This window comes from Carettochelys insculpta, chromosome 14 (assembly GCF_033958435.1).
Source record: "Carettochelys insculpta isolate YL-2023 chromosome 14, ASM3395843v1, whole genome shotgun sequence".
Taxonomy (NCBI): Eukaryota; Metazoa; Chordata; order Testudines; family Carettochelyidae; genus Carettochelys; species Carettochelys insculpta.
Genome location: NC_134150.1, coordinates 42,943,111 through 43,047,140, shown reverse-complemented (window position 1 = coordinate 43,047,140; position 104,030 = coordinate 42,943,111). Strand labels below are relative to the sequence as shown.

The 104,030-nt window shown below is 63.6% G+C and overlaps 5 protein-coding genes across 12 annotated transcripts; 2 read left to right on the top strand and 3 right to left on the bottom strand.

Annotated features, from left to right (window-relative positions):
• Positions 1-17,603: 17,603 nt before the first annotated feature.
• LOC142020490 (B-cadherin-like) lies at positions 17,604-32,582 on the bottom strand. 4 transcript variants are annotated; one of them, XM_075008333.1, is made up of 16 exons: positions 32,492-32,582; positions 32,011-32,110; positions 26,921-27,123; positions 26,260-26,406; positions 25,009-25,164; positions 24,771-24,915; positions 24,149-24,324; positions 23,682-23,810; positions 22,856-23,041; positions 22,433-22,677; positions 22,034-22,176; positions 20,943-21,167; positions 20,156-20,374; positions 19,757-19,887; positions 19,397-19,543; positions 17,604-18,468 (listed from the first exon to the last, which is right to left on the bottom strand). In XM_075008333.1, the coding sequence occupies exons 1-16, from the start codon at positions 32,537-32,539 to the stop codon at positions 18,259-18,261; spliced, it is 2,610 nt and encodes an 869-aa protein (XP_074864434.1). In that variant the 5' UTR covers positions 32,540-32,582; the 3' UTR covers positions 17,604-18,258. The 4 variants fall into 4 exon arrangements, with proteins under 4 accessions (XP_074864434.1, XP_074864436.1, XP_074864437.1 ...); XM_075008335.1 differs by having other exon boundaries at positions 26,260-26,403; XM_075008336.1 differs by lacking the exon at positions 26,921-27,123 and having other exon boundaries at positions 32,492-32,578.
• A 13,739-nt stretch (positions 32,583-46,321) lies between these two features.
• On the top strand, positions 46,322-59,830 carry LOC142020808 (cadherin-1-like). Its single transcript, XM_075009017.1, has 10 exons — positions 46,322-46,482; positions 49,928-50,047; positions 50,935-51,078; positions 51,537-51,692; positions 52,577-52,721; positions 55,981-56,156; positions 56,782-56,871; positions 57,997-58,133; positions 59,011-59,140; positions 59,628-59,830. The coding sequence occupies exons 1-10, from the start codon at positions 46,441-46,443 to the stop codon at positions 59,715-59,717; spliced, it is 1,230 nt and encodes a 409-aa protein (XP_074865118.1). The 5' UTR covers positions 46,322-46,440; the 3' UTR covers positions 59,718-59,830.
• A 422-nt stretch (positions 59,831-60,252) lies between these two features.
• DRC4 (dynein regulatory complex subunit 4) lies at positions 60,253-72,509 on the bottom strand. 3 transcript variants are annotated; one of them, XM_075009015.1, is made up of 11 exons: positions 72,468-72,509; positions 71,067-71,159; positions 69,549-69,746; positions 69,016-69,222; positions 67,897-67,951; positions 67,002-67,207; positions 65,795-65,962; positions 65,267-65,353; positions 63,684-63,893; positions 61,000-61,065; positions 60,253-60,515 (listed from the first exon to the last, which is right to left on the bottom strand). In XM_075009015.1, exons 1-11 carry the CDS (start codon positions 72,468-72,470, stop codon positions 60,366-60,368), a joined length of 1,443 nt encoding a protein of 480 aa, XP_074865116.1. In that variant the 5' UTR covers positions 72,471-72,509; the 3' UTR covers positions 60,253-60,365. The 3 variants fall into 3 exon arrangements, with proteins under 3 accessions (XP_074865116.1, XP_074865115.1, XP_074865117.1); XM_075009014.1 differs by lacking the exon at positions 72,468-72,509 and having other exon boundaries at positions 71,067-71,283; XM_075009016.1 differs by lacking the exons at positions 71,067-71,159; positions 72,468-72,509 and adding an exon at positions 69,828-69,903.
• A 1,586-nt stretch (positions 72,510-74,095) lies between these two features.
• DBNDD1 (dysbindin domain containing 1) lies at positions 74,096-84,461 on the top strand. The gene is made up of 4 exons (XM_075008975.1): positions 74,096-74,518; positions 78,249-78,395; positions 81,205-81,345; positions 83,948-84,461. The coding sequence occupies exons 1-4, from the start codon at positions 74,488-74,490 to the stop codon at positions 84,112-84,114; spliced, it is 486 nt and encodes a 161-aa protein (XP_074865076.1). The 5' UTR covers positions 74,096-74,487; the 3' UTR covers positions 84,115-84,461.
• Positions 84,462-86,368: 1,907 nt separating this feature from the next.
• LOC142020737 (mitochondrial inner membrane m-AAA protease component AFG3L1-like) lies at positions 86,369-103,822 on the bottom strand. Of its 3 annotated transcripts, XM_075008864.1 has the most exons (17): positions 103,688-103,822; positions 102,562-102,649; positions 100,898-100,966; positions 100,320-100,420; positions 97,096-97,245; positions 96,452-96,520; positions 95,258-95,382; positions 94,879-95,149; positions 93,854-93,991; positions 93,158-93,311; positions 92,806-92,913; positions 91,865-91,990; positions 90,776-90,886; positions 90,009-90,124; positions 89,614-89,814; positions 89,315-89,509; positions 86,369-89,122 (listed from the first exon to the last, which is right to left on the bottom strand). In XM_075008864.1, the coding sequence occupies exons 1-17, from the start codon at positions 103,799-103,801 to the stop codon at positions 88,928-88,930; spliced, it is 2,331 nt and encodes a 776-aa protein (XP_074864965.1). In that variant the 5' UTR covers positions 103,802-103,822; the 3' UTR covers positions 86,369-88,927. The 3 variants fall into 3 exon arrangements, with proteins under 3 accessions (XP_074864965.1, XP_074864967.1, XP_074864966.1); XM_075008866.1 differs by lacking the exon at positions 89,614-89,814; XM_075008865.1 differs by lacking the exon at positions 100,898-100,966.
• Between the last annotated feature and the right edge of the window lie 208 nt (positions 103,823-104,030).

The window sequence follows — 104,030 nt, the reverse complement described above, 5'->3', positions numbered from 1 at the left end:
CAGATTTCTTTTGATCCAATCTTCCAATTTATCCAGGTCACTCTGGACCCTGTTCCTACCCTCCAACATATCTACCTGACCCCCTAGCTTAGTGTCATCCACATTTTTGCTGAGAGTGGAATCCATCCCCTCATCCAGGTCATTATTAAAGATGTTGAACAATACTGGCCCCAGAACTGATCCTTGGGGCACTCCACCTGCCACCGCCCACTAAGCAGAGATGGAGCCATTGATCACTATCTATTGGGCCCAACCATCTAGCCAGCTTTCTATCCATCTTACAGTTCATGTATCTGTGATGGGGTTCTGGGGTCCCCCAAGCTCTGCACCCTGTCTGCAGGCAGGAGAGTCTCTCACTCAGCAGGAAAACAGCAGGTTTATTAGCCGACAGGACACAGCATTGTACAGAGGAGTCAGTACAGCAGGCAGAGACAGCCAGTCCAATCCATGTTGGGGAGAGGAGGCCCCACCAGTGTGATGGGGTTCTGGGGTCCCCCAAGCTCTGCACCCTGTCTGCAGGCAGGAGAGTCTCTCACTCAGCAGGAAAACAGCAGGTTTATTAGCCAACAGGACACAGCATTGTACAGAGGAGTCAGTACAGCAGGCAGAGACAGCCAGTCCAATCCATGTTGGGGAGAGGAGGCCCCGAGGGGCCCCCAGAGCTGGGGCCTTGCCCCCTCCTTTGTCTCTCTCTCCCTCAGCCCAGACTAACTGCTTCCAACTCCCAGTTCCAATTCAAACCCCTCAGGCTCCACCTCCTCCTTTGTCTGCAGTACAAAGGTGTTACCTGGTCATCAAGGTTACCCTCAGCAGGAGACCCACACCCTCTGTGAGCCACTCACACACACACACAGGTATCCCCCACTCCATCACATCTCTCCCCCCTTCCAGACCGAACTGAGCGGGGTCACTCAACTGGTGACCTGGGGAAGTTCGGGGCTCTCCCCTTGTGACAGGGCATCGGCTGCACCCTCTGTTCTCCCCTCGATGTGCACCACCTCCACGTCATAGTCCTGCTGGGGGAGGCTCCAAGTCAGGAGCTTGGTCTTGGCCCTTTTCATGTGATGCAGCCGGGCAAGTCCCTTTAGTTCCCTTGGGTTGGTCGGTCTCCCTGCTTCGGCCCCGGTCCGTCAGCCACGTTCTCAAGTCGGGCGGGCAGAGCCCATACAGATGCTGCAGCACCAACAGATCAAACAGGTCTTTTGTGGTCTGGGTCCTGCCCCATCTGACCACCAGTCCATACAGCTGCTCCAGCCAATGTCTGGAATTCAGTTACAGTCCAGTAATGGAAGGTACAAATGCTTCCACCCTTGGCATTTAGCCAGACCACCACAATGGCTGTGTGCCTCAGTTTCCCCTTTCATGCCACACAATAGGTTTGGAATGTTCCTTCTCATGTCAGAGGTTGCAAGACTAGTTACAGGGAACAATGGTGACATTTCAGAGTTACAGACTCCTTCAACATACAATTCGTGCTTCTACATTAATGTCATCATGTCACATGGCTCTTTTCAAACATTCAGTGCATGGTACAATTCTACAGCTTTTGGTAGCAGCACCCCTTGGTTACAGCAGTCAGCGTGAGTAACAGAACAAACCCATTGCAACTGTACATTTACATTGCTCTTTGGTAGACCACAACTTTTGTGTAACCTCCTTGAGAATCTGGTATTTTGGGGCTAAGTGGCTGAGGCCTTTCTTAGCACCATCAAGTTCTAATCGTCTCTCTTGCCCCCGGGTTGGAAATCTGATCTCTCTGGCTGTGCCCTCCCTTCTAACAAGAGCTGGGCCATTGATGATCTCAGGGAGACGGCCCCCTTCCAGCCAGTCTGGAAATTTGCAAACCAAACTGCTTTCTGAGAGTTGTTTTGTGAGTCCCAGACGCAGAATCCACATGAAGGAATCCCTCTTTATCCCTTACTGGCCCACCAGGCCCAAAGCTCCTTTGTCCTTCCACCTCCAACTACTGCCTCCCCATGGAATCAGAATTGGAGTCCAGTGTGAGAATATAAGTGTTTCCACCATCTGGAGATGGGGAATTGCTGAACCTCTCCTGCATCCTACAGAGATTGACTGTGCAGCTGTTTTACTTGATTCTCACAGGGCTGCTCACACTCCCTGATAGTTTTTACTTTACTTGCACCAGCTTCCAATTCCTGAGAAACTTTTACCCTGCCTGCTTTGGACCCTTGCAGAGCACAGCCAGTGTTTCATACTCAGGCAGGTCCTGGCCATCAGGAGCTGAAACAAACTTCTCCCCAGGCAAAGGGCTGCTCTGGCTCTTACAGACATGCACCTTTCCTGTTCACTCTCCTCCACCTCACTCCCATTTTCTGCAGTCCCCACAGACGGGTCAGGAAAAGTTTCAGGGAAATTCTCTTCCTTAAGAGCTTCCCCAAACAATAACTCACCCCTGTCTGCCTCCACGGGGGCACTGCTCCCTTGAGCCACAACCAGCTCCTGGGTTTCACCTACACCCAGGATCACTTCTGGCCCATTAGGCAGATTCCCACGTAATCCCCCTCCAGGCACACAGCCAGTACCACCGGACAGAAGGTTAGGGTCCCTTTCCTCCCTTCTGCTACCAGCTCCTTTATCTTCATCACTTAGCATAACTCCATTGCCCGTCTGTTCTTGTGTCCTGGCGAGAGGATGACTCTGGTAGGACAGAGTCCTCTCACCCCCTCCCAATAACACCTCAGCATCAGGCAAAGAACAAGTACCAGAATCGTCTGGTCTCTGGGATTTCCTGATGATCCTAACTGGATTAGACCAAGTTAAAGCATCATCCCCCCTGAGAGACACAGAGGCAGGCCCACTTCCTATCTGGGCTTCAACTGCCCTCAGATCCAGCTCTGGGATCTTGGCTCCATCTCGAGCCCCCACAGGCTCAGGCAAAGGATTCACTTCCCCAGAAGCAGAAGTACTTTTCTTGCACCAAGGACCAGTGTCCTTAGCAGGGATACCACTGCCCCATCCCGGAGCCATTCCCTCTGCTCCAGCCCCCATGGCTGGATTCAGAGACACACCTGGAATGCTCTTTTCTGGTGTATCCTTCTCCAGCCACCCTAGGCTGGGGAAGTCTTCCTCAGACAATGGGCTAGTTTCCTCATTGGCACCTTTTCCAAACGCAGGCTCTGCTCTCTCCCCAGGCTGCTGCTTCTGTTCAACACAGACAGACAATGGGAGACACTCTCTCCTTTGTCCCAGCCCCCTGGCTGGTCTCCACACACACACAGAAGGTGGAGCAGCTTCTCTCACAGACAACTTGCCATTCCCAGTGGATCAGCTGCTTTCCTGCACAGACACACAGGCACCTTCCTCGGCCCAGGCCTGGAAAACTCTTCGCAGGTCTGTCTTGGCCACTAGTAGATGATGGGTTGGAATCGCTCCTTCCCTCCTTGAGCTGTGGCAGGCCACTCGGTTCAGAGCTCCATGCAGTCCAGGGTTCCCTGCCCCGATCCGGGCTCACCTCTGCAGGATTCTCCCCAGCCCTCAGCTCCGCCACTGCACATCCACGCTGCCTTGTCCAACTTCTTTAATCTCGATTCAGTTTCCAGGTGCTGCCACTTCACAGCGGAGTTGCTCAGCGTGGTTGCAGGCTCTCAGGCTGATGCCCTCTGCACCCCACGATTCCTGGAAGAATCCCTTCAGTGTGCCAGGCTCCTTGTGGCTCACAAGCTGCCCGGGGTTAGGCCGTAGGCCCCTCTGCCCTCTGGGACCGACTCCAACAGACTCTCAGAGGAACCCCTTCTTCAGTGTGACACCCGCTCTCAAGGACCATGAGCACACTGTCTTGGGAAGAACTTATTCAGTGTCAGCCTCCTTGTGGGTCACTTGTTTTCTGGGGGTTGGGCCCTCAGCCCCTCCACCTTCTGGGACCGACTCCAACAGATTCCCAGGAGTAACCCCTGCTCGGGTGTGGCACCCCCTCTCGAGAACCTCGACCGCAGTTGCTTGGGTTCGGCCGCAGGCCCCTCCGCCTTGGGGAGCTGCACCTCACTGCCCTTCAGCACACCTGGGTCTCGCAGGCCCCACTTCTTCCAGAGCCCCGGTCACTTACTGCTGGATGCTCCATCCTCGGGGTGCAGAACATCCCACTGCTGACACCAGTGTGATGGGGTTCTGGGGTCCCCCAAGCTCTGCACCCTGTCTGCAGGCAGGAGAGTCTCTCACTCAGCAGGAAAACAGCAGGTTTATTAGCCGACAGGACACAGCATTGTACAGAGGAGTCAGTACAGCAGGCAGAGACAGCCAGTCCAATCCATGTTGGGGAGAGGAGGCCCCACCAGTGTGATGGGGTTCTGGGGTCCCCCAAGCTCTGTACCCTGTCTGCAGGCAGGAGAGTCTCTCACTCAGCAGGAAAACAGCAGGTTTATTAGCCAACAGGACACAGCATTGTACAGAGGAGTCAGTACAGCCGGCAGAGACAGCCAGTCCAATCCATGTTGGGGAGAGGAGGCCCCGAGGGGCCCCCAGAGCTGGGGCCTGGCCCCCTCCTTTGTCTCTCTCTCTCCCTCAGCCCAGACTAACTGCTTCCAACTCCCAGTTCCAATTCAAACCCCTCAGGCTCCACCTCCTCCTTTGTCTGCAGTACAAAGGTGTTACCTGGTCATCAAGGTTACCCTCAGCAGGAGCCTCACACCCTCTGTGAGCCCCTCACACACACAGGTATCCCCCACTCCATCACAGTAGCCAATCCATACTTCCCTAACTTGCGGGTAAGAATATTGTGGGAAACGGTATCAAAAGCTTTGCTAAAGTCAAGGTGTATCACATCCATAGACTTCCCCATGTCCGCAAAGCCTGTTACCTCATCATAGAAGCTAATCAGGCTGGTCAGGCAGGACTTGCCCTTGGTGAATCCTTGTTGACTATTCTTGATCACTTTCCCCTCTTCCAAGTGCTTCAAAATGGATTCCTTGAGGATCCCCTCCATGAGTTTTCCAGAGGCTGAGGTGAGGCTGACTGGTCTATAGTTCCCTGGATTGTCCTTTCCTTTTTTAAAGTTTGCCTTTCTCCAATCATCCAGAACCTCTCCCGATCTCCACAAGGTTTCAAAGGTAATAGCCAAAGGCTGTGCAATGACACCTGCCAAATCCCTCAGTACCCTTGAATGCATTAAATCCGGACCCATCAATTTGTATATGTTTTATTATTCCGAGCAGCCCTTAACCTGTTCTTTTCCTCACCAAGGGCTGCCCACCTACTTCCCATGCTGCATTGCCTAGTGCTGTAGTCGGGGAGCTGACCTTGTCCATGAAGACTGAGGCAAAAGACGCATCGAGTACTACAGCCTTTCCCACATCATCTGTCACTGGGTTACCTCCCTCATTTTAGCGGCTGCTACGCTACCATCTCTGGTTGGCAGTGTCATGGTAATGAGGCAACTCAAAGCGGGCTAACGAGGCGCTAACGTGCATATTCAGCACCTCATTAGCATAATGATGGCCTTGTGAATAGACTTTGAACTGCAGACTGACAGTGAGGATGGGGGCAGATTCGAAATAAGCACCCCCACTTCGACATTCCCTTACTCCCACAGAACTAGATTGTAGTAAGGGAATGTCAAAGTGGGGTGCTTATTTCGAAGCTGCCCCCATCCTCGCTGTCAGTCTGCAATTCAAACTCTTTTGCTCGGCTGCCATTATGCTAATGAGGCACTGAAGATACTCATTAGCGCCTTCTTAGCCTGCTTCCAATTGCCTCATTACTGTGCCAGCTCCGATGGGAAAATGGTAGTGTAGCAGCAGCCCTAGTAACGGCCACACACCCTCCCTGATCACCTGCCTGTTGTTAACATGCCTGTAGAAACCCTTCTTGTTCCCTTTCACATTCCTTACTAGCTGTTTTTCAATTGTGCTTTCGCTTTCCTGCTCCAGCCCTGTGTTTATACTCCTCCTTAGTCATCTATCCAAGCTTCCACGTCTTATACGCACCCTGCTCCCTCCCTGCCCTATTCTCTGTCTCTTTGTAATGACTCTCAACATTCAGTTTGCTCTTCTGACTGTGGCTCCAGAGAGCGGATGCTTTCAGAGAATGACTTCAAGCTCTCTCTCGAGTGGTAACAGCTAATGTAGTCCCCAGCGTTTTGTATGTAGAGGGGGGGTGTCAGTTTTCTAGTGTACATTACATTGCATTTATCCATGATGAGTTTCTTCTGTTTTGTTGCCTGGTCACCCAGTTTTGTGAGATCCTTTGGAAGCCCTTTGGGTGTAATTATCTTGAACAGTTTAGTACATGCAGATTTTGCCACCTGGCACTTCCCCCCTTTCCCCCGATTGTTTACGGGCACATTGTAAAGTAATAAAGATGAATTCATGTCCAACACGCTGGCTGCTCTTGCTAACCAAGCGCAGCACAAAAAGCTGAAATGTGAACACAGACAGACTTCACAGAGCAGTTCCTGGAACAGGGCTTAACACCGTCCCAGCCACCCTGGCGCATTCTGGCTACCCACACGGCGGGCGTGCAGGTGAAGCTGTGGTTGCCCTGTGGCTCCAGTGCCACGTGGTGGGGGCAGGGAGTTCTGCATGGACTGCGAAGAGGGGCAAGCCTGGGCTTGCTGAACTGGTAAACCCACCAGAGTCTGCAGCAGCTGTTTGCTGTTGGAAAAGCCCCATCATATCCCCGTGCCTCTCCCGGGCAGTGTTCCATGTAGGCTGCGTACTTGGCAGCCACCCAGGCGAGTTTCAGGGGCTGCCCAGCTGATGAGCAGAGCGCCCACAGACGGCAGTGTATGTTTCTACGGTTGGTGCACATTCGCACATGCCTAGCTAGGTGCACGTGACAAAGTTTATTCCACCCGTGGATGGAAAACCATAGAATCATAGAACGCTAGGACTGGAAGGGACCTCGAGAGGCCATTGAGTCCAGCCCCCTGCCCCAATGGCAGGACCAAGTCCTGTCTAGACCATCCCTGATAGACACTTATCTAACCTGTTCTTAAATATCTCCAGCGATGGCGATTCCACACCCGCCCTTGGCAATTTATTCCACTGTTTGACCACCCTGACAGTTAGGAACTTTTTCCTAATGTCCAACCTAAACCTCCCTTCCTGCAGTTTAAGCACATTGCCTCTTGTTCTATCCTCAGAGGCCAAGAAGAATAAGTTTTCTCCTTCCTCCTTATGACACCCTTTTAGATACCTGAAAACCACTATCATGTCCCCCCTCAATCTTCTCTTTTCCAAACTAAACAAGCCCAGTTCTTTCAACCTTTTTTCATAGGTCACATTCTCTAGACCTTTAATCATTCTTGTCGCTCTTCTCTGGACCCTCTCTAGTTTCTCCACGTCTTTGTTGAATTGCGGTGCCCAGAACTGGACACAATACTCCAGCTGAGGCCTAACCAGCGCAGAGTAGAGCGGAAGAATGACTTCTCGTGTCTTGTTCACAACACAACACAACAATGGTGGGAACCCTGCTCCTGGGCTCTTCTCCTCTCTGCTCTTCCCTTCTGCAGGCTGCTTGCAGCCCGACCCCTTCTCGTCCTGGGCTCTCCGTCAGCTACAGCACTGGCCGGCAGGATCTCCAAGAATAGTCCTGTCTGTGCCGTGTATACCATGGGCCAGCGTCCGACGGGAGTGAGGGGAGCTGCGGATGCAGCACCCAGCAGTGTCGTGCGTTTCCAGTAACTGGTTATCTAAGGTGTTTGTACACCAATGCCAGAAGCCTGGGTAACAAGCAGGAGGAATTAGAAACCCCGGCCCAGTCCAAGAACTGTGACTTGATTGGGATAACAGAGACTTGGTGGGGTGACTCGCGTGACTGGAGCTCTGCCGTGAAAGGGTATAAACTGTTCAGGAGGGACAGGCACGGGAGAAAAGGAGGAGGGTTGCACTGTATGTCAGAGAGCGCTACGATTGCTTGGAACTCCAGTACCTAGCAGGAGAAAAGCCTGTTGAGAATCTGTGGGTCAAGCTTAGTGGTGTAGGCAGCACTGGCGATGTGGTGGTTGGTGTCTGCTACAGGCCGCCAAATCAGGATGATGAGGTAGATGAGGATTTTTTTGGACAACTGAGAGAAGTTTCCGGATCGCAGGCTCTCGTTATCATGGGGGGCTTCAATTACCCTGACATCTGTTGGGAGACCAATACGGCGGTACACAAGCAGTCCAGGAAGTTTCTGGAGAATGTTGGGGATCACTTCTTGGTACAAGTGCTGAAGGACCCGACCAGAGGTCGTGCGCGGCTCAACCTGCTGCTTACAAACAGGGAGGAACTAATAGGGAAGGTAGAGGTGGGTGACTACCAGGGAAGCAGTGATCATGAGATGGTAGACTTCAGGATCCTGATCAAAGGAAGGAAAGAGAGCAGCAAATTACACACCTTGTACTTCAGAAAAGCAGACTGACTCCTTCAGGAACCTGATGGGCAGAATCACCTGGGATGCTACCATGAAGGGAAAAGGAGTCTAGGCGAACTGGCAGTATTTTAAGGAAGCCCTGTTGAAGGCGCAGAAAGAAACCGTCCCAATGTGCAGCAAGAGAAGTAAATATGGTAGGAGACCAGACTGGGTTAGCGGAGAAATCCTTGGAAAAATTAGGCACAAAAAGGGAGCATACAAAAAGTGGAAACTGGGACAGATGTCTAGGGAGGGATATAAAGGTATAGCTCGAGAATGTGGGGCAGTTATCAAAAAGGCGAAAGTGCAACTGGAATTGCGGCTCACGAGGAATGTGAAAGATAACAAGAAAAGTTTCTACAGGCATGTTACCAAGAAGAAGGTGATCAGCGAGGGCGTGGGGCCCCTCCTGGATGAGGGAGGTAACCGAGTGACAGATGATGTAGGGAGAGCTGAAGTACATAATGCTTTCTTTGCCTCTGTCTTCACGGACAAGGACAGCTCCCAGACTAATGCGATAAGTGATGCACTGTGGGATGAAGGTGGACAGACTTTGGTGGGAAAAGAACAGGTTAGGAGCTAGCTAAAAAAGCTAAACATACATAAATCCATGGGCCAGGACCTAATTCATCTGAGGGCTCTGCGGGAGTTGGTGTATGTCGTTGACAAGCCCTTCGCCATTATCTTTTAAAAGTCGTGGAGATCAGGAGAGATCCTTGGTGATTGGAAAAAGGCAAATGTGGTGCCCATCTTTAAAGAAGTGAGAAAAGATGATCCAGGGAACAACAGGTCAGTCAGTCTTACATCAGTCCCTGGAAAAATCATGGAGGGGCTCCTCAAGGAAGTCACTGTGAGGCACTTGGAGGAGGGGAAAGTGATCAGGAATAGTCAGCATGGATTCATGAAGGGCAAGTCATGCCTGACCAATCTGATTAGTTTCTACAATGAGATAACTGGCTCTGTGGATAGGGGAAAAATCAATGGATGTGATTTATCTGGACTTTGGCAAAGTTTTGATACGGTCTCCCACAATATTCTTTTCAGCAAGTTAAAGGAATGTGGATTGGATAATGGACGGTAAGATGGATAGAAAGCTGGCTAGAAGGTTGGGCCCAGCAGTTAGTCATCAACGGCTCGATGTCGGGCTAGCAGTCAGTTTCTAGTGGAGTGCCCCAAGGTTCAGTTCTGGGTCCTGTTCTGTTCAACATATATATCAATGACCTGGATGAGGGGTTGGATTGCACCCTCAGCAAGTTTACGGATGACACTAAGCTAGGGGGAGAGGTGGATACGCTGGAGGGTAGGGACAGGCTCCAGAGTGACTTAGACAAATTGGAAGACTGGGCTGCAAGAAATCTGATGAGGTTCAGTAAGGACAAGTGCAGAGTCCTGCACTTGGGCCAGAAGAATCCCAAGCATTGTTACAGGCTGGGGTCCGACTGGCTCGGTAGTAGTTCTGCAGAAAAGGACCTGGGAGTTGTAGTGGATGAGAAGCTGGACATGAGTCAACACTGTGCCGTTGTAGCCAAGAAGGCTAATGGCATATTAGGTTGCATCAAGAGGAACGTTGCCAGTAGATCCCGAGAAGTGATTATTCCTCTTTATTTGGCTTTGGTGTGGCCGCATCTGGAGTACTGTGTCCAGTTCTGGGCCTCCAATTATCGGAAGGATGTGGATGCACTGGAGAGGGTCCAGTGGAGGGTGACCAAAATAATTAGAGGGCTGGAGCATATGACCTATGAAGAAAGGTTGAGGGAATTGGGACTGTTTAGTCTGCAGAAGAGAAGGCTGAGGGGGGACTTAATAACAGCCTTCAACTTACTGAAGGGAGGCTGCAAAGAGGCTGGAGAGAGGCTGTTCGCAGTGGTCACGGATGGCAGAACACAGAATGGTCTCAAGTTGCGGTTGGGAAGGTCCAGGTTGAACATTAGGAAAAACTTTTTCACTAGGAGGGTGGTGAAGCATTAGAATGGTCCACCTGCTGCCAGGCCTTGCTGTTGGGTCCCAGGCCTGTGGGCATGGCCCTGCCCCTGGGTGTTGTAGGGGAGGCGGGCTGGAGAGCAGAAGGCAATTGTTTGACTGCTTCCCACAAGGAATTGTTGGCCCCTGGTTGCATGGGCCCGAGGGCAGGGGATGCCTGGGACCCTGGCACTTTCTGATCTGTTCTCTCGCCAGGGGTGCGATGCACAGAGCCCGGCTGTGGTTGGCGTACCAGTGCAGCCAAGCCCATCTACCCCAGGCCATGTACCACAAGGGTGCGTGCCAAAGGCAGTGCTGAGTGACGTGGGGACATGTCCAGCTGTGGAGAGCGGGCTATGGTGACTAGGCTACGGGGGGGATTAGGTTACCGCCATGGAAGTATCTCTGGGTATCCAGAGGCTGGGCCTGGGCCCACAGACAAAGTGCCCTGTGTGCCCCACCCAGCACCACTGGGGAATGAAAAGCCACTAACCCTGCTCCCTCCGTCTGCAGTGCCTGCAGGAAGCCCTGCGTCCGGCTAGGCTGCACCCAAGGGCAGCAGGTGTGGCTGGGTGCAGCTGGCTGCCGGCCCTGCCAGGCTGCCGTACGGCTTCAGACAGGTCCTGGCTCATGGCGTAGCTGGCACCCCAGTCGCGTGCGCTGTGTCCCCCGAGCCGTTGTGGCAGGGGCCTCTCAGCCCCTCACGGAGTTCCTGGGGCGTGTGGGTCTGAGCACAGCTCAGTAGGGAAGCTCTGCTGATAGGCAGCGTTGTGTCTGGCGCCCTCCCCACCTGGCAGGGCTGCTGCAGCCTCCTGGCTGGCACACTGCACGGCTGCGCCTGCCGGCCAAGCAAGCCAGGGCCTCGGGCGTGCTGCCGGCAGGAGCGGGTGAGGGGCTGTGGCACATGCAGGACAGCGGCCAGGAGCTCACGAAGAGGGGAGTCGCAAGGCGCTGCCGACCGTTCGCCACGGCCCCGGGGCAGCGCTGGACAGTGGAGTGCAGGGCTGGAGGGCTGGTGTGGGGGCAGGAGATGGGACCCAGATCACCCAGGCCCAGCCCTGGGTGGAGGTGCTGTTACGCCAGGCCCATAGCAGAGCCGTTCCAGGGGCGGGAGACAGGCCTTCCCCTCCTGCTGACATGCCGCCGGCTGGGGCCGCCCAGCGCCCGGGCAGGAATGCGGAAGCGAGGGCCCCGCCCGGCAGCCCTGGGAATGGCAAATATTTGCACAGCGTGGGGAGGCAGGCCAGGGGGCTGCCCTGGGGCCAGGGGCCAAGGTGCCCTTCTGCCCCCGCCGTGCATTGCTCCCAGCCTTGCTGGAGCACCCCTCCCCACCAACCAGCTCAGCCTCTCCAAAGCCACACCAGGTACTCACGCAGGCCCCCTGCTCTCGCACACGTTCACACTCAGGCACCCATGCGCACGTTCTCGCACACACATTCACGCAGGCCCCCCGCTCTCACACACGTTCACGCTCAGGCACCCACTTGCATGTTCTCGCACACACATTCACGCAGGCCCCCTGCTCTCGCACACATTCACACTCAGGCACCCATGCGCACGTTCTCGCACACACATTCACGCAAGCCCCCCGCTCTCACACACGTTCACACTCAGGCACCCACGCACACGTTCTCGCACACACATTCACGCAAGCCCCCCGCTCTCGCACACGTTCACACTCAGGCACCCACGCGCACGTTCTCGCACACACATTCACGCAAGCCCCCCGCTCTCACACACGTTCACACTCAGGCACCCACGCGCACGTTCTCGCACACACATTCACGCAGGCCCCCCGCTCTCGCACACGTTCACACTCAGGCACCCACGTGCATGTTCTCGCACATGTACTCACACAGGCCCCCTGCTCTCGCACACATTCACACTCAGGCACCCACGCGCACGTTCTCGCACACACATTCACGCAGGCCCCCCGCTCTCGCACACGTTCACACTCAGGCACCCACGTGCATGTTCTCGCACACACATTCACGCAGGCCCCCTGCTCTCGCACACATTCACACTCAGGCACCCACGCGCACGTTCTCGCACACACATTCACGCAAGCCCCCCGCTCTCACACACGTTCACACTCAGGCACCCACGCGCACGTTCTCGCACACACATTCACGCAGGCCCCCCGCTCTCGCACACGTTCACACTCAGGCACCCACGTGCATGTTCTCGCACACGTACTCACACAGGCCCCCTGCTCTCGCACACATTCACACTCAGGCACCCACGCGCACGTTCTCGCACACACATTCACGCAAGCCCCCCGCTCTCGCACACGTTCACACTCAGGCACCCACGTGCACGTTCTCGCACACGTACTCACACAGGCCCCCTGCTCTCGCACACATTCACACTCAGGCACCCATGCGCACGTTCTCGCACACACATTCACGCAAGCCCCCCGCTCTCACACACGTTCACACTCAGGCACCCACGCGCACGTTCTCGCACACACATTCACGCAGGCCCCCCGCTCTCGCACACGTTCACGCTCAGGCACCCGCATGCATGTTCTCGCACACGTACTCACACAGGCCCCCTGCTCTCGCACACATTCACACTCAGGCACCCATGCGCACGTTCTCGCACACACATTCACGCAAGCCCCCCGCTCTCACACACGTTCACACTCAGGCACCCACGCGCACGTTCTCGCACACACATTCACGCAGGCCCCCCGCTCTCGCACACGTTCACACTCAGGCACCCACGTGCATGTTCTCGCACACGTACTCACACAGGCCCCCTGCTCTCGCACACATTCACACTCAGGCACCCATGCGCACGTTCTCGCACACACATTCACGCAAGCCCCCCGCTCTCACACACGTTCACACTCAGGCACCCACGCACATGTTCTCGCACACACATTCACGCAGGCCCCCCGCTCTCGCACACGTTCACACTCAGGCACCCACGTGCATGTTCTCGCACACGTACTCACACAGGCCCCCTGCTCTCGCACACATTCACACTCAGGCACCCATGCGCACGTTCTCGCACACACATTCACGCAAGCCCCCCGCTCTCACACACGTTCACACTCAGGCACCCATGCACACGTTCTCGCACACACATTCACGCAGGCCCCCTGCTCTCGCACACGTTCACGCTCAGGCACCCGCATGCATGTTCTCGCACACGTACTCACACAGGCCCCCTGCTCTCGCACACATTCACACTCAGGCACCCATGCGCACGTTCTCGCACACACATTCACGCAAGCCCCCCGCTCTCACACACGTTCACACTCAGGCACCCACGCGCACGTTCTCGCACACACATTCACGCAGGCCCCCCGCTCTCGCACACGTTCACACTCAGGCACCCACGTGCATGTTCTCGCACACGTACTCACACAGGCCCCCTGCTCTCGCACACATTCACACTCAGGCACCCATGCGCACGTTCTCGCACACACATTCACGCAAGCCCCCCGCTCTCACACACGTTCACACTCAGGCACCCACGCACATGTTCTCGCACACACATTCACGCAGGCCCCCCGCTCTCGCACACGTTCACACTCAGGCACCCACGTGCATGTTCTCGCACACGTACTCACACAGGCCCCCTGCTCTCGCACACATTCACACTCAGGCACCCATGCGCATGTTCTTGCGCACGTACTCACGCAGGCCCCCTGCTCTCACACACATTCACACTCAGGCACCCATGCGCATGTTCTTGCGCACGTACTCACGCAGGCCCCCTGCTCTCACACACATTCACTCAGGCACCCATGTGCACACGGGCGCACGTTCTCGCACATGTATTCACACAAGCCCCCCGCTCTCGCACACATTCACACTCAGGCACCCACGTGCACGTTCTCACACACACATTCACGCAGGCCCCCCGCTCTCACACACGTTCACACTCAGGCACCCACACGCACGTTGTCACACACGTACTCACACAGGCCCCCTGCTCTCGCACACATTCACACTCAGGCACCCATGCGCATGTTCTTGCGCACGTACTCACGCAGGCCCCCTGCTCTCACACACATTCACTCTCAGGCACCCATGCGCACACGGGCGCACGTTCTCGCACATGTAGTCACACAAGCCCCCCCGCTCTTGCACACATTCACACTCAGGCACCCATGCGCACATGCTCGCACACATTCACACAAGCCCCCGGCTCTTGCACACACTCACACAGGCACCCATGCGCATGTTCTCGCACACGTACTCACACAGGCCCCCTGCTCTCGCACACATTCACACTCAGGCATGCATGTGCCTGTGGGCGCACGTTCTGGCACATGTACTCACGCAGGCACCCACACAGGTGCATGTTCTCACCTACTCACACGCAGGACCATGCTTGCGCACACATTCACACTCAGGCACACACACACTGCATGTTCTCGCACACGTACTCACATGCAGGCTCATGCGCTTGCACACATTCACACTCACAAGCATTCACACTCAGGCGCACACTCTTGCACATACCTACCTTCAGGTGCCTGCTCTCGCCTGCGCCAGTGGCTGGGTTGCTGCCCAGCAGCTGCCACTTGGCTTGTTGTGTCCGTGCCCCACCCCCTGCTTGGGGCCGGGGGGCGATTTCGCCCGTGGGGCTTCGCATAGCACCTGGCAGAGGGTTGCTGAGTGGTGGGTGCTGCTGTGAGAAACGGTGGGATAAAAAGACCCCCCCAAGCACAGCAAAGGGAATGTTTGTTGTGCCATGTGGCCTGGAGACAGGCTAGTGGAGCTGGGGACCCCCCCCAGTGGCTCAGCACCGGGACCCTCAGCCCGGCCACCTGCTGCAGAGGCCAGCCAGGGCCACACCTCAGAAGGGAGATGCAGGAGGCCTGCTTAGGGCCCATGCTGAATGCTCCCAGTGCCCACCGTCCCCTCCCAGCACCAGTGCCCCAGGAAGAACAGGGCACCTCATGCTCCTGCAGGTGCTGCCCCGAAGCAGCATATGGCCCTGGCAGCAGGGAGGGCGGTTACACCCTGCAGGGCTGTGCTGCCAAGTGCCCCCCAGGCTGGGCAGGCGCCTCCTGCCCGTCCCAGGGAAGCCACGTGGGCACCTGTGCAGAGCTGCGCCCTGGCAGGCTGGCCTGCCCTGCTGCCTGGGATATATCGGCTGCAGCCCAGCCCAGCCCAGGGCTTCTCCAGTGGCCCTGCCCCGCCGCCCGCCGGCTGGCTCAGGGATTTAGCACATGGCTGGAGGCCCAGCAGGCAGATAGTCCTTCTCTCAGCCTAGCCAGGCTGCGTGACACATCAGGCTGGCCTTAGCCCGCAGGCTCAGCTTGGCCCCTAGGAGTGCCGGGCCCATGCCAGCCCTGCCCCCAGGCCAAGCCCTGAGCCCCCCGCCCCACCCCTGCTACCTCCTGTGCTCGTGGGTCAGGCCTGCAGCTGCAGCCTGGTTTGGAGCACCATTTAGGGCAGCACAGGGCTGGGTGCCCCCCAAGCCTAGGACACAGCAGAGGCGCAGGAAGGAGGCCGTGGGCAGCAGATTAGGATCCCACCCCAGCACCTGGGCTGGGCAGAGCCAGCTGGTGGCACTGTGTGTCTGGTGCCACCTGCACACAGCCACCCAGGACCTACCCCCTGCACCCCAGTTCCCTACCCAGCCCTGAGGCCTTGGCCAAAGCCAATCCTACACCCCAAACACCCCCTTTCCCCGCAGGGCAGGGCAGGGCAGCTCCTTCCCCACCCTCCTGCTGCACTGAGCCAGGCTGCCTGCAGACAGGAGCCTACTGCACACCCCACCAGTAGTGAAAACTTTCCAGAGATTAGCAACCCCAGCTGGAGCCCTGCCGCAGCTGCCAGGAGAGGGAAGGGGATAGAGGCAGCAGAGACTGGGCTCAGGGTAGGGCATGTGGCTGCCTGGCCAGGCCCCCGACCTGGCCATCAGCAGCCCTGGCTGGTCATAATTGAAAGCCCCACCTGCAGTGTAGCCACCGTCTTCTAGGGAGCATCAGCCCAGGGCAGTTCCCAGGTCTTGGGAGAAGGCAGGCTGGGAGGGTCTGGCTGCCCTAGGCCTGGGCTCAGGTTACAGGCAGCCCCCAGCCCAGGAAAGCAGGGGCTTGGTGCTGTTAAAGCTCCCTGAGAGCCCCAGGCCTGCTTGCTCATCAGCTGCTGGAAGCAGGGGTGGGTGCAGGGCAGTACTGGCCTGAGCATGGCCCTGCAGGGGGCAAGGAGGAGAACCAGGCAGCAGTAGGACTGGAGCTCTGACCCCCACCAACAGCTACAGGTGTGGGGGTAGCAGGTTTTAACCTTAACTGCTAAGTGACTGCCTGGCTTTTGGCTCAGCTCTCAGGTCCTTGGGCCCAGGACAGAGCAGAGCCTGGCCTGGCCCTGCTGGGGAGCAGTGAGTTAAGCCCCCACTGGGGTCCTGAGTCAGGGGGCCCAGCCAGGAAGAGCAGAGCAGGCCCCCACCCCACAGGGCTCTAGGGTCTCTGCACAGCTCTGGCTCAGGGTAGGCACCTCTTGTGGAAGGGGCAACAGCTCACCCCTGGGGCACTTGCAGCCCAGCTCCCATCTGCCAGCATGGCCAGGCTGCTCCCTCCACTCCACGCCCACCCTGAGCACAAGCTGCAGCAGGGCCACTGCTCTGGCTCCTTCCTGTCCAGCTGCAATAGCCCAGGTGACTCACCCAGCCCAGGGAGCCCCTGGGGCAGTGGTAGCACCAGCCCCCCCGTCTGTTTGCAGCTGGAGGTTTGCTCACAGCTCTGGGCACTGGTGAGCTAGTGGGGAAGCCAAGGGCAGGGCTGGTCCAGCTCCCAACTGGCTTTAGGTAGCACTTGACACCCCCCCCCCCCCCCCCACTCCAGCGAGGGTCTGTGCTGTACAGCTTCCCCCCAGCCAGACACTGAGTAGCAAAGCTGCTCCCTCAGCAGCAGCTGTGCCTTTGGGGGGGGGGGGGGGGGCGCCGCCTGTGCTGGAGAGCGCCAGGGCCCGAGCCCCAGCCCAGGGCTGCTCCCTCCTGCCAAGCCATTAACAGCACCAGCCTAGGGGGCAGGGCTGGGAACCTGGCCCCTGCCCCAGCTGCTGGTGAGCACTGAACCCCACTCAAGCTGGGCTGGGCCCATTCTCCCCCCTCCACCCGCTCCCTGCCCCGGAGCGCTGAGCACCAGCGCCGCTCGACACCGGGGCACTGGCTTCAGCGCCGCAGGATCCCTTGCTACTGACCAAGCGGAGCACGAGGCCTCCCTGAGCAGTAGCCAGCTCCCTGCCCTGCCCTTGAGCATGACACCCAGCCCAGCCCCAGGCTGAACCCACAGCAGCAGCCAGCAGGGCACTAGGAACTAAGCCACAGCCATTAAAAAACAGAATTCCTTTATTAAAAAGTTACTGCGCCCAGCGCCGCGCTGGAGCCCTCGGCAGTCAGACAAGCTAGTGCAGGGAAGGGCAGCAGCAGCGCAGGCCAGCCCAGTGCCCGGGCAGAAGGCAGGGCCCAGGGAGCGAGGCAGGACGCTGCTGCCAGGACCAAGCTGTGAGCTGCACCTTGCACTGGGGGGACAAGTATCAGGCGCCGTGGCCAAGCAGCCCCCGCTCAGAACAAGGCGCCAGAGAGCACCAGGCCAAGGGCAGGAATTCCCAGCTCTTTGGAAGCGGGAGGCTGATCAGCCCTGGCAGGCCAGTGTCTCAGGCTCCCAAGGCACCAGCAGCTTCATAAGGCCTCTGGGCATGGCTGGGGGGGTGGAGGCAGCTCCTCAGCTCCAGGAGCACCACCCCCAGGCCATGGGGCTCAGGCTTTAAGGGGGCCTGGAAAGATGGGCACCCAGACGGGGGCCAGCGCCAGGCTCACCTCTCTTCCAGGAAGCTTTCAGACCTATCCCTGGCCCCCAAAGGTTCCCAGGCAGTGAGGTGGGGCCCCCTGGCTCTAGCCCACTAGCTGCTCCATAGAGCTTCCTGGAGAGAGATCCACCATCTGTCCCAGCAGCAGCAGCCGCCGTGGCAAGTGGCAGAGATCGCGCTAGTCACCCTCACCCCCGCCGTACATGTCGGCCAGCTTCCTGAACCGGCCGCCCCAGTCCTGCAGGTAGTCGTAGTCCTGGTCCTGGTCCGAGGCGGAGGAGTTGAGGGAGCTGAGCGAGGCCACCTCGGAGCCGCTGCCCTCGTAGTCAAAGACCAGCAGGGAGTCATAGGGCGGTGCCGTGGGGTCCGTGTCAGCCGCCTTCAGGTTCTAGGGGGGGAGGCGTGCTCAGTTACGGGGAGCGCTCATCCCAGCCCGCCTGGAGCCACAGCCCAGGGAGGGGTCTGTGCAGGGAGGCCCACCTTGGCTCTAGCCTGTGCAGGTGGGGACTCAGGATTGCATCCCCAGCCCCAAAGGCCACCAGCAGCAGGAGCCTAACCAGAGCAGCTCCCACAGGCTTCCTGGCCTGGAGCCCAGTCACCTGGCTGGGCCTGGGAATTCTCTGGCAGCCGCCAAGTCCTGCCACCCCTGTGCTGGCGGAGACCCTCAGTACCTCCTGCTCCTACCTCAGCCTGCACCTGCTGCAGTGCTCAAAGCACAGAGGAACTACAGCTGCTAGGCCTGAACAGCACCCCCTGCTCCCCCCATGCCCTCCCCTGAGCCCACACTGCCCCTGCCCCTGGCAGGAGCCTGCCACACCCACACCCTGCCCCCACCAGCTTGCACAGCCCCTCCTGTGCCTAGCAGGACCCTGCCATGCCAAGCCCCAGCCCACACCCTGCCTGGGCAGAAGGAAGGCCACTGCCAGGAGGCTAAGAGGCTTCTCTGGGCCCAAGAGCTTCCAGCAGAGAGCAGTGGGTCAGTGCTGGCCCAGCCAGTCCCCGAGACCTCTACAACAGCTGCCCCGGCTCAATGCTCAAGTGGGCGTCAGCCTCTGGGTCACACGGGGGGGGGGGTTGGGGGGGGAGAGAGGGGGGGCTGCAGATGCACAGCTAGACTCCTCCCCTGCCCCCACCCAGCTGTACATGCATCCCCCCATGTTGGGCAGACTGAACCATGAGCTGCACAGAGCTCCTCACAGCAGGGACAGAGCCAAGGCTGCAGCCAGCTAAGCGAGGAGCAGACCCGAGCCCTGGCAAGCCCCAGCTCCTGGGGCTCTGGGGACACTGCCCCCCCCCGACCCCCCGGCCAGCCTCACCTCCTCGATGAAGTTGCCGATCTCACTGGGGTTGGCGGGGCGAGGCCGGTACTGTGGGGCCGGCAGGAGCGTCGGGACCACGTCGCTGCGGACAACGACTTCAGGCCGCGCCTCCAGGCCGCGATGCAGCTGGCTGAGGTCGTAGTCCTGCGGGAGAGATGCAGGAGGTCACCTGACCACACTGGAGGAGGAGGCTGGTTGCCAGGTCCCAGCTGGCCCATGGCTGGGTACCTGCTCCACACCACAAGCACTCCATGGCCAGGCGGTTGGAGGCCCTGGTGCCTGGCCCATGTCCAGCTGTGGGCCATGAGCACCCAGTTACCCATCTCCTACTGCAGCACATCCCACTGTGGCGCCCACCTGGTCTTCCTCGCCACCGCCCTCCTCGCCGTAGTAGAAGATGTTGTCCCGGGTGTCATCCTCGGGGAGCAGCAAGGGCTCCTTCACCTCCTTCCTCCGCCGCACCAGAAGCAGCAGCAGGAGCAGGAGGACTGGGAGAGAGACAAAGGGGGTGATTGCCCCACGCCACAGGCCCTCCTCCACCCCTGGACCGAAGCTCCAGGCCAGGAGCTGGCCTGCAGCGACACCCACAAGCGCCCATCCAGGATGGCATGAATAAGGTGGTCCCTGATTGGACCATCAGGCCCCTAGCCATTAGGCAAGGCTGCCTTTGCCAATCGGCAGCAGCTGCTGGTCCTGTCCTGCACAGGGAGCGCCCCCCCCACAGGCCAGGCTGAGAGCCCTCTCCCCGGCACTCACTCAGCAGGGCCAGCACCGAGCCCAGGATGGCCAGGATGACGGGGACTCCCAGCTGGGAGCGTGGCTCGGCTGGGCAGGTCTCCACATGCCCCACGCAGTCGCACACTTGGGCCTTGAGGACAGTCAGCTGGTCTTTGCTCTGGTTGTCGAAGAGCCGCAGGTAGACTTGGTAGAGGCCTTGCTTCAGCGGCTCCAGCAGTCTCAAGGCGAGCGTCTCCCCTGTGCAGAGGCGGGGTGCTTTACAGCCCTGGCCCCATGCTGGCTTCAGGGCCAGGAACAGGCTCTGCCCAAGAACACTTCGTCCCTGGAGGCTGGGACCCCCAGCACAAGTGCAGATGAGGTCCCAGGGGGCCAGAAGAGGCCAAGCCCAGACCAAATACCTGGAGCCCACCCTGGGCAGGGTCGTCCAGATGATTCAAAAGCCTCCCAGGGTGGAGGCGAGAGGCTCCTGCAGCTTTTTCTGGTGCCTGGGGAGGCACTGGACAGCAGCAGTGTTTCCAGATGCCTGGCAGGGCTCACCTGCACTGTGTCACAAGCCCACTGCTGCTCCTCTAGCCCTCAGGGCCACGTGACACCCACCCAACCCGGGGGGCACAGCTCTCTCGCTAGGCAAACCTCAGCTCCCCCAGCCTGTCCCATGGGGGAGCACTCAGGCCCCATCTCAAGGGATGCCAAGTCAGCACCACCCCACACTGCCCTGCCCTGCCTGCGGCCCCTGGGGGGAGGGGCAGGGCTGGGCACAGCTGGCAGAGCCCTCAGGTGAGCAGTGCCTCCCTGCAGCAGCTACCTTGGCTGTCCATTTCTGCAGCCCAGCTGGTGCCGGAGCCATGGACCAGCTCCGCTCGGAAGGGGGAGGTGTTGGGGGGCAGGTCTCTGTCGATGACACTCAGGACCTGCGGCGCTGGGTCCCGGCTGCAGACGGTGATCTCACGAGGGTCGGGCTCCGGCCCGTTGTCATTCACATCCAGCAGAGTCAGGAGCAAGGTGCCTGTTCCGGTGGCGGGAGGGGTCCCTGGAGAGGAAGAGGCAGATGGCTGGTGGTAGATGGCCGCTGCCCCATCCACCCAGGGCTCTGCAGGTGGAACACCCCTGTGTTCTGCTCACCTGGAGAGCCAGCCAGCTTGAGCTCAGCTGCTCCCAGGCCCAGACCCGACAGCAGCCACCCCCCACCCCAGGGTACAGGGTCTGCTTTGTCCACAAGCCAGGTGGGGCTCCCAAGGCCAGCACCAGCTGGAAGCAGTGCCCATGTGTGACCTGGGGGGCGGGGGAGGAAGGATTTTATCCCCCTGGCTGGGCTGCATGCGGTTCCTACTGCACACCTCAGGTTACAACAGGGCCCCAGTTTCCCCAGGCACAGCGGTGACGTCTCACATGCAGGCAGTGGGCCCCCAGGTGACCCCTTTCTTCCCCAGGACACAGGACAGAGACAGAGGGGCCTGGCGGGTTGGAATTGGACCTGGGCTGGCGAGTGGGGCAGTCTGGGCTAGCTGGCGAGGAGGAAGGGGACCAGCTCGGGGACCCCTCTGGGCCCCTCCCCCAGCTGGATTGTCCTGATGGCTTCTGGTTCCTGTGCTGGCAAGTCTGTTCTACGCGGTGTCTGTCACCCGTCACCTCCTGTTCTCCTGCCGAGAGAGTTGCCTCTGCCTGCAGGTGGGGCAGGGCCTGGGGACCCCACTGAACGCCACGGAGGAACGGCCAGGCCAGGCCCAGCCTGGCTGCCTGCTGACTCCCCCTGGCAGGGAGCCGGGCTCCAGCTGGGAAGTGGTTGTGCGAGAGCTGGGGCAGGCTCCGAGCAAGTCTCACAGTGAGCACTGGCTGCAAGGGAACAAAGCCGCTCCCGCTGTCGGGCCTACCCCCCAGCCAGCCCACAGCCCTCACCATCATCCACTGCCAGCAAGATGGCCATGTAGGTGCTGTTCTTCACAAACACGGCCTCCCGGTCCAGCGGGGCCCTGGCCGTCACAATGGCGTTCTCTGGGTGGACCGCCAGCCACCCTGCGGGGTCGTTCCCCAGGCGGTACCTGAGGGGGCAACAGCATTAGGGGAGACTTCCCGCCAGCTCCCTCCGAGGCCTCCAGCCCAACCGCTGCTCCCCAGCGGGCAGTGCGGTGCTCCAGGGGTCTGGCCTGGGGAGGCAGCTGCTCAGCAGCCCTTTGCTCCCCAGCCAGTGCAGTGACCGCAGGGCAGAGCTCGCAAGAGTCAGCGCAGAGGCCTTGCTGCCCATGGTTTAAGCAGCCCCCTTGGGGTCTGGCTGGCCCAGCCTAGGCCCCCACTCACCGCACTGTCTGACTCTGCATTCGGTCTGGGTCCTGGGCAGTGTAGGAGGCGATCTCCTGCCCGATGGGCACATCCTCCGAGACCTGGGCTGTCTTAACAGAAGGGTCGAACACCGGGGCCTCATTCACATCCCTCACAGTCACTGTCACGGTAGCCGTGGAGGTTGGCAGCTTCACAACAAAGGGATCTTCATTGGTGGCTGCCACCAGGAGGACAAACTGTCTCCTCAGTTCGAAGTCCAGGGCCTGGAGGGAAGAGACCCATGAGGCTGGGCTGCTGTTGCTGCCTCACACCCAGAAGCTGGGCCAGCTGCCAGCAATGCTGGTGCCCACAGCCGCCTGCGCTTGGCCCTGCGCGCCCCAGCCCAGAGTTAGGACTGGGTGAGGCTCCTCTCGACCCCACAGGCCAGGAGCCCAGACCCACCCGAGCTGTTCTCAGGACCCCTTCATTGGTCTCGCTGTCTGTGGAGACGGCGAAGAAGCCTCCTTCGTTGCCCCGCACGATGGTATAGACAGCTCGCCACGCCGCTGTGTGGACCTCGTCGAGGTCTGTCACCGTCAGCCGCTGCACCTCGAGCCCAGCTTCATTCTCCGGCACCTCCACAGTGTACTGCAGACAGGGCAGGCAGGACAGCCTCAGAGCCGGGGCCCTAGGCTTGCACCCGGGAGCAGAGGCAGGGCCCAGGAGGGCTGCAGCAGCACAGCGCCCAGAGGGGAAACCCAGAGCTCCTTGTCCTCCCTGCAACCCACTCTTCCTGCCCATGGCCTAGGGCAGGCGGTTGCAGCCCCAGGCAGAACTGCTGCCTCAATCTGCGCCACTCCTAGCACCCTGGGGTGCAAGCCCCTGCACAGGACATGCCCGGGGCACCCTGGCAGCTGAGCTGGGCTAGGCTAGGCTACCTGCCGCCCGGGCAGGGAGCACTTCCCACCGCTGTAGCCCTTTTCCCTGGAGACTCCTCTGCCTGCCCTGCACCCAGCCCTCCCCCCCACCCCCACAGAGCAGACAGCCCAGCCCCACAGCTGTTTCAGGGTGTGTGGAGGAGGCAGAACCTGGGACCCCAGCCCCACAGCTGTTTCAGGGTGTGTGGAGGAGGCAGAACCTGGGACCCCAGCTCCACAGTTGTTGCAGGGCATGTGGGGTGGGGGCAGGACCCCAGCAGCTGTTTCAGGGCACGCAAGCAGGGGGAGGTGGGGCCTGGGACCCCAGCCCAGCAGCGGTGCTCTAAGGAGGGGGCAGCGGAATAGGGTACCGTTTGGGGGTCAAACACAGGCGCATTGTCGTTGGTGTCCATGACCTCGATCACAGCCGACGCCGTGGCCGTTAAGCCTTCCCCATCCAAGTCGGCCGCCTGCAGAGTCAGCGTGTACGCCCGTACTCTCTGGGGAGGATGGACGTGCCCGTCAGTGGAGGCCAGCCTTTGGTGCTCCCTGTGGTCCTGGCCGCCGGGGTGTGCCTGGCCACCAGGGACCACGGGTGTGCACAAGTGTCACATCTGAGCAGAGCCCTGACCGAGCAGCACCAGGTCACCAGGGCCTTGTCTAGCAGCCATCTGGGGAAAGCCAGTGCTGCCAAATCCACCTTGAAGCCCTGGAGCTTCCTGCAGGCCACACGGCGGGAGGCTTTAGCTGCACCACCATAGCTGCCCGCGCTGGTGGACGCTGCCCCCTTGCTAACTGAGCACAGCCAGGTGACCCCCATCCGCTTCTGCTCGCTCACCTCTCGGTCCAGGCCGCTCGCAATCACACTGATGGTGCCAGAGGCTCGGTTGATGGTGAACATCTGGGGCTGGGGCTCCTTAGGTTCCTGGCTCAGGATCGAGTACGCGATGACCCCATTGTAGGTCTCTACAGCATCATCTGCATCCGTGGCTGTCACTTGCATCACAGAGGTCCCTGAGCGACCAAGCGAGAGAGGGAGCTGGCAGCAGAACATGCCAGGGGCACCGCAGCCATGCACAACACTGCTGCCCTCTCGCAGGGACTCTGCGGAGGATAGTGCTGATGCCAGGGCCAGCTCCTTCCAGCAGTGGGAGGAGGAGGAGTGCCCACGGCTGAGACAGCTGCCCATTGGCCAGCAACACCAGAGGTGCCAAGTGGGCACCACACTCATGGGCTGGGGCACCTGCCTGACCCTTCTGGACCACCGTAGGTCTCAGATTACTGGGGCTTGGCCAGTGTCACTACTGCCCGCAGGCACCAGCCGACTCCAAAGGCAGACGCCAGCTGCCAACGGGGCAGCCCTGTCCCAGAGGGGATGGCAGCAAGCCCAAGCACCTGCAGATTCCTGATCCAGGCTCCAGTCTCAGCAGGCCAAGGCTTCCTGTCCCTGCCCCACCTACCTGGCAGTGCCCCTTCCAGGACCCAGCCTTGGAAGAGCTCCTGGGTGAACTGGGGCTTGTTGTCGTTCTGGTCCGTCACTGTGACTATGATGTCCATGGGCTCCTCCGCAGGCTTGCCGTTCTCCGACACGGCGTGGGAGAGCAGCTAGGCAGAAGACAAGGGGCTGTGAGCACCACCAGCAGCCGCAAACCGGGAGACCCCACCCCCCCACTGGCCACAGGCACCCGGGCAACTCACGTGGTACTTGTCTATTGCTTCTCTGTCCAAGGGCTGAGTCACCATCATCCAGCCAGTCTTGTCCTCAATGGTGAAGACGCCATAGGGAGGGGTGTCGGCGCCCTGCCCTGTAATGCTGTAGATGATCGTCATCTCTTTATCCCTATTGGATTTGATCTGAGGGTGGGGGGGGGGGGGCCGGGGGGAAAGAGCCAGGTCTCAGTGCCCAGGACGTACACCTGCTCCTCCTGCAGAGCCGGAGCCCGCCCCCACTCAGGGACTTCCAGCCACCTGCCCAGCTCCCTGCAGCAGAGCGGCCATGACTTGGTCACCTGCCCAGAAGGCTGGCTGGGAGGCTGTCGTTACGTGGGGTCGGTCCTATGTGCCAGCCCGACGCTGCTCGAGCGCCTACTGAAGACGGAGGGTGCCCCAGCCCTGTCAGCCAGCGGCTTTTTATTGCGAGGCCATTGTGCTAGGCAGCCCTGGGGAGGGACGTGGCCTTAAGCCAGCAGTTCGCAATGGCAGCAGGAGCAGAGTTGCCTCCTGCTTTCCCCAGCCCTGTGGGACCACATTTCAGTACACGCACCAGGGATGTTGGCAGACAACCCTGTTCCAGGTCACTGATGGGGTTGGAGCAGCTCCCCACCTGGCCACCAGCCCCATGGGCCCACCACAAGTGGGGGGAAGAGGGTCATCCAGTGAAATGGCTGGGTTAACATGCACCTCTAACAGAGAAATGCTGCCAGCTGCGGGTGCTCTGCCAATTAGCTGGGCAGCACCTGACTCTTCCCAAGCAGCTGCCCAGGCACTCGGCATACAGGGACCCCTGCCCAGGAGATGGCAGGGGCACAGACATGGTGCCCCAGAAGGTGGAGCTGTTAGACGAGCATGCTGCGATTCGCAGGCTGAAAGCCAGACCATGTGCTCAGAACCCATCAGCGGGAGGCCTGCAGGTCCCCACAGCACTTCAGCAACACGGGACCATCTGCTGCAGCGCAGAGGTCCATGCCAGGGTTACTCCGCTCCAGTTCCTGTGAGTGGGGAGTCTGCAGCTAGTCAGGGGCTGCAATCGTGGGGCTAAGAGGCCACCGCAGGACAGATGCAGGCTGAAGATCACCTGCCCCTCCCCTCCCCTCCCCAGCTGCCCACTGGCACAAAGCCAAGTCAGCATCTGTGCACAGCACACGCCAGGGTCCAAAGGGCCAAGAACAAGAGCAAGCCAGCAGCACCTGGCTGCCTAGGAGCCATGCCCAGGCAGGCAAGTCCCCACACCTGAACCAGCTTCTTTGGGAAGGGACCCCTCTCGTTTTCAGGAACCCTGATGGGTGGGATCACCCAGTCCCTCTTCTGTCGCTGCAGGCCAGCTCTGGCTGGTGGGAACATCAGCACCTTCGCCCGGGGGCCCGAAGCAGATTCCTGCTGGGAGAAGGAGACGTCTCAGACGGCTGCGTACCAGACCTCAGCCCAGGATCTACCCCTGGGCTGGGGTGCCAGAGCAAGCTGGCGAGTGGCAGGCCTGAGCACTGCACACCTGGAGACCCGCTGAGTTCAGGCAGCGACACTGCTACACTGGAGACACAAGATGAAGGCCACACGCAATCAGAGCCACACAAGTGCCATGAAGGTGGTAGCACTCCAGGGCCCTGTGCACCCAGGGCAGCCCAAGGACAGCTGCGATTCCCACCGAGCCACACATCCCCACAGTGGAGCCAGGCAAGCCGCGGCCAGACCAGTGCAGTCCCTGGCCACAGGCAGCGGGTACTGGCAGCGTTAACGGTCGGGCGATGGCACTCCCACCCCCATCGCTTGGAGGGGCCACGATCGGCCCCTGCACCTGGCACACGCGAGCCTGAAGGGGCGCTAAGTTCCAGGCAGGCGGGCGCCCCACAGGGCCAGCCGGGCTGCTGCAGGCTGGTGTCAGGGCTGGCCTTACCTGTGCAGCGGGAGGGCTCGTGTTCTGCACTGTCACAGAGGCGGAGACTTCCTGGCCCTTGGAATCCCAGGCATGGATGGTGAAGGTCTTCCCCCGCCCTGGCAGCTGCATGGGGCGTCTCGCCAGGACTGTCCCATTCCCCAGGACCTGGAAGGCGGCATCATCCAGCGCCAGCTTCCACCCTGCACAGTCCTGGAGCCCCACTGCGGCAGGGAGAGCATCCTCAGCAGGAGCCAGCTCGGCTCGAGAGCTCGGGGGCTTCCCCCGCGGGTGCTGATTCAACACCGCCCCCCCCCCGCCCTCACCTGGAACCAGCCTGCCGAGCGCCCAGGTGCCCACGCGCCTGCATTTTGCGGCACACACGCGAGAGCGGCAGGAGGAGCGGAACGGGCGGGCAGCTGAGACGCTGCCCTGCAAGGCCGCGTGAAGGGTACCATGGAGATCTTGGTCCTCACACACGTGAGAGCGGCAGGAGGAGCGGAACGGGCGGGCAGCTGAGACGCTACCCTGCAAGGCCGCGTGAAGGGTTTCAGCCGGACACATGACAGCGCCCACCGCACAGGGGAGAACTGGCGCCACCCTCCAGTGCCGATCAGCCAAGTCAGCCCTAGGGGCCTGCAGCTGCAGACCCAGCGAAGACAGGCCCTGCGAGGGCAGCCAGCTAGCCCAGACAGCACTGGGGAGAGGGGCTTAATGAGCTCTGGTTCCCTAGTAACGCACCAGGGTCAGAACCCTGCTGGGTCTCAGCCTGGGCCCCCCAAGCCGATGGGGCCACCGCAGAGATTCCACCACAAAACAAGGCTCAAAGCCAGCGGCTGGAGGGGTGGGCTGCTCCTGGCATGAGCTCTGCCTCACCAGTGGCAAGACAGCAGAGCATCAGCACCAGTAGCTGGGGGCTGGTGCGCTCGCCGGTCCCCTCGTGCAGCTAGGGCCAGCCATGGGCAGCCTCCTACTAGAGGGGTCTGTCCACAGGGCTTTGTGAACACCAAAGCAGCCAGAAGGGCTAAGGACCCAACCCCACCTACGGAGAACCTCCCAGGGGCGGGGGGGGAAGAGCCCATTGCTGGGCAATGGCAGCCTGGCTAGACCCTACCTCTGCAGGCTGCTGCTGGGGCACCCCCACAGGCCATGCTGCTAGGACAGCCCTGCCCAGAGCTCTGGCATAGAGGTGACTCTTGCACCTTGGGCCAGGGTCCCAATGCTTTCACTGTGGATACTTCAGATTCCACAAACACATGCCCCACCAGTCACTACTGCCTGGGCCTCCCGCCGTGCCTTGCACACCCAACACACACCAGTTTGTGCAGCAGCCAGACTGCCGGGAACCCAGCAAAGGCCACACCCTGTGACCAACAGCTTCCCTTTCCACTGCCATGGAGCAGCCTGCGGCAGGGTGCCGGTCGCACATTGGTGCCTGCTCCTCTCGCCAGCGCGTACCCTTGGAGTAGAGGGGTCCCCACAGCTGCCTCTATGCGGGAGCACACGCCGAGCACCAGCAGGGCTAAGCCAGGTCCAGGGGCACTGTGCCTGCAGCTGGGGCTGGCAGGTTTGGTGCAGAGCGCGTCAGACCCAGGGGCCAGGAACCGCACCCACTGGAGCCGGCCACTGCACTGCTGGGCTCCAGGAGGTCACATGCCTGGAGAGCCAGACGCACACCTGGCTGAACTACAGCAGCAGGCCGCAAGCCGTGCCTGGGGGAAGTCACCTGGCTCCAGCGCCAGGAGGGGTCTAGTCGCTGCAGGCAGGTAACTAGAGGGCCAAGTTACTGAGCCTGGTCCTGCTTTCTGCCCCTTTGAGACCAACACAGCCACAGCCTCCCCTCCTCCAAGGCGGGGCAGCCAGGAACGCCGTGCACCGCTGCAGGGGCAGGCTTGAGCCTGGGCACCTCCTCCCAGCTGCCAGGGCACACCCCACGCTCCATTCTGTGCAGGAAGCTGCTCAAGCGCCTACTGCTGCAGGCGAGCGCTGGGCCAGACACCAAACCCCGGTGAATTGCACGTGGGATGGATTTAGGATGCCTAGAGCGCGCCGAGCCCTTGTCAGCCCATGCCACCTGACTGGTGATGGAGCACGTGTCCCATGGGCACGCCACCAGACCCGCGGTCACGTGCCGCGGAGGGGGGAGCTGCATCCAGGGTCACACAAGCACTGCAGTGAAAACAAGCTCTTCCCAGCACAGCCCAGCCCCCAATAGGGCTTCAGTGCCTTTGAGATTCTCCGCCTGCATGCGAGCACAACCCCCCCCCCAGGGCCAGGTCAGGCCATCTTCGAAAGATCACTACTTTGGGGGCACAGCTGTCTGCTACCCAGGGACGGGGCAATGCCTGCTACAGGCACGTCTGCTGAGAGCAGGAAGGCTCCCGACCCCCCACTGAGCCCTACCCAGATACACTGAGCAAGCGGCGCCCACCAAGTGCTTGCCTGGCCTTGGGCTGCTGAAAGCACTCACCACTTAGCGGTATTTCAAGGTCTGCAGGTATTAGCCAAACCCATCACCGAAGCCAGAGCTCTGCCAGGAGTTACTGGAAATAGCCTCTTCCCCCAGGAGGCTTCCAATGGAAAGAGTAAACAAGGGCACACAAGCTGCCCTGCATCAGGCAGTGCAGGTGAGATGCAGCCCCAGGCCACGGTCCCCTCCAGAGACAGAGCACCAAAGGCTCCCAGCACCACAAGACCTCTGCACAGAACCACTTCATATCCCCAGGCTGGAGACCCCGGACCAGGGCAAGCAGCTGCCTCTGCTGGGCTTTTCCACCACAAAACCCAGCCTTTGCAATTCCTCCTTGGCACCAGCTGGGCAGGATAGACAGGCTGAGGAAGTCCTGCCCCAGGCAAGGCCAATACACCCTTTGCACTACAGGCAAGGGCTGTGGCTCCTGCCTAGCTGCCCTGGTCAGAGCTTAAGTGTAACTGGAGCCAAGGGGTGCTTTGCTAACGAGGCCTGACAGCAACAGGCCAGCCCCTCCCCCCACGGGAGCATTAGCCATTCTGCTTCGGACCATTAAGCACATGTGATTTTTTTTAAGACACAGTTTGATCCCCGTGTAATGCAAATCCGAGCACTCCAGCCGCGCCGGGTATTCAATCATCCCTGACTGCGTGCCTGCTGCCCAGCTCTGCCGTGCCGCTCTACAGAGTTAGCCTGAGCCTGGAGATCAGCCCCACCCCTTGCTCCAGCGTGCATGGAATTTTTGCAGCCCCTGCGCTGACATACCAAGGCCTTGAAGTGGAGGCCTTGAGACACAGGTCAGGCCACGCCAGTGGGGACGGGGAGCAGTGAGGCGGTTGTGGTTAAACTCTGAGCAGATTCCAGCTAAGGGTTCAGCACCCCAGTTACTGGGGCACTATCCTATAGGGTCTCATGACAGCAGTCCCGACCAGCAGCAACCAGCACTGGACTAGCACTCAAAGGACTGGGAAGGCAACTGCTTGTATTGGGAAGAGCGTTCGCTGGGTGTTGGGCACTAAGGAAGTAATTGCTCTCCAGGCCGGATTTGGCTAGTTTCACGCGGCAGAGGGTTACTGAACAGCCTGGATCGGATTCACAGCAGGGGGCTCCTGGCTCCACTGTACATTTCTGTTGGGAATGTTACGCTGCCCTGCAGAGAGGTGTGCTTGAGAGCTACCGCCTGGGCAAGGCAGCAATCAGGTCAGTTCCATGACCTTCCGTGGGGGGCCTAAAGAAATCCACACCTGACCCAGGTAGGAAAGCTGGCCTAGGCTGATGGAAGAGTGACAAGCAGTGGCTAGGTGGAGGCAACTGGGACATCCCCCCCTCCCCCCCAGTGTAGTCCCTATTCCCCTCCCCTCAAGGGCTGCGTCTCTTATGCCCTGAGCAGGAGGGGAGACAAGAGCAGCCAGGTTCGGGTGTCCTGCCCTGCAAGCACACCAGCAAGCCAGGAGTTAATGTATTCCAGTGCCTAGAGGGAGGCCAGAGACAGACCAGCCTCTGTTCCCAGCACAATGGGCACATCTCATCTCCCCCCCTCCATCCCAGGCAATTAGGGCTCCTGCCGAACTCTGCTCACCTCAGTACCCGACACACTCCCAGGGCCCAAGCTGAGCCACTCGCTCTGCACTGCAGGTCCTGGGGCGGGGCGGGGCGGGGGGATATCAGCTGCCCAGCCACAGGAGCACTGCTCTAGGGCCCAGGAACACCCCTCACTGCAAGGCCTGCGCCAGCCCCCCTGCAGCGCTTATGCTAGGACAGAGCCAGGGTCCCCACTAGCCACCTCAGGCTCGGCTGGGGGGGGTAAATGCTGCCCCCCGACCCCTTGCACGTGGGGCCCTTTAGACCCTGGCCTGGGGCGCCTCTAGGAGAGCTCTGACGAGGCAAACCCAGGGGCTGCAGCCCCGCTGAGCAGGGTCAGGGCTGCGGCTCCCGGCTCCGCCCCAGGTACAGAGGTACAACAGGGCCTCTCGCCCCCACCCCGTCCCCGGACAGCGGCCACCCATCAGCAGAGCGGCTGCGGCAGCAGGGGGGTCGCTACCCAGGGGAGGGCCCAACCGGCTAGGCCAGGCGCAGCCCAGCGCCCTGCTCGCGGTCCCCCCAACCGGGGCGGGAGCCGCTTCTCTCCCGCCCCCCCAGGCTCGGCCTCCAGCAGCTGCAGGCCCCGGCCGGGCCAAGGCTCTCTCCCCCCCGCCCCCCGGGGCAGGGAACGGGGGACAGAAGCGAAGCGGCGCCCCAGCGGGGAAATCCCCGGGGGGTGGGCGCGCGGCAGGGAGCGGTCCAGGCACGTGTAACGCCCCGCGCAGCCCGCCCCGGAGCGGGGCCGCCCGGCCACGGCCCACGTGCCCCCCGGGGGCATCACCACGTGCCCCGGCGGCCCAAGGAGGGAGCGGGGCCGCGACACCCGCCGGGGCAGAGCGGCGGGAGGCGGCCGAAGCCCCGCTGCAGGGCGCGGTGTCCGGGCAGGTCCAGAGCCGGTCGGCGCCCGGGACACCGCTGCTGGGCCCGGCTTCCCCAGGGCCATTCCCGCCGGCGGGAGCCAGGCCAGGCCGGGCCGAGACCCCGCAGCCAACGCCCTCCCCGCCCGGCGCGGCAGCACGTGGCCCCGGCCCGGTCCCCTCGCACCCGGGAGCCGCCTTACCTCGACCCAGGACCTGCCCGCGCAGCAGCTGCGCCCGCGGCACCAGCAGCGTGAAGCGCTCCGCGGCCAAGCACTGCCCCGCGGGCTCGCACAGCCCCACCTGAGCGGGGAGAGGCGGGTTAGCGCCGCGGGGCGGGGACCCCCAGACACCCCCCCCCCAGGGGCGGAGACCCCTCGCTGCCAGGCACAGCCGGGTTAACGCCGCGGGGCGGGGACCCCCCGACCAACCCCCTCGCCGCCGGGCACAGCCGGGCTAGCGCTCCACAGGGCGGGGACCCCCCAGCCCACCCCGATCCAGGCCCGTTCCCTCCCCAGCCCAGCTTCTCCCACCGCCAGGCACGGCAGGGACCCCCAGCTCACCCCCTCCCCCAGCCCGACCCCCTCGCCGCCAGGCAGAGCCGGGCTAGCGCTCCCCACGGTGGGGACCCCCCCAGGTTCCCCCTCCCCAGGACCCGGCCAGGCCTGCGCTCGGCGCCGTTACCTGCAGGAGGAGGAGGAGGCCGAACAAGCGACCCCGCGGCGACTCCATGCAAGCGGCGGGGGGGCGTCCCGACCCCTCGCGCAGCTCTGCCCAAGCTCGCCCCGCCGGCGGCTTTAAAGCGGCGCCGCCAGGTGAGGCGGGACCAGGTGCCGCCCCGTCGGCTCCGCCCCGGGAGGGGCCGGGCGTACGCTAGGGCCCGGCCCTCCCCCGAGTCCCTGCGGCCCCCCCGCTTCCCTAGTACCCACATGTCCCCTCCAGTTATCCACCACCCCCAGCCCGGAACCAGCCTGCGCCTTCCACCCTCCGACCCTGCACCCCCAGTTATCCACCACCCCCAGCCCGGAACCAGCCTGCGCCTTCCACCCTCCGACCCTGCACCCCCAGTTATCCACCACCCCCAGCCCGGAACCAGCCTGCACCTCCCCTCCCGAACCCTGCACCCCCAGTTATCCACCACCCCCAGCCCGGAACCAGCCTGCACCTCCCCTCCCGAACCCTGCACCCCCAGTTATCCACCACCCCCAGCCCGGAACCAGCCTGCGCCTTCCACCCTCCGACCCTGCACCCCCAGTTATCCACCACCCCCAGCCTGGAACCAGCCTGCGCCTTCCACCCTCCGACCCTGCACCCCCAGTTATCCACCACCCCCAGCCCGGAACCAGCCTGCACCCCCAGTTATCCACCACCCCCAGCCCGGAACCAGCCTGCGCCTTCCACCCTCCGACCCTGCACCCCCAGTTATCCACCACCCCCAGCCTGGAACCAGCCTGCACCTCCCCTCCCGAACCCTGCACCCCCAGTTATCCACCACCCCCAGCCCGGAACCAGCCTGCGCCTTCCACCCTCCGACCCTGCACCCCCAGTTATCCACCACCCCCAGCCCGGAACCAGCCTGCGCCTTCCACCCTCCGACCCTGCACCCCCAGTTATCCACCACCCCCAGCCCGGAACCAGCCTGCGCCTTCCACCCTCCGACCCTGCACCCCCAGTTATCCACCACCCCCAGCCCGGAACCAGCCTGCACCTCCCCTCCCGAACCCTGCACCCCCAGTTATCCACCACCCCCAGCCCGGAACCAGCCTGCGCCTTCCACCCTCCGACCCTGCACCCCCAGTTATCCACCACCCCCAGCCCGGAACCAGCCTGCGCCTTCCACCCTCCGACCCTGCACCCCCAGTTATCCACCACCCCCAGCCCGGAACCAGCCTGCGCCTTCCACCCTCCGACCCTGCACCCCCAGTTATCCACCACCCCCAGCCCGGAACCAGCCTGCGCCTTCCACCCTCCGACCCTGCACCCCCAGTTATCCACCACCCCCAGCCCGGAACCAGCCTGCGCCTTCCACCCTCCGACCCTGCACCCCCAGTTATCCATCACCCCCAGCCCGGAACCAGCCTGCGCCTTCCACCCTCCGACCCTGCACCCCCAGTTATCCACCACCCACAGCCCGGAACCAGCCTGCGCCTTCCACCCTCCGACCCTGCACCCCCAGTTATCCACCACCCCCAGCCTGGAACCAGCCTGCGCCTTCCCCCCTCCGACCCTGCACCCCCAGTTATCCACCACCCCCAGCCCGGAACCAGCCTGCGCCTTCCACCCTCCGACCCTGCACCCCCAGTTATCCACCACCCCCAGCCCGGAACCAGCCTGCGCCTTCCACCCTCCGACCCTGCACCCCCAGTTATCCACCACCCCCAGCCTGGAACCAGCCTGCACCTCCCCTCCCGAACCCTGCACCCCCAGTTATCCACCACCCCCAGCCCGGAACCAGCCTGCGCCTTCCACCCTCCGACCCTGCACCCCCAGTTATCCACCACCCCCAGCCCGGAACCAGCCTGCGCCTTCCACCCTCCGACCCTGCACCCCCAGTTATCCACCACCCCCAGCCCGGAACCCGCCTGCGCCTTCCCCCCTCTGACCCTGCACCCCCAGTTATCCACCACCCCCAGCCCAGAACCAGCCTGCGCCTCCCCTCCCGGACCCTGCACCCCCAGTTATCCACCACCCCCAGCCCGGAACCCGCCTGCGCCTTCCACCCCCGGACCCTGCACCCCCAGTTATCCACCACCCCCAGCCCAGAACCAGCCTGCGCCTTCCACCCCCGGACCCTGCACCCCCAGTTACCCACCACCCGCAGCCCAGAACCAGCCTGCACCTTCCCCCCTCCGACCCTGCACCCCCAGTTATCCACCACCCCCAGCCCAGAACCAGCCTGCGCCTTCCCCCCTCCTACACTGCACCCCAGTTATCCACCACCCCCAGCCCAGAACCCGCCTGCGCCTTCCCCCTTCCGACCCTGCACCCCCAGTTATCCACCGCCCCCAGCCTGGAACCAGCCTGCGCCTTCCACCCTCCGACCCTGCACCCCCAGTTATCCACCACCCCCAGCCCGGAACCAGCCTGCGCCTTCCCCCTTCCGACCCTGCACCCCCAGTTATCCACCACCCCCAGCCCAGAACCAGCCTGCGCCTTCCACCCCCGGACCCTGCACCCCCAGTTATCCACCACCCCCAGCCTGGAACCAGCCTGCACCTCCCCTCCGGACTCTGCACCCCCAGTTATCAACCGCCCCCAGCCCAGAACCAGCCTGCGCCTTCCCCCCTCCGACCCTGTACCCCCAGTTACCCACCACCCCCAGCCTGGAACCAGCCTGCGCCTTCCCCCCTCCTACCCTGCACCCCCAGTTATCCACCGCCCCCAGCCTGGAACCAGCCTGCGCCTTCCCCCCTCCTACCCTGCACCCCCAGTTATCCACCACCCCCAGCCCAGAACCAGCCTGCGCCTTCCCCCTTCCGACCCTGCACCCCCAGTTATCCACCGCCCCCAGCCCAGAACCAGCCTGCGCCTTCCCCCCTCTGACCCTGCACCCCCAGTTATCCACCGCCCCCAGCCCAGAACCAGCCTGCGCCTTCCACCCTCCGACCCTGCACCCCCAGTTATCCACCACCCCCAGCCCGGAACCAGCCTGCGCCTTCCACCCTCTGACCCTGCACCCCCAGTTATCCACCACCCCCAGCCCAGAACCAGCCTGCGCCTCCCCTCCCGGACCCTGCACCCCCAGTTATCCACCGCCCCCAGCCTGGAACCAGCCTGCACCTCCCCTCATGGACTCTGCAGCCCCAGTTATCCACAGCCCCCAGCCTGGAACCAGCCTGCACCTCCCCTCACGGACTCTGCACCCCCAGTTATCCACTGCCCCCAGCCTGGAACCAGCCTGCACCTCCCCTCCCGAACCCTGCACCCCCAGTTATCCACCACCCCCAGCCCGGAACCAGCCTGCGCCTTCCACCCTCCGACCCTGCACCCCCAGTTATCCACCACCCCCAGCCCGGAACCAGCCTGCACCTTCCACCCTCCGACCCTGCACCCCCAGTTATCCACCACCCCCAGCCCGGAACCAGCCTGCGCCTTCCACCCTCCGACCCTGCACCCCCAGTTATCCACCACCCCCAGCCCGGAACCAGCCTGCGCCTTCCACCCTCCGACCCTGCACCCCCAGTTATCCACCACCCCCAGCCCGGAACCAGCCTGCGCCTTCCACCCTCCGACCCTGCACCCCCAGTTATCCACCACCCCCAGCCTGGAACCAGCCTGCACCTCCCCTCCCGAACCCTGCACCCCCAGTTATCCACCACCCCCAGCCCGGAACCAGCCTGCGCCTTCCACCCTCCGACCCTGCACCCCCAGTTATCCACCACCCCCAGCCCGGAACCAGCCTGCGCCTTCCCCTCCGACCCTGCACCCCCAGTTATCCACCACCCCCAGCCCGGAACCCGCCTGCGCCTTCCCCCCTCTGACCCTGCACCCCCAGTTATCCACCACCCCCAGCCCAGAACCAGCCTGCGCCTCCCCTCCCGGACCCTGCACCCCCAGTTATCCACCACCCCCAGCCCGGAACCCGCCTGCGCCTTCCACCCCCGGACCCTGCACCCCCAGTTATCCACCGCCCCCAGCCTAGAACCAGCCTGCACCTCCCCTCCCGGACCCTGCACCCCCAGTTATCCACCACCCCCAGCCCAGAACCAGCCTGCGCCTTCCACCCCCGGACCCTGCACCCCCAGTTACCCACCACCCGCAGCCCAGAACCAGCCTGCGCCTTCCACCCTCCGACCCTGCACCCCCAGTTATCCACCACCCCCAGCCCGGAACCCGCCTGCGCCTTCCCCCCTCTGACCCTGCACCCCCAGTTACCCACCACCCGCAGCCCAGAACCAGCCTGCGCCTTCCCCCCTCCGACCCTGCACCCCCAGTTATCCACCACCCCCAGCCCAGAACCAGCCTGCGCCTTCCCCCCTCCTACACTGCACCCCCAGTTATCCACCACCCCCAGCCCAGAACCCGCCTGCGCCTTCCCCCTTCCGACCCTGCACCCCCAGTTATCCACCGCCCCCAGCCTGGAACCAGCCTGCGCCTTCCACCCTCCGACCCTGCACCCCCAGTTATCCACCACCCCCAGCCCGGAACCCGCCTGCGCCTTCCCCCCTCTGACCCTGCACCCCCAGTTATCCACCACCCCCAGCCCAGAACCAGCCTGCGCCTCCCCTCCCGGACCCTGCACCCCCAGTTATCCACCACCCCCAGCCCGGAACCCGCCTGCGCCTTCCACCCCCGGACCCTGCACCCCCAGTTATCCACCGCCCCCAGCCTAGAACCAGCCTGCACCTCCCCTCCCGGACCCTGCACCCCCAGTTATCCACCACCCCCAGCCCAGAACCAGCCTGCGCCTTCCACCCCCGGACCCTGCACCCCCAGTTACCCACCACCCGCAGCCCAGAACCAGCCTGCACCTTCCCCCCTCCGACCCTGCACCCCCAGTTATCCACCACCCCCAGCCCAGAACCAGCCTGCGCCTTCCCCCCTCCTACACTGCACCCCCAGTTATCCACCACCCCCAGCCCAGAACCCGCCTGCGCCTTCCCCCTTCCGACCCTGCACCCCCAGTTATCCACCGCCCCCAGCCTGGAACCAGCCTGCGCCTTCCACCCTCCGACCCTGCACCCCCAGTTATCCACCACCCCCAGCCCGTAACCAGCCTGCGCCTTCCCCCTTCCGACCCTGCACCCCCAGTTATCCACCACCCCCAGCCCAGAACCAGCCTGCGCCTTCCACCCCCGGACCCTGCACCCCCAGTTATCCACCACCCCCAGCCTGGAACCAGCCTGCACCTCCCCTCCGGACTCTGCACCCCCAGTTATCAACCGCCCCCGGCCCAGAACCAGCCTGCGCCTTCCCCCCTCCGACCCTGTACCCCCAGTTACCCACCACCCCCAGCCTGGAACCAGCCTGCGCCTTCCCCCCTCCTACCCTGCACCCCCAGTTATCCACCGCCCCCAGCCTGGAACCAGCCTGCGCCTTCCCCCCTCCTACCCTGCACCCCCAGTTATCCACCACCCCCAGCCCAGAACCAGCCTGCGCCTTCCCCCTTCCGACCCTGCACCCCCAGTTATCCACCGCCCCCAGCCCAGAACCAGCCTGCGCCTTCCCCCCTCTGACCCTGCACCCCCAGTTATCCACCGCCCCCAGCCCAGAACCAGCCTGCGCCTTCCACCCTCCGACCCTGCACCCCCAGTTATCCACCACCCCCAGCCCGGAACCAGCCTGCGCCTTCCACCCTCTGACCCTGCACCCCCAGTTATCCACCACCCCCAGCCCAGAACCAGCCTGCGCCTCCCCTCCCGGACCCTGCACCCCCAGTTATCCACCGCCCCCAGCCTGGAACCAGCCTGCACCTCCCCTCATGGACTCTGCAGCCCCAGTTATCCACAGCCCCCAGCCTGGAACCAGCCTGCACCTCCCCTCACGGACTCTGCACCCCCAGTTATCCACTGCCCCCAGCCTGGAACCAGCCTGCACCTCCCCTCACGGACTCTGCAGCCCCAGTTATCCACAGCCCCCAGCCCAGAACCAGCCTGTGCCTTCCACCCCCGGACCCTACACCCCCAGTTATCCACCGCCCCCAGCCCGGAACCAGCCTGCGCCTTCCACCCTCCGACCCTGCACCCCCAGTTATCCACCACCCCCAGCCCGGAACCCGCCTGCACCTTCCCCCCTCTGACCCTGCACCCCCAGTTATCCACCACCCCCAGCCCAGAACCAGCCTGCGCCTCCCCTCCCGGACCCTGCACCCCCAGTTATCCACCACCCCCAGCCCGGAACCCGCCTGCGCCTTCCACCCCCGGACCCTGCACCCCCAGTTATCCACCGCCCCCAGCCTAGAACCAGCCTGCACCTCCCCTCCCGGACCCTGCACCCCCAGTTATCCACCACCCCCAGCCCAGAACCAGCCTGCGCCTTCCACCCCCGGACCCTGCACCCCCAGTTACCCACCACCCGCAGCCCAGAACCAGCCTGCACCTTCCCCCCTCCGACCCTGCACCCCCAGTTATCCACCACCCCCAGCCCAGAACCAGCCTGCGCCTTCCCCCCTCCTACACTGCACCCCCAGTTATCCACCACCCCCAGCCCAGAACCCGCCTGCGCCTTCCCCCTTCCGACCCTGCACCCCCAGTTATCCACCGCCCCCAGCCTGGAACCAGCCTGCGCCTTCCACCCTCCGACCCTGCACCCCCAGTTATCCACCACCCCCAGCCCGGAACCCGCCTGCGCCTTCCCCCCTCTGACCCTGCACCCCCAGTTATCCACCACCCCCAGCCCAGAACCAGCCTGCGCCTCCCCTCCCGGACCCTGCACCCCCAGTTATCCACCACCCCCAGCCCGGAACCCGCCTGCGCCTTCCACCCCCGGACCCTGCACCCCCAGTTATCCACCGCCCCCAGCCTAGAACCAGCCTGCACCTCCCCTCCCGGACCCTGCACCCCCAGTTATCCACCACCCCCAGCCCAGAACCAGCCTGCGCCTTCCACCCCCGGACCCTGCACCCCCAGTTACCCACCACCCGCAGCCCAGAACCAGCCTGCACCTTCCCCCCTCCGACCCTGCACCCCCAGTTATCCACCACCCCCAGCCCAGAACCAGCCTGCGCCTTCCCCCCTCCTACACTGCACCCCCAGTTATCCACCACCCCCAGCCCAGAACCCGCCTGCGCCTTCCCCCTTCCGACCCTGCACCCCCAGTTATCCACCGCCCCCAGCCTGGAACCAGCCTGCGCCTTCCACCCTCCGACCCTGCACCCCCAGTTATCCACCACCCCCAGCCCGGAACCAGCCTGCGCCTTCCCCCTTCCGACCCTGCACCCCCAGTTATCCACCACCCCCAGCCCAGAACCAGCCTGCGTCTTCCACCCCCGGACCCTGCACCCCCAGTTATCCACCACCCCCAGCCTGGAACCAGCCTGCACCTCCCCTCCGGACTCTGCACCCCCAGTTATCAACCGCCCCCAGCCCAGAACCAGCCTGCGCCTTCCCCCCTCCGACCCTGCACCCCCAGTTATCCACCACCCCCAGCCCGGAACCAGCCTGCGCCTTCCACCCTCTGACCCTGCACCCCCAGTTACCCACCACCCCCAGCCTGGAACCAGCCTGCGCCTTCCCCCCTCCTACCCTGCACCCCCAGTTATCCACCGCCCCCAGCCTGGAACCAGCCTGCGCCTTCCCCCCTCCTACCCTGCACCCCCAGTTATCCACCACCCCCAGCCCAGAACCAGCCTGCGCCTTCCCCCTTCCGACCCTGCACCCCCAGTTATCCACCGCCCCCAGCCCAGAACCAGCCTGCGCCTTCCCCCCTCTGACCCTGCACCCCCAGTTATCCACCGCCCCCAGCCCAGAACCAGCCTGCGCCTTCCACCCTCCGACCCTGCACCCCCAGTTATCCACCACCCCCAGCCCGGAACCAGCCTGCGCCTTCCACCCTCTGACCCTGCACCCCCAGTTATCCACCACCCCCAGCCCAGAACCAGCCTGCGCCTCCCCTCCCGGACCCTGCACCCCCAGTTATCCACCGCCCCCAGCCTGGAACCAGCCTGCACCTCCCCTCATGGACTCTGCAGCCCCAGTTATCCACAGCCCCCAGCCTGGAACCAGCCTGCACCTCCCCTCACGGACTCTGCACCCCCAGTTATCCACTGCCCCCAGCCTGGAACCAGCCTGCACCTCCCCTCACGGACTCTGCAGCCCCAGTTATCCACAGCCCCCAGCCCAGAACCAGCCTGTGCCTTCCACCCCCGGACCCTACACCCCCAGTTATCCACCGCCCCCAGCCCAGAACCAGCCTGCATCTCCCCTCCCGGACTCTGCACCCCCAGTTATCCACCGCCCCCAGCCCAGAACCGGCCTGCACCTCCCACCCCCAGACCCTGGATCCCCAGTTATCCACCACCCCCAGCCTAGAACCAGCCTGCGCCTCCTCCCACCTGGACCCTGCACCCCCAGTTATCCACCACCCCCAGCCTAGAACCAACCTGTGCCTCCTCCCACCCAGACACTGCACCCCCAGTTGTCCACCGCCCCCAGCCTGGAACCAGCCTGCGCCTTCCGCCCCGTGGACCCTGCACCCCCAGTTATCCACCGCCCCCAGCCCGGAACCGGCCTGCGCCTCCTACCACCCGGACCCTGCACTCCCAGTTATCAACCCAGCCCAGAACCGGCCTGTGCCTCCCCCCGCCGACCCTGCACCCCCCAATTATTTCCCCCCAGCCCAGAACCAGCTGGCCCATGGCAGGAGGGGTGAGCTTTGTCCCAGGACAGTGGCTTTGCTGAGAGGGTTTAGGCAGCGGCTGGCTGACGGGGCGAGGGGGAGGAAGGCATTCAGCTGAGGCACGTGGAAGTGCCAGCGTGACTGAGCAGGACGCCGTGATGGGCAAGGTCCCAGGGGATTTGGAACGTAACTTGGGTGATCGAAAACTGGAATAAACACAGAGAGCCCAATCCTGAACTCGTGTGAATCAGCATCGCTCTGCTGGACTCAACGGCACCATGGTGATTTGCACTAGCTGAGGATTGGGCCCCCAGCAGGTGGGGGGCTGTGGCGATTTTTTCAGGAGGATAACATGGGAGGTTCCCAAAAGCAGCCCCACCCGCGGGCGCAGGGGCGCTTGGCAGGGGCCCTGGCGTGCATAGCCCAGTGAGGCCCCTGCTGGGGCCCCTTTGCCAGGAGGAACACATGGTGGGGGGATTTCCCGCAGACTGGCTGCCCCAGGGCTTGGGGCCGCACAGCCTGGGAGAATAGAGCCCCTGCCGCCTGCTGCCCATGTGGGTGTTCCACCCCCCCGCCCACCCTGCTGGGGCAGCCGCCTCCCCAGCAGCCAGCCTGGAAAGCACCGACTTGCTTCACCGTGGCTGCTCAGCTGGTCCCTGGCCGACAGCTGGGTCTTTCCTGAATGGCCCTGGACCAGCAGTCCCCAGGAGCTGAGCACTTGGGCAGCTGCCCAGGGAGACTCAGATGCGGCCCGGCTCGTTAGCGGCGTGCCCAGCAGCTGGCAGCCAGCAGCCTGGGATTCCACGGGTGGTGCACGCCCGCACACGCGTTGGGGATTAGCAAAATTTATTGCACCCAGAGATGGAAAAACCGAGCGGGACCCATGCCCTGGCCCCCGCTGCAGCCTGCCTTTCCCTCCTAGGCCCAGGGTCTCATGCATTCTGGGGGGCCTGATTCCTGAGCTAGTCCAGCTCCCTGAGGAGGAGCGATTGCTAAGCTGATTTTAACACCCTCCGTGTCCACAGGGGGAGCAGCAAGGTGCTTCCTCTGCCAGCGCTAGTGCCAGGGGGCCATTCGCCGGCTCCTTGCCTCGCACACTGGCACCAGACTTACAGCCTGGCACTTGTGCAGGGACCTGGCCCGGCCCAGCCTTGCAGGGCTTCTGCTCCCGGGTTAAAACAGTCCTGCGAAAGACGCCCGATGGAACAGGAGACGCAGGTGGCAGCAGCAGCAGTGCCAATGACTGGCGCAGCCGAGAGCCACCTAGCCCAGGGGTGTAGCTCCCTGTGTCTGGTGCCCCTCTGGCCGGCCCTCCGACACCTGGGGAGCACGAGTGAGGCAGCAGGAGGAGAAGGGAATAGGCGGAGAGGCAGTAGGCCTGGCTGCAGCCTAGCACAGGGCGTGGCTCCGGTTCTCGCCGGAAAGGCCCTGGGCCTGGGGGTTTCTGATGCTCCCCACCGCGAGAGCACAGCCAGGGCGTGGGGACAGCTGCGCCGTGGCTGGTGTCAGGGAAGGATGGGGGCTGTGTGCCTCCTGGGGTGAGCGCTCTGCTTCTGCACGGCCGCGCTGAGGGGGACGTGGGGGAAAGCGGGTGAGGCTCCCCTTCTGGGGAGACACAAGGGAGAAATCTAGGGCAAACCCACCCTGGGCCCGCTCAAGCTCCTGTACGACAGTGCAGCCATGCTGAAGGGCTGGCTCCGGGCACCAGTCGCTCGGCCATGGCTAGGCTAGACGCACAGAGCACCCAGTGCCTGCACCTCCAGGGGGCAGCCCTCCCTGGGGTTCAGGGAGAGTCCGCAGGGACGTGGGGCTCCCCACGTCTGTACAGGCCTGGGCAGGAGGTGTGCGTCCCCACAGGAGGGTGCTTACGCACCGCCCCGTGGGCTGCGGAGAGCCCCACCGTGGGCGCAAACGCAGCGCCTGGCTCCTTCCAGTGCCGGGAGCGTGCTGGCGGCTCTGGAGCCGGCTTTGTGCCCTGCAGTGGAGGCCGAGAGCGGCCGGCTGGGCGAGGGGGTGGGCTGAAGGGCGGAGGTGAGGTCTTGGCGCCCCACATGTCTGCCGCAGGCACGCGGAGATGCAGAGAAACGGCCCACGTCAAGGAAGTGACACAAGGCGAAAGGCCGGGTGAGAGCAGCACCGTAGAGCCGCACGCCCAACCAGCCGATAACGGAGAGCGGCACCGGCAATGCCTGCTCCGTCCCAGCCAGGCACCTGGTTAAGTGCCTCCTCGCTCAGGGGTAGCCTCAGCGTGTCCCTCTCCGGCCAGGAGTGCCCGGCTCCAGCTGCGGCTGTGAGAGCACTGTTCTAAAGCATCCCGCCCGCCGGGCCGCCCTGCCTCAGCGCCAGGTGGAGACCTGGGAGGGAGGAGTCTTTCCCAGGCTGGGTGAAGAATTTCGTTTAGGCCTGGAGCAGCTGTGGGTGGTGGAGTCCTTGGACGCTGAGCTTCCCAAGGCCATCACACAGCCAAGGAGCCGGGAGGCCTGGCTGCGATTAAACAAACTCCACGGCCGGCTGATAGCCAGGCTGGGAAGGCAGCAGGGACGCAAGGCACAGTGGGGCTGACCCTCTCTTTGCTGCATCCACTCCACTGCCCGGCTTTGCAGGTGCGCTGCCGAAAGCCAGCAGCCTGTGCTGTGCCGGAGACGGGGCCTCACGCTCCCTCCCCTCGGGCCTTAGGCGCTGCCGGGCAGAGCAGAACGAAGCTGCTGGGGGAAGGGGCCCGGGACTGCCTGGGGCCAGGAGCCGATTTTTGTGCAGCAGCAGGGCAGGGCTGGCGCTCAGGCTGAGCCAGGATGGGAACCGGGCCTCATCGCCAACTGTGCAACACCCCACAGCCATACCAGCATCTTTCCCAGCCTGTGTGCTGGCGTGTTGCACAGGTACGGTTAGTGCCGGGACTGGCGCCAGGAGGGCGCTCCCCGTGGGGGAGGTTAGGCCGCTGGGTAAGACGACAGGGAGCAAGGCAGTGCAGAGCCCACAGCGAGACCGCCTCCGCGTCCCAGCCGAGGGCTGCAGCGTCCCGCAGCTCTGCCGGGCCAGGGCTGTGTGATGTGTGACATCCCCTGCCCTGAGCAGCGATGGCGGGGCCCTGGCTCGGGGGCCAGGAACGAAAGGCGTACACGGAGCTCTCCCCTGCTGAGCCCATGGGGCTAGACCCCAGGACAGTGTGCCTCTCGCTGGACGCGCCACTGTGCTCCATCACCAGCGCTACAGCTCTCTGGGCTGTGTGCCTCTGCGGCACCCGTTGGCGCCGGGCCCCCAGCCCTTCCGCGGGGTTATGGGCCTGACAAGCGGGCAGAGAAAGCAGCTCGCAGGTCGGTTCAATGTTAAACAGCCAGAGCCCAGGCCCATGGCGAAACCCAGTGCCGGCTTGCCACTGAGTGGGCTCTGGCCTGCAGGGCCAGGGACGAGATGTGCCCTTCCCTGCTTGGGTTTCTTCAACAGCTCTAACGCCAGCTGTGAGCAACGGGAGCACCTGAAGGCGGCCCCCTCGCCCCGGAGCCTGGCCAGCCTCTGGGCTGTGCTCTGCCCTGCGCTTTCCCTCTTCCTGCCAGAGGCTCCCAAGCTGCCGGCTGGCCTGTGTGCCAGGAGCTGGCGCCCCCAGACGCCGAATCGCGCCGGGTGGCTTGTGCTTGTCCCTCTCTGCCTCCCTCTTGTGGCCTTGGGAGAAAGCAGCCGGGGCAGCGCCAAGGCCTGCAGAGGGGCAGGATCAGCTGGTGCAGGGACCCGGCTGCAGCCAGGGAGGGGCTGAGGCAGCTGGCAGCCCCTCCCTTGCTCAGAGGAGACGGGGGAGAAACTGACGAGTCCCAGGCCCCGGCTTCTCCAGCGTGCGGGATGAACCTCTCCAGGGCGGCCCCAGTGCACAGGGTGGAGGCTGCTGGGGAGTGCTGGCTGCAGAGGGCACCGGGTGAGAAGCCTGGCCGGTGCCCACTGCACCTCAGCTGGCCGAGGGCACCAGGGAGGCTCTGGCTGCAGCTCCTGGGCTCTGCCCGGGGCCAGCCGAGGGGCCAGCCACTGTTGGCTCCTGCCTGCCCCCTTAGCATGTCCCCTCCGAGGCAGGGGTAACTCTCCTCCCACACCCTGAGTCCGGGGAGCCTCGGGCCGGCCTGGCCGTGGTGTCTGTGCAGCACCGTGCCCCCCCGCCCACTCCGGGTGAACAGATCGGCTAAGGGTCTGGGCTGCCCTGGCAGCCACTGACCTCCACTGCCCCCTGTGATGGGGTTCAGGGGTCCCCCTGCACTGCACCCCGTCCGCTGGCAGGAGTGACTGTCACTCAGCAGGTACAACAGGAGGTTTCTTAGGCAACAGATGCCCAGTTTCTCACAGAAGCATCAGTACAGCAGTCAGAGACAGTCCTTCCAACCCGTCCTGGGGAGAGGCGCCCGAGGGGTGCCCCTCTGGGGTGTAGCTTCCCCACTCCTCAGGCTGGCTCCTTCCAGCTCCCTCTCCCCCCAGCCTCTCACTGCCGCCCCCGATTCAAAAACCAGCTCGGCTCCTCCCTCCTCTTTGTTCAGGGCAGAGGTGTTACCTGCCAGCCCAGGTTATAGCCCCAGGGTCATCCTTAGCCGCTGGGAGCTGCTCTGCTTGTCTCCCACATCCAGCCTGAGTCTCACACACGCACTCCCCCCACTCCATCACACTCCCACACCACCAGCTCCCAGCCAGGCCAGGCCAGGCCATTCCCCCAGGTGTGGGGGGCAGAGCCACTCGCCGGGCTGGGGGGGCGGATGGGGGCAGGGCCAGTCGCCGGGCTGGGGAGGGGATGGGGCAGGGCCAGTCGCCGGGCTGGGGGGGGCAGATGGGGGCAGGGCCAGTCGCAGGGCTGGGGGGGTGGAAGGGGGCAGGGCCAGTCGCCGGGCTGGGGGGGCGGATGGGGGCAGGGCCAGTCGCCGGGCTGGGGGGGCGGAAGGGGGCAGGGCCAGTCGCAGGGCTGGGGGGGCGGATGGGGGCAGGGCCAGTCGCCGGGCTGGTGGGGGCGGATGGGGGCAGGGCCAGTCGCAGGGCTGGTGGGGGCGGATGGGGGCAGGGCCAGTCGCAGGGCTGGGGGGGCGGAAGGGGGCAGGGCCAGTCGCCGGGTGGGGGGGCGGATGGGGGCAGGGCCAGTCGCCGGGTGGGGGGGCGGATGGGGGCAGGGCCAGTCGCAGGGCTGGGGGGGCAGAAGGGGGCAGGGCCAGTCGCCAGGCGGGGGAGTGGACAGGGGGACCAGGCTGGAGGAAGCTGCAGCACACACATCCCATATGCCAGCTTAGCAGCGGACTTTGCCCATCTGCAGGGCGGTGCGGGTGTGGGGCAGGCGCCCTGTGCTCCAGTCAGTCGGTGGGGAGCTGCCAGTGGGGCTGGGAGACACGGCCAGCGCCATGCACTGCTCCATGCTCTGCCTCCTCGTCCTGCTCGGGCAGGTAGGGACCCCCCCGGAGGTGCAAGTGAGGGCAAAGCAAGGCAGTGTGCTGGCACTGGGCAGGGACACCTGGGTCCTGGGACAGGCTGGGGCGCCCGGGCCGCGGGGGGGGCAGAGCCCAGGCCATGGGGCGCAGGCAGGTTTGGAAGGTGGGCAGTGCCCGGGCTGGGCGGGGCAGAGCCCGGGCCATGGGGCGCAGGCAGGTTTGGAAGGTGGGCAGTGCCTGGCCTGGGGGGGGGCAGAGCCCAGGCCATGGGGCGCAGGCAGGTTTGGAAAGTGGGCAGTGCCTGGCCTGGGGGGGGGGGCAGAGCCCAGGCCATGGGGCGCAGGCAGGTTTGGAAGGTGGGCAGTGCCTGGCCTGTGGGGGGCAGAGCCCAGGCCATGGGGCGCAGGCAGGTTTGGAAGGTGGGCAGTGCCCGGGCCAGGGGGGCAGAGCCCAGGCCATGGGGTGCAGGCAGGTTTGGAAGGTGGGCAGTGCCCGGGCCGGGGGGGTGCAGAGCCCAGGTTTGATGGGGTTCAGGGATCCCCCTGCACTGCACCCCGTCCGCTGGCAGGAGTGACTCTCACTCAGCAGGTACAACAGCAGGTTTATTAGGCAACAGATGCCCAGTTTCTTACAGAAGCGTCAGTGCAGCAGCCAGAGACAGTCCTTCCAACCCGTCCTGGGGAGAAGACCCCAAGGGGTGCCCCTCTGGGGTGTAGCTTCCCCCTCCTCAGGCTGGCTGCCTTCCAGCTCCTCTTTCCCCAGCTTCCTAACTGCCGCCCCCGATTCAAAACCCAGCTCAGCTCCTCCCTGCTCTTTGTCCAGGGCAGAGGTGTTACCCGCCAGTTGTAGCCCCAGGGTCATCCTTAGCCACTGGGAGCTGCTGCTTGCCTCAGACACCCAGCCTGACTCACACATGCACTCCCCCCACTCCGTCACCAGGCCATGGGCCGCAGGCAGGTTTGGAAGGTGGGCAGCGCCCGTGGCCCGGGGTGCGTGAGGCTCCGTGGTGCAGTGAGAAAGAGGAGCAGAGATTGGCAGGGCGGGGGCTCAAGGCCTGGGGGCTGCTTGTGCCCTTTCTGCACCCGCTCTGTCCAGGGTCAGGTGCTCTGCAAGAGGCTTGTCCTGGCCCCTGGGTGCCTTCCTGGGGGCTGCGAAGGGGCCGGAGCAGGCGCAGGCCAGGGAGGCAGTGGGGGTCGGAGCTGCCCCTCACACACTGGTGGCGGGGGCCCCCCAGCCCTTGTGACAATTGGCTGAGGGGTACGGAGGTGCGTAACCTGCAGATGCTCTCGGCCAGACAGTCCACGTAACATACCAGGGCTACCGGTGCAATCTGCTGGGTATGTCCGGCCCGTCCTTGGGCGCAGGCTGTTGTGTGCCAAGGGAGACGCCAGCCTATACGTTGGCTTTGCTGTGTCCGTCTGTCTGGCTCGCCAGGCAAGGGTCCACCGTGTTCCCCGCCTCCACCAGCCCCCCTGCACTGAGTCAGCCCCAGCCCCGGATGAAGCCTGCCTGCACTGAACCAGCCCCTCCCCCACAAAGCGCAGGCTCCAGCCTGACCCCCCAACAGAGCTCCCTCCTCCCCCCAGCACCGTGCCAGCCCCAGCCCCTCCCCCACCCAGTGCAGGGCCAGGCCCAGCCCCCCCAGCACAGCACCACCCCCGACCAGCGCAGGGCCCATCCCACACACGTGGGATGTGAATTACAGTTTGTGTGTGGGTCTGCCCCCCGCCCCAGTCGCTCTGGCAGGCAGAGCTGTGGCTGGGTGTGCAGTTGGCCTGAGGAGGGTTGTTAGCGATACTGCAGGTGCACTACGGCTGAGCACGCACGCGACGAGCCTGTGTCCTGGCACTGGCTCCAGACAGCCATGTGACCATGACCCTGCTATTTTCCCATGGAGATGGAGGGAGCCAAACAAAGGAGCCCCACGCTGGGGGCACGGCCAGGCAAGGCTTTCGGCTGCCTGTCGAACCTGCCCGCACCCTCCACGGGATACAAAGAACTTTGGAGGCGCTGCAGACCCACGTCAGGAACCCACCCACTCAGATTTGAGGCTTTCACCGGGGATCAGAGCAGCTGAGCAGGGTCAGAACTTGGCCGTAACAGGCGTTGGAGCAGATCAGAAGGTGCTGAGCCGCATTTCTTCATTTTAATTTAGTCACTTTGATCTGGCTGTTTTCACTTACCACCACTTTTAAGTCAGGCATGGACAACCCCAATCAGGACTGGGCCCTCCTGCCCCTCAGTGAGCCACAGCAGCCCCTGGCCTGCTGGGTACCACCTCTGGCCCCCCTTCTCCACATGCCTCTCAGGCACTGGGGCATTGGCACCCTGCACTCACTGGCTCCTCCCCTACCTCCCAGCACTTCCAGAGTGTGCCAATCATCTGATTCATGTGCTGTCCCTGTGTCACAGCGTGGGGGTCCCCAGGCCCTGCTCCCCCGCAGGCAGAGGCAACTCTTGCTCAGCAGGAGAACAGGAGGCGATGGGCGACAGGGACACAGCGTAGAACAGACTTGTCAGCACAGGAACCAGAAGCTGTCAGTATAATCCAGCCGGGGGAGAGGGGCCCAGAGGGGTCCCCGAGCCGGGCCCTGGTCCCCTTCCTCCCTCTCCAGCCAGCCCAGACTGCCCCACTCACCAGCCCAGGTCCAATTCCAACCAGCCAGGCCCCTCCTCCGCCTCTGTCCTGTGTCCCGGGGAAGAAAGGGGTCACCTGGTTGCCTGGGTTACAAAGAGCTGGGGGCCCATTGCCTGCGTGTGAGACGCCATCACACCGCAACTCCTTCCACCACTGTGCAGCAGTGCTGTGCCTGGGGAAACTGAGGCACCCGCCTGGTGTTACTACAGGACAGCAGGAAACACATGCAGCCCTGCCAGGGGGATAAAATCCTCCCACCTCCATGTGGTGACACCTCACTCCTCGCCCTTCCTCTTACAGCTGGAACCCCACCAATCACCATCCTTAGCTTGCCCACTCTGTCAATCAGGCTGATCTGGAGCATAGCCGCTGGGGACTGTCTCAGGGCCTGACATCCCATTGACCTCTTCCCTTCTTGGGGTACTGGTGCTAGCCAAACACCCTCTGTTCAACCAAGGGGCCAACGGTGCCCTTGTACGTAGGTGCATGGCAGCCGGTTACCCGCAAACATGCAGAACAGGGTAGGGACACTAACCGGCATTCCCACCCACTGGGGCTGGCCCCAGCAGCAGGAGATAGAGAGGCTAGAGCCCTGCACTAGCTCTAGCACCCCAAATAGGGATTCCCACGTCTGCATCTAAGATCTCTGGTCCGGGCAAACACCCTGCAGCTGCCACAACCACCTTTCAGCAGCAGGCTCCAGGGCCAGCACCAATCCCTGGGCAGCAGGTAGGACTCACCTCCTCCTCCTCCTCCTCCAGCTGTTTGAAGTTCCCAGTGGCTCCCAGTTTCTCTTCCTGACAGCTGTCTCTAACCCTGCAGGACTTTCTCCCATGCACGGAGGCAGATGGGCTGTGGAGCCGGCAGAAGAGGGACTCGGTCATCCCTCCAATCAACTTACCTGAGAATGAGAGGGGACCCTACCCCAAGCTGGTGGCTCAGGTATGGAGAGGCCTTGGGGGTGTGCTGGCCCGACCCGGCTGCCAGGTACCAGGTGTAAGGGGAGCTGGGGAATTCATACTGCCAAGCTGCCAATGGCGCCGTGTATAATATTATGCAAATTGTCTAGGATGTTAATTTACATGAGCTCACATAATTTGCATACCAGTAAAAACTGCACCTTTAGCCAATCGTGGCGAGATGGCGAAGGCATCTGCCCTCCCTACAGCTCCGGTGCAAGATGCATCCGCTGGGTCTCCGCCAGGGTGGCTGCAAGACAAGCACCTGCTTCTGCCCACGTGCTAACTTGCTGACCTGCCTCACCCTCAGCTGGGGGCTGGAGGGGGTTTGGCTGGTAACTCTCAACATCCCCCCCTCAGGCTGGGTGCAGACCTTGCTGGCCCTGTGCAACTCAGATGCTATGCGCCAGTGGCCTCTGGTGCCCCCGCTCAGCCGGTGTCTGATTGCAGCAGGCTGGTGCAGACCCGCGTGAGATGCTGGTGCTCTGTGGGCTGGGGATTGGGGGAGGGGCAGGAGGAGACCTTTGAGTGGGGACTTGGGAAGAAGTGAGGTGAGCAATGAGCAGCCTTGATGGCAACAGGTGCTTGTGAGAGACGGGGAGGGGAGTCCTCACTGGCCTGGCCGGGGCCCTGGATCCCCTCGCTAACCCACCTGTTACAGCCCTTGTGACTATGTGCCAGGCCCAGCTGGGGCAGGCAAGTTCTCTGCCCTTCCAGTCACCTGCCCCAGTCCAGCCCAGCCCAGTGGGGCATTGGTAACAGCTGGCAGCCATGGCAAGAACCGAGGCCTGGACCTGTCTGCGCAGCACTGGCCGCGGCTGGACTCCAGCCCCTTGTGTCTAATGCTGTGACTGGCATCTCCCCGCACAGGACTCCCCCACCGGCGCCGGGGCGGAGGTGCTGGTCTTCCCCGAGTCTCACCCTGGCCGGAAGAGGCAGAAGAGGGACTGGGTCATCCCCCCAATCAACTGCCCTGAGAACGAGAGGGGGCCCTTCCCCAAGCCGCTGGTGCAGGTAGGAGGGTTGGTGCGGTGGGCGGAGGGGGCTCTTTGGGGCGCCGGCAGTGGGGGCGTGGCTGGGGGAGGCACGGGGGATGCTGGGAGCTGGGCAGCAGCCTTTGTCTGGAAGAGCTCTTGGGATCTGACATACTGGCCCCCCAGCCTGCTCGCGCTGTACCACGCATCCAGCTGGCCAAGGAGCTCTTTCATCACCTGGACCCTGGGCACTAGCACCAGCCCCAGGGCAGCCTCCATCTGCCCCGGCCGGCTCCTCCCTCATGAACAGCTGCCCCCCCAAGACCCAGGACCTGCCTTCCAGGCCTGGCGAATGGGGGTGCATGCTGGGCAGGAGCCTGAACTTAGGGGCCATTTTTTCGGGGCCAGGGGGATGCTGGGGAGACGGGGAGGGGAGCCCAGACTGGCATAGCCAGGGCCCCGGATCCCCTCGCTAACCTGCCTGTCCTCCGGCACCAGATCAAATCCAACAAGGACCGAGAGACCAAGATTTTCTACAGCATCACAGGGCAGGGCGCAGACGAGCCCCCCGTGGGCGTCTTCACCATCGAAAGGGAGACGGGGTGGCTGAAGGTGACGAAGCCGCTGGACAGAGAGGACATTAGCAGCTACGCTGTGAGTCCCCGGCTGCCGTGGGTGGAGCAGGGCCACGTTCTCCGGGCTGATGGCCCCTGGCGCTTGCAGGTGGCTGGACGGGGCCAGAGGCTGCAGTGAACTGGGGCTCACTCCACTTCTTGCACTGCAGGGTCCAGAGCACAGCTGCCCTCGCCTCCCCCATCGCCGCCTCTCCCTGAGGCCTGGCTGAGTGATGCCCGAGAGGCAGGTGCCGACCCCAGCTCTGGCCAGCCCTGGTCACTTGGCCATGTCAGCACGTGGCCCTGCGGCCTGGCTCTTTCCCCAGGGTGCTGAGTGCTGCAGCGCCACTCAGGGGTCCAGCACCTGTGAGAATGGGCCTTGTGCACATTGACAGCCCAGCACCTGCTCACTGCCTGAGCAGGGCCCTGCTGCTTCGAGACACGCCCAGCGTGGGCCCCCCTCTCCGAAAGCCTGGCCGGCATGTGGGGACGGGCTGTGGGTCTCAGCTGGGCAGAGCAGGGCTGGCGGGTGGCCCAGCAGGGAGGAGAACCTGTAAAGCCGCAGGGTGGGACTGGCCTCTCGCCGGTAGCAGGACACCCCTGTCCATGGGCCAGCCGGCGACTGTCCCTCAAACGCCAAGGGGAGCCGGAGGAGCCCCTGAAGGCGGCTGTCTGGAGCCTGGGCTCAGGCTGATTTCCCCTGTGCTGAGCATGTTCCTGGGGCCTGGTCAGCCAGCAGCCAGCACGGTGGAATTGAAGACAGGTCCCATCTGGCAAAGCCAGCCAGCCTGGGGCTCCTGTTCTGCACATGCCACGTGACCGCTGCTTTGGGAGCTGGGACTGGGCCTGGTGGGTGCTGCTGGCTGCCCAGGGCTAGACAGCTGCAGGCCTCACATGGGCTCACCGGCTGCGCTGGCTTTGCAGATCTTTTCCCACGCTGTGTCTGCAAACGGGCAGCTGATGGAGGAACCCATGGAGATCATCATCACTGTGAGCGACCAGAACGACAACCGGCCGCAGTTCACCCAGGAGGTCTTCACGGGCTCCGTAGAGGAAGGAGCAAAGCCAGGTGCGTGAGCAGAGGTGCTGGTCATGGGACGTGGCTCGGAGCGTCCCTCCAAGGAGAGAGCCCCGGGCTGCTGTAGGGCTGGACTGATTTTGCTCCAAAGAATGTAAAGCCCCGAATAACCCTAATGGGGCTAAAATCTGTGAGCATGGAGCAGATGCACCTTGTCCCCGGAGTGCTGCTATTGTGGTGGGTTGGGCTTGGAGCAGGCTCTGCCTCCCCTTCCATCCCAGCTGTCACTTACACCTCATCCTGCAGTAGCATCAGCCTCCTAGGGTTGAGCCTGTGGGGTGACCAGGTTGTAACATGCCAGGGATTCTGGGCACAGCTGAGAAAACCAAACCAGGGTATCTTTCCTTAAAACCAGACCACTTACAGCCCAGGCTGGGATTTCCTTCTCCTTAAGGCAAACCAAGCCGGCCACCAAAGTCCCTCTGCCAGGACCCCTGGCCAGCCAGAAGCCACAGAAGCAAACCCGCAGATTCTCCAGCTCAGGGGTCAGGAGCCTGTGCCTCCGGAGCCGCATGTGGCTCTTTAATGAGCCACTTGTGGCTCTTTAATGAGCCACTTGTGGCTCTGGGTGCTGCTGCTGCTGAGTCCCCTTGCATCACTCTGCACTGCCCCCGCTGACTAATGGAACTCAGTTCAATTGGTTTAACAGCCGGCGTTAAACTAGTTCAGTCTAGTTCCATTATTTCATTGTGTCCGGGCAGGGAGCTGCCAGCACTGCGTGTGGGGGAAGTGAGCGGTGTGGGGGGGACAAGTCTGCCCCTGCAGGAGCTGCTCAGCCACGCTGAGGAGGAAGAGGTGAGAAGAGGCCTCCTGTGATCGCAGCTTCCCACCCTGCGGGGCCAGCGCCTCCTTCCGGGCAGCACGGTGCCCCCCCCAGCTCCTGCTCGCTCTGCAGCTGCTGCCAGAGCATGGAGCTGCATCTGGCAGTGCAAAGTCAGCTCCCTCAGGACCTGGCCCAGCTCCCTACTCAGGCCTGGGACCCAGTGAGCCCAGCACTGGTGCCACTGGGTGGGGAGCAGCTGGAAAAGTTGCAGGCACTTTGGGGCCTGAGAGGTTTAGGGGGACCCAGAGCACGTCGGGTGGGAGAGCAGAGGGTGGGCAAGTGAGACCCGGGTTCAGTGGGCAGGTTGGGGCAGGGTGGTTGAGGCAGGTTAAACCTGGGGATGGGAGGGCAATTTGGTGCTGATAGGGGTTAAGCCTGGGGATAGGGAGGTGAGATGGGGGCGTAAAGCCTGCAGATGGGGGTAACAACTTTGCAACTGATACAAATAATTTTAAGAACAAATAATTGTTCTCAAAAGAGGGGTAAAAAAAGTACACTTGGAAGTTCTTTGAGGCTCATCTCGCATTCACATGCACTGCTATTGCTGAAGTGGTGAGTTTGTAACTGAATTTGGAAAATGGCTCTTCTCACTATTTTGGTTGCAGACCCCCCTGTTCTACCTGTTTCAACTGCCCAGACCAGCAGCCCCCTTTTACTTGGGTGAGAGATTATTAAAACCTGTATCACCAGCGCCATACGGACTCTTCTGGGCCCGAAGGCTACAGCCACCTCCCCAGTCAATAGATACTTAGATCTTACCCAAAACAGCAGCTGGGCCAAGCCTTTAGCATCTACAATCTAAAGGGTTATTAAGAAAGAAAGAAAGAAAGAAAGAAAGAAAGAAAGAACAGGGTGAGACACATGGTTGAAGTGGTACATTACATGCATCAGTTACAGCTATTGCTGCAGCCAGCGATGTTCTAAGCTGGTTTCTTGAATTTCACTGAGAACACAGCCAATGAGGGGTGGGACACCCCGGGTCACATAGGCTTAGTCTCTGGAGACTGGAGAACTGGAACCAAGATGGTCACTGTCAGGGCCATCTCGTAGCTTTTCATGTGGCGGGAAGAAGTCTTTTCTACTTCCCATGGGCCACCGAGTCACTGGAGACGCTGGGCCATTGTGGGAAACCGCCACTGGTCGCTGGTTTCGCCAGCGTGTCCCCGTCTGTTTACGTAGCAGGTGGAATGGAAGTCTGGGCATCTGCGCTCAATCCCATTGCTCAGCCCAGGTCACCTGAGCAGCGGGCAGCTGTGGCGCTCTGCCATTGGCTGCATCTCAGATGACAAATTCCAAATGCCTGAGGTGTGTGTTTGACAGCTGAGCCTTTGCCGAGTGCATCATTCTGGCGGGGGTGGTGGCCACACCTCCCATTGCGAGCCCTTGGCACTCAAACATAGCTACTACGGCTGGAGAGCCATGTGATGGGGTTCTGGGGTCCCCCAAGCTCTGCACCCTGTCCGCAGGCAGGAGAGTCTCTCACTTAGCAGCAGAACAGCGGGTTTATTAGCCGACAGGACACAGCATCGTACAGAGGAGTCAGTGCAGCAGGCAGAGATAGCCAGTCCAATCCATGTTGGGGAGAGGAGGCCCCGAGGGGCCCCCAGAGCCGGGGCCTTGCCCCCTTCTTTGTCTCTCTCTCCCTCAGCCCAGACTCACTGCTTCCAACTCCCAGTTCCAATTCAAACCCCTCAGGCTCCACCTCCTCCTTTGTCTGCAGTACAAAGGTGTTACCTGGTTGTCAGGGTTACCCTCAGCAGGAGCCCCACACCCTCTGTGAGCCACACACACACACACAGGTATCCCCCACTCCATCACAAGCCAATACCTACAACGTCACATACCAGCACGGCACAGGCACGCAAGCAGCATCAGCGGCTTCAGGGCATCACCAGCTTTCATTAGCCTCCTCACTTAGCCCACCTGGCACAAGATTTGGTGCCAAATACATACGACGTCACAGAAATAGCTTCCACAGGCACCTTAAAAATCCAGCCATGTCACCAGGTACCTTCCCAGAAGGCTCTGGGGCTGGCGGGGAGCAGGCGCACAGAGCACTTACCAGCGATGGGGGCAGTAGGAGAACTGGAAGAGAATAGGGGAGCTGATTTGGTAACTACATGTGGCTGCAGATTGTGCCGTCTGCTTAGCCGTGAGTCGCTCCCAGGGCTTTGTCTTCCTCTCTTGCGATGGCTCCGGACTGGCCCTGCCCCGAGGTGCTTACGCTCTTATTCCCTCTCTTTGGTGGCTGCGAGGAAGAGCTGGTGGACGTTAGGGATGGGACACGCCTCCTGGTGGGGTTAGTCACCTTCCTCCCCCTTGGCAGGCCAGGGCGGGATTGTTCCCAGCAGTACGTTCTGGAGAATCGTCTCCGTCTAACTTTGTCCTGGAACTAGACAGACAGTGTTGCTGTAAACTGGCCCCCAGGCACCCCCGTGATGCAGGTGACGGCCACGGACGCAGACGACAGCGTGAACACCTTCAACGGGGTCATTGCGTTCTCCATCCTGCAGCAGATACCTGAAGAGCCTCATAAGCAGATGTTCACCATCAACTCTGATAACGGCATCATCAGCGTGATCGCACCTGGGCTGGACCGAGAGGTGAGCGCCTGCAGCGCCCGGTCAGAGGCACCTCCGCGTGTGACGCTCACCAGAGGGCAGACGGCCCTTGGATCAGCCGTGTGATCTCTGCTGAGACGCACTGGGAGCGTCCGGCACCGTCCGTGTCACCTCCAGGTGTCTGGCAAACTTCCGCTGGCTGTTCTCCGTAGCGCCTGGGCCACGCTAGCGCACCCCTGCCCGGCCCGCCTGGGGCTGAGCGAGTTGTGCCTGGCGGGGATGCAGCGCAGGGCTCAATGGGCATCTCTGCGGTGCTAGAGCCGAGCCCCGGGGGGAGGCCTGCTCGTGGGGACGCGGTCAGTTAATTCTGCTCACGCGAACGCATCGAACCTCAGCCCCCGGGGAGACGCTGCTGTGCAGCCAGCGCCCAGCAGGGGAGGCTGCACCGGGAACTCTGCTGGGCAGAGACTGTGACCTGGGGACATGACCAGTCCCCAAGCCCTGGCTGTGTGTTCCCCTATGGCACCTACCCCCAGCAGCGCCCTGGGGCTGTAATGGACGGGCAGTCCTAGTGGGGTGAGGAATGGGCTAGGGGAAAGCTAGAGCCCAGTCCCATGCTGCTGGGGAAAGACCCTGCTCCCAGCCAGCGTGACTCTCTCTTTCCCAGACCGTCCCCCAGTACAGGCTGGTAGTGCAGGCTGCGGATCTGCAGGGGGAGGGCTACACCACCACGGCCACTGCTGTCATCAAGGTGCAGGTGAGACCACGGCCGGACTGGGGGGATTGCCTCTGAGGGTGGGGCTGGCAGCTGCCCCTACGCTCTCCCAGCCTCCGGGGACCATTAAAGCCACACCCGGGCCCAGCTAGCCAGCCTGCCACAGGCTGCCCAGAGGAGCCACTCCGCCACAGCCACTCTCAAACCCTGCACTATCCAAGTGCTGGTGGCGGTGAGGCTGAGCCTTTCCCCCAAGGACCCAGACTCAAAGGAACGCTTGGGACAAATGAAAAGACCTAGGGCTGGCCGGGTCACAGGTTTCAGACAAGGGAACGGGACGGGGACACCGAGCAGGGAACCCTGGACGGTGCCCACTGCTCCTCGAAGCTGGGTAAGGAGCCAGTGGACGCCACCCAGAGAACTCTGCCCGGGCGCATGAGATGAGGGAGGACCGGAAGGAGGCCCCCCAGTCGCAGAGTGCCCCTCACCCAGCGCCCTGCTCCTGGTGTGATAGAGCGCGGCTTTGCCCAGGGCTAGGAGGCGGCAGTCGAGGAGGTCTCGTGGCTTTGTGGGGCCACGGATAGGGTGCGCGAAGAGGACCAGGTGTGGGGAGAAGTGCAGCCAGGACCTCACTAAGTGATTCTGGGGGAGCTGGAACAGGGGCTGCAGCCTGGCGCTTTCAAGGTAGGCGTGCGCCAGGTTTTCCCTCACACCGCAGAAAGAGCAGGCTTCAGGGAACCGGGCCAGGCACACGCCCATGCTCACAGCTCCAAGCAGGAGCCAGCAGCTCATGTCTCCAGTGGGCCTTGGGCTCAAGGTGGAATACAGGCTGGCCCCCCAGAGCGCCTCAGCCTCCCTAGCTGGCAGATCAGTCCCGCCCTGACATCCAGTGGAGGGACTGAGGGTGAGGATGGCTGGGTGGGCAGAGGCACGGTTCCATTGCCCATGCTGCCTCACGGGGGTCGGCAGAACCCACCCCGGCGCGCCATAGCAACACGGCCCTGCAGCGAAGTGCAGTGCAGGCTGCGGGCTGTTTGCCAGTGCCGGGAGGGAGAAGCCTTGGGGCCCACTGCGCCCCAGAGCTTGCCCGGGGTGAGGGGCACTGCCGCAGCGCGGGGGGAGCCAGGTGAGGAAGGGCCCCACCTGTCTCATTACCCCATGGTGCAGGGCACAGGCACAGCTGTGAGCAGCAACCTGACCGCCCATGTGCTGAACAGCCTGACGGGCCAGCCAGCAGCAGGCCTGGCCACGCGCCTCTCCCACCTCGAAGGCCCCGAGCTGCAGTGGCTGGAGCTGATGAAGAGGTAGGTGTGCTGAGGCAGACGGGCTGCCCTAGCAGGGGGCCACCCCATGACCCCCAGGGCAGCAGCTTCGGGCAAGCAGAGGAAAGTGGCCTCACTCCCGTCACACCTGACTGAGCCCAGCTCACAGGTGAATACCGCACCCCACCTTCCCAGGGTGGGCCCCGTTGCTGGCCTGGCACAGGCTGCCCGGAGTGCCTGCTGCGAGCTCCCTGCAGCCGGGTACCTGGCCCAGAGCTGCGCCCACGGGCTAGCAGCAGCCCCGCGCCCAGTCGTGTCTAGGGGGGGAAGGTGGGTCTGCCTGGGCAGACCTGGCTCTCGCACTGGGCCCTGCAGGGGAAGTGACAGGGGTACTAGCACAGACCCAGCCAATGTGTATCCATATCCCAGGGCACCCCCGGCTTGGTTTCACAAGTCCCTTCCCCTTTGATGAGCTGGGGGGATTACTCCTTTCTGCTCACTGGCCTGGAAGCTGCCTCTCTGCTCAGCTGAACCCCCACTAACCTGGCATCACAGGGGCGCACTAGAGTGGGGCAAAGGCACCCCCTTGGTTCAGCCTCTGGGGGTGCAAATCAGGCCAGAGACGACCCAGCAGGGTTTACTCTCCCACTCAGCTCCCATGTAATGTCCGTATCGCAGGAGGTGCCCAGAGCCGCTGAGGGTGGCGTCCCTGCCTGCTCCAGCCCTGGGCGCTCTCTCCTGCCGTGACTCTTCTCCGGGCCCTGCCTTCTGCTCCCTGCTCTGCTCACAGGGACAGCAGTCCTGCCAACCGCTGGCACAGCTCAGCTGGTCCCTGAGGCTGGCTCCCCGCAGGGAGACTCCAGGCTGGCAAGGAGGGAGCTGTAGCAACTCTACTTTGAAATGCTGCTTTTGCTTTCAGCTCTACCGACAAGGATGGGCGCTGCCCGCTGTTCCTGGCTGCGGCGCAGGCTGGCACATACAAGCTGCACTTTGACACTGGGGCTTACTGGAAGCACCTGGGGTACACCAGCTTCTACCCCTATGTGGAGGTACATCTACTTACAGGGAGTGTGCCAGGGCCAAACCCTCCTGGAGTGAGGAGCCAGGCCTGGACTGAGGGACCCACAAGGCTGTGAGCTCGGGCCCCAGGTTGCTGTGTGAGCGCCTCTCCAGTCTCACCCTGCGCCGGGGGAATTGCTAGAGATGCTACAAGGGCACTGCTACAGGTCAACTCTGTCTCGCGGCCTAGTAGGACAGCGGCTGCCAGCAGGGAGCAGAACCAGGCCCTGCCTTCCTGCTCCCCACCCATGGCCTTTGCCATGTGCGAGGGAGCAGGGTTCAGTGCCGCACAGTGGCACTTTGCACGGCTCGTCTGCCGCTTGTGCCCGTCCTGCTCAGGCTCTGTGCGAAAGGCTCACGTTTCCGCCCACCCTGGCGCTGCTCCCGTCCTCCCTGCAGGCACGCAGCCAGGTGCAGCTCCCCGGAGCCGGCACACGCCTTGTCACGCACAGCGTATGTCTCTCTCATCTCTGACAGGTTGTCTTCACCCTCACGGAACAAAGCCAAACGCAGCGCATCCCCCTGCTCATCAGCCCCTTCGCCTACACCACCTACCGGGAGAGCTAGGCCACCACAGGCCTGGCCCAGCCACACATGCGCCCGTTGCTCCAGAGCTGGGCCGGAAGACGTGATACAAGGCAGGGCTCGAGGAATGACATTAAAGGGCTCTTCCAACGGCACTTCCTTGGCCCGACGCACTCTGTAGGTGGCTCAGTGGATGCAAGTGGCAGCTGCAGGAAAGGCAGCATGGCTGGGCCACTCAGGGGTCCCTGCTGGTGAACGCAGGCCAGCCAGAGGGCGCATCCCTCCTCAGCATCTGCGGGAAATCAGGGCAGGCCTCTGGGCTCCTGCCCCTGGCCAGGGCAGGGCAGGACAGGGCCTAGCTGGGAGGCCTGTGCTTGCAGGACTGGCTGGGAACAGGGTGCATGTGGACGCAGTGGGCATGGGCCTGGGGCGGTGACACTCCTGCTTACAGTGCTTGGTACACAGGGGTCAGCTAGCAGCTCGGCTGGGCTCTGAGCGCTCCTCCTAGACAGAGCCCTGCCCTGGGAAGTGACAAATGGTTCCTTTGCAACCTGCTTAAAAGCTTCCCTGGGCTGCATTTAATGAGGGCAGAGCCAGAGCACAGCCCAGCCCCTCTCAGCACTGCGCGTGGGGAGGCTGCTGCCACTGGGTAGTGTAACAGAGGTGATGGACAAGCCTATGCCCAGGGAGCTAGGTGGGGGTAGCAACCAGTCCAGCAGGGCCCTGCCCCAGCGTCTGTCCCATCACCGTGGTCTCCAGAGGTTTGAAGCCCACGTTGTCCAAGGGAATCCCAAAGGCCACCAGCTTGGCCTCGTAGGTGTGCAGCAAGTCGTTGTGTGCCTGAAAGGGAAGCAAGGTGCAAGTCCTAGGGAAGTACCTGCTGCTCTCAGCTCTGCACTAGCTAGCTCCTGCCTGGCCCGAGCACCCCTCCTCACCACCCCCGTGGGGGCCAGTGGGGCTGGCACAACTAGGGAAACCAGAACTCAACCCCAAGCCAGTCTAGGTGCTGGGTGGCCCCACTACTGTGAGTCTAACGCCTCCAAGCAGCAAAGGCTGCATGCCCGATGGGAGACAGCAGCATGCCAGAGGGCTGAGCTGCCTGGCCAGCTTGGCCTCACGAGGACGGAGCTCCTGAGGTGGTGTCCATGTGTGCAGGGTGCAGGAACAGCCCCCTCTCCTGCAGGAGAGACTGTGTCTGCAGAGCCACGTGGGCCTGGAGCTTCTCCTCCATCCCCACTAGGTCCTGCAGAGCAGGTGTCAACCCTGCCTCGCTCCCATGGGCAGGACAGAGGCAGGGTAAAGATGGGGGACGCCCGGGCCTCACCTTGCAGACTCGGGCCAGCTCATACTGGAGATCCTTGATAGCGTTGTTCTTGGAGTCCAGCACGTCCTGGGAAGGGAGATCAGAGCCTTGTTACTGGTGGGGTCCCCAGGTATGGGGCCATGGGAGAGCAGCAGAAACTGGCTTGGCAAGTTCCTGGGGTGCTGCTGGTGGGGGGCGGGGGGCTGTTGGCTGCAGGGGGCTGGGATGTAACCCCAGAACCTCACTCAGTGAAATGGACCCAGAGACTGAGCTGCTTTGAGTGCTGCTTCCCTGCCAGTTTATGCTGCTTCTGGTGGGTTAGCCATGGTCCCTGGGCTCCCCCAGTACCTGCCCATGCTCCTGCACTGCTCCAAGGGGAGGTCGCAGCCCACCTCACCCCACTCCAGCCTGGCTTCCTCCCTGCTCCGGCCACAGGCAGGACAGAGGTGGAAGCAGTAAGAGGCTTTGAAACCCTCCCAGAAGAAGCAGGCCCTCTCCCTTATCCCGCCATACCGCACGGTGTGAATCCAGCCATGCCCCATGCCTGCTGAGCGTAGGCCTTGGCGCTCTCGGCAGCTGGGGAAAGCAGAGACTGGAGGAGACCCAGGGCCTTGGGGGCTGAGCAGGTTCCTGCTCTGGGGGGACTGCCTGACATTCTGCGGTTCACAAACGTGGTCTCACTTCAGTGAAGGGGCTGGTTTGCGGCAGAGGCGGGGGAAGGTGGGGGCTACAAAGGTGTCTATTAAGCATGAGGTTCCTGATGCACTAGTAGCCTGTGCTCTGCAAAGGGAGAGCTGAACACCACGCCCTCAGCTGGAATGACCTGTGCACCTCCCTGCTGGGACAGGCTCCACTCAGATGGGCCTCTGAAGCTGGATTGCTGGGTGCGGCCAGCTCCGCTCGCCTGCCCCTGCTCTCTGGGGAGGGCGAAGGCCGCTTCCAGAGCGGAGGGCTGGCCTTGGGAAAGCAGGCGGCCTCCAGAAGGAACGCCTGGTGGACGGAGCTGGGAGGAGGCGAGGCGGCTGGCTGGGTCTCACACCTGCTGCCTGGCCTTTCCGCCCCAAGCACCTGACCGGGGGCCTCTGGAGCCTGTGCCTGCGAGCACGTCTGCGCTGGTCCCACTGGCCTGAGACGCGAGCAGTGCTGCTCCACTAACGTTAGCCTGAGGGGAAGCCGGCCTGCGTTTGTGGCATGCTGTCACCTAACCCCGCTCAGACGCTGCTCTCTGGGCCCCACGGCACCGTGCACAAATAGCAAGCAGAAGCTTTGCAGCATAGACGCAGCCGGCCAGAAGCAGCTGAGCTAAAGAATTTGGGGGCTCCAGCACTGGCTGCAGCTGCTGGGGAGAGCGCCGCCTTGGCGGGGTCTGACGAGTGTGTTTTGTGACCCCTGCCCCTGCTTCCCACAGCGAGGCGGCTGAGCACCACACAGCTGTTAAGGGAGTCGGCCTCTTCCAGCGCCCCAATGGAGAGACTGGCCCAAGGTCACACAGGCAGGGACCCAGGTCTGAATCCTCAGCCCCTTTGAGCTGGGCTCGGACAAAGGCAGGCAGCAAGTGCTGCTTCTCCAGTTACGGCTTCCACGTGCTTGGAACAGGCAGTCGCTAGCCCTTTTCTCCCCAGGCCCCAGGAGCCTGCTGCCGAGCACTTGTAGGGAGCCTGCTGCCAGCCAGGAACGCAGGTGGTGGGGTGGGAGGCAGTGAGTACTGCGATTCATCTTCGTTCCTGTTGGTCATTATGTCCCCACTGGCCCCATGGCTACAAAGCACCTCCAAAGGGAGTACATTTCTGGCATGCCACCGTTTGCACCAGGAGACACCCCTGTGCCAGCTGTGCTGGAGCCAGCCTGCTCAAAGCAGAGCACGCCAGAGGCGCCAGCAGCGGGAGGGGCCGCACGTCCCCCGTCTGAGCTAGGAATCCTGCCCTCCAGCACCCAGTGCCGGGGATGACGCCGGGCGGGAGAGGGCTGCCTCGGCAGGGCTGGCCAGGGGAAGCCTGCTGCTCAGGGTGCCTCCCTTCCTCCAGCACCACCTCTACAGAGCACAGACGAGCACCGTGGAGCCTGGCACACACACACAATCAGCAGCGGAGGAGCTCTGCATAGCCCCAGCCCCAGCCCAGAGCGTGAGACTCAGCACTGAACCTCCCATGCATAAGCCTGCCTGCCCCAGGGGGCTACCCATATACAGGGAGCCCCTGTGGTGGCCACTGCAAATCCCTCCCCATCACAGTGGCAGCCCAGGGATTCTGGCAGGCCGGGGGGCGCATAAGGGATTCTCTTAAGTTCGCCAGGGCCCCAGCTCTGCACACAGCTCAGGAGAGAAATTCAGCCAAGAGTGGAATCTTCCACTGGGCTGCCTCCTGCACCACAAGCTGGGGCAGAACTGCCAGGTGAGAGTAACAAAAAGGCTGGGGTCCCCCAGGGCTGCTCCTTAGGGGCGCAGGGAGGGTGCCCCATGAACACAGCCAGCCCCCTGCTGCTTCCAGCTGGATTGCTCTCCAGGTAAGGTGACTGCTCCCAGCTCTTTGGTGCGGAGATTAAAGGCCCAGGGATTTAGCCTCATTAGCCACAGAGCAGGCCTGGCCTGGCACTGCCCCCCCGTGCAGCCCTACCACCCCTAGCCCTTGCAGTGGGGAAGGGAAAGCCCAGCCCCATGTGACCCTTCTGCTGCTGTCCCTCCCAATAGACTGAAGCCAGCCCAGTACCTCCAGTTTGCGCGTGACCATGGTGAGGGCGCTGGGGTCAAGATTGGAGGCGGAGAGGACTTCGTTGAGCTGCACTTCCTTCTTCTCCAGGATGTTGGAGAGAGCTTTCAGCTTGCGCTCCAGGAGCAGGTTCTTGAAGCCGGTCTTCTGCTGCACCTCATTGATAGCTTTGGTGAACTTCTGATAGAGCTCGTCTCGTTCTGCCTGCACCTGCTCAGGGAGCAAGGAGAACTCCACGCTGCACCTTCAGAACCACCCAGCCTGCACTGCAGAGCAGGAACAGCTGCACTGGGATGGACCCAGGGACCGCCAGGGTGGGCAGCACATCCCACAGCAGAAGTTAACACACCAGACTCACGTTGCAGAAATCCCACCCCCTGGAGCTTGTCTGCTCTAGCCAGCACCGCTGCACGTGTGTTCCTTAGCGCATGCACTGCCTGGGTTTGACTATAAGAAGCACATTGTGACCTTCCTGCCCTGGGAAGTATAAACTACCCCACCTAACAGCTCTGGCCCCCGACACACGCCCTGTAGGAAGGGGGTCTTCCTCAGAGCTCGCTTTCAGTCTGCGCTGTACTGCCAGTTCCAGTACCCAGTTCCTATGCTTCGTGCTTATCCATAGGGGCTCGTGTGACTGAAGCCCTACGCTGGTAGCAGCAGTGACCTTTTACTAGGTGAGAGGAGTTAACCATCGGCTTGACTGACCGCACGGCAGGACGGATTCTCCATCCCTTAGGCTCTTTACCTCAAGACAGAGGTCTGTCTAAAGGGTTCTGTAGCTCAAACCAGAGATGCAGAAATCACTGGGTGAGGTTCTCTAGGCTGTGCTTTGCAAGGCAGATAAGGGGTCATAATTATCCCTTCTGGTCTTAACCTAGGGCTGTGTGAGCCCCGGCCCTACTCTAGTCCTCAGAGAACGACCTCAATGCCAAGCGCAGCCTTGGGCAGGGCAGGCACAGCAGGTGGTAGCTGCGGTGCCCAGAAGAACCTGGGCTCCGATCTAGTTACTACATGGCTGAGTGAAGCCACAACCTCTTAAGCCTATTTCCAAATGCACCGACCATGCTGCTGCCTCAACGGCAGCTCGTTAACGAGGTCTCTCATCAATGTTCAGAGGAGCCACAGACAAGCCTCTGCTGCCTCAGCCCCTCAGCTGGGCGAGCTGGGAGAAGCCCTGAACCCAAAGCACGCTGCCTGACGCGCCAGTAACAGGCTCTGCCTCGTCCCAGCTGGAGCACCAGCGGCTTGACGAGGGGCCTTGGATGCCAGCACCCTCAGAAGGGAGGGGCTCCGCAGCGGCCGTGTGATGCTCTATGCGCCCAGCACTCCCTCCCCACAGCAGGCAGGCTGCCTCCTGCTGCCGCTGCCGCCAGTCAGCCCTGCCAGGAAGAGCCCAGCGGTGTCGAGCGCAAGGCGGGGCTGTCTGCTGAGCACAGGAGCTGGCGGTGCAGAGAGCTCACGGGTCAGGAGCCAGGAGAATGCCAGGCTGAGCGCAGGCTCTGCAGTGCCCTCTCTCGGCCCAGGACCCAGCTCTTCAGAGAGGGCTGTGGCGGGAAGGGAACTCCCCAGGCCCAGGCACTCACCTTGCTGAACCTCTGCTCCAGCACCTCATGCTCCCACTGAAGGTCTTTTAATTCCTTCTGGGTGACTTTCAGACGGGCCTTTGTGTTCTGCGGGGAAAGGGAAGGAGCTCAGGGACTCGCTGGGGCTCCGGGGCTAGGGAGGGCAGAGGCAGGGGAACACCAGACTCTGCTTCCCAAGCCGGGCATCGCCCACACGGAACCCCTCCCCTTGGACCAAGGCATGTGTAACCCAGGGGATCGCTCCGGAGGGCAGGAACCCATTAACCCCCTTCCTCCAACAGAGGGAGGCCCTTTGCAGCCCAAGTTCAGGTTCCCCCCCATGCCCCTTTCCCCAGGAGACCATGCAGTGGGCACCAGCCTGAGACAAGCCGTTCGCTTGCAGCCCGTCAGCGTAGTTCCCACGTGGCCACCAGAGGCCCAATGGGTACCTGAGCTCAGCCCAAGGAGTGCTCGGGGGAGAGCAGCGCGAAGCAGGGGCACGGCAGGACCTGGGGGCTAAACCGGACAGGAGCCGAGCAGGTGACTCACAGCCAGCGTCTCCTTGTCCTTCTCATAGTGGGCTAGTTTCTTCTGCAGCTCGGCCACCTCCTCCCGGGCCCGCTGCAGGGGCTCGGTCAGCCTCTTGTTCTGAAGCAGCACTTCCGCCATCTCCTTCTCCAGGTGATCCTCCTTCTTCTTCATCTCCTCCATCTGCTCCTGTTCCCGGGAGCACATACACACGCGCTGAGTGCCTGGGAGGGCTGCCAGCCTGGAGCAGTGCTGCAGGACACCCAGGCCTGCCTGTCCCCCATGCACTGCCATGGCAGCTCCCGGCAGGTGGCTTCGAATGGTGAGGGTTACAGGGCAGCTGCGTGACCTTCTCTGGTGTAACCGTGTGCGAGGGCTCACCGCTCCTTCAGGCAGAGACGCCGGCGCTCACAAAGCACGTGAACCAGCTGGTAAAACCCCTACGGTGAGAGCACCCAGTGGGAAGCCAACACGGATGTGTGCGGCAAGCGCAGGCAAGAACCGTCACCTCCATGACAGCATCAGTGCCCTCCAGCACGGGGCTTGTGGCTCAGCTGTGTCCCCACACCAGCGCTGGGCACAGGCTAACTGGGGCTGGGCAGTAAGTGTTGACGAAGGGCACTCCAAGAATTCGGGAAGCACTCAAGCCACACACTCGTGCCAATTAATGGAGGAGGTGCGGCGGCTGGGGTGGAGGCTGGGGGCAGAAGGGAGCTCGGGGGCAGGAGGGGCGTGGGGGCTGGGAGGAGTTTGGGTGACGGGCAGGGGGTGCAGGACGGGCTGCAGAGGGTTTGGTTTGTGATCCGGGGAAGGACGCTGGAGGGAGGGAGTGAGGGGCGGGATGCCAGGTGCAGGCTCCGGCTGGGGGATGTTTACCCCAGGTAGCTCCCAGCCAGCAGCGCAGCGGGATCCTCAGGCAAGTTCCCTGCTGCCACTCGAAGAAGCCGGCTGCTGTGCGGCACGGAGGCCTGGGGGACGATGCACACTGTGCATGCTGCGTGCGCCATCACGCACGGCACAGGCAGTTCCTACGGGGGGTGAGACAGGCGTGCAAAGGCCCTGCCCCTACCCCACATGAGGCGCACAGAGCCCCAGCAGCTGGCTGCGTGGAGCGCCATGCGGGGCTGACAGTCGGAGGCTGCCTGTGGGACATTGGCAGCCCAGAGGTTCGAGGTGGGCCGACTCCGACTCTGGGGCTGTGCTTCGTCTGCCTCAGGGCTAGCGCTACCTTGAGCGTGTTGATGAGCGCCAGGTTGTTGAGGGTGATGTCGTTGTAGTAGTTCTTGATGTCGCTGAAGGCCTTCTCGTGGTTCTTCATCAGCGTGTTGATCTGGCCGTTCTTCCTCTCCTCGATCTCGTGGATCTCGGTTTTCCTCCGCAGGTCCAGCTCGTCTCGCAGCACTCGCATCTTCTTGTCGTACTTGGCCTCAGTCTCTGGGGGGAAGCGTCACACGTGGCTGAGGGCTACCCCACCTGGCAGGCCCAAGAGCCCGGGAGCCAGAGCAGGAGCAGCCCTCTGTGGCTCTTAGAAGTGCGCATGACGGGATGGCACTCGAGGAAGGGACACCCACGAACAGCACCACACCCGCGCCCACTGGCGCACGGAGCAGTTACAGCACAAGGAAGAGCTTGCCTAGAAGCCCTGGCTGACGTGATGGGCCGGGGAGCACTAGATGCTCAGGTAATCAGCCCGTGCAAATCACACCATGTTTTAATAAGGAGGGCCCTAGACCAAGGTCCCCTGCAGCTCCAGATGGTCAGTAAGCACCTGGAAAGGGCACTTACTACAGCTTAGTGTCCAGCGTGGTGCCCACCAGCCCCCCATTAAACAATTCCCCTCAGAGATGGCAGGAGCAGCGGCACGTGGAGACAGGCAGCACAGGGAGTGGCAGCAAAGCACCTGTAGCAGGTGCTGCTCTGATCCGTTCCGCGTGCTCGCCCCGCTCCGGGGATTCCAACAAGAGGGACAGCTTTGCAGGTCACTCAGCCCACAAGCAGCAGACCGGCAGCGAAGGAGACGACTAGCCAGTCCCCAGTGAGGCCCTGCTCTGCCCCAGGCGACCTGTGCTGCGTGGTAAGAGAGCTCTCGCTCCCGGCTCCGCAAGAGTGCAGAGAGAACTGACCTTTCACTTGCCTCTCAAAGTCGCTACGCAGCCGGGTGATCTCCTCCTCTTGTTTCTGACAGGGAGAAGCTGCTGTCAGACCTGGGCAGGCAAACAGAGAGAGGAAACCGCCCCTGTGCCCAGCTCTGAGTCGAGGCCACCTGTGCACCCGGCTGCAGTGAAAGCCATCACACAAGGGCTTGACCCGTCATACCAGCAATGGCCACTCTGCCAAAGGCTGTGGAGGGCGCCCTGCACATGTGGGCGACGTTCAGACACCTGGCACGCTCAGGGAGCTGGCTGCGGACCTGCAGGCATGGCTGAGGGGCAGCAGAGCTCTTGTGGGACGTTGCTTTTCCTACCGACTTTGGCCATTTCTGTTTGGCAACACCAGTTCCAGCACCCTCTTCGCTATGCTTTGCACAGTGCATGCCAGCTCGGCATGGCGTCGGCGTGCCATGCCAACACCCAGCACAGCTCTGACAACACTGTGCATGTGCCCGTTCAGACCCTTAGCCCATGGTGCCAAATAGAATGATCAAGGTCTGAGAAGGACACAAAGTCCCACATCAGAACAGCCACACCGGGTCACCCCAGAGGTCCATCTAGCCCAGCGTCCTGTCTTCTGACAGTGGCCAATGCACCTGGCCGTGCCAGAAGTGCTTCCTGAGCCCATGGAGAGATGCTGATGTGCTGAAGCACATGGTTTGATTACCCAGCCTACTGCAGCTGGCACAGTGACCTGTGCAGTTCCTGGTCATCAGGTTCTCCAGCCCCACATTGGATTCTGACTCCCACAGCGCTGAGCTACTGCTGACTCCCAGTCCAGGGAGGACAAATTTTCTCCAGTGGCTGTAAATATACCTGCCACGGATGTCACTGGGTGACCCCTTAGTCTCATAGTACAGGGATAGTGCAATGATCAGGAAGTGATCAGTCTCTGCTCTGCCCTTCGGGGCCCACTCTGAGCTCCCTCTCTGACAAGCTAATCGGAGTGCTCCCATCTCTGTTACACGCCAATCCCTCCCAGACCTCAGCCTAGCTCTGCTGTCCCTGCGACTCTCTTCTCCCAGGCTGCAGTGAGGAGGCTGGAAAAGCCCTACTCCCAGCCTCACGATTACCCATCTGAGAGCAACATACCATGCGCAGGTTTTTCACCACCACCTCGCTGGCCAGCTCTTGCTCCTTGAGTTCCACTTTCAAGGTGCGCATGTCCTTGCGCAGTTCTGACTCCTGCGTGCGGTGCTCCTTCTGGGCCAGCTTCATAGACACCGTGCTCTCTGCCTTCAGTTCTGTGAGGTTGTTCTGGTGCTCGTACAGAAGGTGCTTCACTTTCTGCTTGTACACCTAGAAGAAGCCAGGCCAAGGTGTAAAGCCTCCAGACAGGGATGGGAGCAGGGGAATCCCGGCAGTGGTGACTCACTGCTCTGCAGTGCCCAGGTAAGTGGGAATCTTCTGCCACTGACAAGGGCACATGAGAACTTGAGATACTGATTGAGCCACCTTTGCTAGTGTCCTGTGCAAGTTCCTCTGCCCTCTCCGTTTATCCCATGCTGCTCAGGACTCGCTCAAAGAACAGGCACGTACTGCTAATTAGGGGCACAGCAAGCATGGAGCCCTGGCACCAGTAAGGACAGCTGGAGATCGCTAACCATCGTCCCTCAGTTTCTCACCTTAATCTCCACTTGGTGTCGCTCCTCGGCCTCCTCCATCTCACGGTCCTTGTTGCGCAGCTCTGCCTTCTTCTCATCCAGCTGCCGACGGGTGATCTCCCAGAAGGTGTGGATCTTGTCACGTTCCAGCTGGAAGTAGTTGCGCTCCTCTCGTTCACGATCCAGCTCCTCCCGGAGACGCACAATGTGCTCCTCCAGCTGCAGAGCCAACAAATGCAGCTGGGGAAGGCACTGGAGGGGGAGTGCCCCCCCCAATTGTTGGCTGTAGCAGTCTGTCACCTGGCACCTTCTGAGGGCCCAAAGCTCTTTCCAAACTCTCCACAGCAACCCTTCCTGCCTCCCCTGGGATGGAGCATGGCGGCTGTTTAACACAAGACAAGTTTAGCACAGGCAGCGATGATGTCATTCCCAGCAGAAATTACTGTTTAGGGAAGAAGGCTAGAACTAGCCACTAAGACGGAGAAACTGGGACCAACATCCTAGCCTCTGTGAAAGGAGCTATGGCATATTTTCTGATGAGACAGAAACAGGCCCACAGATCTAGCTGTCATTTGGAGGAGCAGTGCTGCATTCATTGGCCACTTCTGACTCAGGATCACCAGCTCTGTTTGCAGACTGCAGAGAACTGGGTCAGGAATCTTGTCTGCATATGTGATTGCACAGCAGCCAGCAAAACAGGGCCTTGATTCTGACTCTGCCTCTGGACACCAGCATACTATATGGGGAAGAGAAACTAGCTCTTACATCACTAGCACCCCATCATGCAGAACCGAGTCCATTCTCTCACTATTTGACAGCCAAAATGTTAGCACAGAGCACGCCTGGCCATCAGCAAACCACAGACTGAACAATCAGAGACTCGAATCTGAACACAACCCCTTTTGGGGCATTTATTTGCTTGGGCCTGAAGTGGAGAAAGATGTATCTACAGCCTAGGATGTACGAATGCCCTTGCAACAGACTCCGAGTTCATTACAATTCAGTTTCGACAGGGTTATACAGCTCCTCCAGATTGAGTGGATGGGGTTGATTGCAATTGAAAACAAGGATGGAAAAAGACACAGCGGTCGCAGTAACAGCAAAGCATTAGGCTACATCGCAGAGAACCTTTTATACTACTAGGACAAGTAGAGGATGTACTGTACCAGGGTGCAGGGGAGGGCACAGCATCCTGGTCACAGGCAACAGAATGCTGGCTAGGTGAGGGACCTGCAGAGCTTTCGGTAGCTCTGGAGAGGGAGGGTTGAGATGGGAAGCCCATAACGAGCCCACTCTTGCGCTACTCATGTCATGTAAATAGTGCAGGCATGTGAGCAGTGCTGCAGTTGTTGGTGTGAAAACTGACCCTGCCTTTTCCACTACCTTTCACCATCTGCCATCGCCAGGAGCGGAACCAAACCTCGTGCAACCGGTGCCACGAATGGTCCTCACAAATAGGAGCCTTGTCGCACCAGGAATTCAGTGGCCATGTGAACCCCTAGGGTAGGAAGCCCTAGGAGAGATGCTGAGACCTCTCACCTGATCCTTGCTCATGTCCTCCGGAGGAACAGCATCCACCACCGCTGCAGCCTTGCTCCCCTGGGCTTTTTTTCCACCTTTCTTTTTGGGCGCCTTAGGAAAGAAAATGATACAGGTGACGGGGCGCCAGCCCCACAGCTCTAAGCTGCTGCTGGCCATTGCGGGAAACTTTCTAGGGGTGAATATCACTTGTATCAAAGAGACGGCACAAGGTGGGATCCTGTTGTGCAGTTCTGAAAGTGCTGGAGGACCAGTAAAGGTGCAAAAAAACTCCACACCAAAGCCATTTGACCCCAGCTGGAGTGCTACAGCTATTTCTGGAGCTGAGGACTGGCAAGCGTAACTCCCTCTTGCCCCCCTGCACGGGTGCTTGTCTAGGGTGCTCACTGCTCCGTGGGGGGGTGCTTGTTCTGCACGGCCACAGGTCATGAGATACCCTCGTGACAATTAGTGTGTTTTGGAGCAGGCTGAGCCCCGTGACGAGGAGTTAGGGGGCAGCAGGTGCAGCTGACTGGTGCAGACATGTCTCCAGGCTGACTCAGTAGGGTCACCTGGAAGGACTGTGTGACCCGGAGCTCAGTGTGTCGCATAGCCCAGCCCAGCCGCAGCACTGGGAAGCCCCCCTGCAGCCTTCAGTCCAAGCTCTCGCAGGCAGAGAAATGGGGCAATTCTGCGGCCTGATCCAGAGCCCTGCCCCGAATAGTGCTCCTGCCCCGCAGGACGTCTTCCCTAGTGCCCCGGACCCCCACCGGGACCTTCGCCCCACATCCCCCCAGCGCCCCCCCGACCCACATCCCCCCCCAGCGCCCCCTGGGACCTCCCGAACAACGGCTTCCCTAGTGCCCCGGACCCCCACCGGGACCTTCGCCCCACATCCCCCCAGCGCCCCCCCGACCCGCATCCTCCCCAGCGCCCCCTGGGACCTCCCGAACAACGGCTTCCCTAGTGCCCCGGACCCCCACCGGGACCTTCGCCCCACATCCCCCCCCGACCCACATCCCCCCCCAGCGCCCCCTGGGACCTCCCGAAAAACGACTTCCCTAGTGCCCCGGACCCCCACCGGGACCTTCGCCCCACATCCCCCCAGCGCCCCCCCGACCCACATCCCCCCAGCGCCCCCTGGGACCTCCCGAAAAACGGCTTCCCTAGTGCCCCGGACCCCCACCGGGACCTTCGCCCCACATCCCCCCCCAGCGCCCCCTGGGACCTCCCGAAAAACGACTTCCCTAGTGCCCCGGACCCCCACCGGGACCTTCGCCCCACATCCCCCCAGCGCCCCCTGGGACCTCCCGAAAAACGGCTTCCCTAGTGCCCCGGACCCCCCCCGGCCCTTCCCCCCCACGTGCCCCCAGCGCCCCCCCGACCCGCGCCCCCGCAGGCACTCGGGGATCACGCTCTCACCATGGCTCCTGCATCTGGGGCTCGGAGTCACCGAGTCTCCCGGCAACCGCCTGGCGAGTCTCGCGAGAGCTTCGCCATAGCAACGCGAAGCACAGCCCTAGCAACCGCCGGGAGGGCAGCTAGGGGCGGAGCCCGTCTCGCCCCGCCTCGCTGCTGTGTGCAGATTGGCGCTGCGTGGGGGCGCGGAGCCGCGTGCTGCTCGCCGGGCCGGGCCCTGGCGGCGGAGGAGCCCGTACACAGCCCGGACCGCCCGCTGGAGCCAGGCTCCGACGTGGAAGGAGCAGTGGACGTCCCGGTCCCGGTCCCCAGTCAGTGGGGGTCCCTTGGCCTTCCAAGGGAACCGTGCGGGTCTGGGAGTCCCCGTACGACCACAGCAGAGCCCGAAGTGCCCCTGCACAGGCACCCTCAGCTCCATTGCATTCAGCGGAGACTGCCAGCACACCCCCCCGCTGCACCCCATTGCATTCAGCGCAGGCCACCTGCACCCCATTGCATTCAGTGCAGGCCACCTGCACCCCCCCGCTGCGCCGCACCGCACCCTATTGCATTCAGCGCAGACCGCCTGCACCCTGCTACACCGCACCCCACTGGATTCAGCACAGACTGCCTGCACCCCCCCGCTGCACCGCACCCCATTGCATTCAGTGCAGGCCACCTGCACCCCCCGCCCACTGCTGCACCACACCGCACCCCACTGGATTCAGCGCAGGCCACCTGCACCCCCCCCCGCTGCTGCACCACACCACACCCCATTGCATTCAGCGCAGGCCACCTGCACCCCCCCGCTGCACCACACCGCACCCCATTGCATTCAGCGCAGACTGCCTGCACCCCCCCCGCTGCACTGCACCCCATTGCATTCAGCAGAGGCCACCTGCACCCCGCCACTGCACCGCACACCACACCCCATTGCATTCAGCGCAGACCGCCTGCACCCTGCTGCACCGCATCCAATTGCATTCAGCGCAGGCCGCCTGCATTGCACCCCATTGCATTCAGTGCAGACCACCTGCACCCCACTGCACCGCACCCCATTGCATTCAGCGCAGGCCGCCTGCACCGCACCCCATTGCATTCAGCGTAGGCTGCACTGTGCTGCACCACATACCCAGGCCCCTTTCCCTTCAGCGCCTGCAGAATACTGTGGCAAAGTTCCACGGTGCAGGGCTGCAGGCGAGGGCCTCCCAAGACTGCCCACAGCCCGTGAGCGAGGGAGTCTTCCCTGTGCCCCGGGCGCGCAGACCCCCGCTGGCCTGGGCCCTGGCTCTGTAGGGAACCGCTCCCAGATCTGACGCGCTGCGGCGCGCGGGTTCTGCCCACACAGCAAACCTGCGAGAGGGTCAGCAGCCAGGGCTGGGGCAGAGTCCTGCTTGCAGGCCCGGCTGCTCCCCTGGGCCTCCCGCCTGCCGCACGTGTGCGCGCCCTGAGCCACAAGGCCGCGGTGATCTCACTGGGAGACACCGTCCAGCTCCGCCTCAGCCCCCTCCGGGTGCTCCTCTCCCGAGGCGGCAGCAGCGTTTCCGGGGCACCCAGCCTGGCCCCGGTGCTGGCTCCCCAGCCGGCCTGCGGCCGCAGCATCTCCACCAGCCCCGGCTCCCCGCGCCCCTCAGGCCGGACTGCTCTGCCCCGCAGCGCCCCTGCCCCGGACGGGAGGGACCCTTCACTCGGCTCCGGCCCAAAGGGAACGTGCCGGCTTTGCCGCTGGCGGCCCCCGGGCAGGCGCACGCCGGGGCGGGGATCTCTCCACCAGCAGGTCCCGCGGGGGTGGCCCTGTGGGGCCCCTTCCTCGCAGCGCCCCGCGGCCTGCGCCAGCCGCCCGCCTCCGAGCTCCCGCGGGGCCGCTCTGCACCTGTCCCGCCCGCTCCCCCGCCCCGGCTGCCGCCAGCCTCGGCGTCCCGCCGCGGCCCCGCCCCGCTCCGCTCCGTGCGCCGCGGCGCCGGCTGGGCGGCGGATCCCGGCTCGGCCATGCGTGCGGGAGCGGGGCTGGCGGCGCGGCGCACGGCCTGAGGCAGCCGGCCGGATGGAGGCTCCCGGCGGGGCGGGGACCCCAGGTAGGAGGCGGCGGCGGGGAAGGGGCCGGGGAAGAGGAAGGGGAAGGGGCCGCCTGGCTCCGGAGAAAGTTGGTGGGGGCGCAGCGGGGCGTGTCCCGAGCCCCGGGCATCCGCTTCGCCCATCCCCGCCGAGGAAGCGGCTCCCGGGGCGCAGGGTCCCCGCGCATAGCCCGGGCCGGGCCGGGGGGTGGCTGTCGCCGGGGTGCTCCGGAGCTGCGCGCGCGTGGGATTTCCCGGGCCCAGAACTTGCCGCCCCGGTGTGGGCTGCACGTGGACGTGGCGTGTCCGGGGGTGTGATGGGGGTGTGACCTTTGCACACCACTGAGGGTGTGTCACCCCGGCGCTGTGTGTCTCAGGGCCCCCCAGCTCCTGCGTCTGCACCGGCAGGGCGATGGGGCAGCCCTGGGCCCAGAGGAGAAGGCCCAGTGTGGAGGGGATCCCCGGGGGTCGCCTGGCGCATCCTGCCGGCCGGCCCACACTGCAGCTGAGCATGAGTCAGCAAAGGAGACAGGTTAGAGTAGCACATCCCAGCGGCGCCCACGCTGCTCCAGAGGCTGTGCCGGGCCCACGTGGACAGGCAGCTCTGGCAGAAGAGGTGGAGGGCAGGGCCCTGCTGGGCCGACCCACCGACCAACCGGCCTTTTGCCTGTGCAAAGGGAAATGGACCCCAGCGTGGTCCAGGGACCGAGCGTCCCATCTCTGCCTGGCGCCCAGGTGGATGCTCACCCCCTGAGGCGCCTGCCGCCCCTGTGGCGCTCTGCTCAGAAGTGGCTTTGCCCCGGGGGTGGGGGCTGGGTATGAGGCTGCATGGGGCCCACACGATAGGAGCAGCTCAGCTCAGGCTGCGGTGCGTGGGTCAGCATGTGGTGGGGGGCTGCAGATGCGCCAAGGCTGCTGGGCCGGCCACCCCCCTGCTGGGAGTGTCCCTCCAGTGCCAGAGAGCAGCAGGAAACCGGAGCAGTCCTGCAAGCGAGCCGCGAGAGCCAGGATTGCTGCGGGGGGATTAGGGGCCTGGAGCTGAGTGCCCCTTGCACCGGCTCTGTCAGGCGAGTGCCTGGCTGCTGAAGTGCCACGTTGTAGTGTCGCAGCCAGACAGATGCTGCTGAGTCTCGGGGCTGTTAGAGGCGCCAGGCCAGGCCCCCCAGGCTCATTATACTGCGCTCCAGAACCCTGCCTACAGCCGGTTCCTTCTGAGCAGCCCAGCGGGAGGTGCTGTGAACACGCCCCAGGAGGAGCAGGTCCCTTTCGTGCGCAGGGCTCCTGGAGCTGGCTGCTCTGGGTTGGGGCATTGGGTCCATGTGTGCAGGCATCTCGCACCAGCAGCTCAGAGCTTGCTGCCCTCCCAGCCACATGGACTCGTGCAGCCCTTGGCCAGCCGAGGCTGTCTGAGGCTCCCCAGTTGCTAAGGGGAGGGATAATCAGCCCGTGAGCCTGTGGCAAAGCCCCATCCTGCCAGCTCTCCTCAGGCGGGGGCAGGGGGGTATTAGTTCTCCTCCAGCCCTTGAGCTGACATATCCCCTGGAAATCGGTGCAGAGCCCCACCGAGGGCAGCTGGGGAGGAGACAGGCTGCAACAAGCCCTTTCTGCTCCTGTCCCCACCCCTTCCCCAGCGTCCAAGTGCTCAGGGCTAAGGGTTCCTATGGGCCTGGGAAGTGGGGGTCACTGGCACGTTCCCTGCCCGTCACCCTTTTGCCCACCTGCTGGACCAGAATTCATTTCAAGTCTCTCCCTTTGCCCACTGGGGGTCCCTGGGATCTTCCCCCTGGTGGGGGAGACCGCATGCCTGCAGGGGAACTCCAACCTGCCCTGCCCTGCCCTGCCTTCCCCTCCCCTCGCATGCAGAACGGCAGCTTACGGAGACCAGGCTCTGCAGTGGCCTCCCGCACACCGGTGAAGGGGGCACTCAGGCCTGGTCTGGGGACAGCTGGTCACGAGCTCTCGGCCCATGTGCAGCGGCTGCTCGGGGTGCCTTAGCACATGCCCCTGGGATGCAGGGGAGCTCGCCCTGCTCCAGCACACACCCAATGAGCTGCTTGGCTCCAGCCCAGTCCCCCTCAGGCCACACCCGGCCCTAGTGCAGGCTTCTGGACCCCTCCCTCCTGAGCCGCCAGAGCCCTGCGTTCCCTTGCCCTGGTCTGGCCCTTCTGCACCCCAGCAGTATGACCTGCAGAACAGCTGCTCACACCAGCAGCTCCCGGGGGCCCAGGCTGGGTCCAGGAAGGCGACTGCAGCCCAGCGTCACATGGCGCAAGCCCCACGGGCCACCCCCGGCCTCGCAGCACAAATGGGGCTGGCGGGGGCCTGTTTTCTGCGGTGCGATGTGCAGCCGAGGCCTGACGCGATGCATGTCCTGCCTGCTAATCGGTGTGCCCCAGGGACGCGCCGGGGGGCAGGCGCATGTGCTGGAGATCTCAGGAACGTGGTGTGTCTCCACGCGGCGGGTGGAGCATCTCGCAGCGGCAACGTTTCCCCAGCAGGAGGTGAATGCGGAGCACCTGGTTACAGACCCTTCACGCCCGTGACCCACTCTCCCTGCTGCCGAGTCCTGTGCCCACCTGGGAAACCCATCAGCTCCCTGAAGAGTAACCCCTGCTCGTCCCTCCGGCTCCTCAGCCTGTCCCCGGCACGCTGCCCTTCCCCTCCACGTAGCCATGCCCAGGCCCTGCAGGTGGTGCTTTCCTGCCCGGCTCTTTCCAGGGCCATATGCCCTGTTCCCTGTGTGCTGGGAAGCCTCAGGCCCAGCTGACCCCCTGCCGCCTCTCCAGCTCGTGTGCTCTGAGGAGAGGCGCCGGGGGGCAGGCACAGCCGCAGCTCCTGGCTGTGGCGTTCTGGCCACGCGCTGCAGCCCAGCCCCCAGGCGAGCAGTCAGTGCTGTGTCTGGCTCGGCGCCGTCCCCCCGGGCTCTTGTTCCAGCTCTGGCTCCGCTTTTGTTTCCACTGATGCTGCAGGTTCCCCAGACACGCAGCTCTGGCTGGAACCAGCAGCCATCGCCTGCAACGTGCCTCTCCGCCCGTCCCCCAGCCAGGGCAGGGGTCTCACCAGGACTTCTGCAGAGCAGCTTTGCTGCCACTCTGCCCTCCCCTGCCCCTCGCAGGCAGCTCTCCCGCGGCCGCGCTCCCCCAGTCCCGGCACCGCTGTGTGCTGTGGTTTGCACACTGAGTTGCTCGGCAAGGGGACGAGGGAGACGGGAGCTTCCACGGCCTGTCCTGTGCTTACAAAATGGCCTTGCACAGCATGGAGAGCTGGGCCACAGCCACTGGGGCTGCAGTGCCAGGGCACCCGCGGCGGTAGCTGGCAAGAGACAGGCAGCTGGCAGCTGGAGGGGACAGGGAAGAGGCTGAATGCCAGGGGAGCTGTGCGGGGTGAGCAGGTGTAGGGCTGTGGGAGGGCATGGGTGTCAGCGTGGGTAGGCTGAGGGCAGCTCAGTCTCCAGGACCCCTGTGCTGCTGGGGCCCACAGAGCTACCCCCTGGCTACAGGGCACTGGGGCATAGGCTGGAAGTCAGCCAGTGACCCCAGGGAGAGAGGCTCCACTCAGCTGTGCTGGGGAGGAGGCCAGAGGGGTCAGTGGGGGGGTCTCCTTGCTGAGGGAGTCCCAGAGGTGGGCATGTGCTGGAGCGGCAGGCTAGGCCATCGCTGGGGCGCTTTGGGGCACCTTGTCCCGGCGGCGGGCAGAGAGCCGGGCGCTCAGTCTCTGGATGTCTAACACAGGCAGTGCCCTGTGCTTCTAGAAGGGGTTAAGGAGACGCAGGCGCTGGAGCAAGGCCCAGGTGTCCCTGTGCATGGGCTGGTGGAGGAGCCTCCCAGCCCCCCTGCCGAGGAGCAAGGCGGGATCCCTATCCCCAGCTCGGGCCTGCTGCAGGTGGCTGAGCGGAGACGTGAGTAGTGACACCCTGACTGGGCAGCCCCATGGATGTCAAATGCCGTGTCGGTGGGGGGGGGGGGGGACAAAGAGCTCGCCCAGGGAGCGGGGCGCCCTGCACCTTTGGGACCCACCAGGCCGGGGCAGCAAGAGCAGCAGGTGAACCCCACCAGCGGCACCAGCTGGGGGCCACGCTGAGCCGCCACCATCTTCACCGCAGCTGCCAAGCCCCTGAAGTTTTCAGGGGGGCAGAAGTGAGAGGAGGGGAGCCAGGGGTACAGCAGGGCCCTGCAGGAGGGCGGTCGAAGATGGGCAGGGCCAGGCGGGAAGGGGTGTGGCGGGGCCGGGTGGGAGGGGCGGCTGGAGGTGCAGCAGGGCTGGGCAGGAGGGGTGGCTGGGAGTGTGGCAGGGCCAGTTGGGAGGGGCGGCTGGGGCTATGGGAGGGGGTGCGGCAGGGCCGGGCGGGAGGGCGGCTGGGGCTATGGGAAGGGGTGCGGCAGGGCCGGGCGGGAGGGCGGCTGGGGCTATGGGAAGGGGTGCGGCAGGGCCGGGCGGGAGGGCGGCTGGGGCTATGGGAAGGGGTGCGGCAGGGCCGGGCGGGAGGGCGGCTGGGGCTATGGGAAGGGGTGCGGCAGGGCCGGGCGGGAGGGCGGCTGGGGCTATGGGAGGGGGTGCGGCAGGGCCGGGCGGGAGGGCGGCTGGGGCTATGGGAAGGGGTGCGGCAGGGCCGGGCGGGAGGACGGCTGGGGCTATGGGAAGGGGTGCGGCAGGGCCGGGCGGGAGGGCGGCTGGGGCTATGGGAGGGGGTGCGGCAGGGCCGGGCGGGAGGGCGGCTGGGGCTATGGGAAGGGGTGCGGCAGGGCCGGGCGGGAGGGCGGCTGGGGCTATGGGAAGGGGTGCGGCAGGGCCGGGCGGGAGGGCGGCTGGGGCTATGGGAAGGGGTGCGGCAGGGCCGGGCGGGAGGGCGGCTGGGGCTATGGGAGGGGGTGCGGCAGGGCCGGGCGGGAGGGCGGCTGGGGCTATGGGAGGGGGTGCGGCAGGGCCGGGCGGGAGGGCGGCTGGGGCTATGGGAAGGGGTGCGGCAGAGCCGGGCGGGAGGGCGGCTGGGGCTATGGGAGGGGGTGCGGCAGGGCCGGGCGGGAGGGCGGCTGGGGCTATGGGAAGGGGTGCGGCAGGGCCGGGCGGGAGGACGGCTGGGGCTATGGGAAGGGGTGCGGCAGGGCCGGGCGGGAGGGCGGCTGGGGCTATGGGAGGGGGTGCGGCAGGGCCGGGCGGGAGGGCGGCTGGGGCTATGGGAAGGGGTGCGGCAGGGCCGGGCGGGAGGGCGGCTGGGGCTATGGGAAGGGGTGCGGCAGAGCCGGGCGGGAGGGCGGCTGGGGCTATGGGAGGGGGTGCGGCAGGGCCGGGCGGGAGGGCGGCTGGGGCTATGGGAGGGGGTGCGGCAGGGCCGGGCGGGAGGGCGGCTGGGGCTATGGGAAGGGGTGCGGCAGGGCCGGGCGGGAGGGCGGCTGGGGCTATGGGAAGGGGTGCGGCAGGGCCGGGCGGGAGGGCGGCTGGGGCTATGGGAAGGGGTGCGGCAGGGCCGGGCGGGAGGGCGGCTGGGGCTATGGGAAGGGGTGCGGCAGGGCCGGGCGGGAGGGCGGCTGGGGCTATGGGAAGGGGTGCGGCAGGGCCGGGCGGGAGGGCGGCTGGGGCTATGGGAAGGGGTGCGGCAGGGCCGGGCGGGAGGGCGGCTGGGGCTATGGGAGGGGGTGCGGCAGGGCCGGGCGGGAGGGCGGCTGGGGCTATGGGAAGGGGTGCGGCAGGGCCGGGCGGGAGGGCGGCTGGGGCTATGGGAAGGGGTGCGGCAGGGCCGGGCGGGAGGGCGGCTGGGGCTATGGGAGGGGGTGCGGCAGGGCCGGGAGGGAGGGCGGCTGGGGCTATGGGAGGGGGTGCGGCAGGGCCGGGCGGGAGGGACGGCTGGGGCTATGGGAGGGGGTGCGGCAGGGCCGGGCGGGAGGGACGGCTGGGGCTATGGGAAGGGGTGCGGCAGGGCCGGGCGGGAGGGCGGCTGGGGCTATGGGAGGGGGTGCGGCAGGGCCGGGCGGGAGGGCGGCTGGGGCTATGGGAAGGGGTGCGGCAGGGCCGGGCGGGAGGGCGGCTGGGGCTATGGGAGGGGGTGCGGCAGGGCCGGGCGGGAGGGCGGCTGGGGCTATGGGAGGGGGTGCGGCAGGGCCGGGCGGGAGGGCGGCTGGGGCTATGGGAAGGGGTGCGGCAGGGCCGGGCGGGAGGGCGGCTGGGGCTATGGGAGGGGGTGCGGCAGGGCCGGGCGGGAGGGCGGCTGGGGCTATGGGAAGGGGTGCGGCAGGGCCGGGCGGGAGGGCGGCTGGGGCTATGGGAAGGGGTGCGGCAGGGCCGGGCGGGAGGGCGGCTGGGGCTATGGGAAGGGGTGCGGCAGGGCTGGGCGGGAGGGGTGGCTGGGGCTATGGGAGGGGGTGCGGCAGGGCTGGGCGGGAGGGGTGGCTGGAGGTGCGGCAGGGCTGGGCGGGAGGGGTGGCTGGAGGTGCGGCAGCCAAGCAGGATTGTTGATTTTGACTCATGTTATTCCGAAACCTGTGCAAGTGGAAATCACGTAGGATGTGGGTCTACAGTACAAGGCAGCAGCCCCTCAAGGCACAGCTGTGCCGCCAGCCAGGCCTTCCCTAGGGCCTGCCCAAGAGCCTCCTGGCCCAGGGCCCTAGCCAGGGAGGGTTGTCGTGGTTCCCCCAGGGCGGCCTCCCCTGTTGTGGGTATGTGGCGATGGGAGCAGGCTGGCTCCCGTGACTGAGGTGTCCTGTGCCCCTCAGAGCCCCTGAGCAGCGTGTCCTCCCTGGAGGTGCACTTTGACCTGCTGGATCTGACCGAGCTGACGGACATGTCGGACCAGGAGCTCGCCGAGGTCTTTGCCGACTCCGACGACGAGAACACAGCCAGCGAGTCCCCTGCCGGTGAGTGTGCCCAGCTCTGGGCAGGCAGCCTGGCCTGCCACACGCAGACACCCCCGCTGCCTCGCTGTTCCTGTCCCTGTCCCTCCCGGCTGGGCGGCACCAAGGTGAACTCAGTGTCTGAGCTCAGGGCAGGGCACGGTTCCCAGCCCCCAGGAGGATGTGGTCCCCTTGCTGCGTCCCTCTGCCACTGCCCACAGTGCATCCTGCCTGGGGTCCATGCATCCCCCTGAGCTCAGTGTCCAGGGCTGCTGCCTGCAGTACAACTGGCCTCTTGGGGAAAAGCAGCAGCAAGGCAGGGCCAGCCCTTTCTGTGGGTCAAGTGCACCTTGTCTGTTCCTCCCACGCTGCCTGGGGCCGGAGCTTGGGAAACCTGCTTGCCCAGCCCCACCGGGGTGCCCATTAAATGCACCTGCCCTGCCGTGCATCATGAGCAGATGGATAGTGCTTGACGGGCGGCTCCCTGGGGCTTTGGTGCTCCACAGCAGCTCTTCCCTGTGGTCATGCAACTAGCCGAGGCCTCGCATGGACCAGTGCAGCGCCTGGGTGGGCGTGGGGCTGGGTGCTGCGGCAGCCAGGGGTGTCCCCAGCAGACGTGGGTGCGTGGGGCAGTGAGGGGCCTGCGGGCCCCTACCAGCCACGCCTCAAGCTCCTTGCTCTGCACATGGCTGGTGAGGTGCCGTTCCTGCGGCAGCCCGAGCTGCGGGGAGCTGCTTCCCCTTTTGGGCGCAGGGGAGGCACTTGGGTTTCAGGGCAGCCGCAGCCGCAGCCTTTGTAGGAGATGGCGGCTCTGAAGCAGCTTTGCCGTGCCGGGGGGGAGTGAGGGGGGCAGGCAGAGGACAGGTGACCGGCACTTGGCTGTCCTGGCCGCAGCCATCCAGAACTGCTGCGCAGAGGGGAGACTTAAGTCCCTGCTTGCCAGGGCTGAGCTGTATCGCCTGGATCCACCAGCTGAGAACACCTGCAGCCCTGGGCGTTGGACGGCTCCCATCTGTTCCCCACCCCAGCGGCCCAAGGGGCCTGCTCCGCCCGTCGGGGTCTCGCTGCCGGGGAAGTGAGCCCACAGAAACAGCAGCTGCAGCCTGGCCAAACAGACTGAATGAATATGGAAATCAGCCCTGTTAGCATCTTCGGGGGAGCACGTGACCTGCATTAATCAGCAGAACTCCCCTGCGCTCTGCCGGGGGAGCCAGCTGGAGCCCTGCTGCAGCTTTGTTCTGGGGCAGGCACGTGGGCACACGCTCACCACAGGGACACCAGGGGCCTGTGTGAAATGCACTTCACATGCCACCGCGTTCTCGCCTCCCTGCCCTGAGAGGAAGAGCTGCAGCGTGGGCCGGCCAGTGCCACCCTGGACAGGCGCAAAGAGCTGGTCCGGGGTCTGCCTGCTGTTTGCACGTGTAGCCACGTGGTACCAAAGCCTGTCCACAGGCCAGCTGACAGGGCACCACTGGGCCCCTTAATGCGCAGGCCAGGGGAGAGTGAAGCACAAGCCCGTGGCTGGGAATGGCCCTGCACCAAGGAAGCTGGTGCCAGCTCACACACAGACCCTGCAGGCGGAGTCTGGTCCCAGCTCTGCTCTGTCACTACCCTGGGAGCGGGCGTGAATCCCTCCCTTCTCAGCACGGATGCACTGGGGCAGACCAAAGGCCCAGCCAGCCCTGCAGCCTGTCGTTCAGTGCCAGTGCCCCAGCGGGAGGGAGCGGAGCGGGATCACTGAGCAATCCATCCCCCTTCCTGTTCCCAGCCTCTGATGGACGGCCAGGGCCGCCTCCCCTGCCCAGCCTGGCTACTAGCCATCGACAGACCTAGCCCCCAGGAACTGACCTCGCTCTTTGAACCCTCTGAGCACTTGGTCTGTACAATGTCCTCTGGCCAGGAGCTCCCAGAGCGGCGGGGAAGAGCTGCAAGGCCCTGGCCAGCTCTGTCAGAGCTCCCTGGTTTAACACACCGCCCCTCACCCTAATCACTTGCTGAGCACTGGAGGCCTTGATGCAGAGGGGCCAGTTTCCAAAGTGCCTGTGCTCACCGCTGGGTGTGAGCTGCACAGTTACCCCGGCAGGACCTGCAGCCATTGCTCACCCAGGCAGGAGAGGGGCCCGGGGCGCTGGGGTTTGCTGTGGGGCCCCAGGGTGAGAGATGCCCTCCGTCTGGGCCTGGGTTTGTGCTAGAGTTGTTGCGTAGCAGCCAGAAGGCCATGGTCATGCAGTGGTGCTCAGCACCACAGCCACGGGGCGTGCATGGCTCCTGGGGCCGCCTCAGGCCCAGCATGAAGGCCAAGCCCTCTTGCCCCTGAGCTTACTCCGGAAGGGCCCTGAAACAAGGGGAGGCCGGCTCTGGCCTCTCTGCTGCTAGCGCTCCTGGGCCCAGCTGGCTGGAAGCAAAGGAGATAGCTCCTCCAGGCGGGCTGGGGGAGCGGTGGAGGGGCTGTGGCAGCTGGGCGGCAAGCAGCACCCCAGTGAGGGGATGTGGGGCACAGGGCCTGGGGCCCTCTGGAGCTGCTGCCTGGGCAGTGGGGTGGGTTGGAGACAGGACAGCAGAGGCCAGCGCCTCCCTGTAACACTCACTCACTCCCAGCACTGCTCGCTCGCTCTCTCTCTCGCAGGTCTGCACCCGCCCCCCGTCCCTCGGGCGGGCTACCTGCGGTCCCCCTCCTGGACCAGGACAAGGGCCGAGCAGGGCCGGGAGAAGCAGCACCTCAGAGACTCGGAGCTGCAAGCGGACGTTGTAGACATGTTCCTCACGGTGGAGAGGCCCCAGGAGGAGGAGTAGGCGCTGGGAGCTGTGGGGCCCAGCAGGACTGTTCACTCCTGTGCTAACGCCAGATTCCCAACTGTGACTGTGGCAGAGCTCTGTGCCTAGTGAGACGTGCAAACCCTGCTGGCTCCCCGCACAGCCGCCCTGGTCTCGCTTGCAGCAGTCGCGAGGGCGCTGGCTGTGCCTGGGCGGAGAGCAGGCACGGGCTGTTTGAGCACTTTTTTAACCCCTCCTTCCTTGCCCCTTGTGCACAAAGCCAGGCCAGCAGCTGTGCCAGGGAGGGGTGGTACTGAGCAGGGCCCCCTGCCAGGCGAGGGAGAGCAGGTGCCCAGAGCACGTGGGCTTTGTGACAACAAATGCGCCTGCAGCTGGCAGCACTAGGATGGGGGTAGGGGGGTCCCTTTCTTTCCCCAGAGTCGGGGGTGGGGGAGTCAGCCTCAAAGGCAGCTGAGGCCAACCAGCCTCCCTTGTTCTGCGAAGAGCAGAGCCCAGCTGCCTGGGGGCCGGAAGGAGGGATGTAGCTCACACGTTCCCCTGCCCAAGGCTGTGCACCCTGGGAGGTTTAGCTCTGCCTGGTGCAAGAGCAGCACCCGGCCGCTGCTGGGCTGCAATGCCGGCAGCAGGACCCCCACGTCTGCCTGCACCCCGGGGGGGACCAGGCTGGGGGAAGCCCTGGGCTGAGTGGCAGCGACTGCTTTGCCACAGGTCCTGCTCCCTGGCCGCCCCGGCCACCTTTCCTTGCCGCGGGAGAAGCAGTCGGCTGCAGAAAGCTGGCCCAGCAGAGCCTGTGGGGGATGGCCCTGACCCGATCCTTTCACCACAGCCACTGGCTGCTTCATGCCAGGGAGGAACCACCTGGCACACGGAGGGAAAGATGGGGTGTCCCCCCCCCCGCCAGCATCTGAACAGCTGCTGGGGTGCAGGACTCACACCTCAGCCACCAGCACGCAGTTGCCGCTCGCCCCACCCCAGCTGGAGCTACCAGTTTTCCTGCCTCTTGCTGAGTGGGGTTTATCCCACGGAGCAGAGCACCCAGCTGGGGAACCGCCTGCTGTTCCAATGTCCTTGCAGGGCCTCTGGCTGCTGCAGCCCTGCACTGGGACACGCTAGTCTTCATTTCCTCCTTGTTCAGAGCACCAAATAACGCAACAGCAGCCCTGGGAGCTGAGGCAACGGGCTTGGTGCCAGGGGAGGGGTCTTCGCAGGTCACACGGGTGATGTCTCAGTCTCTTCCATTCCAGAGCAGTCTCCTGCTCCAGGGCGTTTGGCTGCCCCCATGTCCCTGGGGTTCTGCCTGACACATGGGTGGCTGTGTCCCTGGGGTACCCTCTCCCGCTGCCGAAGGGGCCCTGCCTGCTCTGCTTAGGCTGCCTGGTTCCTTTCAGCTTGCAGAGGCAGCCCAGCTTGAATGCCTGGTTTGCAACAGGGACACAAGCCAAAGCAGGGGCTACGCTCCCTGGCAGTAACGCAGAGGTAGCACCTGGCAAAACTCACCTTCGTGCAGCTGCAGAGCAGCCTGAGGGGAGGCACTGAGCCAGGGGCCAACTGGGTGGGGGAATTTCAGCGAGTGCTCCTCCTGCTCTGGTTGGAAAATTCAGAGGCTGTGCCCTGGGACTGGAAGGGCCACAGCTCCCCGTACGGCTGGGCTCTGGCTGGCTGCCTGTGCCTCGGAGCCAGTGTGAGGGCAGGGAGTTGCAGCAGGACACCCCCTCGGCCTGCCTCCCTCTGGGCTGCTCCTGACTGTGATGTAAACCAAGGAAGCTGGCATGCAACTCCATCAACTGACACATGGGCTACAGCAGCCACCAGGACCATCCAGCTCCCCACGCCCCATGCAGCAGCCCGGGCTGCAGCCTTCAGAGACGTGCTGCTGCTGCTGCTACTAGGCCAGGGCCAGCAGGCCACAGGACTTGCTTCTGCTGCCTGCAGGGGCTTGCGATGGAAGGGTTCCTGAGCTCCCAGACCCAGTGAAATGCCTCAGCAAACCACGCTGGCTGCAGCCCCCCATAGGGATGGACACTGGGGCCTTAATCCTACTCTTTAGGCATCCAGGACTATGAAGACTCACCGCCATCTGTTGAGCTGGTTTGCCTGTGTCCTGTGGGTGTCTGTGGTTTATGTTGCAGCTGTCTGTGCAGTTAAACAGATTCCCCCAGCCAGCTGCCTGTGTTGTCTCCTGGAAGCAGCTAGGGGTCAGCTGGGCTCATCCCCTGCAGTGGCAGGCAGAGCACAGGGCACCCCCACAGGCAGTACTGACACAGCATGGGGGCATGTGGAATTTATTTGGCACCTGGCATTTGACATCACAGCTCCAATTACAGCAGGGCTGGGGGGGGGGGGGCTGCCCACTCGCAGAGCGGCACCAGCCTGGTTCCTTTGTCTCTGGTGGCCCCTGCGCCACATGCCCCTGTGCCAGCCCTGCCCTGGGAAGCACATTACACACATCACTTCCATCCCTTGCCCTCAATGGGCCCACCAGCCAGGAAGGCAGGGCAGTTGTGCTGGTGGGGGACAGCTCCTGGCCCTGTGGTGGGGGGTGAGGCCAGGTGCCAGGACTCTATCTGCAAGGTATATCTTGCAGCAGGATTTGTCCCTTCACCACCCAAGGAGCAAAGGGCTTCAAGGGTATGGAACCCCCTCTTCCTATTACAGAATATGTGCCACCTGGGCAGGCCTGCTGCTTCCTGCAACATAACAGACAGTGTCACGTACAGCACCTAACGCACCCCAGGCTGGGTTCACGAGCAGGCGCTCCGCAGGCATCAGAGGCAGTAAATACTTGTTACGCTGCTCCCTACTCAGCAGCTCTGAAACGGGACAAAGAGGCAGCACTGCCGGGCCAGCCGATACTTGTCAGGTGCACGGTTGCAGCTTCTGATGCTTTGGGAGTGGTCAATGGCCAGCAACCAGCTGCCCAGGCCAGCTGCTTAGTTAACAGCATACCCATGGCCAGCTTAACCACATGCCCCCTGCTTCTGGGAGTGCACAGCTGGGCCTGGCCGGGGGCTCCAGAGGCCAGACCTGCCTGGTGTGCTGCAGGCACTGAGAGCTATGCTGGTGACAAAACCTGGAGGCAGCACAGTCTGGGCTGACAGCTGGAGACCCAGCTTAGCCAGAGGCCGTAGGCAGGCAGCAACCAGCAGAGAGGTGGGGTCTCCAGGAGCAGGGTGGCTAGCATGGAGCTCAAGGCATTGCCCCCAGTGGGGCTGGGCTCCTACTGGGACAGGCCCCTGGCTGGGCAGAAGTGCCTCGTCCAGTACCTAAGTCAGCCACAGCTGCCCAGCCCTGCCAGTGGGCACTTCCCTTGGCTGGGTCCCAGAGGCAGGCTCTGGCTCCAGCTCCAGCCCCAGCCAGCATGTCTACGCTGCCAGGCTTTGTCCCACAGCACCAGCTTGAGCTGGGCACAGAAACACACTGCTTGCTCCCCACAGACGTACCCAGGAGGCTGGCACATGGGTGAAGGCCCACAGCCGTGGCAGGGAGTGGAGCTTGCAGGGGGCTGGCAGTGTAACGGCAGCATTGCCTAAGCGTGGTGGGATTCCAAAGGCCACATCCCCTGGCTGCAGGGCCAGGCGAGGCCAGCACAGCTGCAGGGGAGGGCTGCAGCCCCACGACTGTTTCCAGCCAAGGGTGGAGCTGGGTGCTGGGTACAGGACATTAGCAGCGCTTCCTCCCTACCACAACACCCCCCCTTGGAACGGCCTGGGGGTGTCACAATGCGCAGTCCCCACTGCCTGGGCACCCAGCTGGGCCCAGCCATGCTCCTTTGGGTGCTCTAGCCATGTCCAATGGCAGGGGCCCGGTGTGGAACAAGGGTGCCCCCAGGCAGGCCCGGGGGCTCACTGCAAGGAAGGAACGTTGCAGCTTTCAGAGCTACGCTGCCCTTCCCGGGCCCGGGCCGGACCCAGCAGGCGTGTCTGAGCCAACAGCCACTCTGCTTTGCTACCCAGCGGCGAGAGCCACGGCCCCCCAGCCCCAGCACAAGGATCAGAGCCGGGGGAGCCTCAGCCCCCAGCCAGGAGTTACTCATGGTGAGGTATGAAAGCGAGCCAGGCCTGGGCCCCAGCCCAAGTCAGCACCACTGATAAGCACCATTTTGTTCTGCTCACCCCCGCAATGCTCCAGGCTGAGCCGGGCACGGGGCCTCCCCAGCCAGGGCCCACGGGGGGCTGTTCGTGTGGCCACGGCTCGGAAAGCCGCGCTGGGCCTGGCCCGGCCCACGCTCAGGCACTGCCTCCGCAGGGAGAGGCACAGCTCGGCAGGTGCGCGCAAGGCACCGAGGACAGGAACTCAGGGGAGGGGTTGCGCACCTGCCCCTCCACCTCGAGCACTTTGGCAGCTGCTCAACACCCCGGGGGACAGCCTTGGTCCTTGGCCTCCCTCGGGCGAGGCTGGGCTGGCCAGTCACTAGTTACCCTGCTGCCTGCCTGCCTGCAGGCTCTCCAATCAGCGTCGGCCCAGGGAGGCCAGCTCGGCCACAGCTGCAGGGACAGGGGGGTGCTGGCAGCAGCCCTGGGAAAGCAGCACCATATCTTACAGTGGGAACGAGCGCCTGCCTCAGCGGGGGCAGCAGGAGCCCTGGCGTCAGTCAGGCCGAGCCCGAGCCCGAGCCCGAGCCCGAGCCCGGGAGGGACCGACAGTTTTCGGAGGGAGTCAGTGCCGCAGGCAGAGCGGGGCCTTGCCAGCTGCTCTTGGGGCCACAGTTGGCCTCGCTCCTGCTCCAGCCCTCTAGCATCAGGAGATGCTTAGAAGGGTCCCTGGAGGCGGGCGCCCAGCCAGTGCCCACGGCGGGCAGCTGCTGGGGCGCGTCGTCCCTGGGCACTCACTGCTAGGACGTGCTTGTCTCATTTCTCTCGCTGTTCCAGTCCTTCAGGCCCTCCGGGAGGGAGGTGTCTTCATCCACGCTCCCAGTGCCCTCCACGAACTCCTCGTAAGTGGATTTCTCGGCAAAGGGCCGGGGGCCCAGCAGCTCCACCATGTCAGCTTTCTCCAGCACCTCCTTCTCCAGGAGCCGCTTTCCTACCTGGGGGACAGAACCCTCAGAGCCGCTGCGGGAAGGGACGTGTTCCCGCCACAGGCTTCCCACAGCTCCAGGGTGACACAGACCCCGCTGCCTATCCCCTCCCCTCCCGGTGTCACACCCCAGCGTGGGAGGCACTAACCACCCCACTTCCGATAGAGCCCCTGGGCCACCAGCTGGGGCCTGCTGCCGCACCTTCTCCACCTGCTCACGACAGCGCGTCAGCAGCTCCAGGGTCCTCTCGTGGGCTGCGCGGATGAGGCTGCGGACCTCCTCATCTATCAGCTGGGCCGTCGTCTCGCTGTAGGGCTTCTCGGCTAGCGGCTCCCCTTGCCGCGGCAGCTCAAAGGAGACCTGGCCCAGCTTCTCGCTCATCCCAAACTGGACCACCTGGAAGAGAGCAGCCCCGCTGAGCTGGCTGGTGCCGGAAGCCGGGCCAGGCCTTTCCCCCGGCAGCCTCGTGCCAGCCCCGCGCCCCCTGCCATGGGCGTTACCTGGGCATAGGCACTCTGCGTCACCTTCCGCAGGTCATCCTGGGCCCCAGTGGTGATGCGCCCAAAGAAGAGCTGCTCGGCCACCCTCCCGCCCAGCATCATGCACATGCGGTCGAAGAGCTGCTCCTTGGTGTACAGGTACTGCTCCCGGGGCAGGTACTGAGCGTAGCCCAGCCCCTGCCCCCGCGGGATGATGGACACCTGCGGGACACACCACACCTGGCTGGGAACAGGCCCCTCGGCCGTGGCTGCTGATCCTAGAACGTAGGTGCTTGGCACAGGGGAGGCCTGTGACCCCCTGCTGCCAGCTCCTCATCCATCCCACCCGCGGAGGGCATGTGCTGCAGGTCCCAGCCCGGCTGCTGCTGGGATGTGGGAGTAGACCCCACACAAACCTTCAGCAGGGGGTCCGCGTGCTCCAGGAACCAGCCCACCACAGCATGGCCAGCCTCGTGGTAGGCCACCGTGGTCTTCTCGCTCGGCTGCAGGACCTGCGTCTTCTTCTCGAGACCTGGACACAGGGTCAGGAGTTGGCCCAGACCTGCGCTGCCAAGACCCTGAAGCCCCCTGCCCCACTGACGAACCCAGCAGTGCCCACCCTCAGCTCAGCGTCAGCGGGGAGGGGGAGGCTGGGCTTTGCACCCAGCTCGGCAACCCTGCTGCTCTTCGCCCCCGGGGGAAACCTGGCACTTCTCCTCCCGTTCCGGCTCTACAATGCTGCGCCGCTTGGCCGAGCCTCCCCAGGGCTCTGGGGGAGCTACCCTTATCCCACAGGGACCATCCATTGCGTCCCCAGGCTGGCAGGGCGTGCTCAGCAGCTCCTAGCCTCTGGGAGAGGGGACCACCCCTATGCCTAGTGACGAGACAGGGCCACCTTCCTGACAAGGTGCTCCCCGACAGTAACCCCCTCCACAGGAGTGGTGCCTTAGCATCTCCTAAGGGCTCTTCCAGCCTCACAGCTGGGAGCAGGGCCTGACCACCAGCTCAGGCTGGGCTGAGCCGAGCCCCAGGGCCCTGGAGACCCCCCGCACAGCGTCTGTCAGCCTCAGCAGGAGCCCTGAGCCTTTGTGTGCTGAGCTGTCCGGGCACTGGGTGGCGGTAGAGCAGCCTGCCCCGCCCGGCGCGGTCCCCAGGACCCCAGCAGAGCGCCGAGCTGCCTCACCCCCGAGGACGCGCTCGACGGCCTGCTCAAAGTGCTTCTCGGCGACAGAGGGCTTCAGGTGGCGAGCGGCGATCAGCGCGGCCTCGTTGCAGACGTTGGAGATGTCAGCACCTGCAGAGGAGGGCCACCCCTCACTGCTCCAGCCCCCACGCGCTCGCCAGGGCAGCTCACGGGCCCCAGCCGCAGCTCAGGGCTGACACAGCCAGACACCCCCATCTGCAACAGGGCACCAGGGAGCTGGCCTGCCTCCCCCCAGCTGCCCAGGCTCTGCGTGTCAAGCAGCCAACCCACAGCCAGTGCAGCCCCGGGGCACTCAGACCGTGGGGCTCTGCAGAGCAGGCCTGGCGGGACAACCCTGCCACGCCAGCTCACTGGCACCCCCTCCGGGCAGGACCGGGGCGCACACCAGCAGCCAGCAGGCTGCCAGCCCGGCACAGGACAGTGCCAGCAGCAGGCCTGGCCAGGCAGAGCACGGCCCCTGTGCTAGGTACTGTGGGACTCCCAGGTGTAACCCCAGCAAGCACACCTGCCTGTGCAGTGCTACTCCTGGGGAAGCGGCCCCTTCCTAACCCAGCCCGCCAGCTCCCCAAGCCCTGCAGCTGGGACCTGCTGGCGTTTGCCCTCCCCGAGTGGGGCACCGGAACAGCAGGGGCAGCCGGCCCAGCAGCACGGCAGCATCCTCACCCCCGCGCACGTACAGGCCTCCACAGCTGTGTGCACACGTCACGCCCATTGGGGAAGGGCCAGAGAGTCCCATCCGCAGCAGGGAGCCCTGGGATCCCCCTGCCGGCCTGCAGTGTGGGATGGGGCCTGGCTCCCTGCCCCCCAGGGCAGCCCACTGCCGTGCTAACTCAGCCTCTGCAGCAGAGCCGGGGGAGGAAGGGACACAGCTCGCTGGGCAGGGCTGGAAGGCCACGGTGACTCTCTACTGGTGGGCTCGTTTCCATTTCCGACTGGGCCAGAGTACAGGGGTACAGCTGCTCTGCCCAGCCCCCGCCTTTCGGTGCCTGCTCTTCCGGCACAGCCCGGCCCCGCAGCCGCTCAGCCCATGGCTAACTCCCCCCCACGTGGCATCTCCCTGCAACGCACCGGTGAACCCTGGGGTCCGAGCAGCCAATCTCCTGGCCAGGGCGCCCCTGTCGATGCTCTCCCCCAGCTTCAGGGGCCGGAGGTGGACCTTGAAGATGGACGCTCGGCCTTTGATGTCAGGCGGCCCTGTTGGGAGCAGGCGGCGAAGCTGCTTCAGATGCACAAGGCTGGGCTAGACGTGCCGAACAAGCTGCCCCAGGGACACCGTCCCCTCAGTGCCCAGGGTGCACTAGTTCCGGGGCCTGTTCTGCCCCCCATTCCTTCTCGTTACGAGAGGGGACGGCCGGCTTCATTTCCACACCCAGCGCCGGGCGCCTCCCCGGTTCCCTGCCCTGTCTCCAGTCCTGCTGCCCACACGACGCCACACTGAGGTCACAGCCGAGCCCACAGACGTGGGTTACAGCCCCACGGCGACACCACACAGCCAGGATCATTGGGAAACAGCCGGGGGCAGCTCAGAACGCCCCCAGCCTGGGCTGCACCCAGGGAGACTTGCCCAGCTGGGCTGCCTGGGGGCACAGGCCTGTTTCCAGGACGGCGAGAGCACCCAGTGCCGTAAGCCCAGCATCAGAGACCGCGCAGCACATGAGCCCAGGCGGCACCAGCCGCGCTGCTAACCCGCTTTCGGCCCGGGGCTCTCCCCAAGCCACCTGCAGCGAGGGGCCTTGCTTCCAGCCTGGCGCGTTTCACACGGGCCCCGCCAGGGTACCCGCTCGTGCAGCTCTCCCGGAACCCCACCTTTCCATAGGTGACCTGCAGCCTCCAGCCACGCTGGGGCAGCTGGCTCCCCATCTCACACTCTCCCTCAGCAGCCGCTCGCTTGGCTTTCTGAAGGCTGCAGGCAAGGGCAGACACGCCTGTCTCCACGGCTCCGGGTGGAGTCCAGGCTGGGAAGCCAGGGAGGAGCCCGGACCTGACTGGCTCAGGGGCACGACCATTACCAATGTAGATCTGGCGGTCAAAGCGCCCTGGTCTCATCAGCGCAGGGTCCAGGATGTCCGGGCGATTCGTTCCTGCCAGCACCACCACGTTGGTGCTGGAGTTGAACCCTAAGGAGAGTGGGAAGAGGTCACAGGCTGCCAGGGGAGGGCACAAGCCAACGCGCAGGACTTGGGGGGGTGGGGGGGGGTACCCTTCTCCGCAGCACGACTGGGCCCAGGCCAGGGCACCTGCTTTTGCGCACTCTGACCACGGGACGCCCTGCCAGTGCGCCTCACCCTCATGTCCAGGAGCCCGCTGCCTGGGAGTCTGTCGGGGTGGGGGGAGGCCGCCCTCCCCAGGCTGCCCGCTCACCATCCATCTCCACCAGCAGCTGGTTCAGGGTGTTCTCCTGCTCGCTCTGCCCCCCGAAGACGCCCCTGCCCCGCTTCCGGCCGATGGCATCGATCTCGTCAATGAACAGGATGCAGGGGGCGTGTTTGCGGGCCAAGGCGAACATGTCCCGCACCTGAAAGCCGCACAGGTCCCAGGGTTACAGGCCCCGCTGGCCACTGCCCTTCCACGGGGGTGGGACTCGGCAGAGCCAGTCGCCCCAGGGAACAGAGCGTGGCAAGGCTCCCGGGGCGCAGCACCGACTGGCCTGGGATGCTCCCGCCAGAGGAGGGCAAGAGCACCAAGTTAATCCCTTTGGGGGCTCCAGGCAGGGCCTGCAGAGAGCCACGCCCTGGCCCGGCCCAGCCTGGGCTGCGCACGCTCTGCCCTGAAGCACAGAGCAAGGGAGGCGTCTCTCACCAGCTGGTGGCCAACACAGCTGCCTGCAGCAGCCAGAGACTCCTTCCTCCTTGCCAAGCGCCTTGGGCACGAAGCAGGGAATGGAGGGTGGGCCTGAAAGGACCCAGCAGCGCCAGGGCAAGGGCCACGCTGCTGCGAGGAGCCCAGCTCCCCCCCGTCCCAGCCCCAGGCAGCCAGGAGCCGTCCTCCCCCCAGCACCAGCGACCAGGCCCAGAAGGAAGCACTGCGTTCCAGGAGCTCTCGCAGCCGCAGGCTCACCCGGGCTGGCCCCACTCCCACGAACATCTCCAGGAACTCCGAGCCGCTCACGGTGATGAAGGGAACATTGGCTTCTCCCGCCGTCGCTTTGGCCAGGAGGGTTTTCCCCGTGCCCGGCGGGCCCGTCAGCATCGCCCCCTGCAGCAGAGGTGAGGGAGATCGGCACTAGTGGGGGGCCCAGGCCGCCTGTGGCTCGGGGGCTGGTTCAGGCCCAGCAGCCGCCGTTAGCATTGCAGCAGACCTGGCCCAGAGGGAAGGGATGGAGCCAGGGAGCACATGGGGAGAACGCAGCACTGGGGCACGACTCCCTGGTCACGAACCAGCACCAGTGCGGCCGGCAGCTCTGAGCCACTGGGGAACCGCCACTAGGCGCTGAGCGGCCTCCCAGGCCTCAGCACGCCGAGTCCACGCGTGTGCACGGCGCCTGCCTCCGCCCCAGCAGGCAGCTGGCCCCGCGCACACTGGGAGCCTGGCCCAGGGACAGGAACGTCTCACCGGTACGTCTCACCGGGTAGGGCTGGAGCACTCCTGCAGGCTGAGGGTTGCTCCAGCCCAGCCAGAGCAGCCCTGGTCTGCACTGGCCCTGTGGGCACCATGGGCAGGGGTGAACCAGCCCACTGGGCTGGACCAGCCGCCCTGGCAGCCCCACCCCCGTTTAATCGGTTGAGCTAAACGTTCAACCAGGTAGCTAATGAAACGGGATTTTCCATCCTGCGCCTGCCTCTGCCTCCAGCCCCCTTCACCCACCGCTGCAGCCGCGCCCTGCCCCCGGCGTCCCACGGGAAGGGCTGTGAGTAAAGGCACCGGGGCCGGAGACACCAGCGCTGGACGGCCCTGTGCTGCTCCTGCCGCCGTGAACGTAGGCGCCCGCAGCACCGCTCCCCTTCCCCCCCGCGCTGGGCTGGGGGACCCAGCTGGAGCACGGCTCAGGCACGGGGCACGGGCTGTCCAGCAGGCCCCTGTGACGCGCTCGTGCCACCTTCCCTCTGCTGGCCACCACGCGGCTCAGGGTCCCCCTGAGGCACCTTGGGGATCTTGGCGCCCAGGTCCTGGTACTGTTTGGGGTTCTTCAGGAAGTTCACGAACTCCATGATCTCCAGCTTGGCTTCCTCGCAGCCGGCCACGTCGCGGAACTGCACGTCGATGTCGTCCTTCAGGATCCTGGCGGTCGTCTCGCCCACGCTGAAGAGCCCGCCTCCTCGCCCTCTGCGCCCGGCTCCCATTGGCCCCCGCCTCAGGATGAAGAGAAGGAAGCCAACCAGCAGCAGGGTGGGCACCATGCTCACGAAGAACGTGCTGGGCAGGGAGAGAGGCAGACGCCTGTCCCACAGCAGCAGTGGTGCAGCCGGGAACAGCCAGCCCGGGCGCCCGGCAGAAACAGCCGCCCTCCCCGCCGGCACTCACCCATCGCTCTCCCTGCTGTAAATCACTGCCACCCGCTGGGCACCTTCCATGCCCAGCTCCAGCTGCGCCGTCTCCAGGTTCCGCTCAAACGCATCCACGCTGCCGATGTTAAACCAGACGTACCTCTGCGGGAACCAGGACGCACCCGGGGCCAGTCGGTCGCTGTATCAGCCTCCGCCCACACCCGCCAGCGGGAGCATTCCAGCCCAGGCCCACGGCCTCCGCCCACACCCGCCAGCGGGAGCATTCCAGCCCAGGCCCACGGCCTCCGCCCACACCCGCCAGCGGGAGCGTTCCAGCCCAGGCCCACGGCCTCCGCCCACACCCGCCAGCGGGAGCATTCCAGCCCAGGCCCACGGCCTCCGCCCACACCCGCCAGCGGGAGCATTCCAGCCCAGGCCCACGGCCTCCGCCCACACCCGCCAGCGGGAGCATTCCAGCCCAGGCCCACGGCCTCCGCCCACACCCGCCAGCGGGAGCATTCCAGCCCAGGCCCACGGCCTCCGCCCACACCCGCCAGCGGGAGCATTCCAGCCCAGGCCCACGGCCTCCACCCACACCCGCCAGCGGGAGCATTCCAGCCCAGGCCCACGGCCTCCGCCCACACCCGCCAGCGGGAGCATTCCAGCCCAGGCCCACGGCCTCCGCCCACACCCGCCAGCGGGAGCATTCCAGCCCAGGCCCACGGCCTCCGCCCACACCCGCCAGCGGGAGCATTCCAGCCCAGGCCCACGGCCTCCGCCCACACCCGCCAGCGGGAGCATTCCAGCCCAGGCCCACGGCCTCCGCCCACACCCGCCAGCGGGAGCATTCCAGCCCAGGCCCACGGCCTCCGCCCACACCCGCCAGCGGGAGCGTTCCAGCCCAGGCCCATGGCCTCCGCCCACACCAGCAACCAGGAGCATTCCTCCCCATGGCCTCCGCCCACACACGCAATTAGGAGCTTTCCTACCCACGCCCACAGCCTCCACCCACACCCGCCAGTTGGAGCATAGGAGCATCTTCCCCACGGCCTCCACCCACACCTGCCAGCAGCAGGACCGTGTGCTGCCCCATGAGTCTGCTCTCTGCTACCTAAGTGCGGGGCCTGCTCCCCTTAACTACCCAGAAAAGCCACAAAGGGAGGTCGTCTCCCCTCGCCCCCTGGGTCTATTTGTGTGCCAAGGCCCTTCCTCCCACTCGCCATCCCAGTACCTCTGAGCTCACACCCGGCACGAGGATCACACGCACAAACTGCTTGTTCACCACTTCCAGATGGTCCACCTAAGACAGACAGCGGGGCGGGCCATGGGGGACATTCAGCAGGCTCAGGGAAGCAGGCACTGGGGGAGGGGTCTGTGGAGGCTCCAGGGCTGCTCAGCCAGGGCCTCTCAGGTCTAGTCCCTAAGACAGCCTCCAGCACTGGACGAGCCAGCCCAGAGCTCCCAGCCCACCCCCCCAGTGCACTGGCTGGAGTCATTACCACACATCACGCGTGAGCTGGGGCCAGAGGCTGGAAAGGGCTGGCGCCCAACAAAAGCCCGTCCACGTGACACGGAACGGGCTGGGACTCATCCCACCAGCTATGCCCCTCGCCGAGCTGTGTCCGCCCAGCAGCATCCCAGAGCGCCTCAGCGGGGGCAGAATGGCAGGCGGAGCCAGGCCTAGAGCTGGCAGGAGAGTCACCCCGGAGTGGCCAAACGCAGAGCAACACCAGGACACAGGTCGGGGAAGCCTCCACCTGCACCTGCAGAGAGCCCCAGCCCGGGCTCAGCAGGGCCCAGCGGTAACTTGCTAACTGGACGAGCAGCAAATGGGAACCTGGCCTGGTGAGCTGGGACCCAGAGACACATCCTCACCAAGCCTCTCGCCAGGTAGTAATGCACAAAATGCTTCCAGCTGATTTCTCTGCCGGGGTCTCGCCAGAAGAAGTAGAGGAATCCCACGGCAAGGCCCGTCCCCAGGGCGGCCAGCGAGCCCAAGTCCTTGTCATCCCAGGGGAACTCGCCCTGCGCAGGAGGACAGGAAAAGACGCCTTCAAGTCAGCAGCCTGATGCCAGCTCGGAAACAACCTCTGACACTCAGGATTAGGCTGGGAGCCGCAGTCAGTCCCTTGCTGCCCCCTGGCATCACTGCGCGCTCAGGGCAGGTGGCTGGAAGCAGCGCATGACTGCTCGAAGGGTGACAAACCAGCCAGCGTACCTGTGCTGCAGCCCCAGCCCGACGCAGCTATGCCGAGGGCTCCCACGCAGCGCCAGAGTCCAGGCCTGGGAAGGGGCCTGCTGGCAGCCTGAGCGTTATCGACATGCTGCCCAGCCAAAGCACTGGCAGCGCCAACCCTCCGCACCTCCACTGTGGTGGGGTGGGGGGCAGCACCCAGGCCTGACCATGCCTCAGCCCTGGGACCAGAAGGAACAGCCTCTGCTAGTCACACCTCAGCCTGGAAGAGGAGGGTTGTGGCTCTGAGCGGGATTCAGCCCCCAGCCACCTGCGCATCACACAGTTGTACCAAGCAGGGACTCAGACCAGGGTTCCAGGGTGTCTGCTCTCCCCACCCACCCACCCACTCCACTAGCTGATGCGCAACCCTGAAAGAAAAGCTGTGCCTGGAGCTCGACACGACAGCTCCTGCGCCAGCGACGCTGGGCGGCCTTCTGCAGTACCTTCGGCCAGCAGGGCAGCCGGCCGCCCAAGGACCGATATGGCCCCCCCAGGTTCTGCGCGTGGCCCGACAGACGTTTTGCTTCCCGTCGCCCATGAGCAGGGTGCCAGACTCTGCTGGCTTCTGCCTGTGCCGCTGTTATGAACGTCACACGCGGGGGACGTGCGCCAACAGCACACAACATTGTGTGAGTCGTGTGTGCCCCCCCTGCAGCCAATCAAAGCACTGCCGCAGGTCCGTCGCCTCACCCTGCGCCCTAGGTATGCTCCAGCGGTGACGGAGGGCCACTCGCGGGGCCCACTCACCGGCCCAGGCTGCCCAAGGCTGCGTCAAGCAAAAAGCAAGAGAACGTGTAACCCAGGTTTGCAACTTTCACAAGCAACTCCGATGACTGAAATGAGGCTGATGCAATCAGTGACTTTGGCCTGTATCTAACTACAGCCCTGCCACTGACATACCCACGTACTGCCAACAGGAAAGGGCTCGGTCAGACCACTCACAGACACACTCTAGTCTATCGATTCACCACTAGCCCGAGGGGCAGCTCCCCCACTGCCTTCGGCCAGCCCCACAGGACAGGCTAACGCACGCCTCCAACCCAGACGTCCCACATCGGAGACTCTGGGCTGGGGGCCAGCGCAAAGGCTCTCCCTGCCGCTGGGAGAGTTCTCACCTGGGTTTTGAGCGTGGACAAGGTAACGTTTCCTCTCCCACTAATGCTTGGGTACTTCCAGTGACAACGCTCTAGGCAGGTACGGCTCTTCATGCTTACATGGCTAGTTCAGCTTCCTTAGCCCTGAGTTAACTCAGATTGTGTGTAGCAACTTCCTAGTTTTTAAACCCAAATGCACCTGTGGAACAGTGGGTCTGGCTGGCAGGAAAGCCCTTATGCACTAAGCACTGCTGGTCCAAGTCTTCCCTGGGCTGCGCCTGGTACTAGCCACTCCTGTCAGGATGGCCCAGCACTGACTGCACTGGCCAGGGAGAGGCCCCTATGCTGCAGGTACTGTCTTGGGGTGGGGCTCACAGCTGTTTCACATGCCCTTGGTGCTGACGCAGCTGGAATCAAGCACCAGGACAACGTGCTCCCTGCAGAGCTAGCGGCTTGGCGCCCTGTGAGCTCACTGGATTTTTAAATTAAATAGAAACCCTTTGCTGTAACCACGGTACTGCACTGGCACCAAATCTCGCGCCAAGCGGACCAAGCGAGGCGTCTGAGGAGAGCTGGCGATTCACTGACTCTGGTTACGCTACCTGCCTGTGGAGTTAGCGCTGCTGGCTCTGTACCTGTAAGAAAGGTTTGAGGGCTGAGCATCACAACGGACGTCGTCTCCTCCCGGCCAGGAAGACGGCTAAACAAAGACGCAGGCTTCAATTGCCATCTCTGGAATTTGACTGAGGCATCACCTGGGAATCTGCCAATGGGAGACAGCCCCAACAGGCAACCTGATTGGGTGGTCCTGCCCCAGTGCTGCTCAGGAGGAGAGAGCATCCCTCCAGGTGGCAAGTCTACAGAGCTGCCCCGAGCGTGGCGCTCTTCTCTTTTCAGTCCTCAGAGCGCTGCGGTTTGCAGGGACTTGCCCGCTATGAGCTAGGCCTGCCTGAATGGGGGATCCGTCCCGCGGGGGAGGTATTTGCAGAGACTTTCAAGAGAGCAGCTTGTACCACTGCCGGCTGCATCAACAGCTTTGACTGAGGGATGTAATTTAACCACTTTAACTATTTCTCTCACCCTGTTCTTTCTTTATCTTGTAATAAACCCTTCGACTGCAGATGCTAAAGGACTGGCCCAGCTACTGGTCTGGACGAGATTTAAGTATCTAATGACCTGAGGACGTGGCTGGTCCCTTTGGGGCCTGGGAGAATCTGTGTGGAGCTGGTGAAACAGACTTTCATAGCCCCTCACCTGCATAGGAGGGTGACTGGTTGGGCATTAGGAGCAGCAGGTGAATGTAGGGGTTCGCTTCTGTGGCTTCTGGCTGGCCAGTGGGGCTGGCAGAGGACCTGCTGGGTGTCAGACTCCTGAGCACTCCGGAGCCTTGCACGCCTCTGAGAGCCGGCCAGCCCCTCAGCCCCACATGCACTTTGCTGTGCAATATCCTAGGGGCAGCCTGAGGGCTACAGGGGCTGCTGCTGGAGCACAAACGGACCCAAACCCTCCGGGCTGTGGCTGTGCTGAACATTCAGCTGGCTCAGCCGGCAGGAAGAGTCAGTCAGCAGATTTACACAGCCCACAGCGAGCCCCAGCACAATGAAACTATGGAGGAGATTGAGGTGGGACTTCCCAGACAGTGGAGTCCACCAGGCCAGGGACCAGGCTCGACTCAAGTGAGCACAGACTGATCTTCACAATCAGCACAGAAGGGAACTTAACCCTCATGGACCCTTAACCAGCCCAGACCACATAAGAGAGCTACAGACCTTCCACACACGCCTCCACCAGCCCGAATCCTCCTTCCTCCCTCCTCTCTTGCCTCCTCCGCCACGGCCCCCGGGACCAGGAGCTTTGGGATCAGGGAGGCCTGGGGAAAGAAAAGGCGAGTCAGGAAAGACAGAAAGAAGCCCCATTTCTCCCTTCCACTCACACCTGACCAACCAGCCCATTCAGCGAACAGGCCGGCCTGGCTCGGAAGAGCTCAGGAAAAGTGTTTAAAAGGCGGTGACAGGCCACGGGAGACAAAGCCAACTGGAGTTTGAAACCTGGAGCACCCTGGGGAATGAGACACCCGGCCTGAGACTCCGGCAGATCCTGTGAGGTGGGCAGAACTAGAACACAGTGGGGGACCAGGGCTGAATTCCCAGAGCAGTGGGGCTGGGAAAATGAACTGACCCACGGCCATGAAGGTATTTTAGACACTGCTCACACCCCACCCCACTCCTGCCAACCCTCAGCCCTGCAGCAATGGTTATCCAAGCAATCAGCGCCTCACTAAAACCCTCCCCGCTTCTGTACAGCCTTCCAAGCCCTGGAGACTCCCGGAGGGCCTGGGATTGTTTACCTTTAGTCTCCTGAGCTTCCTCCCCTGGGCTGGGGCTGCTGGTATCCTTCTTAAAATACTTCTCAAAGCCTGAGCGACAAGGGGATTGTGTTTGGGTTATTTGAGGTACAGTGACGCTGTGCAGTCAAAGAGCCCTTCTGTGCAGGGCAAAGTCTGGTCAAACTAGGCAGGTGCTGAGCCAAACCCAAAAGGTGTGAGAAGCAATTCCAACAGCATTTTGACTGGAACGCAGAGGGCAGGACCGGAGAGAAGGAGGTTATAAGAGCCAGCAGCAGACGGTCTTAGAGCACAGAGCTTTATGGTATTTACCTAACTGCGCTGGCCAAGGAAGATCTACTCTGCTTCCAGTATCTAACCTGGGACAGTTCGATTCGAAGGAAGGCAGAACACTTCTAGGTAGAGCGCTGCTGCCTCCATAGCGCAAAGGAATGCCCTGCACCCGTACAGACAGACGCATGCTGATTCCCTCTGTTGGGGGATGGGGAATCCCCCTCCCTGGCTCAAAGGCTGCAGTGCAGACTAAGCCAGGAGAGGGAATAGCACAGCTCACACCAGTTACCGTCTACGGCCTCCCTGCAGAGGGCAGGGTGAAGAGCTGAAGGGTCGCACTGGAGACCTGCCAGTGCTGCCGCCTTGAGCAGACCGTGTAGAGGACCACGGAAGAGCTGAACGCTTACCGTCCAGCGCAAAACGCTAGTCTGCCACGCTTGCATCCGCAGCACTCTCACGTACGGTGGGGGGAACACGGACAGCTTAGGCTCATCAGTAGCCAACGTTAAACAGCCTCTGCCCATGCCGTGTTCGCCACATGCATTACACCCAATGGCTTGATAAAGTCACCAACACAGAGACAACTGAGTAGGTGCACAGACGGATGCATCTGCAAGGACATTCGATATGTGGAGCTATCAGAGGGAACAACAGGACGTCCCAACACAGGCATGAGAGAGATGAAGGAATTTGGAACTGACCCTGGCCCCAGGGAAGTCTTGACAAGTGACTGTAACAAGTGGCACCATCAACTTCACCACGTATCACAGTCCACGGCAGAAGCTGGCTCTTACGGCGCGAAGACAAAAGAGCCCGCAGGAAGCGAGTGGTTCCCAACCCAGGTATACACATTTGCAGTAACTGCCAAAGATGGTGCAAATCTCGGATTGGACCACTCAGTCACAGGAACATTGCAAATCATAGGGTGCAGTGCCCACTGTCTCTCCTAGACAAAGGGTGGCAACAGTTATATAGCCACGTGAATCTCAATTGTTTCCTGAAACACACATTAAAAACCCATCTCCAAACAGAAGTGTGACTTGTAAGCCAACAATGTCCCTATAATCACCAGAGGCTATTATTACTGGGCATATTACTGCACAGCTGGGAGCCCAGGACCCCACAGCACAAACGCATAAAGAGTTGGTCTCTGCCCCAGGGAGTTCAGTCAGATCTGTTCCCTTACTGATTAAAGTCACTGAAGATCCTTAGACCAGCAGCAGCAGCAGCCCACCCTCTGCGCACAAGGTTGTGTGGTAACCTGTTCCCTTTCACTCGAGTCTTACGTTCTCCCTCTTGTTGTTTAATGTCTCTGTCCCTCTGCCAAGCACGGCTACATCAAGAAAGCTTGAAGAAGCAAAAGACCCTAAAGGGGCCTGGCTGGGAACGCATACCTTTGGGTGGTTTTGAGCAGAGCCACTGCCAAGAGGATGCTATGCCGCCTGGGTAGTCCTGCTCCAAGGTGCTGATCCCCTTCAGCCACTGGAACGGTAAAGGATACTGGTTGTCTGAACATCACTCGCCCGCGACTGCACAGGTTCTCTGGAGGCAGGCACCCCTCAGAATGACCAGACTGATACTATGTTCCAATGACGTTCTGGGAGCGCAGGCAGCCCAAGTGTAAACTAGAGCTGCTCTAAGGTTGCTCCAACTGACAAGGGTCATCCAGACCCAGAGTGCCAGGAGGTCCAAAGCAACCTTTGCCCCACCTGCCTATTGCTGCACAGTGCTCCTCCGCTGGACTGCGACCTAGGCTGTCCATACCGCACACAGGCATGGCTGTCAGGCCACAACTGCTCTGTTACCGGGCCTGCAGCACAGCTATGACGCTTCGGTTGTTAAAACAATTGTTGGAGGTGGATCCCCCCCATGACAGACGTTTGGGCAATGGGGGAGCGGTGCAGACCCATCCTTAGTCTGCAGGCACTGGCTCCCTGGGGCCCAGGCTGGCACGGTTGCAAATGCAGGGCCATGGCACTCCAGCAGGCCAGTCAGGCGAAGGGGCAGAGCTGGGACCACGGCACGCCCACAGGCCGGGGGCAGAGGCAGGGCCGTGTCACCCCACGGGCTGGCTAAGCGGGCGGGTGGGCGGGCAGAGCCCTGGCACCCTACAAAGCAGCTGGGCACAGGGGCAGGGGGGACAGGGCACCCCACAGACCAGCTGGGCAGGGCGAGTGGAGGGAGGGGGCGGGGCCAAGCCTGGCGGCTCCCTGGGCAACTGGAGAACTTGCAGCCTCCAGGGCGGCACAACAGGAGGGGGGCGGGGTGAGAGATAGGGGGCGGGGCTTTCACACCCAGAACGAGGGTTCCCACCTCTCGCTCCCGCCCGGAAAGGGGCAGCCTCGTTCTACCCACCAGGCCACGCCCACTCCCAGCGCTTCCCTCCAGCCATAGGGAGGCGTCATGGGCGCGCCGGGCGCGCTCTGATGACATCATCAAGGCGACGGTCTGGCCCGTTCCAGTGGCATACGGACCCGTGCGGTTTACGACGGTGCCGGCAAACGCACCGTCGCCTCTCACCTGCCGGAGCGGTGCCGGGTCCCCGAGCCCGGCCGCTCTATGCGCCCGGCCGCCCCCTCGCCAGAGCGCAGCGAGAGACGGCACCAGCGTCCCCGACGCCAGCCGATGAGCCATTCCCCAGGGCGGTGCGCCTGGACGCGCATGCGCAGACTCCGCTCCCGCGGTCTGTCCGCGCTTGCGCGTGGCCGGAAGGGGCGGGAACGGCGCCGCCGGGGTCCCAGGGAAAGACTCCGGGCGGGGAGCGGTGCTGGCGCCTGTGGTTCCACGTGTGGCGGGAGGGGGATGGGGTTAGGGGCAGCTCCCCACTGCAGGGACAACAGGCAGAGAGGTAGCGCCCCCCAAA

Coding starts and splice junctions, on each gene's coding strand:
- LOC142020808 (XM_075009017.1), top strand. CDS start 46,441: ATGCACTGCTCCATGCTCTGCCTCCTCGTCCTGCTCGGGCAG. Junction 46,483..49,927: donor TCCTCGTCCTGCTCGGGCAG/GTAGGGACCCCC, acceptor CTAACCCTGCAG/GACTTTCTCCCATGCACGGA. Junction 59,141..59,627: donor GCTTCTACCCCTATGTGGAG/GTACATCTACTT, acceptor CATCTCTGACAG/GTTGTCTTCACCCTCACGGA.
- DBNDD1 (XM_075008975.1), top strand. CDS start 74,488: ATGGAGGCTCCCGGCGGGGCGGGGACCCCAG. Junction 74,519..78,248: donor CGGCGGGGCGGGGACCCCAG/GTAGGAGGCGGC, acceptor CTGTGCTTCTAG/AAGGGGTTAAGGAGACGCAG. Junction 81,346..83,947: donor AGCCAGCGAGTCCCCTGCCG/GTGAGTGTGCCC, acceptor TCTCTCTCGCAG/GTCTGCACCCGCCCCCCGTC.
- LOC142020737 (XM_075008864.1), bottom strand. CDS start 103,801: ATGGCTCATCGGCTGGCGTCGGGGACGCTGGTGCCGTCTCTCGCTGCG. Junction 95,383..96,451: donor TGCCGGGTGTGAGCTCAGAG/GTACTGGGATGG, acceptor TGGTTCCCGCAG/AGGTACGTCTGGTTTAACAT. Junction 89,815..90,008: donor ACGCGGACCCCCTGCTGAAG/GTTTGTGTGGGG, acceptor TGTGTCCCGCAG/GTGTCCATCATCCCGCGGGG.
- DRC4 (XM_075009014.1), bottom strand. CDS start 71,225: ATGGCCAGCAGCAGCTTAGAGCTGTGGGGCTGGCGCCCCGTCACCTGT. Junction 69,747..71,066: donor AGGACATGAGCAAGGATCAG/GTGAGAGGTCTC, acceptor TTGGCTCTGCAG/CTGGAGGAGCACATTGTGCG. Junction 65,963..67,001: donor CGCTCATCAACACGCTCAAG/GTAGCGCTAGCC, acceptor TCCCGGGAACAG/GAGCAGATGGAGGAGATGAA.
- LOC142020490 (XM_075008333.1), bottom strand. CDS start 32,539: ATGGAGTCGCCGCGGGGTCGCTTGTTCGGCCTCCTCCTCCTCCTGCAG. Junction 25,165..26,259: donor TCCCAAAGAAGCTGGTTCAG/GTGTGGGGACTT, acceptor CCCCACCCTCAG/ATCAAATCCAATAGGGATAA. Junction 23,811..24,148: donor CGAGCGGCCTGGACCGAGAG/GTGAGCGAGCAG, acceptor CATCCTCCCCAG/AGAGTACGGGCGTACACGCT.